Here is a 144,179-nt window from a genome sequence, read left to right on the forward strand (position 1 = left end):
TTTTTCCCGACATAGTGAAAACAGTCATGCAATGACTGAAACTGGTACAGTAAAAAGAATTGTAAAATCGACAAATGTATATACTGCACTATTATGAAATGCAAAGATTAACAACCGTACCCCACGGCTCTTGCCCGTTACTACATTCTCACATAAAAGAAAGGTACAATTTACACCAAGATACACCAAAAAAAATTAAGACACCCCATGCAAAAAGAAAAACTAAATTATACTACACTAACTAAAGGTAAAATACAATAAAACCACCCAAAGGATGCCAGAGTAAAGGGGCATTTAAACACGGTATGTATAGCGAGTGATAATATGTTTAAGAATGCAAAACTGATTGCATGGAATTGTATATTATTTTAAAACCCTACACCTAGCATAAATATAACACAGGAAAAAAAAAAATACACATATATAAAGCTAAAAGAGGGGTTGCAGGTTAATGCCGCTGAGTCCACGTTGATTCTTTTCACGGTTTCCATGGAACAGTACACAACACATTTACCTTTTCCACCATGTTTTTTGACTCGGGGAAGGAAGTCACAGTTCCAGCATGCAAACTGCACGCAGACGTCTGGATTCACGTCCACATCTGGGGGTGCTGTGGCAACATGCCACCATTTAGCCACTTGCCTTCACCTAACTCAGCATGACTTTTAAGAAGGTGTTCACCAAAACAGGTCTAAATACTCAAGATGATCGTTAGGTGATTCATGGCCTACAGCATTTTCAGGCAGGGCTCACCTTTTTACTAGGCGCCATTGCATCCATCCCGAGAGAGTCCCAGACCGAAGTGCTCAGGGGACGTCATGAAGAATGCGCTTGAGCCATCAGACCATGCATGCAAGCACCTTAATTAAAAAAGGGAAACCAATGAGAGAAAAATCATTTAAATTCCAGACCATTAACCGTACTGGAGGAGTCCGGTGCCTGCTGCGGCCTCCTCCTCCCTTCCGCACTTGGCTGTGCCTCCCTTGCACATCAGATAGATGGATCCTGAACCGCAATGTGAAGATCAATGCAGTACCTCATGAAATGGAGCTCTGTTGTTTCGGTCGGCTCCTTGGGGGGCGTGGCGGGGCCCATGGTTGTGTTTATTAAACGCCATTCGGCACACCACAGGTGGGCTTTAAAAGCTTACCAGGGATGTGCCGTAGCTGCACTGATTTTAAGTGGTCTGACAGAGCTTCCAGAAGTGCCTTGTAAAAACTGGAGTGTGGGCTGCACATGGAGTGCGAAACGCAAACAGTCGCCATTTAGGAAGGTTACAGATAAATGGCATCATTATTACGCCGCCGTCAAACAAGTGAGATCCAGCACCTTCCTGCTTGCACTGACTCGGGGCTGTCCGCATGTCGGGAAGAACTGCTGAACTTTCAAACCATCGTGAGAGAGAAGCGAACAGCGATGGCTCCGCACCGCGGTTCGGGCTGCCGTGCCGCTCGTGTTGCCTGCCGGGTCGCGACCATAAGACAACCTGGTTGTTGCTGCGCATCCCCAGCTCCGGCATCTTCCCTGTCTCCATAACCTGAGGTTTACGCCTCACGTTGGAAGTGGACGAGCCTCCGGAGTCACCCTCATATAAAACAAGGCGACTGAGTGCTTCATACTAACAGTTGACCGCAGTAACTAAACTCAGGCTGAGGGAAATTAAATTGCCACATTAAAACTCTGGTGATCCGATCATACTGGACCAAAGCTGCTATTAACAACACTAAATCATTTTAGTAGAACGCATGCTATTAGACAAAGAGGCCAGCAGGTGGCACAGTGGTTAGAGCTTTAAACGTGACGTATCAGCTGCAGGGCAGGAGGAGCATTCAACGAAAGCGCTTGAATGTGAAGTTAAATACGAGGAAGCGAAGAGACTCTTCCTCCTTCACCTCACCGGTATGAAGTGTGACTTTGTATAAAAAGCGCTTTGGCGTCCCCTAGTGGCGGCCTGCGGCAACAGCAGTGCTGCGAAACCTCGGGAAATGCGGGGTGGTGCGCGCACACTGCTGTGGCACTACAGCGGCACTACAGCATTCACCGCAGCTCTTCAGTCACATAAGGCTGTTTTCAGACCCGAACGTTAAAATGCGTTTTTGTGACTTTGTGTTCCCAGTTAAAACGCTTTACTCCGCCGGTCCCGCGAGGTATCGGCGCTTATACACTTCGCGCGCGCCCTTCAGGCAGAGCGAGAGAGCGGCGCGTGCGCTGGGCGCCTCGTGCTCGCACTATCTTAACTTTTGTTAATATCTGCCGCCTTGTGTGTTATATAAGCGTTGCATGACGCATCGCTGCGCAATGACTTCACGTTGCAACTTTGTAGCGACATTTTCTAGGAAATATTCAATATTGTCGTCTGTTTGTTCACTTAACGACATTCCTGTTGAAAAATAAGTTCTTTACAGTGCCTTCTCCATCGTTAAAATACGAATCTGTGTTCTGTGCAGGCAAAACTTACACGGCTGTTTTTTCGAAATTACGAAACAAACGTAAACAGTAGTTTAAAAATATAAAACAAACACTTAAGTACTTCACCCTTCATAATCTATGTATACTCAACATTTGTCATACATGTACCGTATATGTATGTACGTGTCGGTTAATTCATGCATTGTTTCCTTTGGGGGGCAGACAGTGAACTGCATTATGGGAGATGTCTCGGACAGGAGCCACCGCTGGGGCAGCTGGTACAGATACACGTTTACGGTTTGCTTCCATGCACCTCTTTGGGTTACAAACAAACCACAGAGGCCACACAATTGCAGCGGGACTTGAACTCAGAGCCGATGGCACAGCCCAAGCCCCGAACGGGAGGCCCCGCTCAAGCACAGCCGTGAACCTGCATGGAAATTACTGTTTTCCGTCCTAAAACTAGACCTCCCATCACAGATCGATCACGTGGGCAACAAGATGCATCTTTAAGATTTGCTCAAAAAGCACCCAATTACCTCTTTGGTAATCATTTGCACGAACATCCCCCATTACCGACAGTAAGCCTGCTTTCACAAAATTCAATCAAATCTTCCCCATCATCATCACATTTAACATTTTAATACTGACTAGAAGCAGAAGTAAGGCATCACATTTCCATGCGCTTGCCAAAATTCCCATTCACAGATTGCTGATAATTGTGTTTGTTCACAGCTCTAATTGGTACCAGAGAAGCACCTCCAGCAAATCACTACTTGCTGAGGAACAAGTGTGATGCCGGGTTTTCAGTCCTTACACCGCCTCCCTGCCACATCACCCCTCAGCACGTGGGCTCACTTAGCTGCACATGAGCAGAGCCCCCGTGGCAGGGTCTTTTACTCTCTCTCTCTCACACACACACACACACACACACACACACACAGTGTGCCCCTGTTGCAGCCCATGTTTAAACCCCACAGATTTGCATACTTGAGGGTTTGAGAATAGAAACATGACCTGCCCCTCTGCACTCCAAACTCACCTGGAGAAGTGTCTCCTTTCACCAGACAGGTATCTGAAGTGTGAAGACCACCTTCTGCATTAGGCAATTGGCAGCTAGCGGATCACATCCCCAGGCATGCGGCATCAGTAGGACCAGCATGTCTGCTTACTTTTAATAAAACTCTCAGAAGCAGAATTTCTTAAAATTCTTTATTCATAAACTTGATGCAAGTTTACAAATTACTGTACATGGTCAAAATTACTCTTGCAATGGGGGAGCAAAAGGGGAGGAGAATCAAAGCATGCGAACAGTGCATAACTTCATAACCTGCCCACCACAAGACGGCATCAAACTGAATCCATACATGAACCCACTGTGAAACACCAACTGGGGGTAAGATCCCAAGAGTGAGTGATAGGTGAAGCTGTCAATCACAGCATGTCTTGAAGGGGGGGGGAATTACTGGGAAATATTTCCTCGTTCTGGCTTAAGAGCAGAGGTTTAAGTTTTTAGAAATCCAGTGACCTAGCAAAATCGTGACAATCTGCAAACTGCTAGCCATGATTAACTTCTTGTAGTATTCGTTTGAGAAATGCAGACAGGTAGCCACCCATCTTCTCCGAAAACCAAGACCACCACAGGTACGTTGAATATTTTCTGAGTCAAGGGTGCGCAGTCACACTTTCACCAACACAACCCCCGTGTCAGTGTGCTCATCTGTAAGTACTTCAAAGGATATCAATATCATGCTCTCAGACATTTACAAACAGTGAACACCAGTAACAGTAACACCAATTCCCCCCTCCCCCATTGTCCCACTGCTAAAGATTCCTCCAGGACACAATCACGTCATGTGTCCATAAGCATATTGCTCATGTTTTGTGCAACAGTAACAAGGAAAAAAAAAAAAAATTTACAGAACTCAATCAGCAAAAGCCAGAATGAAAGTGAGCAGCTGAGGGCAAGATTTCACTCCCTGGTGGGACTCCCAGCTGGCAGGTGGTTAGTGAAACATGCGTATACCTCGTGTAACTGACAATTCCCACTCAAACTGCTTTCTGACTCCCAGCAATACAATTCACTTCTTCCAAACACAAGTTTGAGAGAACAAAAAAAAAAAAAAAAAAAAAGGAAGGGGGGGAGGCAGACAAAGAAGGTGGAGGGGGGGGGAAAAAAAAAAAAAAAAGTACCTTGCACAACTACAAGACAGGAAGTGAAATCCAACTCCATAGCACTGGAGCAAAACATACATCATATTTGACACTGAGTATAAATTGCATCTTGCGTGTACTTTTGAGGCAACCCCTTGCAAAATCTACAGTTTGTATTCCTGAGTTTTGTCAGTTCAAGACTGCCTCTGTAGACCACAGGAAGGCACTACAGAGGACCTTGCTGGGAGCACGGCCTTTGCCTGAAGTCCCAGTCTTCCGCGTAATGAACGCCAATAGCTACAGGGATTAGCATATGAACATCACAGAGCCACACTTTTCATACACCATCAGTGGACATACAAGAAGCATGAACAAAAAACCCAGCAGAAATTCGTTCAATTGAAGAGACAAGGACATGAAACAGAACAAGTTACACCTTACCATGAATCAGACATGATGTATTGCAAGTCTTGCTATTAAGTGGAATTTAGGTATGTTATGCCAGCACACCAGGAGGTTGTAAACTTGACACACAACCCATTAAACGTGTTCACAAAGCTGTCTGCTAGAGGTTTGGTTAGTACTTGGGCCATTCTACAGCTTCTACTACAAAATTAACATTTCAGAAAGAAAAGTCCATTCTTATGGCATGTTTACAGTCTTTGAAAACCACGGCAGAGAGACCAGTACATGTTAAATCATGTCCATTCATGTGGCAGGCAATACCAGACCACACTTTGCCATGACACTGTTTCTTGAGATACTCAGGAAGTCCAGTGTTAGAAGTTCACCCGGCTGTAACCTTGACCTCACCAAGAGACACCGGGGAAGCATGTGGAGTGTGAACGAGGCATCAAAATGCCACAGAATCAAGGAAGAAGGGATAGGAGGCCTCTCTCTCGAAGTGGCTTCTCCAGGAAAGAAGGGTGACATCCTTTGTAAGGCATCTGCAGGGACCCTACTGCTTCCCTTGAGTGGGACCAGGGACCCAAAACAATTCTTGTGCACAAAGCTTTGTGTCTGGGTCAAGCCCAGGGGTTTGCAGCAGTCTTACTGTCCACTTGGTGGCCTGTCAGTACTTGAGCTGCACGATGGCCTGAAGCACATGGCAGCTGTGTCTGCTGCCCACAGTGGGGTCCATGAGAACTAAAGCAACTGTAATGGCAGTCTGAGGGGATTTTTTTGTAGCTGGATGAGATTTTCATGGAAAACTGAAAGATGAATTTTCTGCAGTCAGGATGACAGGCAGCAGTTTATAGATGCTGAAGGATTACAACATTGCTATAGTTATGACAATGGTAAAATATAGTTCTGTATTTGTGACATGCTTCTTACGACTGCAATGGCATCTGATGAAGCAGGAGAGGGGTATTGGTATTACTTGGGCTCTCAATACTGTCACAGAAGCATGATCACACTAAAACAGTACAAGTAACATCTAAACTTTTGCAATCCTTACATGAAGTCAAAATGCTTACATAAAAAAGCATGGAAGTTTTCAATTCTGTAAGGATAGTTATCCACTTAAACCTACACTCAGGGGTGAATGGATGCAGTTTGTGCCCAATATCCCAAACCCACACAACAATACATTAAAATCAAACCATTTTCAGAAATACATTTTTACAAGTTAAACATGGAGTTAAATTCAGCTATATCAACGGTTAAACCCATTCAGTCTCGTCTTTTTCAGCTTGTTGCCTGGATAGCCAAATGCTACAAAGCTTGTGAAACTGAGCTGATGGTCCCTCCTTCTGCTGTTTCAACTTGAGGTCCTCAGCTTGAATGTGCAATCATCCTCCAGCTGTCCTCCTCATTTTGTTTATGGCTCATCTTTAAAACTGGGTTATGCAAGCAGGACGGTCAAAATTCAGAGTAAGTTATTCCTTTTTAGTCTCAGGTTGATATACTTATCCACATAGCAAAATATTAAGGGGGGGGGAAAAAAAAAACCGCTGAAACACTGCCACTTTACACCATTAAAGGTTTCCATGGTAGCAGTATCTCCATGGTTTCCATGTTAAAATTCTGAACCATGACTGAAGAATTACCTTACGGAATAAGGAGAACAAGAACAACAACTGGCTGCTTTGGTTATGACACAAGGCCAGGTTCTCACCTTTAGAAAAAACTGGAAGTCAAGCCCACCACCTCCTTTCTTATATGTATTTGGCTGCTATGATGACTTTGCATTTGGCTGTCCCTCCTCTCAAATCGCATTCTGCCTAGGGGACTCTGGGCTAATACAAGTCACCACCCACATCTGGAAAGTTCATCTCCTGCAAAGTGGTTCTGCTGTTTGAGAGATGGCTAGAATGAAGAAAGGTGAAAGTACTTTAAAGTTGAGTTGCAGTGAAGAAGGGAGGGTCGGGGTGATACAGACTTGCCAGTTCAGCTACAGATGGAAAAGTCAGTGAGTCTGCTCACAATTGCCAATTTGGAACAAACTTGTTTATGTAACTGTCTTTATAAAGAAGTAATCCAAGAAGGGAAGAAGAAAAAACCAAAATAAAATAAGAAAATAGTCGGGGGAAAAAAACTGACCCAAACACATGTGGTCCCAGTGCACACAGTGAGGTTCACATTTTAACCATCCTCTTTAGGGGGTGTGTACCAGCCTGCAAGAAACAATTTAAAAAAAAAAAAAAAAAAAATAAATGCAGTAAGACACCACCTGCACAAAACATAGGAAACACTGAAAAGTTGTCATAGGTGGATCTACTATCTAGTTCAAATCCAGATGCAATTAAGCTCCAACATTCTCAGTTAAGAACTTTTAACTTAAGTACTGACCATAATTTCATACTACACTAAAACTGTATTAACATTAAATAAGTATGAAACTCTAATCAAAGGACAAGCTACTGGTAGCAACTAATCCTTGACTAATCAGAACCAGTCTATTACTGTAACACGTGGAACCATTACCATTTTTTTCATGAATCTGCACCAGGGATTTATATGACTGCTGTGCTCTGGCAAGATTGTACTGGTTCTGTAAAGACAAACCAAAAAGCAGCTTTTATGACTACCCATACACAAACTCTCAACAACACCACACCAAAGTACACTGGCTACTGAAGTCATGAATTTCTGTGCAGTGAAAATGACCTGCATTTCTGCAGGTCACCATTAGTTGGCAGCAAAATGCATTCAACACACAGTCTGCAGTCAAGAGGGGTGTATACATTTTAAAATCACCGAAAGTAAGTTTTAATATAGCTGAAATGTTATACTTTTTGTAAGACATGTTAAAGTATTTTACAGTAGTCATACCCAAGATTTATAGACAAAATAATCTATAAACAGAAGTACATCTTATGATACATTCATTGTGTCGATGACAGCTGAAAGTGGTCCAAAGCTGACAAACACCAGTCTCGTTTATGCAATGAACAGGATACTGTATGGTAGATTTAAATTTTAAAGTAGTTTTAATTGTCATTGTACTTTTAAATAAACAGCCAAGCAGTGGCATCATATCCACTATCTCATTACATATACCCTGCTGCACATCATATATGCTTCCAAGATACAGCAGATCACAGCAGCACTGCACCAGATATTGAGTTATTGATAACAAATGGAAGCGGTGCAGTTAAGTTTTTAATTGATTAGAGCTTTGTGGCTTTTACAGAAGCTAATCTGTTATAATAAATGGAGGAATGTCTATTACTCAAGCTTTTACTCATTGCAATCTAGTGGTAAAATTGACTTTGGGGTTATGAACAAATCTGATTATGCAAAGACCAAACTGTTTTTACATTGAGGACACGCTGTATATAGTTTCTCTGTTCTCACAGGAGCACTACAGTTGAATGTCATTAAATCACAGAAAAAAAATTAAAAAGCGACTGAATAAATAGAAATGTGTGCGATGGTTTATTTGTCTCTTGTATTGAATAAAGGGACAGGGTATTTAGTTTTTGAAATTTACTTAGAACCTTAAATTCATGACACAAATGGTTTTTAAAGTATAGAGATAAATGACCATTCCAAAACAGCAAAACCTGACAATAGGGGTGGGAAAGAAATAGTACAAAACGACAAGTGACAAGCAAACAGCACATATATAATGACACCGAAATACATACAGACCAGGAGCTGAAACCGATATGGGTTACCTTATTGGCTCCAAACTGCACTCTAGCTTTTCCTTTTACTAGGGTGGCATTGATCTGCATAATGACAGACTCTATAGAATAGGCACTGCTCCAACCCTGAGAAAGTAGACAATAAACATTAGATAGACACACACACACATCCTGTCATGTCACAAGCCATGGCTGGTGGACCATGAACACACCTGTTTTGTTAGTAGCTCCATACAGAGGGCACCTCCTCCAAGGACATAACTGAAAATGCAGAATAAAAGCTTTCCATTAAGGACTGCCATGGGGCATAGTTGTACAAAATGAGTATCCCAAAATGAAGACTTTCATACATCAGACCACAACATAAGGCTCCCCCAGGATAGCCAGTTGAAAAACACCTTAAGGGCAAGTAGAGTAAGATGTGTGCAAGCCCGCAATAAGAACCCCCACAGAAGTTAATCTTGTGTCTTGACACTTACCCTCCTGAAAGCACAGGTGAAACCACACGTACAAATGGAGGGTCAAATGGGAAATTGTCCTGTGGATTCCAAAAAACAAAACATGGTAAGCAGTCAAATGCCGGCTGATGCAACCGAACATGTAGACACAACATACAAAGGCGTAGACAACAACTCACACTCACTTTATATGAGAAATTGAGCAGAATGTAGTCCATGCCCTCTTTTTCCTTCAAAACTTGCAAATCACTGTGTAATGGGCTATCTGGGTCTACCCTGTTTTGCAAGAAAATGAGCAATGTTATGTCAGGAAAATAATTTTTAAAGTTTGTAAACTCGCTAAACTCATGAACAGAAAAAAAAAAAGTGGAAAACAGGCTGATAAGCTTTACATTGTGCTAGGTAACCCAGAAAAAGCTAAACTAAACCAATTTAACTTGGCTTTGCATGTTCAATGTAACACAAACATAGACAGTGTTGACAGGTACTTACGTCCTCAGCTTGACATGCCATTCATAAAGGCTATCATTGACAAGCTCCACTGAGTAGATTCCTGTATTAAAAGACCACAATGTACTCAACTGAAGTGGCCGCTGTGTGGAATTCAGGTTTTACAGATGTTGGTTATAACCTAAAGAGTTTGACACTTTTTTCTAGTTGTTGCAATTTAAAACAAAATTATTAGAAGCATTTGGCCAGTTCAGAAAATACTTTTACGCAGTCTTCTGCTTGAGAAAGTATAAAGTAAATTTGTTCATCTGGTATCTACAGGTCTACAAAAGCAAGGTTCAGTCTTGGTCATCAAGGAGTTATGGTCATCACCTGTCTTGTAACTCTGTGATCTGTAGATCTCCCTGAGTTCCTTCATGAGACGATCTGAGGCCTGAACAGAACCAGACACTGCTCCCTGAAAGCAAATTAATGCATGCATTCTTAATACAATTACTCTGTTGCCCATAAACAAGAGTTGAGGGCTCTAATTTCAAGGCTAAACATGAAACAACAAAACAGTTGCTTTTCTAATTTCCATCACACATTAGGGCTAGATTAATAAAGGCACTGCAGTGCACAAGTTTTATGGAAATATTACAAATACTAGGAATTTTAGAAAACTTGACCATAGAATAAAACATCACATAACTAGATGTGTGTAAAGCGGTTGAAGCATTTTTCTGTCAGAAGAGTTAGTACAGTTTTAATTCAATAAATGGTATTTTTGTGATTGCAACCAAGGTATTGATAACCTGATGTTTCATGCTATATTTCACATTAACGAACTACTGAGAATAAATGAAATAGCCCCTGTGTGAACCTTACTCTCTAAAACTGGTAAGCTGTTCACACTACTTCTCTTGAGCAAGAAGAAATCAAAGGTGCAGAAAGCAATTTAAAATAACACGGATGGCAGTCAGAATACAAACAAGCTGTCAGAATCCATCGTGCCTACTCTGATCAAACTGGCTGAATTTACCACATTTCAATGACAATTAATGGTTTACTCCAGGGAACGTTTCTGCATCAGCACTCCTTCGATTCAGTCACTGCGATATTTCAGTGTCAAAAACCAACCAATATGGATCGTCCTTTCATTCCTCTGTTGTTGCATATTTTTAGCACCATCTGTGAGTTGAACCATCTAGGAGATGTGCCTTTTGCAACATCGACAGCAGCCCACTAGTGGGTTACGTTTCACTGATGAGATTCCATGTCTGGGAGAAGTACAATGCAATTTCATGCTCCGGAAAAAGGACCATACCCCAAAAACTCTCTAAAGACAATTTTAAATTTTGTTAGCAATGAAAAATTCTTATTACTAGTTATTTAATCATTTCAGGACCGTAGTGCCATTCATAATTGCTTTCATACATCAAGTTGAGCAAGGACTTCTGAATTAGATAGAGTACCATTCATTTAGCACAGAGAAAACAGATGTGCAAAGTAAGTTTGGTCCCTGTGGTTTAGTGTCATTCAAGCAAAAATGTCAAGCTCATACAGACTGAGCAGACATACAACATCTAAAAATGTACCGAATAAGCACTTACATTCAAGTGGTCCTGTCTCTGGTTCTTGCGAATCTTCTCCAGGATGGCAAGGTTCTCCTTCTCAATTCCATCGTCTTCAGACTTCTTTCCATCCACAGGCTCCTCCTCTTTCATCTCATAGTGGTCCAGGTCTTCTATATCCTGCTGCCACAGCAAATAAACATTAAGGAATACGTAGAAATAAGAAGAAATACAAACATCTACAAATATAAACCATAGTACTTAAAGATTAAGACCTCTCCCATCTCTTCCTCCTCCTCTTCCTCAGATGTCACTTCATCAGGTAGCACATGCTGGATAAAGCAAGAGATCAGTTAGCTTGGAGCCTGATGTATACATCTATTGGCAACAACTTCTGAGAGGACAAGGATGTGCTACGGTTAGAACACAGACCATAATCAGAGGAAAATTTCTGCTGTAAAACAAGGAAACAGCAGGGCTTACCTTTCGATCTGGGTTAACAGGCCCTGTCGGCAGGGGCTGGTCCAGCATCTCGACATCCGGGTGCTGGGGCAGATTGTAGAGCCGGCACAGGTCACAGATGAGCCGCTTCAGCTGCTGTAGGAGCTGAGGGGAGGGGATGTTACTAAGCACACTGCAAAGTCAAGTACTAAAAACAGCAATGGACAAGAGGTACCAATCAATAAACTTTTACGATGTGGCAAAAGAGAAATCTTTTACCAAAAATTTTTTGTTTTACTTGCTCAAGGAACAACTACCTGGGAAACCAAGCCCCTAACACCTGTAAGGTAATTAACTATTTCACCGAAACTGAACAGAACACTTTTAAACTTGAATTTGCAGGTGCTATGGTAGCCAACATGTAACTGTCTACTAATCATGCTTCTCACACTGCATACTCCATCCCCCAAAGGACAGTGTGTACTTTGGCATTCTCATTTATAGACAACATGACTGCCACAGAACCATATACAGTGCACAGTAAAACATGCACCCTTTAAAACAAAACAATGGCTGCTTTACTTTTCATTAAATAGATTATAAAGTAGCCTAAAAATACTTAAAAGAAATTTTTTCATGACAGGAAACTCTGTTGAACTCTTCAGGACAAGAAATTCAGAAGAACTACAACTACCTAAAGACTGACCGAACTTAGAAAGTACACGTTTAAAATAACATACAATTTTTTTTTTTTTTAAACAATGAACTGGCGTCCCGTCCTGGGTGTGTCCCCTCCTCCTCTGGCCTTACGCCCTGTGTTGCTGGGTAGGCTCCGGTTCCCCGCGACCCCATATGGGACAAGCGGTTCTGAAAATGTGTGTGAAAACTAGGGAAGTTATTGTCAAACCCATAAGTTCCCTCCCAAAGGCAGCTGAGTAAATACTTATTTTCAAAACGCCTTCCAAAACAGCAACACTGCATGATTGTAAAACCCACAGGCTTTTGTATGAATATTCCTCCATTCCATAATTATAAAATGACTTCCATTGCAATCAAACCAACTACTATCGCATAAGGATAAAACATATCAATTAGGCAAGTCACTATCAGCAAGTTTGACATACGCTTTAAAAGCACTCATCTGACGAGTGATTTAAAGCACTTGTTTCAAAGGAAGAATTTGTGAATAACTGTAAAACATTTAAGAACCTAAAAATGTCAGAACAGGCTCTCTAAGAAATCTATTTCCCATTAGCATACACCTCTAACTGGTATGAAAAGCTTCAAGTAGTCCAGTGTGTATTATTACTCAGTAACCCTTTCACTGCCATTAATCTGAACGATATTTTGAGGAATTTTCAGGAATCAGTGTAAAACAAATTTAAAGGAACAGTAGATGGAGGAGTGGGTCCAAAACTTTCCTGGAAGATAAAACAATAAGAGGCTGCTACAGGACCACTGAAATGCAAACACAGAAGGGACCTATCAGAGTCCACACTTTGCTCTTACCAGAGTGCTGCCTTTCCGCACATCCTCTAGGCGCTCAAGCACTTGTGTCAGGCTTGGATCATCAGAGTCCACAAACCATATTGGAGGGGTTGAGGGGTATGACTCCTGAAATGTGAGGCCAAGACAGTTAGCCTAGCAACAGTGAAATTTCGCAATAATATGAACAATGCTGGATACCTTTTTGTGGGGGGGGGGAAAAAAGAAAAAAAAAAAAAGAAAAAAAAAGCATCTGCTGGGATGTTTCAATACTGTATTACCACAAAGATATTACACAGAATATGAAACCGCTAGACAGCTTGTATGCATTAGCCCCACCTTTCTGACCAAAAATGTCCATGTGACAAATGCACTGGTCCATGGGACAAGAGGACACTGACTCAGGATTTCTGGATCCGATCGTACTTATTCTGGAATTCTCAGGCTCTGCAAGGCGTCAGCAAGAAGGGAATGAGAGCAGTCTTGGTGCTCTCTCACTGTCGAGCAGGGCAGGTCAGAGCAACTGGGTATTTGTTAATGGTATCTAGGAGTGCATGTTAGATAGCACAGACATTATCACTGTCAGCAGGTGTAGGTTTTGGTGTGGGCAGGTCTATTGTGATCTGTATACTGCACGTGTCCATGCTGTATCCTCATGCACGTCGCTATCAATTTTATTTTTTGGCACCCTTTCAATCTTGATGAACCATATCACGTTAACTGTCACTCCAAATAAACTGAATTGTACAAAATACATAAACAAAAAAAATGTGAGCTGCACCTGATGATTCAGATTGTGCAGTTAGAAAAAGGGATATTTCAGAACCTCCTGGCCTGTCCTATTTAAGTCAGAAAACATAAGAATCAACTTCACCATAGGCAGTTTTCAAACAACATGTTTCTTAACAGACCAAAAAAAAGAATAACACATTGTACTATTATAGAAAACTATGAACAATAATTCATTTTTGTTATTAAGAAACATGGCTATTTCCTCAAAACTGGGAGCACATATTTGACTTCTATTCGTGAAAAACATTTCAAGGCTTTCCCATGGAAATGTTGTATGGGCAATTATGCAAATTTACTCAGAGTCATGACATTTCTTGTTACTATGAAATACATACGAAGGTGGGGAAAAAAAAAAAAAAAAAAGAGCACTTCACCCAAGTTCAGACATCACTATCCTATTTGTTGTCCATGTCACAATATTAAACCTCTGAGGGTTTCACAGTCTGGCATTGAGCCAGCAGACAACACAGTGGTTAAGGTTGTTTCTATATAATATACAGATTCCCGGACTGATTCTCCCTTCTGTCGCAGTACCTTTGATAAAGGTATTTACGCTTGACTGATAAGAGTAATAAAAACCTGCTGTATATGTATATGTATGTATATATCTGTATGCCAATGTAAAGCTGATTAATACTAAATCTCCTTGGACAAAGACAAATATACACTGCTGCTTGAAAGTATGTGAACCCTACAGAGACAGTCATTACTCTTTAAAATATTTAAATGTATACAATCTAAATCTTAAAAAGATTAGAAAATTTAATAAAGGATTCATTTACACACCTGATTCTATGCACCTACTTGGTTTAACCAATGCAACTTGCGGTTTACACCTGCACTGCCTCCGTTTTTCCACTACACAGTCTTTCCTCTAAAGTAATGTGGATCTGGTCATTACACACTTACTGTGTAAGATTAAAAAGATTGCTTCTTATTAATGATTTTGTGGTAAAACTAAGGGATATACAGCATCACATACTTTCACACAGCACTGTACACACACACATTTATGGATGAGCCCTATTGCCCTCTGTTCTGGACTCTTTCTCCTGGATGCTCCAAGTACATTCAAGTTCACTAGGAACAACTTCAAATACGCCAGGTTTCTCCACACTTTCACCATTAGCAGCAATGTAGGACACACCCCCACAAATTATCAAAATGGAAACTCTTGAAAGAAGAGAAAAATGAACAACTGACAAATGTTTCATACATATGGCATATGGACGACGAAGGTGTTTCAGGCCTTGGGTTCGAGTTTCAGCTGGACACAGGGGCAAGGAGGAGAAGGATCTCCTATGGTGACATTAACGCTCTAGAACCAGACCACGACAGCGTGCCACTGCCCTGCGACACACACACCTGCTGCGTCCGCCCCCATCATCAGAACAGACTTTCCACACTGTTCTAAACTCAGATCAACTTTAACACCCGAATTCACGGGTCCGGCCATAATATGATTCATGGCACGTGACAAATCAAGTCCCTCAAAAAGGTGATATCCGGCATGAGGTCATTTTCTGATTTTTAAGGCTTTCGTTCAGCATGATGGAGAAGGGGTTGGGCAGAAGTTACTTTGTTCGCGCGCGCGAATGTAATGTATAGAAAAATGTGTATGAAGGCAAGTGCGCGGCTAACACAGGTGAGGCGGTCGGCGAGCAAGCTTGCCCGGGCTGCCCGACGCCCGAAACGCCACCCTGCAGCTGCCGTGAGCCCCGATCGTTCCTGGAGGGCCCCTCTTCCCCCCGGAGCCCCCTCCCCTCACCGTGATGTTGCAGTGAATGATGAGCAGCTTCTCCCCCGTCACGTTGAACTGGCAGCTGAGCTCGTCGGGTTTCCAGTCGATGATTCGGAACCGCTCGTGGTTCGGGTCGAAGATGGACTCAAGGAACTTGAGCTCGGCCTTCAGCCCCGACACCGACATCTTCCGCTCATCTCCGAGGGGACGGGGGGGGGAGAAGAGGGGACCTGCTGCGGCCAGCAAACCCGCCAGGAAGGCCCGGGACGTGGGGGAGAGGTCTGGCGAGGGCGGCGGTATGTCGTCCCGTCGGCGCCAAGCTGCGGCTCGGCCGGACAGCTAACTAGCTAGCTAGCTAGCTAGCTAGCTACGTGAACAACAACGCCTTTTTTCACACTCGGCCGCTGCCTTCCGCTTCTGACGTTACTGGTCGCCCTATGACCATTCAAGTCACTTGTGTTCCATTTCAGACAACAGTCGAAATGTCGAGTCGTTTTTCCTGCTAATTTATCCGGAGACGTGCTCCAAGACGATTCAACTCAAACACACAGGCACGGAAAGCGTGCGATTCTAACGCTGAACGGAGGAGCCTTCTGGTGTTTAAAGATGGCGTCAGTGTGCGGTGGCGTCGAGCCCGCAGACTCCCGGCATGCTCTGTGCGTCCGCGAGACACAGAGAGTTGTGCGAATTTCCGGTGCCTGAGGGTGTCAGTTGGTGTGAGCAAAGTTCCGTTGCACAATTGTTTCAGATATGTGGTGTACAGTAAAAAGTTTAGACGAACGTTTTAAAAACGTAGCTAGTTGTGCAAGTTACCTCTAGAATGAGGAAGAGAACGTGATTTCCCACACTTGTGTCGCATTTACATCTCTGGGACCTTAGTGTGGCTTGCATTTATTTACTCCGCCCTTCTGTGGGTTCCCTGTCCCTTTGCCTCAAGTAAGAATAAAACACCGTCCAGAATTTACTGTCATAAAATAACCTTTATCCTGTGTTTAAGGGATAATTATGCTTTTGTCTCATTACAAATACAAAAGATACATGCCATGGGCTACTGCCATTTATCTTGTTTCGCTACATGCATAGCTGCAATATTTTTTATTTTTTTAATAACAAACTAAAATTTCTACTAAGCAAATTAATGTTCCTGAAAAGACATGATGACATGTTCAATGACTGTTGGGAGTCATGTTTCATAGTTCAATCCCCACCTCTGTCTGCAGTACCCTTGAGTAAGGTGCTGACCCTAAAATTGCTCCAGTAAAATTACCTAGCTGTATAAATGGGTAAATAATTGTAACAACATTGTTAGCGGCTTTGGAGAAAAGCATCAGCTAAATGAATAAATGTAAATTTAACTTGGGGTGCACCTGGACAATTGACTAGAATAGACCTGCAACACCGAGGCCCTATAGAAGAAATAGCAGAGTCGCTTGTTCCTTCTGAGAAGGCTGAAGTCCTTTTGAGGATGCAGACCTATGCTCGAGATGTTCCAGCAGTCAGTTGTTGCCAGTGTAATGTTGGGGCAGTACATTTAACACATGGGATGCCAGCAAGATCAACAAGTGAATCAGGAAGGCTAGCTTGAGGATGGACTCCCTGGCAGAGGTGTCGAGGAAATGAACACTAAATAAACTAGAATACTTCATGGACAATCATTTCCTCCACTTTGGTCAAACAGAGGAGCACTTTCAGCAACAGGCCATCCCAGTGGCAGTGCTCCAAAGAGCACCCCTGGAGGAAATTTCTGCTGGCAGTTGTCAGGCTCTACATTCAACCCTCATGCTGCCAGGGTGGTGATCTCCTAATGACTAAGTGGCACTGAGTGCCATCTTAATACACTTTGCACCACCTGATTTCACTCCACCCTCTTGTGTAAATCTGTCTGATTTATTCATTTACTTAACTTTTCTTTTTCTTCTCTGTGTCTGCATTATGTCTGCATTGTTTCTGTGTACCACTGGTGTATTTTTGGATACTGCTGCAGTTTTTCTCTGGGATTAATAAAGTTTTACTCATTCATTCATTCATTTAAAATGAAGTGCACACTAGTATTCCAAACCAGGTGTAGTTAAGTGCAGTGTCTAGCCTCTATGATTAAATTAAAGGGCAACCCACACACACACACATTTCCAGAACCGCTTGTCCCATACGGGGTCGCGGGGAACCGGAGCCTACCCAGCAACACAGGGCGTAAGGCCAGAGGGGGACACACCCAGGACGGGACGCCAGTCCACCACAAGGCACCCCAAGCAGGACTCGAACCCCAGACCCACCAGAGAGCAGGACTGTGGTCCAACCCACTGCGTCACCGCGCCCCTTTTAAAAGGCAACCCTCCACACAATTTATCACTAGAACACTGGCTTCATTTTTATTGTTGAACTCACCTTGGCGAAGATGAATGGTTCTGTGCCTAGGACCTTACAGATATGGAAAGACAGTACAGTATGTGAGAAGAACTTTGTATTTAAGTGAGCATGTTTGTATATTGTGTGGGCTGATAACACTACATAGTATCCATTGGGAATTTTTGGAGAAAAGCATGTGTAAAATAAATAAATGTAAATGTATATGTAATTGGATTTATATGGATATGTGCGTGAGTGTAACTTTTTTCCCCCAAAAGTTGTACTTTGTTTTATTAGTGAAAGGTGGGCCAAGGAAAGGGGGTTACTTAAGGATACAATTACATGCTTTGTTAAATGTTCACTGTACATTGTTTTTAAAGAAAAATTAAAATATTAATTTTAAAAAGGTAAAGGACAAGAGGTATGTTTATTTTTTGTCATTTTAGGTATGCTACATATCATTCTAAATTACAGTCTTAAATGCAGATTTGACATTGTTTATATCATGTTTGGGTGGCACAATTGGTGGTGCTGCCACTTCACAGCATATGAGCTGTTTGGTGTAGGTTGGAATGTAGCTCTGTGTGGAGTTGGCATGTTCTCCCCATGTTTGTGTCACTTTCCTCTGGGTGCACTGGTTTCCTGCCACAGGCCAAAGACATGCAATTCAGGTGAATTGCTGATGCTGAATTGCCCTTAGTGTGTGAATGGATGAGTGAGTGAGTGTGTGTCTGTGACTACCTGGTGATGGACTGGTGTCCCGTCAGGGGTGTATCCCCATATCCAGTGATTCCAGGATAGGCTCCAGACCCCCGTGGGCCTGAGCAGGACAAGCAGTTACTGTAAATGCTAGGATGGATGCATCATACTCTTTGATTCTTGTTTTAATGTCTTTATTGGAAAGAAACTGTATAAAGATGTGAAATTATTGTCATAGCGTAGTTTTTGGTTTCACCAGCAGATGTCTCTTTACCATTTTGAATGCAACTAAGCACAGTACATTACACTGTTAAAAACACACACACACACACACACACACACACACACACACACACACACTTTCTGAACAGCTTGTCCCATACGGGGTCACGGGGAACCAGAGCCTACCCGGCAACACAGGGCGTAAGGCCAGAGGGGGAGGGGACACACCCAGGACGGGACGCCAGTCCGCCACAAGGCACCCCAGGCAGGACTCGAACCCCAGACTCACGGGAGAGCAGGACCCGGTCCAACCCACTGCGCCACCGCACCCCCCTCAATGTAATACAACCCTGTAAATAAACAAGACATTCTGCAGTTTTTATCAGTAAGTGGTGTAACTGCTGCACGTGGAACTACAGTATGATTTCAACACCAAAATTTGGATTAACAAACTGTGCCCGATGCTCCAGTGAACACAGAGCTTTGACATTCCCTATAAAATAAACCAGCCTGTCCTAGAAATGTATCCAAACAATCAAGCACCAGGTTGTAAAATACACCGACACTAGTATCAACAAATGTAAAACATGTTTATATAGAGGGAACCTCCTGGAAATCATTCAGCATGTGCAACACATGGTCCTGCATTGTCGGTTGTGTGAAGGTTGAGATCGGAACCAAGCGGTGAGGAATTCACCTCCTTCAGATTAGAATATCTAACACAGCAGATATGCGGCATATCGGACTTTGACAGCAGACAATCTAGCTCCTTGTGGAGGGGCACCCCAGTTGCCAGAGGAGAGCCATTTGTGCAGTGAAGCACACCAGGATAGCACAGACCTGTCAGATCATATAACACTGCTTGTTTCTGTGAGCCAAAGTCAGGCAGGCCAAGTTATAAGTGGCAACAGCTGCATGATTAAGGAACTGAACCTGTAATGAGGAGGTTGCAGGTTAAAGTCCCACAGACGATTAAACCAACTGGGAAGAGAAAGGAAAGATTTACAAATGGTGACTGTAAATGAGCTGAAACTCACATCTGGAAAGTTGTTTCAATCAGTTCTAAGGGGTCACAATGCTGCTCAGGCCAGATTCATAGGCTCATACACACACACACTGTCCGAAACCGCTTGTCCCAGCAAACCAGAGCCTAGCCCGGCAGCTCAGGGCATGGGGCCAAGGAGGACGGGACACACACAGGGTGGGATGCCAGTCTGTCACAAGGCACCCCAAGCAGGGCTTGAACCCCAGAAGCACCAGAGAGCAGGACCCGGCCAAGGCCACTGCGCCACCATGCCCCCCCAGATTCATAGCTGTGAGTTATGTGTTGTTAGAAATATAGGTCAGACTCGGCTCATCATCATTTGTCTTGGGATTTAATTTCCCTTTGCTAAATGGATTGGACTTGAATTTACCAAAGGAAATGAAGTGTGGCCAGTTCTTTCCACTGCAGAGGTTTTCACAAGGAGAACTCAACTAGCAAATGAACAAGCAACATGACACGTAACATAAAATTGCATTGTGCTGGGTCAGTATTGCAAAGGCAATCATACTGACTAAAATCTGTTCTGCTGACACGTGGAGGCTGTGCTCTCTGACATTTAAAGCGTTCAAATCTCTTCATCACAAGTCAGCTGGAGTCAGTGGGGATGAAGACAGTTTGTTCTTTTGCAAATTACATTTCTTTTGTGGCTGCTGGAGTTACAGTAAAGCATCTAATGGAAAATGCATTTGTCCATCCATCCAAGTCTCTCTATAGATATAGAGAGACACTCACTCAGTCATTTGCTGTTGATAACACGCCATCATGGGCAGGGTCATGGCAGTCCAGAGCATATCCTAGCAGCATAGGGCACTATGCAGGGACAAACGAGCACAGAAAATGAATTTACGTTCATGTGGATGAAATTGCTCTCTATCGATAGGACTTATCATACACAGACGCCTTAATTTCTAGCATTAACATTTGCATGAATGAAAATTTTTCCTCTTCAAATGATACTTCCAGCTGATAATAAAAAACCCAAACCTTATGGTGTAGAGTGAAACTGAGCTGCCATAATGTCCCTGTAGCATGTCCTTGGGTCCTGTGTAGCTTCAAGGTCCCTGTTTTGTGGAACAGTCTTCATTCTCATCTCATCATGCTCTGCAGCCAACGGCAAAGTGACCAGCCCAGCTTTTCCCCAGCATTCATTTCTATCATGAAATGTATTTGTGCCGCCATGTTTACAGTGTGATCTGGAGAGAAGTCACTCCCGGTAATTACATTTGGTGTGTGTGGTACTGAATGATGATGTTTCGCTGCTGCTTATAACTTAGTTTTCATTGACATCCGATGACTTGACAAATTCAGGGTGACAGCACTTCACCCTGCTCTTGAACAGTTTAACATCACCTGTGGTGTGTAAGAAAAGTAGTCTGGACCCAGGTAAAGTGTGTCTGCCAAAAGTGGAGGGGAGTGTATGTTAAAGCTTCAGACACTGATGATTCAACTGTATGTCACGAGTGTCATGGTGTGTTTTCCAAACCCAGCAAGAGGGCAGTGGGGGTGCTGGGCAGACCAAATTGGATAATGGGTTTCTGTAGCCTGTTTCAGGCCGGTAGGCACAGCCTCTCCTCATTTGTCCTAACAAAGTCAAGCATAGCCAAATCAGATTTCCACCACAGTCCATTTTCCTTGTGCGGAGAAGCAATGGTTGGCCATGTGCCAAAGGTCCAGAGGCAGTGCGGCCAACATGTCTGCTGTCAGTGATCATGGGATAAGACAGAGGGCAAGTTGGTCGGACATCAGTGGTTAGAGATCTGGAGATCCGGCTCGTGTGGAATAGCCAAGAAGACAAAAGCAATTTAATTTTAAGCCCACATTCCTAAAAATGAGAACACAAATTTTCTATGGGCACAGTCTTGGGATGTGAAGGTTTTCTCGAGTTCTGTCAAGAGCCCTGATATCGTACTCTTGACGAGAGTATTTGAACAAGTTACCCCACTGCAATGTGCAGCTGGAAGACATTTTTAGTTTAATCTGAAGTCCAAAAGCTTGACTTCATGCTTCCAGCAGATAAGGGACAAGGGAATCCTGGCAGAATACAGGAAGTGTGGAAGAAGAACAACACAGAAATCATGTTAAATTAGTGTCATGCATGAAAAAAACATGAAGACAAGGCTGACGGTGGACTCAATCGCAAAGTTTAATAAAAGCATTTGATCACTGACTGTAAACGCTGAAGCTTGGCAAGGCAGACACAAGGTACTAAACTTCATGAAACTGGACCAATCAAGCTAGGGCCAGTTGACTGAATAACTGATAGGTTCTTGGCAGGATCCACAAAGCAAGCAAGGCAAACAATCTCTTTTACACAAAGCAAATAGTGATGTCAGGCCCACGCAGTATAAAGTAACTAATGGTGTCCAACGTGAATAGACATGCGTGTCCAAGGAAACTGTTGCGATGTCAGGGGTCACTTTGCATCACTTCTCCTGGGGAGTCAGAGATGACAGATGTGAGCCGTCCATCAGGAAGTGGGGACAGGGTCTGTGTTCCTGTGGTTTGGGGACTATTTACCTTGATCATTGCTTTTTATTAAGTAATGTATTCGTCAGCTAATTTTCCCCAGGGTTACTCAGTTGTTTAATGCTGTGTACGGTTCATCAATAAGTTTGTCACTCCAGAAAATATATTTATCGTTCATTATATATTGGGTTTGAAATGATGCAGGAATTTTGCTATCTCCTCCATGTCTGAACCAGCTTTTTTTCCTCACCCGTTTTTGTGCCTTAAGTGCAGACAGCATGCCTAGAAAGATGAGGACATTTTTGGTTGGTACTGATATTTATGCGTGAGTGGGAATGAAGGGGTTGCTTTCAAGTTTTATAGTCCAAAGATAACCTATGTTTCAACTATACAAAGAGTCACACAGAACAATGGGAAAATATTCTGTTTCCACCTGTATCTGAGTTAGGATTTAGCTTTCCAAGACTGTCAGTTTCCTGGAAGTTTCATCCAGGCACTCAGCCCACGCTCTTAGTAACTCGAAGCAAACGGCATCATAACAGGTCATTACATTTAGATGGATCAATAAAACATCCTCTGGAACATCATTGTAGACCAAAAAAGCATTGAGGGACCCGTCATTGCATTATAGCATCTCAGTCAGGACTTCAACGACATATCAAGCACTTTACTATCATTAACATTTACCTTCTCAATCCTAATCCACAGTCACCACTATCATCAGAAACATTCTTTTTGTTTTCAGTCTAATATTTATATCGTACAGCCCTCAAATCGAATTAGAAATGTACCATCAAACCAGTGTAGCAGAGACACTGGGAATCTTATGTTTCATCTCCCTGGTTGCATTTTCAGCAGACCACAGCTAACACTATGGGAAAGGATCTTTCCCCTGGATGGCACCACCATCCCTGAGATGCAGCCTGTAAAGGAGGCCAAAGTGTCAGATTCAGGGATGTTTTATAAACATCATCTTCATTTATTATAGTTAATTTTATATATCAAGAATAAGTGGAAAAAAACAGTGCTTCATTTTGTTAGTTCCATTAGAAATCCATTATGGAGAACAAAGACACACACACGCACATTGTCTGAAACCGCTTGTCCCACGCAGGGTTGTGGCGAGCCAGAGTCTAACCCGTCAACATAGGGCGCAAGGCTGGTGGGGGGGGGGACACACCCAGGACAGGTATGAAGAACATATTATTATTATTATTATTATTATTATTATTACTGTCCATCCAGTGTCAACAACCGTTTGTCCCAAGCGGGGTCCCGGTGAGCTGGAGCCTTACCTGACAACACAGGGCCGAAGGGGGAGGGGATACACCCCGGATGGGACACCAGTCCATTGCTAGGCACCCCAAGCACGGCTCAGTCCCCAGACTCACCTTGCGCCCTGTGTTGCTGGGTAAGTTCCAGCTTGCAGCGACCCCACTACGGACAAGCAGTTATAGACGTTGGTTGGTTGGTTTTTATTCTAATCCTTTATTATCGTTACCTTTTATATACAGTAACTGCCACTTTTCTCCAAGGCAACTTACAATGTAAAGTATCTACTCTCTGAACGTTACGGTTCTCCACATTTTTAAAAAACTTCAACGTATTTTGCAGGTTGACTAACTCGAATAGTTCAGAATGAGTCCCTCGAGCAGGGACTCAAGAACAAAAATTCAGATTGGAACATGGGAGTCGGAAGGTGTTCAATTTAACTAGTATACTGCATGCTGCCCTTCATATACTCATTTACTTGAACGCTGGGGTGCTCAATGCCACCTCCTCACCCGTTTGCACACATAACAGATGCAGCACTAGGAAATTCATGTAGTGTTTGTTTTTAAAGACAATGAACAGCTGTGGGTTTTTGGGGTAGATTGTTTGGTGTGTCTCACATAGCGCTAAACCTAAACAGCTACATACTAACATCACACAACACACAAATAATTCTCCAATATTTAATGAAGTTTTATTGATACTGGCAGTGTGACTTAATACATCTTGGCAACATTTTGCACTGGAGAGCATAATTAACAAAGTGCAATATTTAATTTTACGACTGCCACGCCCCCATTGGCGAGTCCAGCAGCGACACCTGGTGCCACGTAGGCTACTCACTAATAAAAGGCTGCCCCGGAAGCTCCCCCATCACGGAACCTCTGAAAAGAGCAACCGCCGTCTTTCGCCGAGAGTGCTTTCCCTTGTCTTGTGATTGTTTTGGATTTCCTGACCTGTGCCTGTTTTCCAGACTACGAGTTCGTGTTTTCCCTAGTACTGGCAAATCTTACTGCAGGAACCCATAAAACCATCATAACCATTATATTTCAAATGTGGCCATGCAACATCACAGTTTGCCTTTTTTAGAAAATCAGAAGGATAGCATCTCCCTTTCAGGAGCAGATCAAGCTGTAAGGTGGCATGCTCATTTACACACTCTATTATCTTCCTGAACAGGGAAGGAAATGGGCCACAACCATTCTTTGACAGCTTGCTTCTCCTGCTCCCACAACACCAGGACTTCCAGTCTCGTACACAGTACCCCTTTCTGACCTCTCACCCTCAGCAAACATCAACTTAGAGGGGCGCAGGGGTTCGTCACAGAGTTGCAAGCCATCAGCAAACTCGGGAGTAACTAATCGGAGAAACTTTCTCAAAGGCTCAGCACCAAACTGCAGAAGCCCTGCAAGCGCCTTCCACCGCTGACCTGCTGAGCCCCTGTAGCTGAAAGCAAGGAACATTCCTTCGTCTCAGAAAAATCACGCAGGAACACACTTCTTTTGCTTCAATATTCTACCATGTCCGATTGAACTGAAATATGTGTTGCTGATGATGACCGCCTTGTGAAGAGATGCTCATCACGGAGAGACTGTCAAAGCAAGAATTTATCAACATATATTCATTGTGCTGCCTGGGTGGATGAAGCTCATAGTGTAGAACATTTAATTTATTTTTGTTTGTTTAACTCAAAGGGCTACTACTAGTTGTGCTGCTGAGTTCTGCTAGAAAAAAAAGAAAGAAATTAGCCTTAGGCAAGTCTGGTCTGTTTCACGGAGCACAGAGACTTAACAAGAGAAGACAATCCAGTGCCGGTTTACTCTAACAGCACTGTCACAGTCATCCTTGATATTATGAATGCTTACAAAGTAACACTGGTGCAACTATTGTGTAAATCACAATGATTTCATTGATCTTTAAGTAATCTGCTTCATTATTATATCCGCGCACATGATCAGTTCCCCGCGGCCATTACGTATGTAAGCATTCACTGTATCGAATTAATCCAAGCAAATAAATAATCCACATATATGATTTAAGTAATTAAAATAATAATAATTAACTAAAAGCCTCAGAGGGACCGGGGCTCGTGAGGGAGAGCGCGAGTTTGTGCGCGTGCTCGTGTGCGGTTTGCTGGCGGAGTCCGCGGTAGGTAGGCAGTCAATGCGAGCACTTTCCGCAGGAGTTCCTTTCACACCTCCTCCTCCTCGTGGACCTCCTGATCATCGGATCCTCCTCCTCCTCACCTTCCTTCATAGCCTGCCCTCTTCCTCAATCCCCCCCCGCCCCGCTGCTCATCCTCATCTTCCTCCATCAGCTCCTCCTTCTCTCCCATTACCCTCCTCCTCCTCCTGCTCCCTCTCACCCTGCTCTTCCTCTCGGTCTCCCTTGCAATGAGCGAACTTGTCATCCGGTGCGACGGGCAGCATCTCCAGGACCGAGCTGGACATGCGGAGCTCCGCTAAGAGACACCCTGTCAGCACCCTCCTCCTCCTCCTCTTCTTCTCTCCCTTCATCCCCTGTAAGTGAACTCCCTTCCCTCATCGCTCCTGCGTCCTTTCGTGCCATTGAAACACCACAAAATGTGCTAAAATTATATGAAGGCTTAGTTTCGACGGCAGCTCTCGCGCACATTCAGTATTATTACCGCTATGCTGTGTGAGCGCGTTCCACCTGCTTACCCTTTTCTTTACGCTACTACCTGCCGATAACTTTATCACAGCCTGCGCTTGTCGCACACCTACTGTACTGTACTGTACATGCCATGGGCCGTGCGCTCGCGCTTCTTTCGTTCATACTCGTCTTTCATTCCTTTTCCTCATAATAATTTCTCACATCCTAGCGCAGGTGGAAGCGCTTCCATTGTCTCCGGCACGTGCAGCTCCACAGCTTGTCAGTTTCTCCCTCGTTAACGTATCACTTAATTCCTTTTGTTCCTTATTAAATTATACGTCTACACGTCTACTTTTCCCGCGTGTCTCCTTGGATATTCGAAGCAAAGAAGTACTCTGAATGATCAAACGTACAAGAGCAGAACCCTCAAGCGGTGACGTAGAGGGTGCGGACCGCACCGCGTGAGATCAAAATGACTGTATTAACATTTTTGTGTAGTGTTTCAGCAGAAATTTATTTTTATAAAAATTATCCCTGCTGTATTTATAAGAACAAAAACATTTTTCGTAATGAAGCCCAGCTTACATTGTATCAGTGTAACTACAAGGGTAAAACTCGATGCTCATTTACTTTTTGAACCTTCCGATGCGCTACGCTCGGAGCTCTCACATTATTATCCAATTACAGTGACGCTTCGAATCACGTGGTTTCGTCTGCACGCGCTACTTGCGCGCGCTTTTGTTTTCGTCGTCGCTGCTGTTTTTTATGCAGTCGCTGATTTTGTCACATTTTGTGGTGTTTTAGCTACGATATTGTATAACGTTTAAATAAACATAATTTTGATGTAGTTCTTAAACGTTTTTTACTTCCAGTTCTATCGTTATCTTACCGAATTTTCACTTTAACCACATAACTGTGTAAAATACATTTAGGCTGTGCGTATGATATGGCAATTTAGTGGTGTAATTTTAATTTTTTTAGTGGTTTATATCACTACTATTCATTACATTCTGTTACAGAGGGGAATTAGAATTTATGAGGAACATTAGTAGAAAAAAAACATTACAAAGGATTGTAATGTAAGGCCTGGTATGGGAAGGAGGTGGGGGCGGTGACACCAACCCTAGTGACTACACTGCTCATGAGACAAACCAGCTTAAACACTCTGGTGTGACAAAGTAACATTTTATCTAGGCTTTGAGATCATGATATGAATACTGGATATATATGCACTTCAATATTCCACAGCGCACATACATTTTTATTGAACGCATTTTTGAAACTCGGCCTTCTGCGTGTTCCTTTAAATATTAGTTTAAATTAGTTTAAAAATTTTTTAGCTTTATCGATTGGACTTACAGCCACAGTTTTTCTCACACATTACACTTAATGAACTGTTCCAACAAGACAAAGCAATAAAAATACAGCATCGAACCAGCATCTTACTCACTGCAACACCTTCTGCTTATATTACAGTATGCAGTGTATATTGCAGTGTGTATAGCTATATTACACCGTTAATAAACGTCTGCTTGATTAATGACTGTGGCCAACCATGTCGAACAACCACGCTCACTTCTGTTCCTGTTCAGATGTACTCCGGATTTACCATTGAAGGCACATATTTATCAAGAATTACACAATAACTGTATAAGCCACAGGCATCACTAAACACATTTTCTGTTGTCTATGGACTCATTTGGCTGTGGGGCGGCTCTAGGAGTGGTCATGATTCCTGAAAACACTCCTGAAAGGTCGTTAAGGGTCTTCTAAATGACTGGTGACTGCATTTGCCTTCAGTTCTTCCTGCTTTTTCCCAGAATCACATTAGAAAATGCATCAGACAAAGTGTATGTTGAAGGAAGTGGAAATGAACTCTGCAGTGCAGCAGCCACTTTGTTTGTACAGCTGGAGGTGGTGCAAATGCAGAGGAGCGCTTGATGAACTACCTCCTGAAAGGCGAGCGCTACAATAAGCTCATCCGCCCGGCCATGAACAGGACAGAGCGCGTCACAGTCAAGATCCTGGTGTCCTTGGCTCAGCTCATTAGCGTGGTAAGGAACATGGTGGGGCTGTCAAGTCACTGCCGAGGCACGACGGTACACTTCAAAATCCTCCTGACATCAGTGAACATGTGTATGGGTGGTTGATGCACTTCACCTTCTTATTTTTCACAAACAGAACAGACTCATAACATCGTAGAGACAGAGTGAGTAAAGAGTCCCTAGATATACAAGCAGACATAGCCAGGTAAACAGGTAATAATATTTAGTAAAAGTGGTCATGTGTCACGTTCTGTTTCATAAAGGTGACCAAATCCTCCAGAATCCATTAGAATTACTATGCGGGTCACATGTAAACTTTTCCAGTGCAGGGAAGCCAGATCTTGAATGAACCACATACCTGTGGAGGGAGGTTCTGGAGCGGAGCACAGCAATAAAAGACATTTTCTTTCCAGATGTGTGAGAATAATCAACATACATTTCATTTCTTAACGAAAAACAATGTCTGGGTTGTTATGTAGTAGGTACACACACACACACACACACACACATTTTCAGAACCGCTTGTCCCATACGGGGTCACGGGGAACCGGAGCCTACCCGGCAACACAGGGCGTAAGGCTGGAGAGAGGGAGGGGACACACCCAGGACGGGACGCCAGTCCGTCGCAAGGCACCCCAAGCGGGACTTGAACCCCAGACCCACCGGAGAGCAGGACTGCGGTCCAACCCACTGCGCCACCGCGCCCCTCTATGTAGTAGGTATACAGAAGGAAACCATTCGGGCATTTACCTTAACACAGCTTTTCCCTCTGCCCTCCACAGAATGAAAGGGAGCAGATTATGACCACCAACGTGTGGCTGACACAGGTAAGCATGTTGATCAGGACGTTGCTCAGCACTGCTGGAAAGTGTGTGAACCCTATAGTTAGTTCATAGGTGCCTGTGACTCTCTTCAGAACTGGGTTGATTACAGACTGTCGTGGGATCCTTCTGCATATGACGGAATTGACAAGATTAGGATCCCGTCCCGCCACGTGTGGCTTCCCGATATAGTGCTGTACAACAAGTGAGTTCACTTAGGCTACTTCCTGTTTCGATGTCCGGGAATCAACACTGTCGCACCTGTGACACATATCAAGTTTGCCTTATAGCAGTTGCTCTTTTATATGTAAATAAGCACAGAGGCTTTATTCTAGGAGTTTTTAATGTATGTCCCTCTCCTGTTATCTGCACCCACCCCCCACTAGTGCCGATGGTACATATGAGGTCACTGTCTTCACCAATGTAATAGTCCACTTCAATGGAAGCATCTCCTGGCTCCCTCCTGTCATCTACAAAAGCGCTTGCAAGATTGAGGTGAAGCATTTCCCCTTCGACCAGCAGAACTGCACCCTCAAGTTCCGCTCTTGGACCTACGACTACACAGAGATCGATCTGGTGCTCAAGAGCAAAGTGGCCAGCATGGATGACTTCACACCCAGTGGGGAGTGGGACATCCTGGCTCTCCCGGGCAGGAGGACAGTCAACCCGGCAGATCCCACCTACGTTGATGTCACATATGACTTCATGATCAAGAGGAAGCCCCTCTTCTACACCATCAACCTGATTATACCCTGTGTGCTCATTACATCATTGGCCATCTTGGTCTTCTACCTGCCTTCTGACTGCGGAGAGAAGATGACCCTCTGCATCTCCGTACTGCTTGCACTCACTGTCTTTCTGCTGCTCATCTCCAAGATTGTACCTCCCACTTCTCTGGACGTCCCATTGATTGGCAAATATCTCATGTTCACCATGGTGCTGGTGACCTTCTCCATCATCACCAGTGTATGCGTGCTCAATGTGCATCACCGCTCACCCAGCACCCACACCATGCCTGTCTGGGTCAGGGTCCTCTTCCTGGACAAACTCCCAACCTTGCTTTTCATGAAGCGTCCAGAGGACCACTCAGCCCGGCAGAGGCTTCGGCAGCAGAGGCGGCTGCAAGCTCAGAGGATGGCGCCGGCAGTAGGCTATCAGGGAACACCACCAGCCACCATCTCCTCCTCCACCCCTGTCCTCCTCCACTCCACCTGCCCAGGAGAGTTCTCCAGTGGAGCTCCGATGGGGAGGAAAGGCAACCTGCAGCCCATTGAGCTCCTGACCAATCGGTTTGGCTCGGCTAATGACTTGCTCCAGCAAGGCAACGTAGACTGGGGGCCCGACCTGCAGGACGCCGTGGAGGGTGTCTGCTTTGTTGCTGATCACATGATGGGCGCTGACATTGACCAGAGTGTGAGAAAATGTTCCACATTACTTCCTGACTATTTAAAGCTCCTTTTGCAGAGCTGTCATACAAGTAATGGAGAAGATACCAACATTGTGCATGAACGCCTTCTTCATTCTCTTTTTAGTTCTGTTGCACTGCTCAGGAACGTGTCTACATAAGCGTCAAACGAATGAGGTCTTTTCCTTGATGCCTTTTTTGTCCTCTGCAGGTGATTGAGGACTGGAAGTACGTGGCCATGGTGGTGGACCGGATGTTCCTGTGGATCTTCGTAATAGTTTGCGTGGTGGGCACCATGGGTCTCTTCCTCCAGCCGCTCTTCCAGAGTCAGAGTCTTCCTGTCCAGCAGTCCAACACAGACTCTCCCAGAATAGACCCTTTTTAATCCGAGGGAACGTGGCCGGTGCTGCATTCTTCGGGCAGGAAGCCAGCAGCGCAGAGCATGTGACTGCACTTGGAAAATAAGAAAGACGCCGTTGAAGTGCACGTGATGAATGAGATTGCAGAGTGAAGGATGGGTAACAGATTTGGCAGAAGAATTGCTATGTTATTGAAATTGCAACTCAGAAAGCCTGTGTGTGAATGGTTTCCAAAGAATTGTTGGATCAAAGTGTTACCAAATCCTCCATCCTGCACTCAGTTACACTGACCCTATTGATTTTGGGTGCAGAGATGTTTATTGACCAACTTACTTTGACCCAAACAGACGGCCGTAAATTTTAACTTTGTCAGATTTAAAATTTTAAGAAAATTTTAACGTCCTGAACTGTAGTATTTAAATACAGGATTGTATGTGATAAAATGTATGAATTACTTGTGTCCAAAAGCAACGGTGTTTAACCTTGAAATGAGAAGCTTTGAAAAGTGTGCCAAAGACTGGCAATATACATACACATTTTCGGAACCGCTTGTCCCATGCGGGGTCGCGGGGAACTGGAGCCTACCCGGTAACACAGGGCATAAGGGGAGGGGACACACCCAGTACAGGACGCCAGTCTGCCGCAAGGCACCCCAAGCGGGACTCGAACCCCAGACCCACCAGAGAGCAGGACCCGGTCCAATCCACTGCGCCACCGCACCCCCCCAGCGATGTATATTTCTTCCTGTTAAAATTTTGTATGGAGCTAAATAAGGGAAGTGAAGGACTCTTTCTGTTTGCACAGCTTCATGGTAAAAGTGAAAGCTTTAATGGGTTAGCCAACACACAGTCAGTAAAACAGAATATAAACTATTTTTTCTTCACTGAAATAACTTATGTTTGTAAAGGCCGTGCTGATCTTAGCAGTGCAATTATTTTCTTGTCCCAGTTAACTTCTAGGAATACAAACATATTCTACTGTTTTAGAACACAGAAGAATCAATAAAATAAATCCATGACTGTGAAATGTTTAATATAGTTTAAAATAATAATGTCACGTGTGATATTGTCACTGTAATACGTTTATGCCCTGACTAGTTTCAACAGTAAGAGTAATAATTTACTTTTAAATTTTGAAATTTAGTTTAATTGTGTCAGACGAAATGAAACGTTAATGAAGCGTAACGGAAAACCTAGGACAGGAATTTGGTTATTTCCCTTGACATTTCTTTTTTAGCATGTGGACCTAGAAACTGACTGCTATGCTGCCCCCTGCTGGTAGCGGCGGCGCGGCGCAGCGCACTTTCACTTATCCCTGGCGCGCGCCCAACGCCGCCACCGCGCGGTAAAAATGCTGATGCAACGGGCTGCTGAGTGGGCAGTTTTAACGCACTGCGGAACGCGGGGGCGGCAGGGGGGCATAACTGATTCTACTGATGGCAGCTGGTCAAAACCAAACCAACTTCAACACATTTTATTACTGCAAAAAGATATATAAATGGTCCGGTTCATTTATTCAGCCCTGAAAATATGTCAGGAGACCAGGCATTTCACCATGGTATTCCGCTTCATCAAACAGAGTGAAATGGGCAACGAAGAAAGACCAAAGAATACAGTCAAAACAAGTCAATAAGTGTGATTGTAATTGTCTTCAAGGCGTGTAATCAGAGTGCTTAAACTGGTACAATAAAAACAAAGGTATAATAAAATGTATTTGTTTTTATTTTATAATGTTTTTATTTAATATGTTTTTTAAATTTTATAAAGAAAAACAACTGTGTAATAAAAGAAAGTAAAGCCTGTCATGTGAGCAGTCCATAATTCCCAACAAGTGCCTGCAAAAGGACTGCTTTAAATCATGCTGTATAGCCTCAACACATGAGGCCTACGCAGTTATTGGCTCTTTTACAGCTGCTCTCCATGGTGCTGATTTTTTAAGGCGCACGGAACTAGAACAACACTCTTCACACTGACTCTTTTTACACTCACATTTACACTTACTTACATTGTTAGCGGACACTTCACTCCAAAGAGACGTACATCTCCGAGACCAATGCAGAGAGTGCATTTCACCAACAGAAGGAGAGATCGGATACGGGCACGTGATTGTGGAGTACAGTCAATTTGTCACATACCACAGTACAAACGGGGTACATTACACCAGTAACTGCGTACAGGTGTGTCCATTATTCAACAAAAAGTGATTAAACATCAACACACGTTTATATATACTTATGCGGAAAGGGGAGAAGTGAGTCTGAAAGGAGTTTATATGGTTTTTTTATCATTATTTTTTATTTATCGGTCTAGGCAACATTTTTATCCGCAGCGAATTACACTGTTGGGTCCATATAATAATTACAATGATCCACCCATGGGTACAACAGGGTATTTTGTGCTCCATTAGTTATCTTGCTGGAGAAATGCAAGAAGAGGGTGGATTCACACCTGAGTCCAGCGATTGCAAAACCAGGCCTTTAACCACCACGCCACCTGACGTCCTGTGCTTCCGCTACACCTTCACGTGCAACTTTTCACAGCGGTTCATATAAAAAGAGATGCCCTGGAGATGCTGGGGATTGAACCCAGGACCTCATACATGCGAAGCATGCGCTCTACCACTGAGCTACATCCCCGGCCCGCTAAAAAGCTCTCCGCGAACAGCTCTCAGTAGAGCTTCTGGGCGCGATCGCGAGCGTGTGCTTTGCTCCTCAACTGCGAAGTGCAATCGCATCGGTCGAGCCCTGCTGCTTATCTGTGGCGGCACCTCGTGAGAGCGCTTCCCCCTTGTGCCCCCCCCCCAAAAAAAACTGCCACTAACACCCCCCCCCCCCGACCCCACGGAGCCCCCAGGACGGCTCTCTGGCAGCGCAGCGCTCTTCTCCCGCCGGACGGACCGTCCACGCGCCGCACACTGTACGATGAAGAGCCGCTCCGGGTCTGGGCCGCTTCCCGCGCTCTGCACGTGGCTGCTGCTGCTGCTCGACCTGCCCGGTGAGTCAGTGGGACACACACACACACACACATACACAGAGAGGAGGACTTGTTGAGGTGCTGCAGAGACTCTTGTGTTTTACCTTCGAAGAAGTAGCGACAGTCACAGTGACGCGGTAAGAAGGACATCTCTATATTTCCAGGCGCACGCGCCCGTGACACTTGTTCGATGTTCGTGCGGGAAAACGCTAAAACTGCGCAGCGCCGAAATTAAGTGTCGTTGTTCAGTGACAAGACGAGTGTGTGGACCGCTTTCCGCACTGGAAAACTTTTCTAAACGCTCTTACTGCTGGAGACTGCATGGTGGTACCGGCGTGTGTGTGTGTGTGTGTGTGTGTGTGTGAGAGAGAGAGAGAGAGAGAGAGGTGGGGTGCGTTTCCCCTCCAGCTCTACCCCCAGGATAGGCTCCGGTACATCGCGACCCCGCTCAGGACAAAGCAGTTCTTAAAACTGGGTGGAATTATCAGCCTCAGGTGTATTTCATAAGCAATAAAAAGACACTTTAGTTTTAAACGACATACTTTTCATTTTTTCATAGTTCACCACTTTTTAAGCCAAACACCCGCTATTCTCTGGACACCGGGGGAACTGAGCCGCTGTTTCTTCACTGAATCTGAGTGTTAGAAAATGGGAACTTAAAATATGTGGGGGAAAACACAATATAAATACAGATAAAAATACAGCATATATAAATGTTAGATATAATAACAATTTCAATAGTGTTATTTAATAGTTATGTTTTACCATACTAACATTGTATATGTGTTATAGATATTTTGTTTTGCATATTTCTTTGGGTGTTCATACCAGTTAGACCACTTGAGAACAGAGTTAAAGAGACATTTTAACTGTAAATGTGCTGTAGCTGTATATTAAAGGCTCCTTTTCCTTTCTCAGATACCATGGGCTCCGAAATGGAGCACAGACTCTTCTCCGGCATCTTCTCCCAGTACAACCCGTACATCCGGCCAGTGGAGAACCTGTCTGACCCGGTCATTGTGCAGTTTGAGGTGTCCATGTCCCAGCTGGTGAAAGTGGTGAGTGCTCTGGGGGGTGATGAGCTCTGGGCCTGGGCATCACTATATATCATGGGCGCAGCGAGGAGCCGGCAGCCGAGAGACGACAGGCCCACTTCGCAAAATAAATTAAACGTGGGAGAGAATGCTTCCCGCAGCAACAGAGCTCTTATTCCAATGAATATGCATCAGCCACTTGTGCCAAGACCTTAAATGAAAATAAAGTTTTGCTCAGGGATGCAATTAAGGGGCTTGAGAGACAGGTTTCCCATGGTGTATGAGTGACAGAGAGAGTGTGTTCCACTGATGTATGGATGAGTGACCCATTGTAAGTTGTGTGTCTAGCAGTGTAAGTCTCTGTGGTGAATAAGGTGTGTGGGCTGATAACATTACATAAAGTTTATTGGAAGATGCTTTGGAGAAAAGCATCTGCTAAATAAATAAACGTAGCGGACTCTTCCTGGACCCCTTGGTGTCCTGACCCGCATCTCTCTCTGTGTTTTAGGATGAAGTGAACCAGATCATGGAAACCAACTTGTGGCTGAGACATGTGAGTCATGTGTGTGGCCTCCAGCCTGCATGGATCTCCAGCTCAAGCCTTGTTAGAGACACTGTCCGAAAAAAGGATGACGCATTTTGTGCCGCTCAGTTCTCCACTTTAAATAATCCATGAGTTCAATGGTATAAAAGGATTGATTATTTTGTGTTAAGTAGAGCTACTGCTTCTGGATCCGGAGGTTGCCGGCTGGACTCTCACCTCCAGCTATAGTACCCTTGAGCAAGGTACTTACCCTAAATTGCTCCAGTAAAATCACCCAACTGTGTAATTGAGAAAGTAGTTATAGGTAGTTTAACATAAGTTGCTTTGGAGAAAAGCATCAGCTGAATGAATAAATATAAATATAAGTAAAGCAGTAAAAAGGGCAGCAGCTCCTTTTCTGAAATAAAAGCAGTTGTAGTTTCATTTGGGTGAATGATTCTCTGTATTTGGCTGAGCCTTACATTGCAACAAGGATACTAATTTCTTGCATTTACCCTCAGAATATGTCTGGCCCCATTAATATTTTTTCCTAAGACCTCTTTCACAGTACAAAAAGTGAAATACATAGCTTGAAAAATGCAAATTATGTTTTTTTTCTCTTTTAAGGAAGGTACACACTCACAGCCACTCACTTCACTAACTGCATAACCTAATGAAGTGTTTCAGTGCTCTGGAGCAGAGTTTACCCTGGTTGGGGTATAACAATGCAGTTCGTTAAATCCATGGATTTCATAGCAGGAGACACCCCCCGACCCAATAAGCTAAAGGGAAAAATCCCAAAAATAAAACATTTAATTTTAAAAGTACATGGCCAGTCAAAAGTTTGAGTACACCCATGAGACCTGAGCAATACTTGCGTGGAACAAATTGACAAAAGAACTTCAGTAAAGCAACACACATGTCCTGCAGCTTTGGGAAGTGCTGCAGAAGAGCCGGGAAGACGTGTCAGCTGGTCTCCTGCTCAAAGTTGTTAACCATATGCCTTGCGATAAAAGTTTCTAACAAGTGGACTGGAATTCAAATTTGTATTTGCTGCTCTTCTTACAGTGTAGGCAGCATCACTGAAAAATACCTTTATTAGATCTGACGTGGAAATTTCCATTGAGGAAAGATGACCGCTTCTTGCGCCCATCAGGTATGGAATGATTACAAACTGAGATGGGACCCCAGAGAGTTTGGAGGAGTGGAATTCATCCGAGTGCCTTCTAGGAGAATTTGGAAACCAGACATTGTTCTGTACAACAAGTGAGTCCTTTCAGAGTCATCACATTGCACAGACAAGCTAATAACCATTAAGAACAATTTTCATCCTTGCAAGAAGTTCAGGCATATTTCAATAAATGTTAATTGTTGATCATCAGTTGTCAAACGTTGCCATGTGGTGCTTAAAGTTTACTGCCACATTTACTGCCAGAGGGGCCTAAATAGTCATGCTTTCGGCTGAAGAGGTATATGGAGAGTGAGAGTTTCGAGAGCATATTAGTGTCACATTTTGTGATCAGAAATCTGCAAAGTCCTCAAAATGTAGATTGTTAGTGAGCTTTTCTGTGATGTGTATTCTGCCCATAGTGCAGTGGGGGACTTCCAGGTGGATGACAAGACCAAAGCCCTGCTGCGTTACAATGGAGATGTGACCTGGACCCCACCAGCTATTTTCAAAAGCTCCTGCAAGATTGATGTCACCTATTTCCCCTTTGACTACCAGAACTGCACCATGAAGTTTGGTTCCTGGACCTACGACAAGGCTAAGATCGACCTGGTCCTCATTGGATGAACCATAAACCTGAAAGACTTCTGGGAGAGTGGCGAATGGATGATCATCGATGCCCCAGGATACAAGCACGACATCAAGTACAACTGTTGCGAGGAGATCTACACAGACATCACATACTCCCTCTACATTCGCCGGCTCCCCTTGTTCTACACCATTAACATGATCATCCCTTGCCTGCTCATCTCCTTCCTGACCGTACTGGTCTTCTACCTGCCCTCTGATTGTGGCGAGAAAGTCACCCTCTGCATTTCCGTGCTGCTGTCTCTCACCGTGTTCCTGCTGGTCATCACGGAGACCATCCCGTCCACCTCCCTGGTCATCCCGCTAATTGGGGAGTACCTCCTCTTCACCATGGTCTTTGTCACGCTCTCTATTGTCATCACCGTCTTTGTACTCAATGTACACTACCGCACACCCAAGACACACAGCATGCCCGCCTGGGTGCGCCTTGTCTTCCTGGGGCTGTTGCCAAGGGTGATGTTCATGACCCGCCCGGCAAGGAACGCCAAGCGGCTGGTTGCCTCTGCTCGCTTGCTCTCTGCCAAAGGTGACCACCTAAAGTACTTTAACTGGCTGAACCCAAGTCCTCGCTGCCATACTCTCTCAGAGCAGCTGCTGGTTGACGGCCAGCTGTCTAACCTTGACCAACCTGTGGATGCCAGCATGGACAGCGTTACTGTCCTGTGCCACAAGGGACGTTGCAGCTGCTGTTGGCACCAGGCTTTGAGCAAACTGCCGACACATGCGGGCCGCCAACATCGTGCCGATGGGTTTGGGTGGCCCGGGAGAAGCGTGCGTTCCAGCCCGCAGTTAGAGCTAGACTGCGGACGTCCATCCTTAGTGTCACCTGCAGTAAGGGATGCCATTGAAAGTGTCCACTACATTGCCAAGAACATGAGGGTGCAGAACAAAACCAAGGAGGTATGTGAACATTTCATTGTCACTTGCTGTTTTGAAAAACCAGTTCCAGTGCTGTGACTTGTACATAAAGTCAAATTTACAGAGCAATTATTGAGGCGTAAAGTCCAAATGAGTTGGACATAGTTCACTGTGGTCATTCCAAATTATTGCCTGTTTGTTTTCAGGTTCAAGATGACTGGAAGTATGTAGCCATGGTGGTCGATAGGATATTTCTGTGGGTATTCATCTTAGCGTGTGTCCTGGGAACTGCAGGCCTCTTCTTTCAGCCTCTCCTCCTGGGAGACACCTTTTAAGACAGAGGAGCCGGGACACCCTGCTGATGGAGGAGGCGGGAGACTAAGGAAGGAGCCTCTTCTGCTGAATTATGGCCTTAACTGCAGGCAGATGTTCGGTGTTATCTATGGCCAGGTTCATTACACTTATTGATTTGCTGATAATGGGAACTACAGTGTTCCAAGTAAAAAAAAATTCAGAATAAGCTGGCATGTACTTTAAAACAGTGCCATCAACCTCTTCGGAAAGAACAAGAAAAGTCACTCGCGGGGATATTGTCATAGCAATCAGGATCAGGAGGTTGTTGGTTCTAATTCCCCTGCAGCTACTGCATGCTTAATCAAGGTATCTACCCAGAACTGATACAGTAAGAATACCCTACTGTGTACTAGGGTAAATCATTGTAAAGATACCTGTCTTGCAAAGCCAGACAAAAGTGTCAGCAGTGAAGAAGGTAATAATAAACTGAATTAACAACAATGTACAGCAGACCTACAGCAGTAGGTAATTGACATTTTTCTTATTATTATTATTAAGTACAGTCTGCAATGTTGCAATAAGTTTAGGGAGAATATACTGTGGCAGTAACTCTACACTTCAACTTAGTTTTTTACTTTATTGCCCTTGTTTTACCAGCCGAGACTAGCAGTCCTTACACAGGATTCTGCAGTTACACGGCACCACCTGGCATTGAACACATACCATTTCATTGTATTTTTTCTTCATATGAATAGTAAGCATGATGGCTGTTTCAAAATAGAAGCAGACATGTTTCAAAAATACTCGAGTGGCATAATCCTGGCCACGTCACGGTCTAAAGGTCTTGTTCACAGGCCACTGTCAAAGTTTACTACTTAACGCCATATATGGCTTTGATCTGGACTGAACCGCATTTCTCGCTTAACCCATTAAAATGACTGCTGGTGGAAGCACTTAAATAAGCTTTATGACTATCTCGATGCTGATAAAAATTGTGCATGAGAAAGTATTTAACATTGGGAAGCTGTTACTTCATATAAGTGAAATATTAAAATGTTTGCTGCAGTTCAGATGTGTGAAGGAAGATACTTATTAAGCTTATGTGAATTTTTTTATGTTACCATTACTCTGTTGCAACAGAGTATACACACACACACACACACACACACACACCACACTGAATCTGCTTGTCCCAAGCAGGGTCGCTGCAAGCTGGAGCCTAACCTGGCAACATAGGGTGCAGGGCTGGAGGGGGAGGGGACACACCCAGGGCAGGACGCCAGTCCGTTGCAAGGCACCCCAGGTGGGACTCGAACCCCAAACCCACCAGAGAGCAGGCACAGGCCAAACCCACTGCACTACTGTGCCCACCCACTGCAATACAGTACTGTAATAGAATCTCACTTTATGTACTGTGTATAAACTGGAAAATCTAACTAGGTTTGGCCTTGCTAATGAAATCTGAAAAGACAGTAAATAGAGGCCTTGACAGTTTATGTCTAAAAATTATGAAAATATGCACTTGCAGATGCTTGCTGTTTCATGTGGGATACAGTTGCAGAGATTCCCTTCATTGTCTGTCTCATCGCATTTTAAACATGCTCTCTGAAGAAAGAACCCAACTTAGATGCAAGACTCAGATCCGCTGGGGTGGATGAGAAAATGTACTTTTATTCTGAGTCTGTTCTTTAACAACAGGAAGGCTCATAGGGCCCAGAGGAAATCAATACTCAGAAATTGAATTCTGAAATACTGCATGGATGCAAATTTGATTTGTAGCAGTCGGGAGAGGAGCACAGTGTCGGCCTATTGTGTATTCGCACCAAGAAGCACGGATGGGCATGATTACAATCAATACAGAAATGCTGTCATGTTCTGTTAAGTTATTTTGGCTCAAATACATAAATGCACACTGTGAAAGAACACATTACATTTATTTGTTTGGCTGATGCTTTTCTCCAAAGTGACTTGCAATGTTAAGGCTTACAGCTATTTACCCATTTACACATCTGAGTATGTTTACTGGAGCAATTTAGGGAAAGTACCTTACTCAAGGGTACTACAGCTGGAGGTGGGGATCAAACTTGTGACCTTTGGATCCAAGAGCAGCAACTCTACCCTCTACACTTCCAGCTGCCCCAAAAAGCATACGGTGAGCCTATCACTACAAGGTTGATCAGATATTTACATTACATTTATTCATTCAGCTGCTGCTTTTCTCCAAAGCAGCTTAGAATGTTAAGCTATTTAGAATTATTTATCTATTTATATAGCTGGATAATTTTAGTGGAGCAATTTAGTGCAAGTAGCTTGCTCAAGGGTAGTATAACTGGAGGTGGGAATCAAACCTGCAACCATCAGGTCCAAAAGCAGCACCTCTAATCACTACACTATCAGCTGCCTAACAGAAAGGCAGTTAATTCCTTTTACATTTATTTACATTCACATTTATTTATTTAGCAGACACCTTTCTCCAAAGTGATGTACATCTCATAGAAAATACAATGTGTTCATTACATTAGCAGAAAGAGACACTTAGACGCAGATGTGTGATGTTAAAGTACAGTTAGTTTGTTACTTTCCACCATATGAACCACTGTTCATCACACAAGTAGCTGCATAAAACTTTATTCGAATATCGACAATTCCTGATCACATTGTTAATGATATGTGTTATACATAATATAAATTATATATTTATATTTATAAACATTTACATTATATTACAGGACTAGCTGTGTGAAGGTTTATCCATTGTATCACAGATATGATCTCAAAGTTATAGTGCATGAACATTTACATATTACAGGCAGTCCCCGAATTACGAACGAGTTCCATGTCCTCAGTCTGTCTTTAAGTCGGATTTTGACGCAAGTTGAAACAGTTAGGTATGGTGGGTATCTAATGTCAGTTTTTCAAATGTTTAACATATAATAATAATAATAATAAATTTAACTACAGAATTTATAATAGACAAAAAATTAACTTCTGGTCAGTAAGGGGGTGGTTCGTAACTACGGGTTGTACGTAAGTTGGACGTTCATAACCCAGGGACTGCCTGTACATAACACAGCTCAAAAGCAAAGGGTTACAATAGTTAGAAAGGGTGCTCATCCAGACCTATCTAAGAAGATCCAAAAAAAGCTTGTCCTCATCTTCTATTGCTCGTATGCTTGTTCTTCTCATGGAACCTCAACCCTCAGCAATGACAATAGGAACGTGGGCTGGGCAGGGATGTGATCATGCTCCTAAGGGGCAATGCAAAGGCGAGGGAAGGGAAACAGAGAACCGGCAAGGGAGGGGGGCTTGATCTCTGGAGTAGGAGACAGGAGGAGCGGGCAAGAGAGGAGACTGTGTATCACTGTGAGAGGAAGCATCTCAGCCTGAGGCAGTGGACTGTGCTGTGGAAAAACGAGAGGGACCAGAGCTTTGGAGAATCGCTTTCCTATTACCTCCCTTAAGGTTAGTCTCTCTGTGTGTGTAGGAAAGTGTGTGTGAGAGAGAAGGTGGGATTATGTTTAAAAACATAATACTCTTGCTTCTAGGTCAGCTGCTTCTCTAAATCTGCCCCCAGGCATTCTGTGGTGTGGTCACCATCATGCTGCCATCACCCCACCATATTTGGGCTCTAGTTCTTCTGGGAACATGCTGCTACCCGTGTCACTTCCAGGGTAAGTTTACCCCTTCTTCTGGAGTAAAAACAGAATAGCACTATAGCAAACAACATTATAGCACAAGATAGGAAAGGACAGGATCGGATAGAACAATAGCAAATAGTAAGAAAATAACACGATAAATATAAAATCAACTTTTACAATTATGAGTTATTTTCCACACTAAATAAATTTAATCAATCCCAGAATTTAGGGTATTCAATGCACTTTTCTGATTTAACTCGTAGAGGAACCAACAGTCCCTTGACTGGCATTATGGAGGCCGATGGCTGTTAGTGAGATGGACCCCCAACAGAGCCTCTTTCCGCACCATAACTGGCAATCCGCTTACTAAAGGAGCTCACCGTGATCACTCTGTGGAGGGAATGTGAGCCATCGTCCATAATGGACTCTAACTTCGTCCTCATTCTGGCCTCTGTCACTGCCTCCACTGAGGGGTCAGACCTGTGATGGAACCAAATTTCCTTACTGCAGACTTTTGATCCATATTCATATCCATTGCAAACTTAACATGGTTTTCAGTAATGAAATGTGATATTCACTACCACTCCTGGATATTGTGGAAGTCAGAGGGTGGACAGGACATCGCAATCAGGACATGGGCAGGCAACCTGTCCCACAGGGGCTACATGAAGAAGTGAAAAGGAGTTCACTAAATGCAATAAATTATGAAAAACTGTGGCTCAAAAACATACTGTTTTGAAACACGTGGGTCACTGTCAAGGGTCAGTTATTTTTCCGCAGATCAGAAGCATGAATTTGTAAAAACTTAACTAACCTTTAGTATGAAGGACTCATAATGTCCTCATGTGCTGTTTTGCCTGCTATTCTCTGCTGTAAGTGACCTGGCAGGATTTTATTTCATGCTTACATTTTTCAGTCTTGCCATTTTTCAAACTGACATGTCAATGTAGGGTGTGAGGTCAGAGTCTGAATGGCACATGGTCCCTTTGACCCCACCAAAATGATCCCTGTAAGCCTAAAAGAGACAAGCTGTCATTAATTTATTTCCCAGGGATTCACCATAGTGCCCAAGTACGTCACATACAAATAAATCAAATATGGCTCATTTCAAAGGCAGCCAAAATTAAATCCAGCCATTTCTGTATGTCGACAGTGGGCAGTAATGATGCAGGTGGATTTTTTATGTATTTTGCTCCCTGGAAAGCAATTTTTACCAGCATTAGTTTTGAATAGATCCTGCCTACAGACTGTACAAGTTTACTGGTTTTACAAAAATATTCAGGACACAATTAACTAATTAGCAATTAATTAATTATGCATCTGGCTTGTTTGTTTTGTGTGAATACTTGTCATTGTAACAGGAATCTCCAGGAGGTGAGACTGGTATTGATATGGCACAGAAACAAGTTCTGCCAACATTCATCAGTAAACCTTCAACTTCATCAATAACATGGTATCCCACATTTCCTAAATATGCACAAAGCAGTTGTTGCGTTGCAGTCAGCCTTTAAACTGCCTACAATCCACTAAACTACAGTCCATTTGTGTGCTTTAGACTCTTCCAGCACTGTCTTCATTGCAGATACTCCCAAGAGACAATGCATGGTAAAGGATCTGGAGCAACATTTTCATGGCAATTTCATGTCATGTCAGCATGATGATATTTCGTACATTCTCTATTATGTACTGAAGTACAGACTGTGACATATTTGGAGATCCCAAATAACATACATTGAGCGAGAGATTTCATTCCTTCCCCTCTCTGATTTAGACTGCTGTAACAGAAGAAGTCTGCTTGTGTTGGCCACCTGAGCTCTGTGTGCATTAATGTGGCTCCTGGGACCCATCGCCGAGTTCAATTTATGGGCTCCAGGCGTGCAGGCACACCCTCAGAGCACCATTCTTTACAAGAAGCTGTTTGTCTCATCAAAGCTGAGATAGATGGGTTCATGTGAGGGTTAGGTTCTGTATTGTCATGGTTTCGTTCCACACGATGACAGACTCAAGTGTAGAGTTCTTCAAATTGATGTTTATTATAGCAGACAGACGTAATCCAAGAGAGAAGTCGTGGGACAGGCAATCAGCAAACAGAGTACACAGGACAAGGTGAGAATCGTGGTAGAAGAATAAACAAGCAAAGGTCGAGATCGGAAGAAGTTAGAGGTAACACAATCAGACAGGCAAGAGTATTCGCAGAACAAGTTTCCGCATTGCCATCTCATCGGCGTCCCTTTTTATCCCTGCTCCCATCAGGGAACAGCAAGTGTCGCCGATCTGCTGGTTGATGGAGACGTGACATGTATGATGATGTTTATATGTTTATATGTATCTCCCCAAAAAAAAAAAAAAAATTACTAGGAAGGTGATCAGGAATCGTCGATATTCTGAGTTTTATGCAGCTATGTACATTGGTTCATATGGTGGAAAGAAACTAAGTGCACTTAAGAATCACACGTCTGCATCTAAGTCACTCTTTCTCCTGATGTAATGCACACATTGTATTTTCTATGAGATGTACTTCGCTTTGGAGAAAAGCGTCTGCTAAATGAATAAATGTAAATGTAGATTGAACATAGCTGATCTGACAGCACATTGACACAGTCACTGCAGCAACATAATATTTGTAGTATCCTGTTAACAAACAAGAGGGACATGGTGGTGCAGTGGCGCAGTGGGTTGGACCAAGTCCCACTCTCTGGTGGGTCTGGAGTTCAAGTCCTGCTTGGGGTGCCTTGCAACAGACTGGCATCCTGTCCTGGGTGTGTCCTGTCTGCCTCTAGCCTTCAGCCCTGAGTTGCTGGGTTAGGCTCCTGACCCTGTATGGGACAAGTGCTTCAGAAAGTGTGTGTTAACAAATGATGAGAAAAAGGAGGGGTCAGTCTGTAGACCTTCCCTCTGTTTTTTTCACAGTCATCGTCTCTCTCATATCAAATGCACTGTATGAGTCTCATACTTGATTCCAGCACAGGTCACTGAACGACACCAGAAACAGAAATAGAAACCTTTAGAGCACAGCCAGTTCTCTGCTTGTTTGTTGGCATGTCAGAATCGTACAGCCCTGTAAGGATGCTGAGATAGGTTTAAAACTTATTTCTCTTCTCTTTTTTTTCCAGGATCCCCAAATTTGTCATCTTATGTCAAGACAGAGGACAGGTTATTTCGGCACCTCTTCAACAGCTATCAGAAGTGGGTTAGACCAGTGAAGTACCTCAATGGCACAGTGCGAGTCATATTTGGACTAGCAATCTCCCAGCTGGTGGATGTGGTGAGGAATGATACTGCATAAAACTGGAAAGCCACTTGCTTTAAGTTCTGTGTTGTTTGTGGCATAACATTTTTGATTTGTGTATTAAAGCCTATTATAAAGTACATGGGGGGTGCGGTGGCGCAGTGGGTTGGACCGCAGTCCTACTCTCCGGTGGGTCTGGGGTTCGAGTCCCGCTTGGGGTGCCTTGTGACGGACTGGCGTCCCGTCCTGGGTGCGTCCCCTTCCCCCTCCGGCCTTACGCCCTGTGTTGCCGGGTAGGCTCCGGTTCCCCGTGACCCCGTAAGGGACAAGCGGTTCTGAAAATGTGTGTGTGTGTATAAAGTACATTTGTAAATGTACATTTATTAAAGTTGGTAAGTTAACCTTCCTGCTTAACATTACAGAATCAATTATTCTTCGAACAGTATTAAACATTCTTCTGACTTTATCAGTTGCTGTGAATGTTGTCTAGAGAATTTCAATGCACATATGCACGAGTGCCTGTGGGTGTATATATGCAGTATATAAATTATTCGATTTTCAACTTGTTTGGTTACAGGATGAGAAGAACCAGCTGATGACAACAAATGTATGGATGAAACAGGTGTGTATTTTAATAATGATTCAAATGATACAACACAAAAAAACTCATGGTAGAATGACACCCTCATTTTAAGCCTACCAGTCATTTCTCCCAGTTTATGGAATAACACCAAGTCAATCCGACATACATACTTGCTTGCCATCCATGAAGATGTCAGAAGATGTCAAATTGTCAAACAATCACTAACTCAAGACAGTTTTTGAGATTTTACTCACTGAGGCCAAACTCAAAGCCATCTACTCTTTGTGTACAGGAATGGGTTGACGTGAAACTACGGTGGGACCCCAATGAGTACCAAGGAATTAATACCATCCGTGTCCCCTCTGACACCATCTGGACCCCTGACATTGTTCTGTATGACAAGTATGGGCTGCTGAGCATCACAAATGCAACTTCATTTATTTACTGCTGTAGCAAAATAACAATTACAGTTCCAGATCCTGAGCTGTAACCATAGAAGAGAAAAATAATCCAATGAAATATGTGTCTTTAAAGAACTGAAGCATGCATAACATGTTGCAGATCCAGAGCTCAACTTCTGAGAGGATCTTTTTCGTCTCACAGTGCAGATGGTTGTTTTGAAGGCACTTTTACAAAGGCAGTAGTGAAACATGATGGAACTGTCTCCTGGACTCGGCCTGCCAACTACAAATCCACCTGTACTATAGATGTCACCTTTTTCCCCTTTGACCAACAGAACTGCTCCATGAAGTTTGGTTCTTGGACTTATGATGATTCTCAGGTGAGTGGCCTTATGTACTTTCATTGAAGCCCGTATGTAAACATTGCCTGTATATCAGTCTATATTGGAGTTTACTAGCTCTTATCTATCGATCTATTGCTCTTTTACTTGGTGATGGTGGCATGTTCCAGTACAAGTCATTGACTGTTGTGTCAGCACTATGACCTGCACTGGTGTTCATGAAAGAACAGGTGCCAGTTCTTTGGAACTTAGTGTACCTTGACACAAAACCCAAAACGCAAAGTCGGTGCAAGTTTTTTAACTTGGTTAAAAGATTCTAAATGAAAGAAAGTATTAGCCATAAACCTAGACTTTTTAAGGTTTATCATCTCAATTATTCAGATGTTCATTGCCAATTTGATTTTTGCTTTCGTAAGTTATGGTTAATTTATTACTGTTAGGCACACCCTAGATCCTAGTTTAAAACTATGGAATTGTACCAAAAGAAGCTTAAATTTTTAAATGTTTGCCCCCACAGGTGGACATCCTGTTGGAGGATGTTCATGTAGACAAGCGGGATTACTTTGACAATGGCGAGTGGGAAATTGTAAAAGCTACAGGCAGGCGTGGCTTGCGAATAGATGCTTCCTTCTCCTACCCCTTCATCACCTACTCCTTCATCATCCGAAGGCTGCCCCTCTTCTACACGCTCTTCCTCATCATCCCCTGTATTGGCCTTTCCTTCCTCACTGTTTTGGTCTTCTACTTGCCCTCCAGCTGCAGAGAAAAAATCTCCCTGTGCACCTCAGTACTTGTGTCCCTCACTGTTTTCCTGTTGGTCATTGAGGAGATCATCCCATCCTCCTCCAAAGTCATCCCACTCATCGGGGAGTACCTTGTGTTTACCATGATCTTCGTCACCCTGTCTATCATCATCACCGTATTCGTCATCAACATCCACCACCGCTCTTCCTCCACTCACCAGGACATGGCTCCTTGGGTCCGACGCATATTCCTACACCGACTACCCAAATTGCTTTGCATGCGTAGCCATGTGGACCGCTATGTTGTCCCTGGGGAAGACAGAGGAGCAAGAGGACATATCCAGAGTGCTGTGTTTGAGACAGAACCTCTCCTTGCAACCAGAAATAACCTACAGGCAGCTCTGGATTCCATTCGTTACATCACTCACCATGTTGTCAAGGAAAATGAAGTTAGAGAGGTAAGTGAACGGGGGGGGCCTCCAGCTGTTAGCCAGGCAGAAACACAGAGAATCAAGCTGCTAAAATAGCAAATAAGTCAACATTTTCATTAAAAAATGTAGTCCTTTAAACAGATGAACACTAAGCTACTGGAAACTTGTAAAACTGCTATAAATGATGCCAAAACATTTAGAAAAAATTGCTCTTTTACTTGGTCATACTGGCATGTTGCAGTATGATTCTTAAGTCTGGAACAGTCTACTGCAGGATTTGAGCTGCTTTTTGAGGATTAAGTCACCTGTGTTTCCCATGTTTTTCCTCGAAGGTGGTGCAAGACTGGAAGTTTGTAGCCGAGGTTCTCGACAGGGTCTTCCTTTGGGCTTTCCTACTGGTCTCTGTGCTGGGGTCAGCTCTACTCTTCATCCCTGTCATATACAAATGGGCCTGTGTTGTTCCCAAAAATGCTGAGGCTACCAGCTAAGGCACCATTGCTGTGAAGATGATCATTGACTTTGAGCAATTACTGTCAACTGGGAAAACTCACCAGCACTCCTCTATGCGTGACAAGGCATTCCATTGAAGAAAACATTCTCGTGACTGTTCTAGGCCTGTGTGCCGTTAAAAATTCCTTCATCGTGTCTTCTATAGTTCATTGGAATTGGAAAAGGAACATAAGCCTTAACAAACAAAAAGTACAAAGGACTGTGTTTGAAATCGAGACTCATTCATGTATTATATTTTTTCAATCAGTCAAACATGTGTAATCAAGCATGTGCCGCTTGTACAGCAACAATTGTCAATGCAGGATTATTGCAAACAAAGCCTTCAACTTTGTTCCCAGTAACTGGTCTGCCAAACTGGTAGCTGCTTTATAGCTGTTTGAAGGCTTACCTGTGAATGGATAACAGAAGGTCATGTCAGCGCTGAGTGAAAAGCTAAATAAAGTTTCTTGTAGTTTTTTTGACCACTGTTTTGGTGTGCTTGTTTAAGTGTACAAGTGAGTTAGCAACTGTAACGTGAGGACATTCTGAAAGTTTGTGTAACCAGATTTATATGTTACATTAATTTATTAAACATTAGGTAGTACTGACCCTAAAATTAGTTTCAAAGTACTCCTGCTTCTTTTTCCTTATGTGATTATGCATCGAATCATTGCATCAGTGACCCTACTGAGATGCTCAGTCCACTGCAGATCTACAGAGTTTACAATGACTGACAATAAAAAACGCTGACTGTTGGCATCATTGGAGTTTCTTTACACATAAGCAAATACTAAAATGTTAAATGCAAAAATAAAATGTTTGGTACAGCTACATAATTGTCCAATGTAAAGAGGCACTTTCTTCTCATTGGCGAAAAGAATAGAACACACAACAAACTCTAGATGTATTAACAATAGAAAAATCAAGTAATTTTCTCCCTCCAAAATGAACATGATGGTTATTAAACGGTTTTTTTTTTTTTTCAGAGCACTGCTACGACATAACCGCTGCCTCTCAACTTGTGTGCGCAAAGCATTTGGTTCAACTGATATCTTTGGTGTAAATTAATGAAATAGAAAAGAACATGCAGCTACTTCCAGTAACCACAGAGCTTGAAAGGGATGGGTTGAATTTGTAAGGCCATGATGAAGCATTTAGCTGGGCTACCAAGTTTTCTCATCTCCTGAGTTATGAGGTGGTAGTTGTGTTTTTTTCTTTTTCATTTCATACCAGATGAAATTAAACACATTTTATTCTGCATATAAATTTGGGATTTAAAATAGTTTCATCAGTATTTTCAGTTATGGGCTGTATATGCAGTGACTTTGACACATTGATGTATGAATATTTTTTTAAGTTTAGGAGCTGATGTAGTTAATACTTTGGTCTCTTACTTCAATAAATGGAGGAGGTTTTTTCTCCTCATCTTATCGAAAGAAGATTTGAAATTCAGCAAAGCAAATAAGTCCCTTCCATAGCAACCATTGTTCATTTAGACAAAAGTTCTTTTGAATCAACAAACCAGGGAGTGTAAGAGAACTGTCGTGCAGTACAGTGTGCCAAATCTCTGTCCATGACAACAAAAACTCTAGATGCGTGTTAGACGTATAATAAACCTCGGTGTGTTCAATACTTGGGAGCTCCACTATTTTATATTCTAAAATATTCAAGAAAAAGAAAAGTTTCTCTTTCAACAAGTTTACCGTTATGAAAGTAAAAAGTATTAGATCAAAAAATTACTCTCATATTTAAGTTACTTAGATTCAAATGAGGCTTTTCAGTGTTTTGGACTAATTAAACAAAGTTTTAACTCATCGAGGAAATATTTCAGCGTACATTTTTAATAAATTAAGTCTTGTTATATAAAAATTTGATATTTTGTAAGACTAATTTTTGTTATAAGATACATCCTGCAGATGCTCTGAGACACATCATATCATCAGTGACGTTACCTGGGGTCACTGGATGTTTCAGGTCTCTCAACATCAGTCACCCTTGCCCAGGCAACCCAGTCTGGGTTGATCAAGCCCCGACTTGCGCCCCAGCAGCAACTGACCACGGAGCCGCCGCTGTCTTAATCCAACGCCACCTAGTAGCGCTCTGCAACTTCAGTAGTTGATCTGATGGCCTTCCTTTTCAGCTCCCCTTTGATGCCCAGCAGCTTTGGGCGTTGCACAATGAGCGCCCTACAAATCCCCGACAGCCCATCTCAACGGGCACACAGTGTATCCTCCAGCATTGCCTCCAACATTGTTTCACAAGCTCCTGGTACTTTGTACGCTTCTGCTCATTGACTTCCTCCAGGCGTTCTTCCCAGGGCGCTATGAGCTCCAGCATGACCATTTGCTTGGTAGTCTCTGAAAAGCTGATCATGTCCGAGCAGAGAGATGTGAATACGATGTTTTCAGGGAACCTCAGCTGCTTGCCCAAGTCCATTCTCAGCTGCCAGTCGGTAGCTGTGATTAGGAGGCCTGTCTTCATTTGGCTAGCCTTGACAAAGGAAACAGTATTCCCTGCAGGGTGATGATGCTTGGTGGCATTGATGGTTGTGACACCCAGGGGCGATACCAGGATTTTTTTTAAATGAGGTGGCACAGGGGGAACCAAGAACCAGTCAAGTTTCAAGTTTTATTGTCATAGGTACAAGTACCGTGTACAAGTACCATGAAATTCTTCTTGAGTGCTTCTCCACAGACTATGAACAAAAAACAACAGATAATACTGCACAAAGCAAAACAATAACAATAAGTAATGCTAATAACAATAACAATAAATAACAGGAGACAGCCAGAGTACTTTAACTACGTACTTCCAGACAGCAGAAAAGAGAAAAGTGCCCGTGCGGGGTGACTATGATCTTTCATGATGCGCATCGTCTTTCTGAGGCAGCGTGTGGTGTAGGTGTCCTCGACTGCTGGTACCATTCTGCTGGCTCTTACTTCCTCCATGCCTGCCCATATTTCCTCCTAAAAAATATTGCAGCGCACTGGGTTTGGATGGGGTGAAGAAGGACGCACGGACAGCATTCATTACGAACGCTTATTGGAGTGTGTCATTATGAACGCTCATGCACAGTGTGTCACGCCCCCCTCGGTACAATGAGGAGCGCCTGCAGCAGATCAAGAGACGGACAACCTTGTTCAGCGTTATTACTCATTTGCGTACCTTGCCTTTGCTTTCCTGACTTCCCTGATTCCTCGCCCACGTCCTCATCCTCGTTCCCATCTTCATCCTCCTCCTCGTTTCCCTGAACCCTCTCCTCTATTTCCACGACTTCCTGGCTTACCACGACTCCTTGCCTGTTCCCGGATTACGTCTCTCGGATTCTCCCGTTGGACTTCGTTCGCGCATCGGTGACCCTTTGCCTGTTTTTTGACCATGTTTTCTGGATTGTCCCATGAAAGATCTTCCTGTGCTCCGCGCTTGGGCCCGGCTCTCCCGCCCCGGGGAAACTCTCAGTGACACAGTGAGAGGTACAGGTGTGAACACAAGGAAATCATGCTCTCGGTCGAAGGATCCCTTTTCCTCAAGGACCTGTACCTCGAAGGAGCCTTCCCAGACTGCTTGGCGCCCCTCAGGCCTTTTCTCCTTTTTACTGGCTAACACCCTTACTCCCTTATATTCCCAGTGAGTTCCTACAGCGGTTGAACACAATTCCATTTTACCCACAATTCAGCGATTTACAATAAAAAGAGGCTTAAGCCTCCTCTTCCTGTTTCCACCAATGCCTTCCATCTCAGATGCAACTCTGCTCCCTCCAGCTTTTTCTCTGCTCTCAATCTCTGGCCTGTTCGCATCTCAATGCCAGCTGTTATGGAGACTGCGTATATTAACCGAGGCCACAGGAGTCTAGGCAAGATGGCATGTTGATAAATCCAGGCCTTGAACCTATCGAACAAACCCAACTTGTCTACATTGGTAAACCAGGCCTCAAGGTCTCCAGTGTTTCTCTGGATAGCAGTGGTGTCTCTGAGGCTACTGTCAAAAACCTTTCCAAGACTCTTGTCTGGTTGTTCAGTGATGGATGGGTTGGTTGCTACAGACAAAGAAAAATGGAACCACTTTTCCCTTCTTCAGCACAAGAGATTTTGAATTTGCTGGTTTAAAGCTCATTCTTGCCCACGTGATGAGCTTTGAAGGATTCACCTGCTGCCAGGCACAAATGCAGTGGTGACTGTGAGATCATCCATGAATGCTCTTATGGGGGGCTGGCACACTCCAGTCTGTGTCAAAAAGCCTCTACATTCCACCTCCGCTGATTTTACTACTATGTTCATGACGAGGGCGAAAAGTACAATCGTGATCGAATAACCAGTTATTATACCCTTCTCAAACTGATGCCAGTCTGATGTGATGAACCCAGAAGTGACTCTCATCTTGAAGTTGCTGTGACAATCCAGGATGAGGTGCTTGATCTTGATGGGATCCATCAAGTGTGTATGTGTAGAGTGAACTCAACCAGCTCATGTGATATGGACCCATAAGCACTGGCAACATCCAGCCATAACATGACCAGGTCCCCATTGTCTTCACAGGCTTCTCTGATGAGTTGTGTAACTACACCAGTGTGCTCCAAACCTCCAGGAACGCTGAGAAGTGAAATGGCTCTAAGCTGGTTGATATTTTTCAAGTTCTCTTCCTTGGAGATCCAAATGCCCTCTGCGTACCTCCACTTCTTCCACTGAGCACGTGAACTGGCCACTGCGCTTATCCTCTAGCAGTTTCTTGGTGAAGGCAAAGGGGTCGGAAATGGAGGATGCCTGTTTCCCGGCCTTTTCTTTTCCATGTCTCCTGTGCCACTCTGCCCGGCGGAGTGTCATGAGCTTTCTCCTAAGGATGTCGTGTATTTCCGCCAGTGGTTGTTGCTCATCTTCACTGGCTATCTTGTGCTGCCGTTTCAGAGTTTGGAGCTGTTGCCTCAGCTGCTGTATCTTAGTCGCTCTGCGGTTCGTGGAGAATACAGACTTCGTTTCAGGTTTTGCACATCCGAACCTTTCGGAGGTGTAGCTGACAATTATGGCTGTCATAGAGCGGGGTCGACTATCCTCATTCCCCTTGGCTGTGGCTTGAATATTTTGCTTACATCTTCATCGAACTGCTGTCACTCTCTATGGCTGGAAGGTGGAGGCCACTTGATCCGCAGCTGCTTCTGAGCTACTCTGCAGGGAACGGGAGTTTGAGGTGTGTGGAGGGACTGGGCTCTGTGGGGTGATTCCTGGCCAGGCTCCTCCTGCGTTTCACCAGGGTCAGGTCCTGTGTGCTGCACATCTCTCTCACGTTCCAGGCATGTGATTCTGGCCTGATGGATTTTCAGGCCATACAGGTTCTTACACTACTTGACGCAGGTGCCTCGCAGTTAATTGTCGTCAGACTCTTAGCATGGGTCAAATGCATTGAATCCACCATGCTGGGATCTCATTCTCCTACCCTCTCTGGCTCCTCTGGGGGTATGTTTCTGAAGGCTTGATTAAATGCAAAACAAATAAAGGACCTTGGTCTGCTTGGTATTAGGTGCAGCTGCTAGTGTAGTGGTTAGTGCTGCTGCCTTTGCACCCACCTCCAGCTGTAGTACCCTTGAGCAAGGTACTTATCCTAAATTGGTCCAGCAAAAGTCACCCAGCTGTACAAATGGGTCAACAATTGTAAGTAGCTTAACACTGTAAGTTACTTTGAAGCAAAGTGTCAGCTACATATGAATTACTGTTAACAGTGTCCAGACACCTTTGTCTAAATCATCTTGTCAGGTTTGTACACTAAGTTATTCATTCATTTATAGAGCTCACAGAGCTGGGTAATTTTTACTGGAGCAGTTCATGGCATGAAACTTAATACAGCAGGAGTAGGGATTGAATCCTGGTGCCTATGCATCTAACCACTATGGTACCCACAACCAAGGAGTTTTAGGTGCGAAATAATTTGCACTATTAATACTTTTTACTGCTATTGATTTGACATATCCAGTAATTCTGAAGAATGGTGCTCCTGATGTGAAACTTGATGAAACCCGAATCTTTTCAAGTGTAAATAATTTTACATTACTCAGATATGGGCTTTAGTCTTCTAGTTTGTTGTGTTAACTGTTACAGTATGTCCAGTATTTTTTTTTGGTCTTGTAGCTCACAAAAGTAAAAAAGAACTAACTTTTGCTAAAAAATATTGCTTTTTTATTATCAGAGATACAACAGCTTATATTTACTTTCGTAACTTTTTTAGATGCCAGAAACCTGTAGACCTGGGCAGGAATAATACACAAGCACAAGTTTTAAAAGGAAAAACTGAAACAAGCACAAGTTGTGAAAAATAGAGGAAATTGCTTTTGTATATATTAAAGGCTCTCATCTAATAAAAGGCAGATTTCCTGAACTATACACACACACACACACACACACACACACACACACACACACACACACATTTTCTGAACCGCTCGTCCCATACGGGGTCACGGGGAACCGGAGCCTACCCGGTAACACAGGGTGTAAGGCCAGAAGGGGAGGGGACACACCCAGGACGGGTCCTGGAGAGCTCTGTACTATTAATGTTTGCCTTATACTGTGGGTAAGGCAAAGGTAATTGTCCCAGGCAGTAAAGAGCTTTACTCGGGCCACAAACACAATTGGGTCCAAAGGTCTCGGGTCCTTCTAATGCTGCTATGACGTTTGAAAAGGTGTAGAATCTCCCGGTTTTTGTGCTTTTTTATCCAACATCCCCGCAGGTGGCTGCAGTAACGGCAAGTGTAACGTTTAATATTTTATTTTTCTTGAGTCATCCTTGTGATGTTTTTGTGTTAATCTGAAGAACCTTTGTTGTTTGCCGTTTGTTCTCAGGCGAAGGCTAGCTGTGTCTCTAAATCTGAATGCAACAGGGCATCTGGCCTGGATCTGGGTGAGAATTCATGCAATAAATAGCTTCTGTTTTCTATTCATTGATTTTTTTCATTTTTTGTGGTATGATTAGCAAATTATGAGCAGATTATGCTTGGTACATGGTGGATTCGAAAAAGAATCCTGTACTTTGGAGTAAAGCTTCAACAACATGGCTTCGGCATTTGCATTCATTCGTTTAGCAGATTCTTTTCTCGAAACTGATCACAGTAAACTAAAGCGCACTGAAAGGCAGTTCAAGTGCCATACAAACACACATGCTATTTCTCAAGCACTTGGAGTTTTAGTGACTGAAATTCTAACTTTTGAAGTTTTAGTAAAGTATTTGGACATTGTTTGCTGCTTAATTAACGCTGTTAAACTAGTTGTGTTAACCAGTGCATCTTTGAAGCAATCTTTGTTTAGGAAAACAGGAGTGCTAAAAGATTTGACTTTTTAGGTGCCATGATGGCACAGTAAGTAGCACTGCTGTTTCATAGTGCTTTGGGTGTTGGGCTGCAGGTCTGAATCTGGCTCCGCCTGTGTGGAGTTGACATGTTCTGCCATGTTTGTTTGGGTCAGGTGTTCTAGTTTCCTCCCACAGTCTAAATGCATCTGTTCATGTCATTTGTCATCTGATGAAATGTGTAATTGTTTACCCTAAATTGCCCTTACTGTGTGAGTGAAGGGGAGTGCGGCTAGTATATAAAGGACTGGTGTCATGTACAGGGTGTACTCTGTCTCAGTGACCAAATCTTCCAAAGCTGGAAAGCATCCCAACCGCTGTCACCCTGAATTAGACAAACGGTGAAAAATAATAAATAGAAATCATATTAAGAAAACACCTTTACGAAATGCAGCAAGACGTGTTTTGAAATTTGGGGTAAATCAAGTGTACTGAATTTACACGTAGAGTGGGTCCCAAAAGCATCAAACGTTTCCCTGTTGTTAACTTAGGAGAACTTCCCACAATACATTGAAAGATACCATTTGTGAATAGTAATTTCGTAGCACAGTTTTTGCTGGCGCACATTGCATGAGTAGCTACTTATAGAATCGATGACAAGCCCCTCACATGCTCTGTGTTAGATGTGACACATGAATGCCGTGAGTGAGTAACCAAATCCCAGCCATAATAAGTTAAGTCAGGGAGCATACATGTAAGCATGCCAAAATATGCAGGTATTACAGATAATGAATTTGCAGTACTATTGTCATAACAGGGATATACATGTGAATAACATGCTTTGGAAATCACATTCTAACTTATTTTCTCTCCAGGTGTGAGGAGAGGACTCTACGGGAAGATGCATCTCTTAGTCTTCGTTTTGACCCCACTTCTGCTCTGCCCTCCTGGCATCGGTGGTGGACAGGTTTTGGTGTTTCCAGTGGATGGAAGTCACTGGATCAACATGAAAGTGCTGGTTGAAGAGTTACATGCCAGGGGCCACAATATCACAGTCATTGTTCCTTCTGACAGCTGGTACATAAACAAAAATTCATCATACTATAACTCAGTTCTCATGCCTATGAGAGGTGGGTATGATGAAAGATTTATTGGATCTTTTGCATCTTCACTCCTTCAGATACAAATAGAAGGTGCATCTTTCTGGACACAAATCAAAATGAGTTTTGAGCTCATAGTGAAATGTTCAGAGATGCATTATCATGTGAGTAACATGATTCATGAAATGTTTCAAGACAGTAGGTTAATGCAGTCCCTTCAAGCTTCTGAATATGACCTTGTTCTGACTGACCCAGCCACTGGTGGTGGAGTACTCTTAGCACACCGATTAGGCCTTCCTCTTGTATTAAATGTTAGATGGACTTTGCAAGGAGAAGGTCATTTTGCCATTGCTCCTTCTCCACTCTCCTATGTTCCTTTCCCTGGATCAGAGTTAACAGACAACATGAGTTTTATTGAAAGAGTCCAGAATGTGTTGATCTATTTCCTTGGGAAAGCTCAATTGGCAATCGCGAGTTATCACTATACATCAATATGTCAGCAATACTTTGGTTCTGATGCTGATCTTCTTACATTGACTCAAGGAGCTGATATTTGGCTAATGAGGAATGATTTTGTGTTTGAATTCCCACGCCCCACTATGCCCAATGTTGTCTACATGGGTGGATTCCAGTGCAAACCACCCAAACCTCTCCCCACAGACCTTGAGGAATTTGTTCAGAGTTCTGGAGAACATGGTGTCATTATCATGTCTTTAGGCACAATATTTGGTGAACTTCCACACGAGATTACTGAGGAGATTGCAGCAGCATTTGCCCAACTGCCTCAGAAGGTGATCTGGAGGCACAGAGGGAAAAGACCTGCCAGTCTTGGCAACAACACCCTTCTTGTCAAATGGATGCCACAGAATGACCTTTTGGGACACCCAAAGACCAGGGCCTTTGTGGCACATGGGGGGACCAACGGAATTCAGGAGGCCATTTACCATGGTGTTCCAATCGTTGGGCTTCCTCTAGTTTTTGATCAGCCTGACAACCTGTCCAGGATGAAGGCAAAGGGTGTCGCCAAGATTGTGGATATTGCTACTATGGATAGAAACACCTTCCTTCAAGCTGTACAAGAAGTGCTTCATGATCCGTCCTATAGGATAAAAATGCAGCATCTGTCCAGATTACATCGGGACCAGCCGATGAAACCGTTGGACCGAGCCATGTTCTGGATAGAGTTTGTCATGAGGCACAAAGGTGCCGCTCACCTGCGGACAGAATCGTACAAGATGCCATGGTACGCTTATCATTCAGTGGATGTTATTGTGGTTTTGTTTGCTTTTGTATCACTTGTCGTACTGTGTACTACTGCAATTGTGAAATATATGTGTTATAAGATAAGGCGTAGAATCAAAGTAAAAAAAGAATAATTTTGAATAGCTGAAGGAAATCTTGCCTAAAAGGAGAAATTAGTCTAATGGGAAAATCCGGCTAAATTTTACAACATACATATGTTATGAATAATATTGCATGCTTCAAGTAAATTCACGATTCAAGATTCAAGAGTTTTATTGTCATGTGTACAGTAAACAGTTTGTTACACCGTACAATGAGATTCTTACTCTGTGAATCCTCTCAGCAGCCTATGACATAAATTATAAGGACATAAGGAAAGAAAAAACACAAGGAGAACAGATGGCGTAAATCACAAATTTACAAAAATTACTATTAGTGCAAGGTCACAAATTACAAAAATTACTAAAATTACTAAAATTACTATTAGTGCAAAAATCCAAGAAACGAGGTTATATCTGTATATAAAGTGTGCAGTGCGCAATGTAAACATAGTAGTCGTACATGTGCAAAGTTCTGCAGAGGTAGATTGGGTCTATTCGCAGTGGAGGTGGGGGTGTGTATTTGCGCACACAAGGTAGGCGGAGGTAGTCTGTGGTCTCTGATGATATTGGCGTTGTGGATGTGTATGTGTGTGTAGGAGGGATGGGGGGTAGTTGACACCTCTCAGGTTTAGAGGGTGAACTGTGTCTGCTGTGATGGGTGGAGAGGCAGTGGATGGGTGTTGTTCACAAGCCTGATGGCCTGTGGGTAAAAACTGTTTTTCAACCTTGAGGTTCTGACTCTGACACTCCTGTAGCGTCTGCCTGATGGTAAGGGTGTGAAAAGGCTGTGCTGGGGATGACTGTTGTCCTTGATGATGTTAGTGCCTCTCCTAATGGTTCCGGCCTGGTATAGGCTCTGCAGTGATGGTAAGAACGTTCCAGTGATGGTTCAAGCAGCTTTCACCACTCGCTGTAGTGCCTTATGATCCTGTACTGTGCAGCTTCCAAACCACATAGCTGTTCTTGTTTGCCAGGTGGGTCAGGGCAGTGTGCATTGTTGTGCTGATGGCGTCCTCTGTGGATCTGTTCCATCTGTATGCAAACTGGAGAGGGTCCAGAGTGTCCGGAGTGATGGCCTGGATGTACCTCATGACGATTCTCTCGAAGCACTTCATCACTATTGGAGTCAGTGCAACCGGTCGGTAGTCGTTGAGGCAGGATGCTTTGTTGTTTTTTGGCAGCGGCAGGATAGTGGTCCTCTTTAAGCAGGTGGGAATTGAGGCTTGTGCAAGGGACAAATTGAATATATCCGTAAAGACATCAGCTAGCACCAATGAGCAGGCTCTAAGTACACGTCCAGGGATGTTGTCTGGTCCGGCTGATTTCCGTGGGTTTGTCTTCCCAAAAGTCTTTGCCACTTCTGCGGATGTGACCGTGAATGGTGGGTTCCGTGTGTTCCCACCAGTCAGTTTAACACCCAGTGGTTCGTTGTTCAAGACCTCGAAACGGGCAAAGAATATAAAACTAACCTTGCCCTCATGGCCGGAATTTCCTATATTTTTTCTGTCACATTTTGTAATTAACATACTGTAATGCTGGGAAACACATTAAAATGACAAATAAATTAAAGTCTTCATATTTACTGCCTTCTTTGGTGTGTGGTTTGATTCATTTTTGTCATTTTATGGTCATTGTGAAAATGTTCATAATTGAACAAGGAGAAAAAAAATTCCAAAGTAATCCATGTTTGTTCCTTCATGTGTCTCAATAAATCATTATCAAAATGTTCTACAATTAGCTCTGGATTATGCGCTACAGTGTTTTTACAAAAAACATTTCAAAAAGGTCATTTAATGCTGCAATACATACTCAATATTGTGGCGTGCAGAGCCATGGGTTCGGATGGGGCAAAGAAGGACGTAGAGGCAGCATTCATTTCGAACGGTTTATTCGAACACCGGCACACAGGGAAATAATGCCCTCGGTCCGAGAACCCCGTTTCCTCCAGAACCTGTGCGTCTAGCCAGCCTTCCCAGCCTGTTTAGCGCCCCAGGCTCTCTTCTCTTTCTCTCCTTGACAGATGCAATCACCCCCTTATATTCCCTGTATGTCACCAAACGCTAGCCAATTACAATAAGCGTATTTCCCGCTCACTACAGTAACGCAGGTCGTTACAATATTAAATGCTTTATAAAATAATAACGGTAATTTCATATAAGTATGATGATGCACAACTGTCTGTATACATGGTATAGACATAAACATAGTATGTTCAAAACATATATTATGAGAATCAGTAGCATTAATCTTTTTCATGGTAATAGGTATACACTAGCACCTTTAACATAAATATTTTTAAAAAAGTGGGAACGAAGAGCGAAATACCATACCTTTCCCGGTGCTAGAGCAATTTGGAAAAAGTCCTGTAAACTTTAGACTGCCTTGCTCAGATAAACGCTAGTGACCTGGGTAAAGCTCTCCTCTGCCAGAATGTGCTTATCTTTGCACTATGAACAGTATAACTCATCCAAATGTTCTGAACTTGAATGATGTTACTAAACCTCATCAATAATGTTGGTGAGAGAATGTACAAGTTACGTAATGTAATGTATTGTAATTAAATCAATGTAATTACATGACATTACATTAAATTACTCCTGTAATGTAACACAAATCTTTATATATATTAAAAAAATTAGAACAAATTTTGGAAGGTGATTAGGAATCGTCGATATTCGGATAAAGAACTGAAAGGATATGATGTGCCGGTGATGTTTGGAGACCGGCTACCTGGCCAGGGACTGTTGTTGTCACGAACCACGTTGCAGCTTCCCAAGTTCGCAAATGACGAGACTGACTCCTGGCTTTCTAATAAAACGTTACATTTAATTAAAATACCAACAAATATCCGTCGCTCCACTTGTACACTCTGAGGCAGACTCTTCTTCACTACTTTTTTGCATTTACGCAAAAAGACCAAGGAACGTCATTAACGTATGGACATCTAGTGGCAGTTCCATAAATCGCATTTCAAATTATACAATTAAACTCAATGCCAATCATTCATCAGCAATTACAAGTTGACAACCAAATACAAACAACACCTTTCCACACAACATCAACTCAAACAATAAAAATACAACAGGGACTATGTAGGTTCTTGCCGCTGTTCCTGGTGTGGAAAAGAAGGTCATCTGTTTCGCAGTTGCCCCCAGAGTACACCGCTCTGGGCTGCTGAGGTGCCGGGCAGTGCAGCGTCGGTGCAGGACGGCCCGAAGGCAGCACCATCATCAACGAGCACTGGGAGCCAGACAGGAACGGTGGCGGACACTGAGGTAATGGGCGGTTTTGCAGCGACCAGCGTTAGCCGGTCCCACTCGGCCGGCACTACTGTGGTGCCTCTGGCCGAAGGGGAATCTCGCTCTCCTGGTCATGAGGATATGACCTTGAACTTTTCAAGGGTGACCAGGAGGAAGAAGAGACATGGGAGTGAGGCTGGACCGGTTACCAGTACTACACTGGGGGTGCCTGTTTTGATGGGCACCAAACAAAAAGGCAGAGAGGATTACCCCTCCTCCCCAGTTGGACCTGATTATTCAGGTGTGTTGGTTATTGATTTGTGGGGTCCGCTCCTAGGTTATCAATGAAAGATTAAACATTATCAATGACTTTGAGCAATTACTGTCAACTGGGAAAACTCACCAGCACTTCTCTATGCGTGACAAGGCATTCCATTGAAGAAAACATTCTCGTGACTGTTCTAGGCCTGTGTGCCATTAAAAATTCCCTTATCGTGTCTTCTATAGTTCATTGGAATTGGAAAAGGAACATAAGCCTTAACAAACAAAAAGTACGTACACACACACATTTTCTGAACCACTTGTCCCATATGGGATCGCAGGGAACAGGAGCCTAACCCGGCGACTCAGGGCACAACGCTGGAGGAGGAGGGGACACACCCAGGACGGGACGCCAGTCTGTCGCAAGGCACCCCAAGCGGGACTTGAACCCCAGACCCACCAGAGAGTAGGATCCGGTCCAACGCACTGCGCCACTGCACCCCTCCCTACAAAACGTACAAAGGACTGTGTTTGAAATCGAGACTCATTCCTGTATTATATTTCTTCAATCAGTCAAACATGCGTAATCAAGCATGTGCCGCTTGTACAGCAACAATTGTCAATGCAGGATTATTGCAAACAAAGCCTTCAACTTTGTTCCCAGTAACTGGTCTGCCAAACTGGTAGCTGCTTTATAGCTGTTTGAAGGCTTACCTGTGAATGGATAACAGAAGGTCATGTCAGCGCTGAGTGAAAAGCTAAATAAAGTTTCTTGTAGTTTTTTTGACCACTGTTTTGGTGTGCTTGTTTAAGTGTACAAGTGAGTTAGCAACTGTAACGTGAGGACATTCTGAAAGTTTGTGTAACCAGATTTATATGTTACATTAATTTATTAAACATTAGGTAGTACTGACCCTAAAATTAGTTTCAAAGTACTCCTGCTTCTTTTTCCTTATGTGATTATGCATCGAATCATTGCATCAGTGACCCTACTGAGATGCTCAGTCCACTGCAGATCCACAGAGTTTACAATGACTGACAATAAAAAACGCTGACTATTGGCATCATTGGAGTTTCTTTAAACATAAGCAAATACTAAAATGTTAAATGCAAAAATAAAATGTTTGGTACAGCTACATAATTGTCCAATGTAAAGAGGCACTTTCTTCTCATTGGCGAAAAGAATAGAACACACAACAAACTCTAGATGTATTAACAATAGAAAAATCAAGTAATTTTCTCCCTCCAAAATGAACATGATGGTTATTAAACGGTTTTTTTTTTTTTCAGAGCACTGCTACGACATAACCGCTGCCTCTCAACTTGTGTGCGCAAAGCATTTGGTTCAACTGATATCTTTGGTGTAAATTAATGAAATAGAAAAGAACATGCAGCTACTTCCAGTAACCACAGAGCTTGAAAGGGATGGGTTGAATTTGTAAGGCCATGATGAAGCATTTAGCTGGGCTACCAAGTTTTCTCATCTCCTGAGTTATGAGGTGGTAGTTGTGTTTTTTTCTTTTTCATTTCATACCAGATGAAATTAAACACATTTTATTCTGCATATAAATTTGGGATTTAAAATAGTTTCATCAGTATTTTCAGTTATGGGCTGTATATGCAGTGACTTTGACACATTGATGTATGAATATTTTTTTAAGTTTAGGAGCTGATGTAGTTAATACTTTGGTCTCTTACTTCAATAAATGGAGGAGGTTTCTTCTCCTCATCTTATCGAAAGAAGATTTGAAATTCAGCAAAGCAAATAAGTCCCTTCCATAGCAACCATTGTTCATTTAGACAAAAGTTCTTTTGAATCAACAAACCAGGGAGTGTAAGAGAACTGTCGTGCAGTACAGTGTGCCAAATCTCTGTCCATGACAACAAAAACTCTAGATGCGTGTTAGACGTATAATAAACCTCGGTGTGTTCAATACTTGGGAGCTCCACTATTTTATATTCTAAAATATTCAAGAAAAAGAAAAGTTTCTCTTTCAACAAGTTTACCGTTATGAAAGTAAAAAGTATTAGATCAAAAAATTACTCTCATATTTAAGTTACTTAGATTCAAATGAGGCTTTTCAGTGTTTTGGACTAATTAAACAAAGTTTTAACTCATCGAGGAAATATTTCAGCGTACATTTTTAATAAATTAAGTCTTGTTGTATTAAAATTTGATATTTTGTAAGACTAATTTTTGTTATAAGATACATCCTGCAGATGCTCTGAGACACATCATATCATCAGTGACGTTACCTGGGGTCACTGGATGTTTCAGGTCTCTCAACATCAGTCACCCTTGCCCAGGCAACCCAGTCTGGGTTGATCAAGCCCCGACTTGCGCCCCAGCAGCAACTGACCACGGAGCCGCCGCTGTCTTAATCCAACGCCACCTAGTAGCGCTCTGCAACTTCAGTAGTTGACCTGATGGCCTTCCTTTTCAGCTCCCCTTTGATGCCCAGCAGCTTTGGGCGTTGCACAATGAGCGCCCTACAAATCCCCGACAGCCCATCTCAACGGGCACACAGTGTGTCCTCCAGCATTGCCTCCAACATTGTTTCACAAGCTCCTGGTACTTTGTACGTTTCTGCTCATTGACTTCCTCCAGGCGTTCTTCCCAGGGCGCTATGAGCTCCAGCATGACCATTTGCTTGGTAGTCTCTGAAAAGCTGATCATGTCCGAGCAGAGAGATGTGAATACGATGTTTTCAGGGAACCTCAGCTGCTTGCCCAAGTCCATTCTCAGCTGCCAGTCGGTAGCTGTGATTAAGAGGCCTGTCTTCATTTGGCTAGCCTTGACAAAGGAAACAGTATTCCCTGCAGGGTGATGATGCTTGGTGGCATTGGTGGTTGTGACACCCAGGGGCGATACCAGGATTTTTTTTAAATGAGGTGGCACAGGGGGAACCAAGAACCAGTCAAGTTTCAAGTTTTATTGTCATAGGTACAAGTACCGTGTACAAGTACCATGAAATTCTTCTTGAGTGCTTCTCCACAGACTATGAACAAAAAACAACAGATAATACTGCACAAAGCAAAACAATAACAATAAGTAATGCTAATAACAATAACAATAAATAACAGGAGACAGCCAGAGTACTTTAACTACGTACTTCCAGACAGCAGAAAAGAGAAAAGTGCCCGTGCGGGGTGACTATGATCTTTCATGATGCGCATCATCTTTCTGAGGCAGCGTGTGGTGTAGGTGTCCTCGACTGCTGGTACCATTCTGCTGGCTCTTACTTCCTCCATGCCTGCCCATATTTCCTCCTAAAAAATATTGCAGCGCACTGGGTTTGGATGGGGTGAAGAAGGACGCACGGACAGCATTCATTACGAACGCTTATTGGAGTGTGTCATTATGAACGCTCATGCACAGTGTGTCACGCCCCCCTCGGTACAATGAGGAGCACCTGCAGCAGATCAAGAGACGGACAACCTTGTTCAGCGTTATTACTCATTTGCGTACCTTGCCTTCGCTTTCCTGACTTCCCTGATTCCTCGCCCACGTCCTCATCCTCGTTCCCATCTTCATCCTCCTCCTCGTTTCCCTGAACCCTCTCCTCTATTTCCACGACTTCCTGGCTTACCACGACTCCTTGCCTGTTCCCGGATTACGTCTCTCGGATTCTCCCGTTGGACTTCGTTCGTGCATCGGTGACCCTTTGTCTGTTTTTGACCATGTTTTCTGGATTGTCCCGTGAAAGATCTTCCTGTGCTCCGCGCTTGGGCCCGGCTCTCCCGCCCCGGGGAAACTCTCAGTGACACAGTGAGAGGTACAGGTGTGAACACAAGGAAATCATGCTCTCGGTCGAAGGATCCCTTTTCCTCAAGGACCTGTACCTCGAAGGAGCCTTCCCAGACTGCTTGGCGCCCCTCAGGCCTTTTCTCCTTTTTACTGGCTAACACCCTTACTCCCTTATATTCCCAGTGAGTTCCTACAGCGGTTGAACACAATTCCATTTTACCCACAATTCAGCGATTTACAATAAAAAGAGGCTTAAGCCTCCTCTTCCTGTTTCCACCAATGCCTTCCATCTCAGATGCAACTCTGCTCCCTCCAGCTTTTTCTCTGCTCTCAATCTCTGGCCTGTTCGCATCTCAATGCCAGCTGTTATGGAGACTGCGTATATTAACCGAGGCCACAGGAGTCTAGGCAAGATGGCATGTTGATAAATCCAGGCCTTGAACCTATCGAACAAACCCAACTTGTCTACATTGGTAAACCAGGCCTCAAGGTCTCCAGTGTTTCTCTGGATAGCAGTGGTGTCTCTGAGGCTACTGTCAAAAACCTTTCCAAGACTCTTGTCTGGTTGTTCAGTGATGGATGGGTTGGTTGCTACAGACAAAGAAAAATGGAACCACTTTTCCCTTCTTCAGCACAAGAGATTTTGAATTTGCTGGTTTAAAGCTCATTCTTGCCCACGTGATGAGCTTTGAAGGATTCACCTGCTGCCAGGCACAAATGCAGTGGTGACTGTGAGATCATCCATGAATGCTCTTATGGGGGGCTGGCACACTCCAGTCTGTGTCAAAAAGCCTCTACATTCCACCTCCGCTGATTTTACTACTATGTTCATGACGAGGGCGAAAAGTACAATCGTGATCGAATAACCAGTTATTATACCCTTCTCAAACTGATGCCAGTCTGATGTGATGAACCCAGAAGTGACTCTCATCTTGAAGTTGCTGTGACAATCCAGGATGAGGTGCTTGATCTTGATGGGATCCATCAAGTGTGTATGTGTAGAGTGAACTCAACCAGCTCATGTGATATGGACCCATAAGCACTGGCAACATCCAGCCATAACATGACCAGGTCCCCATTGTCTTCACAGGCTTCTCTGATGAGTTGTGTAACTACACCAGTGTGCTCCAAACCTCCAGGAACGCTGAGAAGTGAAATGGCTCTAAGCTGGTTGATATTTTTCAAGTTCTCTTCCTTGGAGATCCAAATGCCCTCTGCGTACCTCCACTTCTTCCACTGAGCACGTGAACTGGCCACTGCGCTTATCCTCTAGCAGTTTCTTGGTGAAGGCAAAGGGGTCGGAAATGGAGGATGCCTGTTTCCCGGCCTTTTCTTTTCCATGTCTCCTGTGCCACTCTGCCCGGCGGAGTGTCATGAGCTTTCTCCTAAGGATGTCGTGTATTTCCGCCAGTGGTTGTTGCTCATCTTCACTGGCTATCTTGTGCTGCCGTTTCAGAGTTTGGAGCTGTTGCCTCAGCTGCTGTATCTTAGTCGCTCTGCGGTTCGTGGAGAATACAGACTTCGTTTCAGGTTTTGCACATCCGAACCTTTCGGAGGTGTAGCTGACAATTATGGCTGTCATAGAGCGGGGTCGACTATCCTCATTCCCCTTGGCTGTGGCTTGAATATTTTGCTTACATCTTCATCGAACTGCTGTCACTCTCTATGGCTGGAAGGTGGAGGCCACTTGATAGATAGATAGATAGATAGATAGATAGATAGATAGATATACTTTGTTGATCCCACAAGGGAAATTATTATGTTACAGCAGCAGAACACAAGTCAGATAAATACTTGCAATATATATTTAAAAAACATATAAAACAAGTGGAAAAATACAAGTTAAAAATATAAGATAAAAATATATGTGCAATTATGTATACTGTTGGAAAAATAAAAGAATAAAAAGTATATTAAATAAATTAAAACAGTATGTAGTGCAACAGTAAAGTGCAAGTTGTACAAAACGGTAATATAATCAGTAACAAGATGAACTAACAATAGTGCTGAATAGTTCATCTGTCACACAGAGGTGAGCTGTTGTACAAAGTTATTGCGAACAATAGAAATGATTTCCTGAACCGTTCTTTACGGCAGCGGAGCTGAATGAGTCTTTTAGAAAATGAGCTTCGCTGTCTCTGCAGCGTGCTGTGCAGTGGGTGGGAAGGAGTGTCCATGATGTAGAGCAGTTTGTTCAGTGACCTCCTATTCCTCACTGACTCAAACGTCTCCATGTTCTGTCCAATGATGCTGCCGGCCTTACGGATGAGCTTGTTCACCCTGCCTGCATCTCTGGCATTGATGCTGCTCCCCCAGCAGACCACGGCAAAGTAGATGGCGCTCGCAACAACAGACTGGTAGAAGATCTCCAGCATCCTGCTGCACACATTGAAGGATCTGAGCTTCCTCAGAAAATAGAGTCTGCTCATTCCCTTCTTGTACACAGCATCAGTGTGGTCTCTCCAGTCCAGACTGCTGTTCAAGTGGACACCTAAGTACTTGTATTTCTGAACAGTCTCAACCTCCTCCCCCAGGATCTTTATGGGTCTGACTGCAGTTCTTGTCTTCCTAAAGTCGACGACCATCTCCTTGGTCTTCTTGACATTTAGGAGCAGATGATTCCTGCTGCACCACTCCACAAAGTTATCCACCAGGTGCCTATACTCCAACTCCTGTCCATCTCTAATACACCCCACCACTGCAGAGTCATCAGAGAACTTCTGCAAATGGCATGATTCAGTATCATACTGAAAATCAGAGGTGTACAGAGTGAACAGGAATGGTGACAGAACAGTTCCCTGTGGCGCTCCTGTGTTGCTAACCAAAACATCAGACAGGAAGCTCCCCAGCCGTACAAACTGAGGCCTGTCTGACAGATAGTCGGAGATCCAGGAGACCGTAGATGCACTGACACCCATCCCCAGCAGCTTCTCACTCAACAAAAGAGGTTGGATGGTATTAAAGGCACTGGAGAAGTCAAAAAACATGATCCTCACAGTGCTGCCACTACCATCCAAGTGTGAATGAGCTCGACGCAGCAGATAGGCGACGGCATCATCCACACCCACATGAGGCCGATAGGCAAACTGAAGAGGGTCCAGACTAGATTTAACCTGTGGTCTCAGCTGTATCAGCACCAGTCTCTCCAGTACCTTCATAACATGTGACGTTAGGGCAACTGGTCTGAAGTCACTGGGGCCAGATGGGATGGCTATCTTTGGCACCGGTACTACACACGATGTCTTCCATAGCACAGGAATCCTTTCCTGCAACAGACTCCGGCTGAAGATGTGTTGCAGGATGCCAGACAGCTGGGCCGCACAGAACCTCAGGACCCGGGGGCTGATGTGATCCGGGCCTGCCACCTTAGATGGAGTCTCTCCAGCTGTCTTCTCACCTGGCCGATAGTCACATTCATAGGGGTTGGAGTTGGGGGGTTGTGGTCAGACGTACACTGTGGGGGGTGGGAGTGGGTACGATGTAAGGCATTAGAGGGTGACAAAGAGGGTGTGAAGACTGGTCCGGTGTGGGGAGGGCCAGCAGGGGGTCCAGTGCTGAACCTGTTAAAGAACAAATTCAGCTCATTGGCTCTGTCCAGGCTGCCGTCCTGCTGGCGATCTTTGATGTTATATCCTGTGATCTGCTTCATGCCGCTCCACACATCCCTCATGTTGTTCAGCTGGAGTTTATTCTCCAGCTTTTGTCTATAGGAGTCTTTACACTTCCTCAGTGCCACCTTCAGTTGGCGCTGTATCCTTCTCATCTCGTCCTTGTCACCAGACCTGAAGGCTCTCTTTTTTTGGTTCAGCAAACCCTTCAGGTCACTGGTAATCCAAGGCTTGTTATTAGGAAAACAGCGTACTGATCCGCAGCTGCTTCTGAACTACTCTGCAGGGAACGGGAGTTTGAGGTGTGTGGAGGGACTGGGCTCTGTGGGGTGATTCCTGGCCAGGCTCCTCCTGCATTTCACCAGGGTCAGGTCCTGTGTGCTGCACATCTCTCTCACGTTCCAGGCATGTGATTCTGACCTGATGGATTTTCAGGCCATACAGATTCTTACACTACTTGACGCAGGTGCCTCGCAGTTTATTGTCGTCAGACTCTTAGCATGGGTCAAATGCATTGAATCCATCATGCTGGGATCTCATTCTCCTACCCTCTCTGGCTCCTCTGGGGGTATGTTTCTGAAGGCTTGATTAAATGCAAAACAAATAAAGGACCTTGGTCTGCTTGCTATTAGGTGCAGCTGCTAGTGTAGTGGTTAGTGCTGCTGCCTTTGCACCCACCTCCAGCTGTAGTACCCTTGAGCAAGGTACTTATCCTAAATTGGTCCAGCAAAAGTCACCCAGCTGTACAAATGGGTCAACAATTGTAAGTACCTTAACACTGTAAGTTACTTTGAAGCAAAGTGTCAGCTACATATGAATTACTGTTAACAGTGTCCAGACACCTTTGTCTAAATCATCTTGTCAGGTTTGTACACTAAGTTATTCATTCATTTATAGAGCTCACAGAGCTGGGTAATTTTTACTGGAGCAGTTCATAGCATGAAACTTAATACAGCAGGAGTAGGGATTGAATCCTGGTGTCTATGCATCTAACCACTATGGTACCCACAACCAAGGAGTTTTAGGTGCGAAATAATTTGCACTATTAATACTTTTTACTGCTATTGATTTGACATATCCAGTAATTCTGAAGAATGGTGCTCCTGATGTGAAACTTGATGAAACCCGAATCTTTTCAAGTGTAAATAATTTTACATTACTCAGATATGGGCTTTAGTCTTCTAGTTTGTTGTGTTAACTGTTACAGTATGTCCAGTATTTTTTTTTGGTCTTGTAGCTCACAAAAGTAAAAAAGAACTAACTTTTGCTAAAAAATATTGCTTTTTTATTATCAGAGATACAACAGCTTATATTTACTTTCGTAACTTTTTTAGATGCCAGAAACCTGTAGACCTGGGCAGGAATAATACACAAGCACCAATTTTAAAAAGGAAAAACTGAAACAAGCACAAGTTGTGAAAAATAGAGGAAATTGCTTTTGTATATATTAAAGGCTCTCATCTAATAAAAGGCAGATTTCCTGAACTATACACACACACACACACACACATTTTCTGAACCGCTCGTCCCATACGGGGTCACGGGGAACCGGAGCCTACCCGGTAACACAGGGTGTAAGGCCAGAAGGGGAGGGGACACACCCAGGACGGGTCCTGGAGAGCTCTATACTATTAATGTTTGCCTTATACTGTGAGTAAGGCAAAGGTAATTGTCCCAGGCAGCAAAGAGCTTTACTCGGGCCACAAACACAATTGGGTCCAAAGGTCTCGGATCCTTCTAAAGCTGCTATGACGTTTGAAAAGGTGTAGAATCTCCCGGTTTTTGTGCTGTTTTATTTAACATCCCCGCAGGTGGCTGCAGTAACGGCAAGTGTAACGTTTAATATTTTATTTTTCTTGAGTCATCCTTGTGATGTTTTTGTGTTAATCTGAAGAACCTTTGTTGTTTGCCGTTTGTTCTCAGGCGAAGGCTAGCTGTGTCTCTAAATCTGAATGCAGCAGGGCATCTGGCCTGGATCTGGGTGAGAATTCATGCAATAAATAGCTTCTGTTTACTATTCATTGATTTTTTTCATTTTTTGTGGTATGATTAGCAAATTATGAGCAGATTATGCTTGGTACATGGTGATTTCGAAAAAGAATCCTGTACTTTTAGCAGATACTTTTCTCGAAACTGATCACAGTAAACTAAAGCGCACTGAAAGGCAGTTCAAGTGCCATACAAACACACATGCTATTTCTCAAGCACTTGGAGTTTTAGTGACTGAAATTCTAACTTTTGAAGTTTTAGTAAAGTATTTGGACCTTGTTTGCTGCTTAATTAACACTGTTAAACTAGTTGTGTTAACCAGTGCATCTTTGAAGCAATCTTTGTTTAGGAAAACAGGAGTGCTAAAAGATTTGACTTTTTAGGTGCCATGATGGCACAGTAAGTAGCACTGCTGTTTCATAGTGCTTTGGGTGTTGGGCTGCAGGTCTGAATCTGGCTCCGCCTGTGTGGAGTTGACATGTTCTGCCATGTTTGTTTGGGTCAGGTGTTCTAGTTTCCTCCCACAGTCTAAATGCATCTGTTCATGTCATTTGTCATCTGATGAAATGTGTAATTGTTTACCCTAAATTGCCCTTACTGTGTGAGTGAAGGGGAGTGCGGCTAGTATATAAAGGACTGGTGTCATGTACAGGGTGTACTCTGTCTCAGTGACCAAATCTTCCAAAGCTGGAAAGCATCCCAACCGCTGTCACCCTGAATTAGACAAACGGTGAAAAATAATAAATAGAAATCATATTAAGAAAACACCTTTACGAAATGCAGCAAGACGTGTTTTGAAATTTGGGGTAAATCAAGTGTACTGAATTTACACGTAGAGTGGGTCCCAAAAGCATCAAACGTTTCCCTGTTGTTAACTTAGGAGAACTTCCCACAATACATTGAAAGATACCATTTGTGAATAGTAATTTCGTAGCACAGTTCTTGCTGGCGCACATTGCATGAGTAGCTGCTGTACTTACAGAACTGATGACAAGCCCCTCACGTGCTCTGTGTTAGATGTGACATATGAATGCCGTGAGTGAGTAACCAAATCCCAGCCATAATAAGTTAAGTCAGGGAGCATACATGTAAGCATGCCAAAATATGCAGGTATTACAGATAATGAATTTGCAGTACTATTGTCATAACAGGGATATACATGTGAATAACATGCTTTGGAAATCACATTCTAACTTATTTTCTCTCCAGGTGTGAGGAGAGGACTCTTCGGGAAGATGCATCTCTTAGTCTTTGTTTTGACCCCACTTCTGCTCTGCTCTCCTGGCATCGGTGGTGGAAAGGTTTTGGTGTTTCCAATGGATGGAAGTCACTGGATCAACATGAAAGTGCTGGTTGAAGAGTTACATGCCAGGGGCCACAATATCACAGTCATTGTTCCTTCTGACAGCTGGTACATAAACAAAAATTCATCATACTATAACTCAGTTCTCATGCCTATGAGAGGTGGGTATGATGAAAGATTTATTGCATCTTTTGCATCTTCACTCCTTCAGATACGAATAGAAGGTGCATCTTTCTGGACACAAATCAAAATGAGTTTTGAGCTCATAGTGAAATGTTCAGAGATGCATTATCATGTGAGTAACATGATTCATGAAATGTTTCAAGACAGTAGGTTAATGCAGTCCCTTCAAGCTTCTGAATATGACCTTGTTCTGACTGACCCAGCCACTGGTGGTGGAGTACTCTTAGCACACCGATTAGGCCTTCCTCTTGTATTAAATGTTAGATGGACTTTGCAAGGAGAAGGTCATTTTGCCATTGCTCCTTCTCCACTCTCCTATGTTCCTTTCCCTGGATCAGAGTTAACAGACAACATGAGTTTTGTTGAAAGAGTCCAGAATGTGTTGATCTATTTCCTTGGGAAAGCTCAATTGGCAATCGCGAGTTATCACTATACATCAATATGTCAGCAATACTTTGGTTCTGATGCTGATCTTCTTACATTGACTCAAGGAGCTGATATTTGGCTAATGAGGAATGATTTTGTGTTTGAATTCCCACGCCCCACTATGCCCAATGTTGTCTACATGGGTGGATTCCAGTGCAAACCACCCAAACCTCTCCCCACAGACCTTGAGGAATTTGTTCAGAGTTCTGGAGAACATGGTGTCATTATCATGTCTTTAGGCACAATATTTGGTGAACTTCCACACGACATTACTGAGGAGATTGCAGCAGCATTTGCCCAGCTGCCTCAGAAGGTGATCTGGAGGCACAGAGGGAAAAGACCTGCCAGTCTTGGCAACAACACCCTTCTTGTCAAATGGATGCCACAGAATGACCTTTTGGGACACCCAAAGACCAGGGCCTTTGTGGCACATGGGGGGACCAACGGAATTCAGGAGGCCATTTACCATGGTGTTCCAATCGTTGGGCTTCCTCTAGTTTTTGATCAGCCTGACAACCTGTCCAGGATGAAGGCAAAGGGTGTCGCCAAGATTGTGGATATTGCTACTATGGATAGAAACACCTTCCTTCAAGCTGTTCAAGAAGTGCTTCATGATCCGTCCTATAGGATAAAAATGCAGCATCTGTCCAGATTACATCGGGACCAGCCGATGAAACCGTTGGACCGAGCCATGTTCTGGATAGAGTTTGTCATGAGGCACAAAGGTGCCGCTCACCTGCGGACAGAATCGTACAAGATGCCATGGTACGCTTATCATTCAGTGGATGTTATTGTGGTTTTGTTTGCTTTTGTATCACTTGTCGTACTGTGTACTACTGCAATTGTGAAATATATGTGTTATAAGATAAGGCGTAGAATCAAAGTAAAAAAAGAATAATTTTGAATACCCTCAATTATATACAGATAATAGCTGAAGGACTAATGCCTAAAAGGAGAAATTAGTCTAATGGGAAAATCTGGATAATTTTATAACATACATATGTTATGAATAATATTGCATGCTTCAAGTAAATTCACGATTCAAGATTCAAGAGTTTTATTGTCATGTGTACAGTAAACAGTTTGTTACACCGTACAATGAGATTCTTACTCTGTGAATCCTCTCAGCAGCCTATGACATAAATTATAAGGACATAAGGAAAGAAAAAACACAAGGAGAACAGATGGCGTAAATCACAAATTTACAAAAATTACCATTAGCGCAAGGTCACAAATTACAAAAATTACTAAAATTACTATTAGTGCAAAAATCCAAGAAACGAGGTTATATCTGTATATAAAGTGTGCAGTGCGCAATGTAAACATAGTAGTCGTACATGTGCAAAGTTCTGCAGAGGTAGATTGGGTCTATTCGCAGTGGAGGTGGGGGTGTGTATTTGCGCACACAAGGTAGGCGGAGGTAGTCTGTGGTCTCTGATGATATTGGCATTGTGGATGTGTATGTGTGTGTAGGAGGGATGGGGGGTAGTTGACACCTCTCAGGTTTAGAGGGTGAACTGTGTCTGCTGTGATGGGTGGAGAGGCAGTGGATGGGTGTTGTTCACAAGCCTGATGGCCTGTGGGTAAAAACTGTTTTTCAACCTTGAGGTTCTGACTCTGACACTCCTGTAGCGTCTGCCTGATGGTAAGGGTGTGAAAAGGCTGTGCTGGGGATGACTGTTGTCCTTGATGATGTTAGTGCCTCTCCTAATGGTTCCGGCCTGGTATAGGCTCTGCAGTGATGGTAAGAACGTTCCAGTGATGGTTCAAGCAGCTTTCACCACTCGCTGTAGTGCCTTATGATCCTGTACTGTGCAGCTTCCAAACCACATAGCTGTTCTTGTTTGCCAGGTGGGTCAGGGCAGTGTGCATTGTTGTGCTGATGGCGTCCTCTGTGGATCTGTTCCATCTGTATGCAAACTGGAGAGGGTCCAGAGTGTCCGGAGTGATGGCCTGGATGTACCTCATGACGATTCTCTCGAAGCACTTCATCACTATTGGAGTCAGTGCAACCGGTCGGTAGTCGTTGAGGCAGGATGCTTTGTTGTTTTTTGGCAGCGGCAGGATAGTGGTCCTCTTTAAGCAGGTGGGAATTGAGGCTTGTGCAAGGGACAAATTGAATATATCCGTAAAGACATCAGCTAGCACCAATGAGCAGGCTCTAAGTACACGTCCAGGGATGTTGTCTGGTCCGGCTGATTTCCGTGGGTTTGTCTTCCCAAAAGTCTTTGCCACTTCTGCGGATGTGACCGTGAATGGTGGGTTCCGTGTGTTCCCACCAGTCAGTTTAACAGCCAGTGGTTCGTTGTTCAAGACCTCGAAACGGGCAAAGAATATAAAACTAACCTTGCCCTCATGGCCGGAATTTCCTATATTTTTTCTGTCACGTTTTGTAATTAACATACTGTAATGCTGGGAAACACATTAAAATGACAAATAAATTAAAGTCTTCATGTTTACTGCCTTCTTTGGTGTGTGGTTTGATTCATTTTTGTCATTTTATGGTCATTGTGAAAATGTTCATAATTGAACAAGGAGAAAAAAAATTCCAAAGTAATCCATGTTTGTTCCTTCATGTGTCTCAATAAATCATTATCAAAATGTTCTACAATTAGCTCTGGATTATGCACTACAATGTTTTTACAAAAAATCTTTCAAAAAGGTCATTTAATGCTGCAATACATACTCAATATTGTGGCGTGCAGAGCCATGGGTTCGGATGGGGCAAAGAAGGACGTAGAGGCAGCATTCATTTCGAACGGTTTATTCGAACACCGGCACACAGGGAAATAATGCCCTCGGTCCGAGGACCCCGTTTCCTCCAGAACCTGTGCGTCTAGCCAGCCTTCCCAGCCTGTTTAGCGCCCCAGGCTCTCTTCTCTTTCTCTCCTTGACAGATGCAATCACCCCCTTATATTCCCTGTATGTCACCAAACGCTAGCCAATTACAATAAGCGTATTTCCCGCTCACTACAGTAACGCAGGTCGTTACAATATTAAATGCTTTATAAAATAATAACGGTAATTTCATATAAGTATGATGATGCACAACTGTCTGTATACATGGTATAGACATAAACATAGTATGTTCAAAACATATATTATGAGAATCAGTAGCATTAATCTTTTTCATGGTAATAGGTATACACTAGCACCTTTAACATAAATATTTTTAAAAAAGTGGGAACGAAGAGCGAAATACCATACCTTTCCCGGTGCTAGAGCAATTTGGAAAAAGTCCTGTAAACTTTAGACTGCCTTGCTCAGATAAACACTAGTGACCTGGGTAAAGCTCTCCTCTGCCAGAATGTGCTTATCTTTGCACTATGAACAGTATAACTCATCCAAATGTTCTGAACTTGAATGATGTTACTAAACCTCATCAATAATGTTGGTGAGAGAATGTACAAGTTACGTAATGTAATGTATTGTAATTAAATCAATGTAATTACATGACATTACATTAAATTACTCCTGTAATGTAACACAAATCTTTATATATATTAAAAAAATTAGAACAAATTTTGGAAGGTGATTAGGAATCGTCGATATTCGGATAAAGAACTGAAAGGATACGATGTGCCGGTGATGTTTGGAGACCGGCTACCTGGCCAGGGATTATGTAGGTTCTTGCCACTGTTCCTGGTGTGGAAAAGAAGGTCATCTGTTTCGCAGTTGCCCCCAGAGTACACCGCTCTGGGCTGCTGAGGTGCCGGGCAGTGCAGCGTCGGTGCAGGACGGCCCGAAGGCAGCACCATCATCAACGAGCACTGGGAGCCAGACAGGAACGGTGGCGGACACTGAGGTAATGGGCGGTTTTGCAGCGACCAGCGTTAACCGGTCCCACTCGGCCGGCACTACTGTGGTGCCTCTGGCCGAAGGGGAATCTCGCTCTCCTGGTCATGAGGATATGACCTTGAACTTTTCAAGGGTGACCAGGAGGAAGAAGAGACATGGGAGTGAGGCTGGACCGGTTACCAGTACTACACTGGGGGTGCCTGTTTTGATGGGCACCAAACAAAAAGGCAGAGAGGATTACCCCTCCTCCCCAGTTGGACCTGATTATTCAGGTGTGTTGGTTATTGATTTGTGGGGTCCGCTCCTAGGTTATCAATGAAAGATTAAACATTATCAATGACTTTGAGCAATTACTGTCAACTGGGAAAACTCACCAGCACTTCTCTGTGCGTGACAAGGCATTCCATTGAAGAAAACATTCTCGTGACTGTTCTAGGCCTATGTGCCATTAAAAATTCCCTTATCGTGTCTTCTATAGGAGGGGGTGCGGTGGCGCAGTGGGTTGGACCGCAGTCCTACTCTCCGGTGGGTCTGGGGTTCGAGTCCCGCTTGGGGTGCCTTGCGACGGACTGGCGTCCCGTCCTGGTTGTGTCCCCTCCCCCTCCGGCCTTACGCCCTGTGTTGCCGGGTAGGCTCCGGTTCCCCGTGACCCCGTAAGGGCCAAGCGGTTCTGAAAATGTGTGTGTGTGTGTGTGTGTGTGTGTGTGTGTGTGTGTCTTCTATAGTTCATTGGAATTGGAAAAGGAACATAAGCCTTAACAAACAAAAAGTACGTACACACACACATTTTCTGAACCACTTGTCCCATATGGGATCGCAGGGAACAGGAGCCTAACCCGGCGACTCAGGGCATAACGCTGGAGGAGGAGGGGACACACCCAGGACGGGACGCCAGTCTGTCGCAAGGCACCCCAAGCGGGACTTGAACCCCAGACCCACCAGAGAGTAGGATCCGGTCCAACGCACTGCGCCACTGCACCCCTCCCTACAAAACATACAAAGGACTGTGTTTGAAATCGAGACTCATTCCTGTATTATATTTCTTCAATCAGTCAAACATGTGTAATCAAGCATGTGCCGCTTGTACAGCAACAATTGTCAATGCAGGATTATTGCAAACAAAGCCTTCAACTTTGTTCCCAGTAACTGGTCTGCCAAACTGGTAGCTGTTTGAAGGCTTACCTGTGAATGGATAACAGAAGGTCATGTCAGCTCTGAGTGAAAAGCTAAATAAAGTTTCTTGTAGTTTTTTTGACCACTGTTTTGGTGTGCTTGTTTAAGTGTACAAGTGAGTTAGCAACTGTAACGTGAGGACATTCTGAAAGTTTGTGTAACCAGATTTATATGTTACATTAATTTATTAAACATTAGGTAGTACTGACCCTAAAATTAGTTTCAAAGTACTCCTGCTTCTTTTTCCTTATGTGATTATGCATCGAATCATTGCATCACTGACCCTACTGAGATGTTCAGTCCACTGCAGATCCACAGAGTTTACAATGACTGACAATAAAAAATGTTGACTGTTGGCCTCATAGGGGGTGCGGTGGCGCAGTGGCGCAGTGGGTTGGACTGGGTTCTACTCTCTGATGGGTCTGGGGTTCAAGTCCTGCTCGGGGTGCCTTGCAGCGGACTGGCGTCCCGTCCTGGATGTGTCCCCCTCCTCCTTTGGCCTTACGCCCTAAGTTGCCGGGTAGGCTCCGCGACCCTGTATGGGACAAGTGGTTCAGAGAGAGAGTGTGTGTGTGTGTGTGTGTGTGTGTGTGTTGGCATCATTGGAGTTTCTTTACACATAAGCAAATACTAAAATGTTAAATGCAAAAATAAAATGTTTGGTACAGCTACATAATTGTCCAATGTAAAGAGGCACTTTCTTCTCATTGGCGAAAAGAATAGAACACACAACAAACTCTAGATGTATTAACAATAGAAAAATCAAGTAATTTTCTCCCTCCAAAATGAACATGATGGTTATTAAACGGTTTTTTTTTTTTTCAGAGCACTGCTACGACATAACCGCTGCCTCTCAACTTGTGTGCGCAAAGCATTTGGTTCAACTGATATCTTTGGTGTAAATTAATGAAATAGAAAAGAACATGCAGATACTTCCAGTAACCACAGAGCTTGAAAGGGATGGGTTGAATTTGTAAAGCCATGATGAAGCATTTAGCTGGGCTACCAAGTTTTCTCATCTCCTGAGTTATGAGGTGGTAGTTGTGTTTTTTTCTTTTTCATTTCATACCAGATGAAATTAAACACATTTTATTCTGCATATAAATTTGGGATTTAAAATAGTTTCATCAGTATTTTCAGTTATGGGCTGTATATGCAGTGACTTTGACACATTGATGTATGAATATTTTTTTAAGTTTAGGAGCTGATGTAGTTAATACTTTGGTCTCTTACTTCAATAAATGGAGGAGGTTTCTTCTCCTCATCTTATCGAAAGAAGATTTGAAATTCAGCAAAGCAAATAAGTCCCTTCCATAGCAACCATTGTTCATTTAGACAAAAGTTCTTTTGAATCAACAAACCAGGGAGTGTAAGAGAACTGTCGTGCAGTACAGTGTGCCAAATCTCTGTCCATGACAACAAAAACTCTAGATGCGTGTTAGACGTATAATAAACCTCGGTGTGTTCAATACTTGGGAGCTCCACTATTTTATATTCTAAAATATTCAAGAAAAAGAAAAGTTTCTCTTTCAACAAGTTTACCGTTATGAAAGTAAAAAGTATTAGATCAAAAAATTACTCTCATATTTAAGTTACTTAGATTCAAATGAGGCTTTTCAGTGTTTTGGACTAATTAAACAAAGTTTTAACTCATCGAGGAAATATTTCAGCGTACATTTTTAATAAATTAAGTCTTGTTGTATTAAAATTTGATATTTTGTAAGACTAATTTTTGTTATAAGATACATCCTGCAGATGCTCTGAGACACATCATATCATCAGTGACGTTACCTGGGGTCACTGGATGTTTCAGGTCTCTCAACATCAGTCACCCTTGCCCAGGCAACCCAGTCTGGGTTGATCAAGCCCCGACTTGCGCCCCAGCAGCAACTGACCACGGAGCCGCCGCTGTCTTAATCCAACGCCACCTAGTAGCGCTCTGCAACTTCAGTAGTTGACCTGATGGCCTTCCTTTTCAGCTCCCCTTTGATGCCCAGCAGCTTTGGGCGTTGCACAATGAGCGCCCTACAAATCCCCGACAGCCCATCTCAACGGGCACACAGTGTGTCCTCCAGCATTGCCTCCAACATTGTTTCACAAGCTCCTGGTACTTTGTACATTTCTGCTCATTGACTTCCTCCAGGCGTTCTTCCCAGGGCGCTATGAGCTCCAGCATGACCATTTGCTTGGTAGTCTCTGAAAAGCTGATCATGTCCGAGCAGAGAGATGTGAATACGATGTTTTCAGGGAACCTCAGCTGCTTGCCCAAGTCCATTCTCAGCTGCCAGTCGGTAGCTGTGATTAAGAGGCCTGTCTTCATTTGGCTAGCCTTGACAAAGGAAACAGTATTCCCTGCAGGGTGATGATGCTTGGTGGCATTGATGGTTGTGACACCCAGGGGCGATACCAGGATTTTTTTTAAATGAGGTGGCACAGGGGGAACCAAGAACCAGTCAAGTTTCAAGTTTTATTGTCATAGGTACAAGTACCGTGTACAAGTACCATGAAATTCTTCTTGAGTGCTTCTCCACAGACTATGAACAAAAAACAACAGATAATACTGCACAAAGCAAAACAATAACAATAAGTAATGCTAATAACAATAACAATAAATAACAGGAGACAGCCAGAGTACTTTAACTACGTACTTCCAGACAGCAGAAAAGAGAAAAGTGCCCGTGCGGGGTGACTATGATCTTTCATGATGCGCATCATCTTTCTGAGGCAGCGTGTGGTGTAGGTGTCCTCGACTGCTGGTACCATTCTGCTGGCTCTTACTTCCTCCATGCCTGCCCATATTTCCTCCTAAAAAATATTGCAGCGCACTGGGTTTGGATGGGGTGAAGAAGGACGCACGGACAGCATTCATTACGAACGCTTATTGGAGTGTGTCATTATGAACGCTCATGCACAGTGTGTCACGCCCCCCTCGGTACAATGAGGAGCGCCTGCAGCAGATCAAGAGACGGACAACCTTGTTCAGCGTTATTACTCATTTGCGTACCTTGCCTTTGCTTTCCTGACTTCCCTGATTCCTCGCCCACGTCCTCATCCTCGTTCCCATCTTCATCCTCCTCCTCGTTTCCCTGAACCCTCTCCTCTATTTCCACGACTTCCTGGCTTACCACGACTCCTTGCCTGTTCCCGGATTACGTCTCTCGGATTCTCCCGTTGGACTTCGTTCGCGCATCGGTGACCCTTTGCCTGTTTTTTGACCATGTTTTCTGGATTGTCCCATGAAAGATCTTCCTGTGCTCCGCGCTTGGGCCCGGCTCTCCCGCCCCGGGGAAACTCTCAGTGACACAGTGAGAGGTACAGGTGTGAACACAAGGAAATCATGCTCTCGGTCGAAGGATCCCTTTTCCTCAAGGACCTGTACCTCGAAGGAGCCTTCCCAGACTGCTTGGCGCCCCTCAGGCCTTTTCTCCTTTTTACTGGCTAACACCCTTACTCCCTTATATTCCCAGTGAGTTCCTACAGCGGTTGAACACAATTCCATTTTACCCACAATTCAGCGATTTACAATAAAAAGAGGCTTAAGCCTCCTCTTCCTGTTTCCACCAATGCCTTCCATCTCAGATGCAACTCTGCTCCCTCCAGCTTTTTCTCTGCTCTCAATCTCTGGCCTGTTCGCATCTCAATGCCAGCTGTTATGGAGACTGCGTATATTAACCGAGGCCACAGGAGTCTAGGCAAGATGGCATGTTGATAAATCCAGGCCTTGAACCTATCGAACAAACCCAACTTGTCTACATTGGTAAACCAGGCCTCAAGGTCTCCAGTGTTTCTCTGGATAGCAGTGGTGTCTCTGAGGCTACTGTCAAAAACCTTTCCAAGACTCTTGTCTGGTTGTTCAGTGATGGATGGGTTGGTTGCTACAGACAAAGAAAAATGGAACCACTTTTCCCTTCTTCAGCACAAGAGATTTTGAATTTGCTGGTTTAAAGCTCATTCTTGCCCACGTGATGAGCTTTGAAGGATTCACCTGCTGCCAGGCACAAATGCAGTGGTGACTGTGAGATCATCCATGAATGCTCTTATGGGGGGCTGGCACACTCCAGTCTGTGTCAAAAAGCCTCTACATTCCACCTCCGCTGATTTTACTACTATGTTCATGACGAGGGCGAAAAGTACAATCGTGATCGAATAACCAGTTATTATACCCTTCTCAAACTGATGCCAGTCTGATGTGATGAACCCAGAAGTGACTCTCATCTTGAAGTTGCTGTGACAATCCAGGATGAGGTGCTTGATCTTGATGGGATCCATCAAGTGTGTATGTGTAGAGTGAACTCAACCAGCTCATGTGATATGGACCCATAAGCACTGGCAACATCCAGCCATAACATGACCAGGTCCCCATTGTCTTCACAGGCTTCTCTGATGAGTTGTGTAACTACACCAGTGTGCTCCAAACCTCCAGGAACGCTGAGAAGTGAAATGGCTCTAAGCTGGTTGATACTTTTCAAGTTCTCTTCCTTGGAGATCCAAATGCCCTCTGCGTACCTCCACTTCTTCCACTGAGCACGTGAACTGGCCACTGCGCTTATCCTCTAGCAGTTTCTTGGTGAAGGCAAAGGGGTCGGAAATGGAGGATGCCTGTTTCCCGGCCTTTTCTTTTCCATGTCTCCTGTGCCACTCTGCCCGGCGGAGTGTCATGAGCTTTCTCCTAAGGATGTCGTGTATTTCCGCCAGTGGTTGTTGCTCATCTTCACTGGCTATCTTGTGCTGCCGTTTCAGAGTTTGGAGCTGTTGCCTCAGCTGCTGTATCTTAGTCGCTCTGCGGTTCGTGGAGAATACAGACTTCGTTTCAGGTTTTGCACATCCGAACCTTTCGGAGGTGTAGCTGACAATTATGGCTGTCATAGAGCGGGGTCGACTATCCTCATTCCCCTTGGCTGTGGCTTGAATATTTTGCTTACATCTTCATCGAACTGCTGTCACTCTCTATGGCTGGAAGGTGGAGGCCACTTGATCCGCAGCTGCTTCTGAGCTACTCTGCAGGGAACGGGAGTTTGAGGTGTGTGGAGGGACTGGGCTCTGTGGGGTGATTCCTGGCCAGGCTCCTCCTGCGTTTCACCAGGGTTAGGTCCTGTGTGCTGCACATCTCTCTCACGTTCCAGGCATGTGATTCTGGCCTGATGGATTTTCAGGCCATACAGGTTCTTACACTACTTGACGCAGGTGCCTCGCAGTTTATTGTCGTCAGACTCTTAGCATGGGTCAAATGCATTGAATCCACCATGTTGGGATCTCATTCTCCTACCCTCTCTGGCTCCTCTGGGGGTATGTTTCTGAAGGCTTGATTAAATGCAAAACAAATAAAGGACCTTGGTCTGCTTGGTATTAGGTGCAGCTGCTAGTGTAGTGGTTAGTGCTGCTGCCTTTGCACCCACCTCCAGCTGTAGTACCCTTGAGCAAGGTACTTATCCTAAATTGGTCCAGCAAAAGTCACCCAGCTGTACAAATGGGTCAACAATTGTAAGTAGCTTAACACTGTAAGTTACTTTGAAGCAAAGTGTCAGCTACATATGAATTACTGTTAACAGTGTCCAGACACCTTTGTCTAAATCATCTTGTCAGGTTTGTACACTAAGTTATTCATTCATTTATAGAGCTCACAGAGCTGGGTAATTTTTACTGGAGCAGTTCATGGCATGAAACTTAATACAGCAGGAGTAGGGATTGAATCCTGGTGCCTATGCATCTAACCACTATGGTACCCACAACCAAAGAGTTTTAGGTGCAAAATAATTTGCACTATTAATACTTTTTACTGCTATTGATTCGACATATCCAGTAATTCTGAAGAATGGTGCTCCTGATGTGAAACTTGATGAAACCTGAATCTTTTCAAGTGTAAATAATTTTACATTACTCAGATATGGGCTTTAGTCTTCTAGTTTGTTGTGTTAACTGTTACAGTATGTCCAGTATTTTTTTTTTGGTCTTGTAGCTCACTAAAGTAAAAAAGAACTAACTTTTGCTAAAAAATATTGCTTTTTTATTATCAGACATATGACAGCTTATATTTACTTTCGCTACTTTTTTAGATGCCAGAAACCTGTAGACCTGGGCAGGAAAAATACACAAGCACAAGTTTTAAAAAGGAAAAACTGAAACAAGCACAAGTTGTGAAAAATAGAGGAAATTGCTTTTGTATATATTAAAGGCTCTCATCTAATACAAGGCAGATTTCCTGAACTATACACACACACACACACACACACATTTTCTGAACCGCTCGTCCCATACGGGGTCACGGGGAACCGGAGCCTACCCGGTAACACAGGGTGTAAGGCCAGAAGGGGAGGGGACACACCCAGGACGGGTCCTGGAGAGCTCTATACTATTAATGTTTGCCTTACACTGTGGGTAAGGCAAAGGTAATTGTCCCAGGCAGCAAAGAGCTTTACTCGGGCCACAAACACAATTGGGTCCAAAGGTCTCGGATCCTTCTAAAGCTGCTATGACGTTTGAAAAGGTGTAGAATCTCCCGGTTTTTGTGCTGTTTTATTTAACATCCCCGCAGGTGGCTGCAGTAACGGCAAGTGTAACGTTTAATATTTTATTTTTCTTGAGTCATCCTTGTGATGTTTTTGTGTTAATCTGAAGAACCTTTGTTGTTTGCCGTTTGTTCTCAGGCGAAGGCTAGCTGTGTCTCTAAATCTGAATGCAGCAGGGCATCTGGCCTGGATCTGGGTGAGAATTCATGCAATAAATAGCTTCTGTTTTCTATTCATTGATTTTTTTCATTCTTTGTGGTATGATTAGCAAATTATGAGCAGATTATGCTTGGTACATGGTGATTTCGAAAAAGAATCCTGTACTTTGGAGTAAAGCTTCAACAACATGGCTTCGGCATTTGCATTCATTCCTTTAGCAGATACTTTTCTCGAAACTGATCACAGTAAACTAAAGCGCACTGAAAGGCAGTTCAAGTGCCATACAAACACACATGCTATTTCTCAAGCACTTGGAGTTTTAGTGACTGAAATTCTAACTTTTGAAGTTTTAGTAAAGTATTTGGACCTTGTTTGCTGCTTAATTAACACTGTTAAACTAGTTGTGTTAACCAGTGCATCTTTGAAGCAATCTTTGTTTAGGAAAACAGGAGTGCTAAAAGATTTGACTTTTTAGGTGCCATGATGGCACAGTAAGTAGCACTGCTGTTTCATAGTGCTTTGGGTGTTGGGCTGCAGGTCTGAATCTGGCTCCGCCTGTGTGGAGTTGACATGTTCTGCCATGTTTGTTTGGGTCAGGTGTTCTAGTTTCTGTGGTGTCCGAAAAGGAAGGTACACCGTTCTTTGGAGGTTTCCCTGAAACAAAGCACTGGAACACTTGAAGTGTGCAAACAAAGAGTTTATTAGGAACAGTGGCTCGTGTCACAAACTCCCTTCACACCGCGGAACCTCGTCTGCGTTCGCGCGAAAAAGCCCCCGTTATATATAGTGCCCCCAATAACGGTTCCCGCTTCTTTTAGGAACTAACCAATAACAATTATCCTTTGTCAACTTACACCCTACAGGCTGGCAAGAACCTTTCTTTTACAAAACTCTCGAGGATTCGTTCTTGGTGTAAAACACCACAGCTCCTCCCCTGTAACTTCCAATCTCTTACTACCCTTAAGAGAACAAAATATTTACAATCTTTATCAACCACCAACAGAACAACCAACACACAATTTTGTTTTTTTCTCTCTTTCTGTTGGTTACAGGTTGAAAATTCCATTATAACCGTGGTTCCATTATTACTCTTTACAAATTCAACCTTTGGGGAGCACGCCTGCTACGAACAGGACGAGCTTTCACAAAAACACTTTCAGTGGGGAAGGACGGTGATGAGGATGATGCTGATGAGAGCGGCACTGCTTCAGGTGTTGACTGTGTCTCTGAATCAGTCGCAGCGCTTTCTGATATGACAATTTCACTGGCCCCCTTAACATCCATGTCAAGCTCATCATAAACCCAGTTCCTTCCCTTGTCAGGAACATGACCATGTTCAACATTACCCCTGTCACACCTAGATTTACTACTCAGCATCTGATTCACATGTCTCTTTACACAGTTTCCATTCACATCAACCAAGTAAGTGACTGGACCCAGCACTTTTGAAATGACACCATGCAACCATTTCTCCCCTCCCCTGTAATTTCTTACCAAAACGTGTTGCCCAACAGTAAAGGTCCTGACTCTACAGGGTTCCTCAGTTTTAGCAGGGCTCGCACAATTCAGAGCCTGTGAAAAGTGTGGCCTGATCAGAGACAATCGCGTACGAACTGATCTCTTGAGGAATAACTCTGCTGGTGTCTTGTGAGTAGCACTATGAGGCGTGTTGCAGTAATTATACAAAAAATTAGCAACACAGTGTTGAAGTGTTTTACCCCCAACCGCTCTATTCTTTGCAAGTGCTCTTTTTAAATTCTGCACCAACCGTTCAGCCAACCCATTTGAGGCAGGATGATACGCAGGAGATTTAGTATGTTTGACCCCATTCAGCAGTAAGAATTGTTCAAATTCTCGGGACGTAAACTGGGGTCCATTATCAGTGACTACTTCCTGAGGAAGACCGTAAGCCGCAAATAAATGTCTCAGCACTTCGATCGTCTTTGCTGAAGTAGTTGATTGCATAGGAACAATCTCAGGCCATCTAGCATAAGCATCCATTACTACCAAAAACAACTGCTGGTGATCCTCAGCAAAATCTAAGTGAATTCGCTCCCAGGGTCCCGATGACCATTTCCATGTATGTACAGGAACAGGAGCAGGCATGCTACGCTGTTGCTGACACACGTCACACTGACTAACTACATTTTCAATGTCCATATCAAGCGCAGGCCACCAAAAAAAACTTCTAGCCAACGATCTCATCTTTACCATACCCCAATGACTGTCATGAAGTTCTGCCAGTAATCTGTCATGCAATTTTTCAGGTATTATTACACGATACCCCCAAAGAAGACAACCATTTTCCACGGAAAGTTCAAATTTTTTTGATAAGTATGGCTTTAGTACTTCTTCAGATATATGCTTTGGCCACCCACACATTACATGTTCCTTAACCCTTTTGAGCACAGGGTCAGCCTCCGTTTCTTGTGCTATTTCGTTCGCAGTGACAGGTAATTCTTCGAGATAAGACACCCTATACACTGGATTAGACCTAATGGCATTATCATCGTTCATGGGTAACCTCGACAAGGCATCAGCATTTCCATGCTGTTTTGATCTCTTGTACTGGATTTCATACTTGTATGCAGACAAGATCAAAGACCATCTTTGCATTCTAGCTGCAGCGAGAGTAGGTATCCCTGTTTTAGGACCTAGAATTTTCAGCAGGGGCTTATGATCTGTTACTAAGGTAAACTGTCTTCCAAACAGATAATCATGGAATTTCATTACTCCAAATACCAATCCTAAAGCCTCTTTTTCGATTTGCGAGTAGTTGCGCTCAGTTTTTGTCAGCATCCTTGAAGCAAATGCAATAGGCCTCTCACCACCATCACGCATTCTGTGGGAGAGTACTGCACCCACTCCTACAGGAGATGCATCACACGCTAAGACTAAAGGTAACTCAGCGTTGAAATGAATCAGAACTTGATGGGACATTAAATGTCTTTTTGCGTTCTCAAAAGCTGCCTGACATTTCTTTGACCATTCCCAGTTCACATCTTTATGCAACAACTCTGTCATGGGCTGTATGATGGTGGAAAGATTAGGAATGAACTTGCCATAATAATTTAACAGCGCTAAGAAAGACCTGAGTTCTGTCACATTTGTGGGAACAGCAGCCCTTTCTATGGCATCAGTCTTTTCTTTCATGGGGTGAATACCCTCCATATCAATGACATGCCCTAAGTAGGATACGCTGCTTTGGAAAAAAGAGCATTTTTCTCGTCTGACTCTGAGATTATATGCTTGCAATCTCTTTAAAACTCCTTCTAAAGCTGTCATGTGCTTTTCCGTATCACTTCCTGTGATCAAGATATCATCAAGATAACATATTACACCATCCATGCCCTGTAGTACTTGATCCATAATTTTCTGAAAAATGGCTGGAGCACTAGCAACCCCATAAGGTAGCCTATTATAGGTATACAGCCCTTTTGGTGTATTTATGGTAAGGTATCTTTTGGAGCTTTCCTCTAGTGGTACTTGTTGATAAGCTTGAGACAAATCTAATTTAGTGAATCTCTGACCTCCTGACAATTTAGCAAACAAATCCTGTGTTCGAGGTAAAGGATACTGCTCTACTTCCAACCAAGGGTTTATAGTAACCTTGTAGTCTCCACATATCCTTACACTATTGTCCTTTTTGGGAATACACACAATGGGTGCTGCCCATTCACTGTAACTGACAGGAGAGATGACACCTTCTGCTTCTAGCTTACATAACTCCTGTTCAACGCTATCCCGCAAAGCATAGGGCACAGTGCGTGGCTTGCAAAATTTTGGCATCGCCTCTTTCACTACATGGAGTTTAGCACTGATTCCCTTAAGCATCCCTAAATTTGGTTGAAACACAGATGAATATCTGTCACACAACTGCTCCACGGTCTCACTAGTCACTTTGTTTATGCGTGACCAATCTAGATTCAGGTGACTAATCCAGTCTCTACCCATTAGAGAAGGCCCATTACCTTTTACAACCATCAAGTCTAGCATGTGTGTTTGGTCCTTACTTTTCACCCTCACTGTGATTTTACCCTTAAGCTCTAAGGACTCTTTACTGTATGTTTTCAAAACACAGTTAGCTGGAGCTAGTTTTACCTTGTAAAATCTACGGTGGTACAATTTCTCTGAAATGACAGAAACAGCTGCCCCCGTATCTACCTCCATTTTCACTCGCACATTATTAATTCGGACATAAACACAGTAAGGCTTGTTTACTTTGTGCACATTCGTGTCAATAGCAAACAATTCTGTCCCTTGTATGTCACTTTCTTTAGGACTATCACGGACTCGTGACTCCGTAGAAGTGGTGCGGGCAAGTCCGGCTTCCTGTAGCTGGAGTGCGTGGTAATCTCCTCCTCCGTGTCCGCGCTCGTGTGCGATGCAATCCGATGCACCGAGTTCGTTGCTTCTCGCGGTTAGCGGCGATTTCGGATACGGCGAAACGTGGTCCTGCAACGTGGCGGCATCCAGGTGCTTCGTCCACTTCCACTTGGCTTGCTTGGCCGCGTCATCTTGCCCTTCCGAACGCGTTCGGCAGGCTCGCGCAACATGTCCCCTTTTTCCACACACGTGGCAATTAACATTTTTGAACCTGCAAGCATCGGGCTTGTGCCCCTTACCGTTACATCTGTAGCACAGTTTTACAATGGCATCGACTTTTGCCTTCGTGGAACCCTTCTTTTCCACTAGTCCGTGTGTTTTAAAAGTCTTTTGGGAAAACTGTTGCGAACTCTTTACAGTCACTTCAAACGCCAGCCCCATTTCTATTGCAAGTGCAAGGGGTACGTCTTTAGAATGTGCTGCATTTAACAGACGGTCTCTGAGCTCAGCACTTTTCACGCCACACACGAATCTATCGCGTAAAGCCTCATCTAAAAACTGTCCAAACTTGCACGTCGCTGACAATTTTCTCAAATTCGCAACGTACTCACTTATCGATTCGCCATCCAGTTGATTCCTGGAGTGAAACTTGCACCTCTCCGCGATGAAATTTGTCCGGGGGACATAGTGGTTTTTCAGCAGCGCAATCAGCTCCGTGAAAGTCTTTTGCGCTGGTTTTAAGGGTGTGCATAAGTCCATTAGCAGACTATGAGTCCTCTTCCCCACAATCGTCAGAAATACCGCTTTTGTCTTTTCTTCGGTGTCTCCCAATCCATTTGCCGCAAAATACTGCTCGAGCCTTTCCAAATAAGCATCGAATTGTTCCTCACTTTCGTCGAAGTGGAAATCCTCGGTCTTCCCAAAAGCCATTTTCGACCAGCTCTGTCCGTCGTCACTCTTCTTCCACACTACTAGTATCTCTGTTCCAGGCTTCACCGGAGTTACTCATAACTCTGTTTCTTTATGGTAAAACATCCCATCCTCGTCGCCAAAACTGTGGTGTCCGAAAAGGAAGGTACACCGTTCTTTGGAGGTTTCCCTGAAACAAAGCACTGGAACACTTGAAGTGTGCAAACAAAGAGTTTATTAGGAACAGTGGCTCGTGTCACAAACTCCCTTCACACCGCGGAACCTCGTCTGCGTTCGCGCGAAAAAGCCCCCGTTATATATAGTGCCCCCAATAACGGTTCCCGCTTCTTTTAGGAACTAACCAATAACAATTTTCCTTTGTCAACTTAAACCCTACAGGCCAGCAGGAACCTTTCTTTTACAAAACTCTCGAGGATTCGTTCTTGGTGTAAAACACCACAGTTTCCTCCCACAGTCTAAATGCATCTGTTCATGTCATTTGTCATCTGATGAAATGTGTAATTGTTTACCCTAAATTGCCCTTACTGTGTGAGTGAAGGGGAGTGCGGCTAGTATATGAAGGACTGGTGTCATATACAGGGTGTACTCTGTCTCAGTGACCAAATCTTCCAAAGCTGGAAAGCATCCCAACCGCTGTCACCCTGAATTAGACAAACGGTGAAAAATAATAAATAGAAATCATATTAAGAAAACACCTTTACGAAATGCAGCAAGACGTGTTTTGAAATTTGGGGTAAATCAAGTGTACTGAATTTACACGTGGAGTGGGTCCCAAAAGCATCAAACATTTCCCTGTTGTTAACTTAGGAGAACTTCCCACAATACATTGAAAGATACCATTTGTGAATAGTAATTTCATAGCACAGTTTTTGCTGGCGCACATTGCATGAGTAGCTGCTGTACTTACAGAATTGATGACAAGCCCCTCACGTGCTCTGTGTTAGATGTGACATATGAATGCCGTGAGTGAGTAACCAAATCCCAACCATAATAAGTTAAGTCAGGGAGCATACATGTAAGCATGCCAAAATATGCAGGTATTACAGATAATGAATTTGCAGTATTATTGTCATAACAGGGATATACATGTGAATAACATGCTTTGGAAATCACATTCTAACTTATTTTCTCTCCAGGTGTGAGGAGAGGACGCTACAGGAAGATGCATCTCTTAGTCTTCGTTTTGACCCCACTTCTGCTCTGCCCTCCTGGCATCGGTGGTGGAAAGGTTTTGGTGTTTCCAGTGGATGGAAGTCACTGGATCAACATGAAAGTGCTGGTTGAAGAGTTACATGCCAGGGGCCACAATATCACAGTCATTGTTCCTTCTGACAGCTGGTACATAAACAAAAATTCATCATACTATAACTCAGTTCTCATGCCTATGAGAGGTGGGTATGATGAAAGATTTATTGCATCTTTTGCATCTTCACTCCTTCAGATACAAATAGAAGGTGCATCTTTCTGGACACAAATCAAAATGAATTTTGAGGTCATAGTGAAATGTTCAGAGATACATTATCATGTGAGTAACATGATTCATGAAATGTTTCAAGACAGTAGGTTAATGCAGTCCCTTCAAGCTTCTGAATATGACCTTGTTCTGACTGACCCAGCCAGTGGTGGTGGGGTACTCTTAGCACACCGATTAGGCCTTCCTCTTGTATTAAATGTTAGATGGACTTCGCAAGGAGAAGGTCATTTTGCCATTGCTCCTTCTCCACTCTCCTATGTTCCTTTCCCTGGATCAGAGTTAACAGACAACATGAGTTTTATTGAAAGAGTCCAGAATGTGTTGATCTATTTCCTTGGGAAAGCTCAATTGGCAATCGCGAGTTATCACTATACATCAATATGTCAGCAATACTTTGGTTCTGATGGTGATCTTCTTACATTGACTCAAGGAGCTGATATTTGGCTAATGAGGAATGATTTTGTGTTTGAATTCCCACGCCCCACTATGCCCAATGTTGTCTACATGGGTGGATTCCAGTGCAAACCACCCAAACCTCTCCCCACAGACCTTGAGGAATTTGTTCAGCGTTCTGGAGAACATGGTGTCATTATCATGTCTTTAGGCACAATATTTGGTGAACTTCCACACGACATTACTAAGGAGATTGCAGCAGCATTTGCCCAGCTGCCTCAGAAGGTGATCTGGAGGCACAGAGGGAAAAGACCTGCCAGTCTTGGCAACAACACCCTTCTTGTCAAATGGATGCCACAGAATGACCTTTTGGGACATCCAAAGACCAGGGCCTTTGTGGCACATGGGGGGACCAACGGAATTCAGGAGGCCATTTACCATGGTGTTCCAATCGTTGGGCTTCCTCTAGTTTTTGATCAGCCTGACAACCTGTCCAGGATGAAGGCAAAGGGTGTCGCCAAGATCGTGGATATTGCTACTATGGATAGAAACACCTTCCTTCAAGCTGTACAAGAAGTGCTTCATGATCCGTCCTATAGGATAAAAATGCAGCATCTGTCCAGATTACATCGGGACCAGCCGATGAAACCGTTGGACCGAGCCATGTTCTGGATAGAGTTTGTCATGAGGCACAAAGGTGCCGCTCACCTGCGGACAGAATCGTACAAGATGCCATGGTACGCTTATCATTCAGTGGATGTTATTGTGGTTTTGTTTGCTTTTGTATCACTTGTCGTACTGTGTACTACTGCAATTGTGAAATATATGTGTTATAAGATAAGGCGTAGAATCAAAGTAAAAAAAGAATAATTTTGAATAGCTGAAGGAAATCTTGCCTAAAAGGAGAAATTAGTCTAATGGGAAAATCCGGCTAAATTTTACAACACACATATGTTATGAATAATATTGCATGCTTCAAGTAAATTCACGATTCAAGATTCAAGAGTTTTATTGTCATGTGTACAGTAAACAGTTTGTTACACCGTACAATGAGATTCTTACTCTGTGAATCCTCTCAGCAGCCTATGACATAAATTATAAGGACATAAGGAAAGAAAAAACACAAGGAGAACAGATGGCGTAAATCACAAATTTACAAAAATTACTATTAGCGCAAGGTCACAAATTACAAAAATTACTAAAATTACTAAAATTACTATTAGTGCAAAAATCCAAGAAACGAGGTTATATCTGTATATAAAGTGTGCAGTGCGCAATGTAAACATAGTAGTCGTACATGTGCAAAGTTCTGCAGAGGTAGATTGGGTCTATTCGCAGTGGAGGTGGGGGTGTGTATTTGCGCACACAAGGTAGGCGGAGGTAGTCTGTGGTCTCTGATGATATTGGCGTTGTGGATGTGTATGTGTGTGTAGGAGGGATGGGGGGTAGTTGACACCTCTCAGGTTTAGAGGGTGAACTGTGTCTGCTGTGATGGGTGGAGAGGCAGTGGATGGGTGTTGTTCACAAGCCTGATGGCCTGTGGGTAAAAACTGTTTTTCAACCTTGAGGTTCTGACTCTGACACTCCTGTAGCGTCTGCCTGATGGTAAGGGTGTGAAAAGGCTGTGCTGGGGATGACTGTTGTCCTTGATGATGTTAGTGCCTCTCCTAATGGTTCCGGCCTGGTATAGGCTCTGCAGTGATGGTAAGAACGTTCCAGTGATGGTTCAAGCAGCTTTCACCACTCGCTGTAGTGCCTTATGATCCTGTACTGTGCAGCTTCCAAACCACATAGCTGTTCTTGTTTGCCAGGTGGGTCAGGGCAGTGTGCATTGTTGTGCTGATGGCGTCCTCTGTGGATCTGTTCCATCTGTATGCAAACTGGAGAGGGTCCAGAGTGTCCAGAGTGATGGCCTGGATGTACCTCATGACGATTCTCTCGAAGCACTTCATCACTATTGGAGTCAGTGCAACCGGTCGGTAGTCATTGAGGCAGGATGCTTTGTTGTTTTTTGGCAGCGGCAGGATAGTGGTCCTCTTTAAGCAGGTGGGAATTGAGGCTTGTGCAAGGGACAAATTGAATATATCCGTAAAGACATCAGCTAGCACCAATGAGCAGGCTCTAAGTACACGTCCAGGGATGTTGTCCGGTCCGGCTGATTTCCGTGGGTTTGTCTTCCCAAAAGTCTTTGCCACTTCTGCGGATGTGACCGTGAATGGTGGGTTCCGTGTGTTCCCACCAGTCAGTTTAACAGCCAGTGGTTCGTTGTTCAAGACCTCGAAACGGGCAAAGAATATAAAACTAACCTTGTCCTCATGGCCGGAATTTCCTATATTTTTTCTGTCACATTTTGTAATTAACATACTGTAATGCTGGGAAACACATTAAAATGACAAATAAATTAAAGTCTTCATATTTACTGCCTTCTTTGGTGTGTGGTTTGATTCATTTTTGTCATTTTATGGTCATTGTGAAAATGTTCATAATTGAACAAGGAGAAAAAAAATTCCAAAGTAATCCATGTTTGTTCCTTCATGTGTCTCAATAAATCATTATCAAAATGTTCTACAATTAGCTCTGGATTATGCACTACAATGTTTTTACAAAAAACATTTCAAAAAGGTCATTTAATGCTGCAATACATACTCAATATTGTGGCGTGCAGAGCCATGGGTTCGGATGGGGCAAAGAAGGACGTAGAGGCAGCAATCATTTCGAACGGTTTATTCGAACACCGGCACACAGGGAAATAATGCCCTCGGTCCGAGAACCCCGTTTCCTCCAGAACCTGTGCGTCTAGCCAGCCTTCCCAGCCTGTTTAGCGCCCCAGGCTCTCTTCTCTTTCTCTCCTTGACAGATGCAATCACCCCCTTATATTCCCTGTATGTCACCAAACGCTAGCCAATTACAATAAGCGTATTTCCCGCTCACTACAGTAACGCAGGTCGTTACAATATTAAATGCTTTATAAAATAATAATGGTAATTTCATATAAGTATGATGATGCACAACTGTCTGTATACATGGTATAGACATAAACATAGTATGTTCAAAACATATATTATGAGAATCAGTAGCATTAATCTTTTTCATGGTAATAGGTATACACTAGCACCTTTAACATAAATATTTTTTAAAAAGTGGGAACGAAGAGCGAAATACCATACCTTTCCCGGTGCTAGAGCAATTTGGAAAAAGTCCTGTAAACTTTAGACTGCCTTGCTCAGATAAACGCTAGTGACCTGGGTAAAGCTCTCCTCTGCCAGAATGTGCTTATCTTTGCACTATGAACAGTATAACTCATCCAAATGTTCTGAACTTGAATGATGTTACTAAACCTCATCAATAATGTTGGTGAGAGAATGTACAAGTTACGTAATGTAATGTATTGTAATTAAATCAATGTAATTACATGACATTACATTAAATTACTCCTGTAATGTAACACAAATCTTTATATATATTAAAAAAATTAGAACAAATTTTGGAAGGTGATTAGGAATCGTCGATATTCGGATAAAGAACTGAAAGGATACGATGTGCCGGTGATGTTTGGAGACCGGCTACCTGGCCAGGGATTATGTAGGTTCTTGCCACTGTTCCTGGTGTGGAAAAGAAGGTCATCTGTTTCGCAGTTGCCCCCAGAGTACACCGCTCTGGGCTGCTGAGGTGCCGGGCAGTGCAGCGTCGGTGCAGGACGGCCCGAGGGCAGCACCATCATCAACGAGCACTGGGAGCCAGACAGGAACGGTGGCGGACACTGAGGTAATGGGCGGTTTTGCAGCGACCAGCGTTAGCCGGTCCCACTCGGCCGGCACTACTGTGGTGCCTCTGGCCGAAGGGGAATCTCGCTCTCCTGGTCATGAGGATATGACCTTGAACTTTTCAAGGGTGACCAGGAGGAAGAAGAGACATGGGAGTGAGGCTGGACCGGTTACCAGTACTACACTGGGGGTGCCTGTTTTGATGGGCACCAAACAAAAAGGCAGAGAGGATTACCCCTCCTCCCCAGTTGGACCTGATTATTCAGGTGTGTTGGTTATTGATTTGTGGGGTCCGCTCCTAGGTTATCAATGAAAGATTAAACATTATCAATGACTTTGAGCAATTACTGTCAACTGGGAAAACTCACCAGCACTTCTCTGTGCGTGACAAGGCATTCCATTGAAGAAAACATTCTCGTGACTGTTCTAGGCCTGTGTGCCATTAAAAATTCCCTTATCGTGTCTTCTATAGTTCATTGGAATTGGAAAAGGAACATAAGCCTTAACAAACAAAAAGTACGTACACACACACATTTTCTGAACCACTTGTCCCATATGGGATCGCAGGGAACAGGAGCCTAACCCGGCGACTCAGGGCATAACGCTGGAGGAGGAGGGGACACACCCAGGACGGGACGCCAGTCTGTCGCAAGGCACCCCAAGCGGGACTTGAACCCCAGACCCACCAAAGAGTAGGATCCGGTCCAACGCACTGCGCCACTGCACCCCTCCCTACAAAAAGTACAAAGGACTGTGTTTGAAATCGAGACTCATTCCTGTATTATATTTCTTCAATCAGTCAAACATGTGTAATCAAGCATGTGCCGCTTGTACAGCAACAATTGTCAATGCAGGATTATTGCAAACAAAGCCTTCAACTTTGTTCCCAGTAACTGGTCTGCCAAACTGGTAGCTGCTTTATAGCTGTTTGAAGGCTTACCTGTGAATGGATAACAGAAGGTCATGTCAGCTCTGAGTGAAAAGCTAAATAAAGTTTCTTGTAGTTTTTTTGACCACTGTTTTGGTGTGCTTGTTTAAGTGTACAAGTGAGTTAGCAACTGTAACGTGAGGACATTCTGGAAAGTTTGTGTAACCAGATTTATACGTTACATTAATTTATTAAACATTAGGTAGTACTGACCCTAAAATTAGTTTCAAAGTACTCCTGCTTCTTTTTCCTTATGTGATTATGCATCGAATCATTGCATCAGTGACCCTACTGAGATGCTCAGTCCACTGCAGATCCACAGAGTTTACAATGACTGACAATAAAAAACGTTGACTGTTGGCCTCATAGGGGGTGCGGTGGCGCAGTGGGTTGGACTGGGTTCTACTCTCTGATGGGTCTGGGGTTCAAGTCCTGCTCGGGGTGCCTTGCAGCGGACTGGCGTCCCGTCCTGGATGTGTCCCCCTCCTCCTTTGGCCTTACGCCCCAAGTTGCTGGGTAGGCTCCGTGACCCTGTATGGGACAAGTGGTTCAGAGAGAGAGTGTGTGTGTGTGTGTGTGTGTGTTGGCATCATTGGAGTTTCTTTACACATAAGCAAATACTAAAATGTTAAATGCAAAAATAAAATGTTTGGTACAGCTACATAATTGTCCAATGTAAAGAGGCACTTTCTTCTCATTGGCGAAAAGAATAGAACACACAACAAACTCTAGATGTATTAACAATAGAAAAATCAAGTAATTTTCTCCCTCCAAAATGAACATGATGGTTATTAAACGGTTTTTTTTTTTTTTTCAGAGCACTGCTACGACATAACCGCTGCCTCTCAACTTGTGTGCGCAAAGCATTTGGTTCAACTGATATCTTTGGTGTAAATTAATGAAATAGAAAAGAACATGCAGCTACTTCCAGTAACCACAGAGCTTGAAAGGGATGGGTTGAATTTGTAAGGCCATGATGAAGCATTTAGCTGGGCTACCAAGTTTTCTCATCTCCTGAGTTATGAGGTGGTAGTTGTGTTTTTTTCTTTTTCATTTCATACCAGATGAAATTAAACACATTTTATTCTGCATATAAATTTGGGATTTAAAATAGTTTCATCAGTATTTTCAGTTATGGGCTGTATATGCAGTGACTTTGACACATTGATGTATGAATATTTTTTTAAGTTTAGGAGCTGATGTAGTTAATACTTTGGTCTCTTACTTCAATAAATGGAGGAGGTTTTTTCTCCTCATCTTATCGAAAGAAGATTTGAAATTCAGCAAAGCAAATAAGTCCCTTCCATAGCAACCATTGTTCATTTAGACAAAAGTTCTTCTGAATCAACAAACCAGGGAGTGTAAGAGAACTGTCGTGCAGTACAGTGTGCCAAATCTCTGTCCATGACAACAAAAACTCTAGACGTATAATAAACCTCGGTGTGTTCAATACTTGGGAGCTCCACTATTTTATATTCTAAAATATTCAAGAAAAAGAAAAGTTTCTCTTTCAACAAGTTTACCGTTATGAAAGTAAAAAGTATTAGATCAAAAAATTACTCTCATATTTAAGTTACTTAGATTCAAATGAGGCTTTTCAGTGTTTTGGACTAATTAAACAAAGTTTTAACTCATCGAGGAAATATTTCAGCGTACATTTTTAATAAATTAAGTCTTGTTGTATTAAAATTTGATATTTTGTAAGACTAATTTTTGTTATAAGATACATCCTGCAGATGCTCTGAGACACATCATATCATCAGTGACGTTACCTGGGGTCACTGGATGTTTCAGGTCTCTCAACATCAGTCACCCTTGCCCAGGCAACCCAGTCTGGGTTGATCAAGCCCCGACTTGCGCCCCAGCAGCAACTGACCACGGAGCCGCCGCTGTCTTAATCCAACGCCACCTAGTAGCGCTCTGCAACTTCAGTAGTTGATCTGATGGCCTTCCTTTTCAGCTCCCCTTTGATGCCCAGCAGCTTTGGGCGTTGCACAATGAGCGCCCTACAAATCCCCGACAGCCCATCTCAACGGGCACACAGTGTATCCTCCAGCATTGCCTCCAACATTGTTTCACAAGCTCCTGGTACTTTGTACGCTTCTGCTCATTGACTTCCTCCAGGCGTTCTTCCCAGGGCGCTATGAGCTCCAGCATGACCATTTGCTTGGTAGTCTCTGAAAAGCTGATCATGTCCGAGCAGAGAGATGTGAATACGATGTTTTCAGGGAACCTCAGCTGCTTGCCCAAGTCCATTCTCAGCTGCCAGTCGGTAGCTGTGATTAAGAGGCCTGTCTTCATTTGGCTAGCCTTGACAAAGGAAACAGTATTCCCTGCAGGGTGATGATGCTTGGTGGCATTGGTGGTTGTGACACCCAGGGGCGATACCAGGATTTTTTTTAAATGAGGTGGCACAGGGGGAACCAAGAACCAGTCAAGTTTCAAGTTTTATTGTCATAGGTACAAGTACCGTGTACAAGTACCATGAAATTCTTCTTGAGTGCTTCTCCACAGACTATGAACAAAAAACAACAGATAATACTGCACAAAGCAAAACAATAACAATAAGTAATGCTAATAACAATAACAATAAATAACAGGAGACAGCCAGAGTACTTTAACTACGTACTTCCAGACAGCAGAAAAGAGAAAAGTGCCCGTGCGGGGCGACTATGATCTTTCATGATGCGCATCATCTTTCTGAGGCAGCGTGTGGTGTAGGTGTCCTCGACTGCTGGTAGCTGTGTGCCGATGATTTCCTGAGCTGTTTTGACCACCCTCTGTAGGGCTTACTTGTGCTGTATGGAGCAGCTGCCGCATCAGGATGTAATATGCCCTGTGAGGACGGACTCCACAGCACACCTGTAGAAAGTGGTGAGGACTGCACTGGACATCCTGGCTTTCTTCAGACGCCTGAGGAAGTGGAGGCGTTGATGGGCCTTTTTGATGGTTGATGCTGTGTGCTTAGACCATGTGAGTTTGGCAGTGAGGGTGACCTCTAGGAATCTGAAGCCGTTGACCGTCTCTAAAGTGTCCCCTTCTATGTAGATGGGTGCATGAGCCGTATCCTGTTTCCTGCAGTCAATCATCAGCTCCTTAGTTTTACTGACATTGAGAGACAGGTTGTTGTCCTGGCACCACTCTGCCAGGAGCCTCGCCTCCTCTCCGCAGGCTGTCTCATCGTTGTTGGTGATCAGACCCACAATGGTGGTATCGTCAGCAAACTTTATGATGGTGTTCGAGCTGTGACTGGCCACACAGTCATGTGTGAACAAGGAATGCAGCACCGGGCTCAGACGCTTCCCTGTGGAGTGCCAGTGTTGAGGGTCAGTGGGGAGGAGATATTTCTGCCAATCTGCACATGCTGGGGTCTGTTGGTGAGGAAATCCAGGATCCAGCTGCACAATGTGGCACTCGGTCCCAGACCTAGTAGTTTGTGGATCCACTTGGTCGGGATGACAGTGTTGAATGCCGAGCTATAGTCTACAAATAATAGCCTTGCATAGCAGTTTGTATTGTCCAGGTGAGCCAGAGTGGTGCGAAGTGTGCGTGATATTGCGTCTTCAGTGGATCTGTTGTGACTGTAGGCAAACTGCAGTGGGTCCAAAGTGTCTGGGATGGTGTCCTTAATGTGTCCCAGCACCAGCCTCTCAAAACATTTCATTGCAATGAGGGTCAGTGCCACTGGGCGATAGTCATTAAGGCAGCTCAGTTTGTTTTTCTTAGGAACGGGGATAATGGTGGTGTTTTTGAAGCAGGTGGGTACAGCTGAGCTTTTTTAGGAGATGTTAAATATCTCCGTGAAGACAGTAGTCAGTTGCTCACTGCATGATTTTAAAACCCGTCCCGAAATTCCGTCCGGACCAGCAGCTTTGCGGATGTTGACTCCGCTAAAAGTTTTTCTCGCTTGTGCCGCAGAGATGGTGAAACTGGAGTCATGCCAGTGACTCGTACTGTGAGAGCTCGTACTGGAGGGTCTTTGTTTGCGAGCTTGAAACAGCCGTAAAACACGTTCAGTTCGTCATGGAGACACACACTGGCACCTGTCAATGTCTGTATCTGTGGTTTATAATCTGTTAAAGTTTGGAGGGGGGCCACATTTCACAATACCCCACATTTCAGTGTTTATCACTTTATTGTTGCCTATTTGGGAAAACTGATTGTGCCTTTAATCTTTAAAACGACAGGATGAAACGATAAAGTAATATTTATCTAGGTGTGGGTGCAAAGAGGGCAGGAGTGCAATTCACTCTTCCCCCAGACATGAAGGTTAGCTGGACTTGATTAGGTGTCATGAATAGCTTGGACCAGAAAACTGATTCAGTGGGAGTCAGCCTGCCAGGTGTTCAACCAGGTGACTTGCTGTTCTAGTGCACTCTCCCGCTTTGTCCATGCTCCTTGCTGTTTGAGCCCCACCATTCTGCTGGCTCTTACTTCCTCCATGCCTGCCCATATTTCCTCCTAAAAAATATTGCAGCGCACTGGGTTTGGATGGGATGAAGAAGGACGCACGGACAGCATTCATTACGAACGCTTATTGGAGTGTGTCATTATGAACGCTCATGCACAGTGTGTCACACCCCCCTCGGTACAGTGAGGAGCACCTGCAGCAGATCAAGAGACGGACAACCTTGTTCAGCGTTATTACTCATTTGCGTACCTTGCCTTTGCTTTCCTGACTTCCCTGATTCCTCCTCGCCCACGTCCTCATCCTCGTTCCCATCTTCATCCTCCTCCTCATTTCCCTGAACCCTCTCCTCTATTTCCACGACTTCCTGGCTTACCACGACTCCTTGCCTGTTCCCCGGATTACGTCTCTCGGATTCTCCCGTTGGACTTCGTTCGCGCATCGGTGACCCTTTGTCTGTTTTTTGACCATGTTTTCTGGATTGTCCCGTGAAAGATCTTCCTGTGCTCCGCGCTTGGGCCCGGCTCTCCCGCCCCGGGGAAACTCTCAGTGACACAGTGAGAGGTACAGGTGTGAACACAAGGAAATCATGCTCTCGGTCGAAGGATCCCTTTTCCTCAAGGACCTGTACCTCGAAGGAGCCTTCCCAGACTGCTTGGCGCCCCTCAGGCCTTTTCTCCTTTTTACTGGCTAACACCCTTACTCCCTTATATTCCCAGCGAGTTCCTACAGCGGTTGAACACAATTCCATTTTACCCACAATTCAGCGATTTACAATAAACCCATTTTCCCGCTCAAACTCCAGGGTAGTTACAATATGATGCCTATTTTTGCCATGGGCCTTGCATGCCTGGGTCTTTGGGAAGAGGCTTAAGCCTCCTCTTCCTGTTTCCACCAATGCCTTCCATCTCAGATGCAACTCTGCTCCCTCCAGCTTTTTCTCTGCTCTCAATCTCTGGCCTGTTCGCATCTCAATGCCAGCTGTCATGGAGACTGCGTATATTAACCGAGGCCACAGGAGTCTAGGCAAGATGGCATGTTGATAAATCCAGGCCTTGAACCTATCGAACAAACCCAACTTGTCTACATTGGTAAACCAGGCCTCAAGGTCTCCAGTGTTTCTCTGGATAGCAGTGGTGTCTCTGAGGCTACTGTCAAAAACCTTTCCAAGACTCTTGTCTGGTTGTTCAGTGATGGATGGGTTGGTTGCTACAGACAAAGAAAAATGGAACCACTTTTCCCTTCTTCAGCACAAGAGATTTTGAATTTGCTGGTTTAAAGCTCATTCTTGCCCACGTGATGAGCTTTGAAGGATTCACCTGCTGCCAGGCACAAATGCAGTGGTGACTGTGAGATCATCCATGAATGCTCTTATGGGGGGCTGGCACACTCCAGTCTGTGTCAAAAAGCCTCTACATTCCACCTCCGCTGATTTTACTACTATGTTCATGACGAGGGCGAAAAGTACAATCGTGATCGAATAACCAGTTATTATACCCTTCTCAAACTGATGCCAGTCTGATGTGATGAACCCAGAAGTGACTCTCATCTTGAAGTTGCTGTGACAATCCAGGATGAGGTGCTTGATCTTGATGGGATCCATCAAGTGTGTATGTGTAGAGTGAACTCAACCAGCTCATGTGATATGGACCCATAAGCACTGGCAACATCCAGCCATAACATGACCAGGTCCCCATTGTCTTCACAGGCTTCTCTGATGAGTTGTGTAACTACACCAGTGTGCTCCAAACCTCCAGGAATGCTGAGAAGTGAAATGGCTCTAAGCTGGTTGATATTTTTCAAGTTCTCTTCCTTGGAGATCCAAATGCCCTCTGCGTACCTCCACTTCTTCCACTGAGCACGTGAACTGGCCACTGCGCTTATCCTCTAGCAGTTTCTTGGTGAAGGCAAAGGGGTCGGAAATGGAGGATGCCTGTTTCCCGGCCTTTTCTTTTCCATGTCTCCTGTGCCACTCTGCCCGGCGGAGTGTCATGAGCTTTCTCCTAAGGATGTCGTGTATTTCCGCCAGTGGTTGTTGCTCATCTTCACTGGCTATCTTGTGCTGCCGTTTCAGAGTTTGGAGCTGTTGCCTCAGCTGCTGTATCTTAGTCGCTCTGCGGTTCGTGGAGAATACAGACTTCGTTTCAGGTTTTGCACATCCGAACCTTTCGGAGGTGTAGCTGACAATTATGGCTGTCATAGAGCGGGGTCGACTATCCTCATTCCCCTTGGCTGTGGCTTGAATATTTTGCTTACATCTTCATCGAACTGCTGTCACTCTCTATGGCTGGAAGGTGGAGGCCACTTGATCCGCAGCTGCTTCTGAGCTACTCTGCAGGGAACGGGAGTTTGAGGTGTGTGGAGGGACTGGGCTCTGTGGGGTGATTCCTGGCCAGGCTCCTCCTGTGTTTCACCAGGGTCAGGTCCTGTGTGCTGCACATCTCTCTCACGTTCCAGGCATGTGATTCTGGCCTGATGGATTTTCAGGCCATACAGGTTCTTACACTACTTGACGCAGGTGCCTCGCAGTTAATTGTCGTCAGACTCTTAGCATGGGTCAAATGCATTGAATCCACCATGCTGGGATCTCATTCTCCTGCCCTCTCTGGCTCCTCTGGGGGTATGTTTCTGAAGGCTTGATTAAATGCAAAACAAATAAAGGACCTTGGTCTGCTTGGTATTAGGTGCAGCTGCTAGTGTAGTGGTTAGTGCTGCTGCCTTTGCACCCACCTCCAGCTGTAGTACCCTTGAGCAAGGTACTTATCCTAAATTGGTCCAGCAAAAGTCACCCAGCTGTACAAATGGGTCAACAATTGTAAGTAGCTTAACACTGTAAGTTACTTTGAAGCAAAGTGTCAGCTACATATGAATTACTGTTAACAGTGTCCAGACACCTTTGTCTAAATCATCTTGTCAGGTTTGTACACTAAGTTATTCATTCATTTATAGAGCTCACAGAGCTGGGTAATTTTTACTGGAGCAGTTCATGGCATGAAACTTAATACAGCAGGAGTAGGGATTGAATCCTGGTGCCTATGCATCTAACCACTATGGTACCCACAACCAAGGAGTTTTAGGTGCGAAATAATTTGCACTATTAATACTTTTTACTGCTATTGATTCGACATATCCAGTAATTCTGAAGAATGGTGCTCCTGATGTGAAACTTGATGAAACCTGAATCTTTTTAAGTGTAAATAATTTTACGTTACTCAGATATGGGCTTTAGTCTTCTAGTTTGTTGTGTTAACTGTTACAGTATGTCCAGTATTTTTTTTTTGGTCTTGTAGCTCACTAAAGTAAAAAAGAACTAACTTTTGCTAAAAAATATTGCTTTTTTATTATCAGACATACAACAGCTTATATTTACTTTCGCAACTTTTTTTAGATGCCAGAAACCTGTAGAACTGGGCAGGAAAAATACACAAGCACAAGTTTTAAAAAGGAAAAACTGAAACAAGCACAAGTTGTGAAAAATAGAGGAAATTGCTTTTGTATATATTAAAGGCTCTCATCTAATAAAAGGCAGATTTCCTGAACTATACACACACACACACACACACATTTTCTGAACCGCTCGTCCCATACGGGGTCACGGGGAACCGGAGCCTACCCGGTAACACAGGGTGTAAGGCCAGAAGGGGAGGGGACACACCCAGGACGGGTCCTGGAGAGCTCTATACTATTAATGTTTGCCTTATACTGTGGGTAAGGCAAAGGTAATTGTTCCAGGCAGCAAAGAGCTTTACTCGGGCCACAAACACAATTGGGTCCAAAGGTCTCGGATCCTTCTAATGCTGCTATGACGTTTGAAAAGGTGTAGAATCTCCCGGTTTTTGTGCTGTTTTATTTAACATCCCCGCAGGTGGCTGCAGTAACGGCAAGTGTAACGTTTAATATTTTATTTTTCTTGAGTCATCCTTGTGATGTTTTGTGTTAATCTGAAGAACCTTTGTTGTTTGCCGTTTGTTCTCAGGCGAAGGCTAGCTGTGTCTCTAAATCTGAATGCAGCAGGGCATCTGGCCTGGATCTGGGTGAGAATTCATGCAATAAATAGCTTCTGTTTTCTATTCATTGATTTTTTTCATTTTTTGTGGTATGATTAGCAAATTATGAGCAGATTATGCTTGGTACATGGTGATTTCGAAAAAGAATCCTGTACTTTGGAGTAAAGCTTCAACAACATGGCTTCGGCATTTGCATTCATTCCTTTAGCAGATACTTTTCTCGAAACTGATCACAGTAAACTAAAGCGCACTGAAAGGCAGTTCAAGTGCCATACAAACACACATGCTATTTCTCAAGCACTTGGAGTTTTAGTGACTGAAATTCTAACTTCTGAAGTTTTAGTAAAGTATTTGGACCTTGTTTGCTGCTTAATTAACACTGTTAAACTAGTTGTGTTAACCAGTGCATCTTTGAAGCAATCTTTCTTTAGGAAAACAGGAGTGCTAAAAGATTTGACTTTTTAGGTGCCATGATGGCACAGTAAGTAGCACTGCTGTTTCATAGTGCTTTGGGTGTTGGGCTGCAGGTCTGAATCTGGCTCCGCCTGTGTGGAGTTGACATGTTCTGCCATGTTTGTTTGGGTCAGGTGTTCTAGTTTCCTCCCACAGTCTAAATGCATCTGTTCATGTCATTTGTCATCTGATGAAATGTGTAATTGTTTACCCTAAATTGCCCTTACTGTGTGAGTGAAGGGGAGTGCGGCTAGTATATAAAGGACTGGTGTCATGTACAGGGTGTACTCTGTCTCAGTGACCAAATCTTCCAAAGCTGGAAAGCATCCCAACCGCTGTCACCCTGAATTAGACAAACGGTGAAAAATAATAAATAGAAATCATATTAAGAAAACACCTTTACGAAATGCAGCAAGACGTGTTTTGAAATTTGGGGTAAATCAAGTGTACTGAATTTACACGTAGAGTGGGTCCCAAAAGCATCAAACGTTTCCCTGTTGTTAACTTAGGAGAACTTCCCACAATACATTGAAAGATACCATTTGTGAATAGTAATTTCGTAGCACAGTTCTTGCTGGCGCACATTGCATGAGTAGCTACTTATAGAATCGATGACAAGCCCCTCACATGCTCTGTGTTAGATGTGACACATGAATGCCGTGAGTGAGTAACCAAATCCCAGCCATAATAAGTTAAGTCAGGGAGCATACACGTAAGCATGCCAAAATATGCAGGTATTACAGATAATGAATTTGCAGTACTATTGTCATAACAGGGATATACATGTGAATAACATGCTTTGGAAATCACATTCTAACTTATTTTCTCTCCAGGTGTGAGGAGAGGACTCTACGGGAAGATGCATCTCTTAGTCTTCGTTTTGACCCCACTTCTGCTCTGCCCTCCTGGCATCGGTGGTGGAAAGGTTTTGGTGTTTCCAGTGGATGGAAGTCACTGGATCAACATGAAAGTGCTGGTTGAAGAGTTACATGCAAGGGGCCACAATATCACAGTCATTGTTCCTTCTGACAGCTGGTACATAAACAAAAATTCATCATACTATAACTCAGTTCTCATGCCTATGAGAGGTGGGTATGATGAAAGATTTATTGGATCTTTTGCATCTTCACTCCTTCAGATACAAATAGAAGGTGCATCTTTCTGGACACAAATCAAAATGAGTTTTGAGCTCATAGTGAAATGTTCAGAGATGCATTATCATGTGAGTAACATGATTCATGAAATGTTTCAAGACAGTAGGTTAATGCAGTCCCTTCAAGCTTCTGAATATGACCTTGTTCTGACTGACCCAGCCACTGGTGGTGGAGTACTCTTAGCACACCGATTAGGCCTTCCTCTTGTATTAAATGTTAGATGGATTGTGGAAGGTGAAGGTCATTTTGCCATTGCTCCTTCTCCACTCTCCTATGTTCCTTTCCCTGGATCAGAGTTAACAGACAACATGAGTTTTATTGAAAGAGTCCAGAATGTGTTGATCTATTTCCTTGGGAAAGCTCAATTGGCAATCGCGAGTTATCACTATACATCAATATGTCAGCAATACTTTGGTTCTGATGCTGATCTTCTTACATTGACTCAAGGAGCTGATATTTGGCTAATGAGGAATGATTTTGTGTTTGAATTCCCACGCCCCACTATGCCCAATGTTGTCTACATGGGTGGATTCCAGTGCAAACCACCCAAACCTCTCCCCACAGACCTTGAGAAATTTGTTCAGAGTTCTGGAGAACATGGTGTCATTATCATGTCTTTAGGCACAATATTTGGTGAACTTCCACACGACATTACTAAGGAGATTGCAGCAGCATTTGCCCAACTGCCTCAGAAGGTGATCTGGAGGCACAGAGGGAAAAGACCTGCCAGTCTTGGCAACAACACCCTTCTTGTCAAATGGATGCCACAGAATGACCTTTTGGGACATCCAAAGACCAGGGCCTTTGTGGCACATGGGGGGACCAACGGAATTCAGGAGGCCATTTACCATGGTGTTCCAATCGTTGGGCTTCCTCTAGTTTTTGATCAGCCTGACAACCTGTCCAGGATGAAGGCAAAGGGTGTCGCCAAGATCGTGGATATTGCTACTATGGATAGAAACACCTTCCTTCAAGCTGTACAAGAAGTGCTTCATGATCCGTCCTATAGGATAAAAATGCAGCATCTGTCCAGATTACATCGGGACCAGCCGATGAAACCGTTGGACCGAGCCATGTTCTGGATAGAGTTTGTCATGAGGCACAAAGGTGCCGCTCACCTGCGGACAGAATCGTACAAGATGCCATGGTACGCTTATCATTCAGTGGATGTTATTGTGGTTTTGTTTGCTTTTGTATCACTTGTCGTACTGTGTACTACTGCAATTGTGAAATATATGTGTTATAAGATAAGGCGTAGAATCAAAGTAAAAAAAGAATAATTTTGAATAGCTGAAGGAAATCTTGCCTAAAAGGAGAAATTAGTCTAATGGGAAAATCCGGCTAAATTTTACAACACACATATGTTATGAATAATATTGCATGCTTCAAGTAAATTCACGATTCAAGATTCAAGAGTTTTATTGTCATGTGTACAGTAAACAGTTTGTTACACCGTACAATGAGATTCTTACTCTGTGAATCCTCTCAGCAGCCTATGACATAAATTATAAGGACATAAGGAAAGAAAAAACACAAGGAGAACAGATGGCGTAAATCACAAATTTACAAAAATTACCATTAGCGCAAGGTCACAAATTACAAAAATTACTAAAATTACTATTAGTGCAAAAATCCAAGAAACGAGGTTATATCTGTATATAAAGTGTGCAGTGCGCAATGTAAACATAGTAGTCGTACATGTGCAAAGTTCTGCAGAGGTAGATTGGGTCTATTCGCAGTGGAGGTGGGGGTGTGTATTTGCGCACACAAGGTAGGCGGAGGTAGTCTGTGGTCTCTGATGATATTGGCGTTGTGGATGTGTAAGTGTGTGTAGGAGGGATGGGGGGTAGTTGACACCTCTCAGGTTTAGAGGGTGAACTGTGTCTGCTGTGATGGGTGGAGAGGCAGTGGATGGGTGTTGTTCACAAGCCTGATGGCCTGTGGGTAAAAACTGTTTTTCAACCTTGAGGTTCTGACTCTGACACTCCTGTAGCGTCTGCCTGATGGTAAGGGTGTGAAAAGGCTGTGCTGGGGATGACTGTTGTCCTTGATGATGTTAGTGCCTCTCCTAATGGTTCCGGCCTGGTATAGGCTCTGCAGTGATGGTAAGAACGTTCCAGTGATGGTTCAAGCAGCTTTCACCACTCGCTGTAGTGCCTTATGATCCTGTACTGTGCAGCTTCCAAACCACATAGCTGTTCTTGTTTGCCAGGTGGGTCAGGGCAGTGTGCATTGTTGTGCTGATGGCGTCCTCTGTGGATCTGTTCCATCTGTATGCAAACTGGAGAGGGTCCAGAGTGTCCAGAGTGATGGCCTGGATGTACCTCATGACGATTCTCTCGAAGCACTTCATCACTATTGGAGTCAGTGCAACCGGTCGGTAGTCATTGAGGCAGGATGCTTTGTTGTTTTTTGGCAGCGGCAGGATAGTGGTCCTCTTTAAGCAGGTGGGAATTGAGGCTTGTGCAAGGGACAAATTGAATATATCCGTAAAGACATCAGCTAGCACCAATGAGCAGGCTCTAAGTACACGTCCAGGGATGTTGTCCGGTCCGGCTGATTTCCGTGGGTTTGTCTTCCCAAAAGTCTTTGCCACTTCTGCGGATGTGACCGTGAATGGTGGGTTCCGTGTGTTCCCACCAGTCAGTTTAACAGCCAGTGGTTCGTTGTTCAAGACCTCGAAACGGGCAAAGAATATAAAACTAACCTTGTCCTCATGGCCGGAATTTCCTATATTTTTTCTGTCACATTTTGTAATTAACATACTGTAATGCTGGGAAACACATTAAAATGACAAATAAATTAAAGTCTTCATATTTACTGCCTTCTTTGGTGTGTGGTTTGATTCATTTTTGTCATTTTATGGTCATTGTGAAAATGTTCATAATTGAACAAGGAGAAAAAAAATTCCAAAGTAATCCATGTTTGTTCCTTCATGTGTCTCAATAAATCATTATCAAAATGTTCTACAATTAGCTCTGGATTATGCACTACAATGTTTTTACAAAAAACATTTCAAAAAGGTCATTTAATGCTGCAATACATACTCAATATTGTGGCGTGCAGAGCCATGGGTTCGGATGGGGCAAAGAAGGACGTAGAGGCAGCATTCATTTCGAACGGTTTATTCGAACACCGGCACACAGGGAAATAATGCCCTCGGTCCGAGAACCCCGTTTCCTCCAGAACCTGTGCGTCTAGCCAGCCTTCCCAGCCTGTTTAGCGCCCCAGGCTCTCTTCTCTTTCTCTCCTTGACAGATGCAATCACCCCCTTATATTCCCTGTATGTCACCAAACGCTAGCCAATTACAATAAGCGTATTTCCCGCTCACTACAGTAACGCAGGTCGTTACAATATTAAATGCTTTATAAAATAATAACGGTAATTTCATATAAGTATGATGATGCACAACTGTCTGTATACATGGTATAGACATAAACATAGTATGTTCAAAACATATATTATGAGAATCAGTAGCATTAATCTTTTTCATGGTAATAGGTATACACTAGCACCTTTAACATAAATATTTTTTAAAAAGTGGGAACGAAGAGCGAAATACCATACCTTTCCCGGTGCTAGAGCAATTTGGAAAAAGTCCTGTAAACTTTAGACTGCCTTGCTCAGATAAACGCTAGTGACCTGGGTAAAGCTCTCCTCTGCCAGAATGTGCTTATCTTTGCACTATGAACAGTATAACTCATCCAAATGTTCTGAACTTGAATGATGTTACTAAACCTCATCAATAATGTTGGTGAGAGAATGTACAAGTTACGTAATGTAATGTATTGTAATTAAATCAATGTAATTACATGACATTACATTAAATTACTCCTGTAATGTAACACAAATCTTTATATATATTAAAAAAATTAGAACAAATTTTGGAAGGTGATTAGGAATCGTCGATATTCGGATAAAGAACTGAAAGGATATGATGTGCCGGTGATGTTTGGAGACCGGCTACCTGGCCAGGGATTATGTAGGTCCTTGCCGCTGTTCCTGGTGTGGAAAAGAAGGTCATCTGTTTCGCAGTTGCCCCCAGAGTACACCGCTCTGGGCTGCTGAGGTGCCGGGCAGTGCAGCGTCGGTGCAGGACGGCCCGAGGGCAGCACCATCATCAACGAGCACTGGGAGCCAGACAGGAACGGTGGCGGACACTGAGGTAATGGGAGGTTTTGCAGCGACCAGCGTTAGCCGGTCCCACTCGGCCGGCACTACTGTGGTGCCTCTGGCCGAAGGGGAATCTCGCTCTCCTGGTCATGAGGATATGACCTTGAACTTTTCAAGGGTGACCAGGAGGAAGAAGAGACATGGGAGTGAGGCTGGACCGGTTACCAGTACTACACTGGGGGTGCCTGTTTTGATGGGCACCAAACAAAAAGGCAGAGAGGATTACCCCTCCTCCCCAGTTGGACCTGATTATTCAGCTGTGTTGGTTATTGATTTGTGGGGTCCGCTCCTAGGTTATCAATGAAAGATTAAACATTATCAATGACTTTGAGCAATTACTGTCAACTGGGAAAACTCACCAGCACTTCTCTGTGCGTGACAAGGCATTCCATTGAAGAAAACATTCTCGTGACTGTTCTAGGCCTGTGTGCCATTAAAAATTCCCTTATCGTGTCTTCTATAGTTCATTGGAATTGGAAAAGGAACATAAGCCTTAACAAACAAAAAGTACGTACACACACACATTTTCTGAACCACTTGTCCCATATGGGATCGCAGGGAACAGGAGCCTAACCCGGCGACTCAGGGCATAACGCTGGAGGAGGAGGGGACACACCCAGGACGGGACGCCAGTCTGTCGCAAGGCACCCCAAGCGGGACTTGAACCCCAGACCCACCAAAGAGTAGGATCCGGTCCAACGCACTGCGCCACTGCACCCCTCCCTACAAAAAGTACAAAGGACTGTGTTTGAAATCGAGACTCATTCCTGTATTATATTTCTTCAATCAGTCAAACATGTGTAATCAAGCATGTGCCGCTTGTACAGCAACAATTGTCAATGCAGGATTATTGCAAACAAAGCCTTCAACTTTGTTCCCAGTAACTGGTCTGCCAAACTGGTAGCTGCTTTATAGCTGTTTGAAGGCTTACCTGTGAATGGATAACAGAAGGTCATGTCAGCTCTGAGTGAAAAGCTAAATAAAGTTTCTTGTAGTTTTTTTGACCACTGTTTTGGTGTGCTTGTTTAAGTGTACAAGTGAGTTAGCAACTGTAACGTGAGGACATTCTGAAAGTTTGTGTAACCAGATTTATATGTTACATTAATTTATTAAACATTAGGTAGTACTGACCCTAAAATTAGTTTCAAAGTACTCCTGCTTCTTTTTCCTTATGTGATTATGCATCGAATCATTGCATCAGTGACCCTACTGAGATGCTCAGTCCACTGCAGATCCACAGAGTTTACAATGACTGACAATAAAAAACGCTGACTGTTGGCATTATTGGAGTTTCTTTACACATAAGCAAATACTAAAATGTTAAATGCAAAAATAAAATGTTTGGTACAGCTACATAATTGTCCAATGTAAAGAGGCACTTTCTTCTCATTGGCGAAAAGAATAGAACACACAACAAACTCTGGATGTATTAACAATAGAAAAATCAAGTAATTTTCTCCCTCCAAAATGAACATGATGGTTATTAAACGGTTTTTTTTTTTTTCAGAGCACTGCTACGACATAACCGCTGCCTCTCAACTTGTGTGCGCAAAGCATTTGGTTCAACTGATATCTTTGGTGTAAATTAATGAAATAGAAAAGAACATGCAGCTACTTCCAGTAACCACAGAGCTTGAAAGGGATGGGTTGAATTTGTAAGGCCATGATGAAGCATTTAGCTGGGCTACCAAGTTTTCTCATCTCCTGAGTTATGAGGTGGTAGTTGTGTTTTTTTCTTTTTCATTTCATACCAGATGAAATTAAACACATTTTATTCTGCATATAAATTTGGGATTTAAAATAGTTTCATCAGTATTTTCAGTTATGGGCTGTATATGCAGTGACTTTGACACATTGATGTATGAATATTTTTTTAAGTTTAGGAGCTGATGTAGTTAATACTTTGGTCTCTTACTTCAATAAATGGAGGAGGTTTCTTCTCCTCATCTTATCGAAAGAAGATTTGAAATTCAGCAAAGCAAATAAGTCCCTTCCATAGCAACCATTGTTCATTTAGACAAAAGTTCTTTTGAATCAACAAACCAGGGAGTGTAAGAGAACTGTCGTGCAGTACAGTGTGCCAAATCTCTGTCCATGACAACAAAAACTCTAGATGCGTGTTAGACGTATAATAAACCTCGGTGTGTTCAATACTTGGGAGCTCCACTATTTTATATTCTAAAATATTCAAGAAAAAGAAAAGTTTCTCTTTCAACAAGTTTACCGTTATGAAAGTAAAAAGTATTAGATCAAAAAATTACTCTCATATTTAAGTTACTTAGATTCAAATGAGGCTTTTCAGTGTTTTGGACTAATTAAACAAAGTTTTAACTCATCGAGGAAATATTTCAGCGTACATTTTTAATAAATTAAGTCTTGTTGTATTAAAATTTGATATTTTGTAAGACTAATTTTTGTTATAAGATACATCCTGCAGATGCTCTGAGACACATCATATCATCAGTGACGTTACCTGGGGTCACTGGATGTTTCAGGTCTCTCAACATCAGTCACCCTTGCCCAGGCAACCCAGTCTGGGTTGATCAAGCCCCGACTTGCGCCCCAGCAGCAACTGACCACGGAGCCGCCGCTGTCTTAATCCAACGCCACCTAGTAGCGCTCTGCAACTTCAGTAGTTGATCTGATGGCCTTCCTTTTCAGCTCCCCTTTGATGCCCAGCAGCTTTGGGCGTTGCACAATGAGCGCCCTACAAATCCCCGACAGCCCATCTCAACGGGCACACAGTGTGTCCTCCAGCATTGCCTCCAACATTGTTTCACAAGCTCCTGGTACTTTGTACGTTTCTGCTCATTGACTTCCTCCAGGCGTTCTTCCCAGGGCGCTATGAGCTCCAGCATGACCATTTGCTTGGTAGTCTCTGAAAAGCTGATCATGTCCGAGCAGAGAGATGTGAATACGATGTTTTCAGGGAACCTCAGCTGCTTGCCCAAGTCCATTCTCAGCTGCCAGTCGGTAGCTGTGATTAGGAGGCCTGTCTTCATTTGGCTAGCCTTGACAAAGGAAACAGTATTCCCTGCAGGGTGATGATGCTTGGTGGCATTGGTGGTTGTGACACCCAGGGGCGATACCAGGATTTTTTTTAAATGAGGTGGCACAGGGGGAACCAAGAACCAGTCAAGTTTCAAGTTTTATTGTCATAGGTACAAGTACCGTGTACAAGTACCATGAAATTCTTCTTGAGTGCTTCTCCACAGACTATGAACAAAAAACAACAGATAATACTGCACAAAGCAAAACAATAACAATAAGTAATGCTAATAACAATAACAATAAATAACAGGAGACAGCCAGAGTACTTTAACTACGTACTTCCAGACAGCAGAAAAGAGAAAAGTGCCCGTGCGGGGCGACTATGATCTTTCATGATGCGCATCATCTTTCTGAGGCAGCGTGTGGTGTAGGTGTCCTCGACTGCTGGTAGCTGTGTGCCGATGATTTCCTGAGCTGTTTTGACCACCCTCTGTAGGGCTTACTTGTGCTGTATGGAGCAGCTGCCGCATCAGGATGTAATATGCCCTGTGAGGACGGACTCCACAGCACACCTGTAGAAAGTGGTGAGGACTGCACTGGACATCCTGGCTTTCTTCAGACGCCTGAGGAAGTGGAGGCGTTGATGGGCCTTTTTGATGGTTGATGCTGTGTGCTTAGACCATGTGAGTTTGGCAGTGAGGGTGACCTCTAGGAATCTGAAGCCGTTGACCGTCTCTAAAGTGTCCCCTTCTATGTAGATGGGTGCATGAGCCGTATCCTGTTTCCTGCAGTCAATCATCAGCTCCTTAGTTTTACTGACATTGAGAGACAGGTTGTTGTCCTGGCACCACTCTGCCAGGAGCCTCGCCTCCTCTCCGCAGGCTGTCTCATCGTTGTTGGTGATCAGACCCACAATGGTGGTATCGTCAGCAAACTTTATGATGGTGTTCGAGCTGTGACTGGCCACACAGTCATGTGTGAACAAGGAATGCAGCACCGGGCTCAGACGCTTCCCTGTGGAGTGCCAGTGTTGAGGGTCAGTGGGGAGGAGATATTTCTGCCAATCTGCACATGCTGGGGTCTGTTGGTGAGGAAATCCAGGATCCAGCTGCACAATGTGGCACTCGGTCCCAGACCTAGTAGTTTGTGGATCCACTTGGTCGGGATGACAGTGTTGAATGCCGAGCTATAGTCTACAAATAATAGCCTTGCACAGCAGTTTGTATTGTCCAGGTGAGCCAGAGTGGTGCAAAGTGTGCGTGATATTGCGTCTTCAGTGGATCTGTTGTGACTGTAGGCAAACTGCAGTGGGTCCAAAGTGTCTGGGATGGTGTCCTTAATGTGTCCCAGCACCAGCCTCTCAAAACATTTCATTGCAATGAGGGTCAGTGCCACTGGGCGATAGTCATTAAGGCAGCTCAGTTTGTTTTTCTTAGGAACGGGGATAATGGTGGTGTTTTTGAAGCAGGTGGGTACAGCTGAGCTTTTTTAGGAGATGTTAAATATCTCCGTGAAGACAGTAGTCAGTTGCTCACTGCATGATTTTAAAACCCGTCCCGAAATTCCGTCCGGACCAGCAGCTTTGCGGATGTTGACTCTGCTAAAAGTTTTTCTCACTTGTGCCGCAGAGATGGTGAAACTGGAGTCATGCCAGTGACTCGTACTGTGAGAGCTCGTACTGGAGGGTCTTTGTTTGCGAGCTTGAAACAGCCGTAAAACACGTTCAGTTCGTCATGGAGACACACACTGGCACCTGTCAATGTCTGTATCTGTGGTTTATAATCTGTTAAAGTTTGGAGGGGGGCCACATTTCACAATACCCCACATTTCAGTGTTTATCACTTTATTGTTGCCTATTTGGGAAAACTGATTGTGCCTTTAATCTTTAAAACGACAGGATGAAACGATAAAGTAATATTTATCTAGGTGTGGGTGCAAAGAGGGCAGGAGTGCAATTCACTCTTCCCCCAGACATGAAGGTTAGCTGGACTTGATTAGGTGTCATGAATAGCTTGGACCAGAAAACTGATTCAGTGGGAGTCAGCCTGCCAGGTGTTCAACCAGGTGACTTGCTGTTCTAGTGCACTCTCCCGCTTTGTCCATGCTCCTTGCTGTTTGAGCCCCACCATTCTGCTGGCTCTTACTTCCTCCAAGCCTGCCCATCTTTCCTCCTAAAAAATATTGCAGCGCACTGGGTTTGGATGGGATGAAGAAGGACGCACGGACAGCATTCATTACGAACGCTTATTGGAGTGTGTCATTATGCACGCTCATGCACAGTGTGTCACACCCCCCTCGGTACAATGAGGAGCACCTGCAGCAGATCAAGAGACGGACAACCTTGTTCAGCGTTATTACTCATTTGCGTACCTTGCCTTTGCTTTCCTGACTTCCCTGATTCCTCCTCGCCCACGTCCTCATCCTCGTTCCCATCTTCATCCTCCTCCTCATTTCCCTGAACCCTCTCCTCTATTTCCACGACTTCCTGGCTTACCACGACTCCTTGCCTGTTCCCCGGATTACGTCTCTCGGATTCTCCCGTTGGACTTCGTTCGCGCATCGGTGACCCTTTGTCTGTTTTTTGACCATGTTTTCTGGATTGTCCCGTGAAAGATCTTCCTGTGCTCCGCGCTTGGGCCCGGCTCTCCCGCCCCGGGGAAACTCTCAGTGACACAGTGAGAGGTACAGGTGTGAACACAAGGAAATCATGCTCTCGGTCGAAGGATCCCTTTTCCTCAAGGACCTGTACCTCGAAGGAGCCTTCCCAGACTGCTTGGCGCCCCTCAGGCCTTTTCTCCTTTTTACTGGCTAACACCCTTACTCCCTTATATTCCCAGCGAGTTCCTACAGCGGTTGAACACAATTCCATTTTACCCACAATTCAGCGATTTACAATAAACCCATTTTCCCGCTCAAACTCCAGGGTAGTTACAATATGATGCCTATTTTTGCCATGGGCCTTGCATGCCTGGGTCTTTGGGAAGAGGCTTAAGCCTCCTCTTCCTGTTTCCACCAATGCCTTCCATCTCAGATGCAACTCTGCTCCCTCCAGCTTTTTCTCTGCTCTCAATCTCTGGCCTGTTCGCATCTCAATGCCAGCTGTTATGGAGACTGCGTATATTAACCGAGGCCACAGGAGTCTAGGCAAGATGGCATGTTGATAAATCCAGGCCTTGAACCTATCGAACAAACCCAACTTGTCTACATTGGTAAACCAGGCCTCAAGGTCTCCAGTGTTTCTCTGGATAGCAGTGGTGTCTCTGAGGCTACTGTCAAAAACCTTTCCAAGACTCTTGTCTGGTTGTTCAGTGATGGATGGGTTGGTTGCTACAGACAAAGAAAAATGGAACCACTTTTCCCTTCTTCAGCACAAGAGATTTTGAATTTGCTGGTTTAAAGCTCATTCTTGCCCACGTGATGAGCTTTGAAGGATTCACCTGCTGCCAGGCACAAATGCAGTGGTGACTGTGAGATCATCCATGAATGCTCTTATGGGGGGCTGGCACACTCCAGTCTGTGTCAAAAAGCCTCTACATTCCACCTCCGCTGATTTTACTACTATGTTCATGACGAGGGCGAAAAGTACAATCGTGATCGAATAACCAGTTATTATACCCTTCTCAAACTGATGCCAGTCTGATGTGATGAACCCAGAAGTGACTCTCATCTTGAAGTTGCTGTGACAATCCAGGATGAGGTGCTTGATCTTGATGGGATCCATCAAGTGTGTATGTGTAGAGTGAACTCAACCAGCTCATGTGATATGGACCCATAAGCACTGGCAACATCCAGCCATAACATGACCAGGTCCCCATTGTCTTCACAGGCTTCTCTGATGAGTTGTGTAACTACACCAGTGTGCTCCAAACCTCCAGGAACGCTGAGAAGTGAAATGGCTCTAAGCTGGTTGATATTTTTCAAGTTCTCTTCCTTGGAGATCCAAATGCCCTCTGCGTACCTCCACTTCTTCCACTGAGCACGTGAACTGGCCACTGCGCTTATCCTCTAGCAGTTTCTTGGTGAAGGCAAAGGGGTCGGAAATGGAGGATGCCTGTTTCCCGGCCTTTTCTTTTCCATGTCTCCTGTGCCACTCTGCCCGGCGGAGTGTCATGAGCTTTCTCCTAAGGATGTCGTGTATTTCCGCCAGTGGTTGTTGCTCATCTTCACTGGCTATCTTGTGCTGCCGTTTCAGAGTTTGGAGCTGTTGCCTCAGCTGCTGTATCTTAGTCGCTCTGCGGTTCGTGGAGAATACAGACTTCGTTTCAGGTTTTGCACATCCGAACCTTTCGGAGGTGTAGCTGACAATTATGGCTGTCATAGAGCGGGGTCGACTATCCTCATTCCCCTTGGCTGTGGCTTGAATATTTTGCTTACATCTTCATCGAACTGCTGTCACTCTCTATGGCTGGAAGGTGGAGGCCACTTGATCCGCAGCTGCTTCTGAGCTACTCTGCAGGGAACGGGAGTTTGAGGTGTGTGGAGGGACTGGGCTCTGTGGGGTGATTCCTGGCCAGGCTCCTCCTGTGTTTCACCAGGGTCAGGTCCTGTGTGCTGCACATCTCTCTCATGTTCCAGGCATGTGATTCTGGCCTGATGGATTTTCAGGCCATACAGGTTCTTACACTACTTGACGCAGGTGCCTCGCAGTTAATTGTCCTCAAACTGTTAGCATGGGTCAAATGCATTGAATCCACCATGTTGGGATCTCATTCTCCTGCCCTCTCTGGCTCCTCTGGGGGTATGTTTCTGAAGGCTTGATTAAATGCAAAACAAATAAAGGACCTTGGTCTGCTTGCTATTAGGTGCAGCTGCTAGTGTAGTGGTTAGTGCTGCTGCCTTTGCACCCACCTCCAGCTGTAGTACCCTTGAGCAAGGTACTTATCCTAAATTGGTCCAGCAAAAGTCACCCAGCTGTACAAATGGGTCAACAATTGTAAGTACCTTAACACTGTAAGTTACTTTGAAGCAAAGTGTCAGCTACATATGAATTACTGTTAACAGTGTCCAGACACCTTTGTCTAAATCATCTTGTCAGGTTTGTACACTAAGTTATTCATTCATTTATAGAGCTCACAGAGCTGGGTAATTTTTACTGGAGCAGTTCATGGCATGAAACTTAATACAGCAGGAGTAGGGATTGAATCCTGGTGCCTATGCATCTAACCACTATGGTACCCACAACCAAGGAGTTTTAGGTGCAAAATAATTTGCACTATTAATACTTTTTACTGCTATTGATTCGACATATCCAGTAATTCTGAAGAATGGTGCTCCTGATGTGAAACTTGATGAAACCTGAATCTTTTTAAGTGTAAATAATTTTACATTACTCAGATATGGACTTTAGTCTTCTAGTTTGTTGTGTTAACTGTTACAGTATGTCCAGTATTTTTTTTTGGTCTTGTAGCTCACTAAAGTAAAAAAGAACTAACTTTTGCTAAAAAATATTGCTTTTTTATTATCAGACATACAACAGCTTATATTTACTTTCGCAACTTTTTTTAGATGCCAGAAACCTGTAGACCTGGGCAGGAAAAATACACAAGCACTGCCATGTTCCGTGTTCGGTTTAGCAAGGACGGACCCAAGTGCCAGACGAACAAGACGTTTATTAGGGAAATCCAAAATACGTTGTCGCAGATAGGCAAAGGTCACCGAGGGGCATACGTCGTTCAGAGGGTTGATCCAAGAAGCAAAGTCGGTAGGGAGGCACGGAGTCGGTAAACCGGGAAGCCAGGCGGGTAGGCGGGTGAGCGAGGAGCGCAGGTGTCTCGGAGGCGAACGAGGTTCCGCGTTAGACTTGGTTCTGGCGTTGCCTTTTATGCCCCCGTCCTGATTGGCTCCCAGGTGCGGCTCGTTGTGCCGGTCGTGCTGACGTGGCAGTACCCCCCCCTCCAGGAGCGGCTCTAGACGCGAGGCGCAGGCCCGGTGAACGACCCCGGGGTCTGGGAGCGGGCCTGTCCGGATGTTCCCTGTGGAAAGTAGAAATCAAGTCGGGGTCTAAAATGTCCCTAGCTGCCACCCAACTCCGTTCCTCCGGCCCGTATCCCTCCCAATCTACGAGATATTGGAGGGTCCCTCCTCGGCGACGGGAGTCCAGCAGGGCGCGAACTGCGTACGCTGTACCACCCCCATCTGGTAGCGTTATTGGTGTAGGCACAGGCGGTTGAGGTAGATGTAGGGAGGTGGCTACTGGTTTCAAAAAGGACACATGAAACGTTGGGTGAATTCGTAAGTATTGCGGCAGTTGAAGTTTGTACGAGACGGGTGTTATCCGGCAGAGCACCTTAAAGGGGCCTATATACCTGGGGCTGAGTTTCTTCGAAAGGTAGGTCCCTTGGAGACCTCTGGTGGCTACCCAGACTCTCTGTCCGAGCATGAGGGAGAGAGGTCGCCGGTGGCGGTCTTCCTGCCGTTTGATACTGGCCTGTCTCTGGAGAAGGTGCTTTCTCACTGTCTCCCATACTCTCCTGCTGTTTCGGTACCAGTCATCGACAGCTGGCACATCACTGGAGCCAGGGTGCCACGGGAACAGCGGAGGTTGGTATCCCAGGATACACTGAAAAGGGGAGCACCCTGTGGAAGTATGTGTTAGTGTGTTATGAGCATACTCGGCCCACGGAAGGTATCGGACCCACTGGTGGGACTGGTCGTGGCAGTAGCTGCGAAGGAACCGGCCAATATCTTGTTGTAGCCTTTCTACTTTCCCGTTTGCTTGAGGATGGTACCCTGAGGTCAGACTTACTGTAACCCCTAGCTTCTTCCAGAAGGTCTTCCAGAGTCTGGAGGTGAATTGGGGCCCCCGATCAGAGACAATGTCTTCTGGGAGACCATAGAGGCGAAATACATGGTGAAACAGCAATTCAGCCGTCTCTAGGGCAGTGGGGAGTTTTGGAAGTGGTACCAGGAGGCATCCCTTAGAAAATCGGTCTAGTACGACAAGATAGTAGTATTGCTTTCTGATCTCGGGAGGTCCACTAAGAAGTCTAGAGCTATGTGAGACCATGGACGGTTGGGAACGGGTAAAGGTTCAAGGAGACCGGCAGGTTTCTGGTTGAAGGCCTTGGTTTGAGCACAGATCTGACAGGCCCTCACATAGTCTAACACATCTTCCTTCAGTGACGGCCACCAGAATTTTTGTTGCAAAAGTGTCTGAGTCTTACCAAACCCAGGGTGCCCGGTGGCTGGGTGGCCGTGTGCCCACTGGAGGATGGTGGCTCGCAAGCTCGGGGGAACATACTGTTTGCCGGCGGGTTTACCTGGGGGTTCTGGCTCGGAGGCTAATGCTTGGTTTAGGTCCCGAGTAACTTCCCATTGAATTGGCGCAACCAGGCAGGTTCTGGGAAGAATGTAGTCCGGTTCCTGGGGCTCGGGCCGTTCTTCATACAGACGTGATAAAGCATCTGCTTTAGTGTTCTTGGAGCCGGGTCTGTAGGTCACTGTGAAGACAAAACGAGAGAAAAAGAGGGCCCACTGAGCCTGCCGGGGGTTTAGGCGTCGTGCAGACTCCAAGTATTCAAGGTTCTTATGATCAGTTAAAACCACAAATGGGTGTTTGGCGCCCTCCAACCAGTGGCGCCATTCTTCTAATGCTAATTTCACGGCCAGCAGTTCCCGGTTCCTGATATCATAATTCCTTTCGGCGGTAGTTAGTTTTCTAGAGAAAAAGGCACATGGATACATCTTACTGGGTTGGCCTTGGCGTTGTGATAGCACCGCACCCACTCCAGTCTCCGAGGCATCTACCTCCACAACAAAAGGCAGCTCCAGGTTTGGCTGACGTAGAATGGGCGCTGTGGAAAATCACCGCTTGAGGTCGTCGAAAGCACGTTGGGCTTCTTGGGTCCACGGTAGTCGGGGTGTCTTGGTGGCAGTCAGGGCCGTTAACGGGGCAGCAATAGTGCTGAAGTTTCTAATGAATCGGCAATAAAAGTTAGCAAAGCCCAGGAAGCGCTGGAGGGCTTTAGTGTTAGTAGGACGGGGCCATTCTAGGATGGCCCGAACCTTCCGGGGGTCCATAGCAATGCCATCATGGGAGAGTATGAAGCCAAGGAAGGAGACCCGTTTCTGGTGAAACTCACACTTCTCTAGCTTCACGAGCAAGCGATGCTGGAGCAACCTCTGCAGCACCTTCCTGACCAGTTGGACTTGGGATCCCAGGGTCGCGGAGTAGATCAAGATGTCATCTAAGTAGACGAGGACCCCGTTCTGCACCAGGTCCCCTAGGACTTGGTTGACAAAAGCCTGGAAGACGCTGGGTGCATTTGCGAGTCCAAAAGGCATGACCCGATACTTGAAATCCCTCATGGTAGTGCTGAAAGCCGTCTTCCACTCGTCTCCTTTTCTTATCCCCTATGAGATTATACGCACTGCGCAGATCTAGTTTAGTGAACCATTGGGCGTGACGGACTTGTTCTAAGGCCACAGTGATCAAAGGCATGGGGTGCGGATACTTTATCGTGATGCTGTTCAAGCCTCGGTAGTCTATACAGGGACGGAGTCCCCCATCCTTTTTTGCGATTAAAAAAAAACCCGGCGGATGCGGGTGATGTGGAAGGACGTATTATACCAGATGCGAGGGCTTCAGAAATGTACTGCTGTAGAGCCTGGAGTTCAGGGCGTGACAAGGGATAGATTCGGCTACACGGCGGTGTGGTACCTGGAAGGAGGTTGATGGCACAGTCCCCAGGTCGATGAGGCGGTAGCTCAGCTGCCCGGGTCTGACTGAACACCTCTGCCAGGTCCAGATATTCCGGAGGGATAAGAGTCTGTTGCTGGTTATTGGCCCCTTCGATGGAGGTAGCCCTGCATGGCAACTTCAGGCAGGTTTCCCCACACTTGGATCCCCAGGAAACCAATTCCCCAGAACTCCAGAGAAACACTGGGTCATGACGAGACAACCAGGGAAAACCAAGAATGACAGGGACATCTGGCGAGGTTATTAGGTACAATTGGCTAGTCTCCTGGTGACAAACCCCCACGGTGACCTGCAATGGTCCAGTCTGACAATCCACATATCCCCCTCCTAATGGCTGTCCATCCAGGGCATTAATTCTCAGACGCGTCTGGCACTGCACTTGCAGGATCTTATGCAATTTAGCGAATGTGGCATCCATAAAACTTCCTGCCGCTCCGGAGTCAACCAAAGCCTGAGCCACCACCTCCCCCGTGCCCCAGGATATTACAATGGGTACTGTGAAATGGTTGCAGTGGAGAGTACCACTCACCTGGTGACCTGGTTGCACAGGGCATTGAAGTCGGAGATGACCCGGGGTCCCGCAGTACAGGCAGAGCTGTCCCTGTATCCTCCTCTGGCGTTCCGCTGGGGTAAGCCAGCCATGTCCTAACTGCATCGGCTCCGGATCCCCTCGGCTGGGGCTGTCTCTGTCCGGGTGTGCTGATCCCGCGCAGTATTGTCTAGTGCAACGGCTGTCTCGATAAACCGGTCCAAGGTCCACTTTTCTCCTCGGAACGCCAACTCCTTGCCGATGCGCATATTCAGCCCCCTCCTAAAACAGGCTAGTAACGCGGGACTGCCCCAGCCACTGAGTTCCGCTAACGTGCGGAATTCGATGGCATAATCCGCCACGGGGCGGTCTCCTTGTCTGATGTCTAAAAGCTTATCGCTTGCCTGTTCATCGGCCAGGGGCAATCCAAAAACAGCAGGAAACCGTGTCTTAAAATCATCATACGTACTGTGCATACACGACTCCCACGTCGCCGTCGCCCAATCCAGTGCCCGGTCCGTGAGCAGTGATATCAGATAAGTGATACGGCTGTGATCCGAACCGTACACCTGCGGCAAGCTGGCAAACACAAGTTCACACTGCCTGACAAACCCGGCGCAGCGGTTGGGGTTACCGTCATAGCGTGTTGGAGGTAACAGTCGTGGGTCCTGATGCGGCGGTGGAAGAGAATTGGAGTGGGCGTCGCGTTGAACAGGCGCTGTGCGCGCAGGTGCTGTGCGCGCAGGTGGCCGAGGCTGCTCGTTGGAGGCGAGTAGTCCCTGTTCCTGCAGGGCGCTTACCAAAGCCTGGAACCCCTCAGTGATTCCCGCGAGTGAGTGTTCAATCACGCCTAATCGCACTCCCTGAGCGGAGAGGGCTTTCTGGAAACGTTCTTGTTCGGCTGGGTCCGTATTCGAGGCGGAACCTTCTGCCATGTTCCGTGTTCGGTTTAGCAAGGACGGACCCAAGTGCCAGACGAAAAAGACATTTATTAGGGAAATACAAAATACGTTGTCGCAGATAGGCAAAGGTCACCGAGGGGCATACGTCGTTCAGAGGGTTGATCCAAGAAGCGAAGTCGGTAGGGAGGCACGCAGTCAGTAAACTGGGAAGCCAGGCGGGTAGGCGGGTAGGCGGGTAGGCGGGTAGGCGGGTGAGCGAGGAGCGAGGAGCGAGGAGCGAGGAGCGAGGAGCGAGGAGCGAGGAGCGCAGGTGTCTCGGAGGCGAACAAGGTTCCACATTAGATTTGGTTCTGGTGTTGCCTTTTATGCCCCCGTCCTGATTGGCTCCCAGGTGCGGCTCGTTGTGCCGGTCATGCTGACGTGGCAAGCACAAGTTTTAAAAAGGAAAAACTGAAACAAGCACAAGTTGTGAAAAATAGAGGAAATTCCTTTTGTATATATTAAAGGCTCTCATCTAATAAAAGGCAGATTTCCTGAGCTATACACACACACACACACACACACACACACACACACACACACACACATACTCACACACACACTCACACACACACACACACAGACACACACACACACACACACACACAAACACACAATTTCTGAACCGCTCGTCCCATACGGGGTCACGGGGAACCGGAGCCTACCCGGTAACACAGGGCGGAAGGCCAGAGGGGGAGGGGACACACCCAAGACGGGTCCTGAACTATAATGGAGCAAAATAATATGTGTATATTATTTATTGCAGGAAGAGCTTACATATATATATATATACATAATGTAATGAGAGCTCTATACTATTAATGTTTGCCTTACACTGTGGGTAAGGCAAAGGTAATTGTCCCAGGCAGCAAAGAGCTTTACTCGGGCCACAAACACAATCGGGTCCAAAGGTCTCGGGTCCTTCTAATGCTGCTATGACGTTTGAAAAGGTGTAGAATCTCCCGGTTTTTGTGCTTTTTTATCTAACATCCCCACAGGTGGCTGCAGTAACGGCAAGTGTAACGTTTAATATTTTATTTTTCTTGAGTCATCCTTGTGATGTTTTTGTGTTAATCTGAAGAACCTTTGTTGTTTGCCGTTTGTTCTCAGGCGAAGGCTAGCTGTGTCTCTAAATCTGAATGCAGCAGGGCATCTGGCCTGGATCTGGGTGAGAATTCATGCAATAAATAGCTTCTGTTTTCTATTCATTGATTTTTTTCATTTTTTGTGGTATGATTAGCAAATTATGAGCAGATTATGCTTGGTACATGGTGATTTCGAAAAAGAATCCTGTACTTTTAGCAGATACTTTTCTCGAAACTGATCACAGTAAACTAAAGCGCACTGAAGGCAGTTCAAGTGCCATACAAACACACATGCTATTTCTCAAGCACTTGGAGTTTTAGTGACTGAAATTCTAACTTCTGAAGTTTTAGTAAAGTATTTGGACCTTGTTTGCTGCTTAATTAACACTGTTAAACTAGTTGTGTTAACCAGTGCATCTTTGAAGCAATCTTTCTTTAGGAAAACAGGAGTGCTAAAAGATTTGACTTTTTAGGTGCCATGATGGCACAGTAAGTAGCACTGCTGTTTCATAGTGCTTTGGGTGTTGGGCTGCAGGTCTGAATCTGGCTCCGCCTGTGTGGAGTTGACATGTTCTGCCATGTTTGTTTGGGTCAGGTGTTCTAGTTTCCTCCCACAGTCTAAATGCATCTGTTCATGTCATTTGTCATCTGATGAAATGTGTAATTGTTTACCCTAAATTGCCCTTACTGTGTGAGTGAAGGGGAGTGCGGCTAGTATATAAAGGACTGGTGTCATGTACAGGGTGTACTCTGTCTCAGTGACCAAATCTTCCAAAGCTGGAAAGCATCCCAACCGCTGTCACCCTGAATTAGACAAACGGTGAAAAATAATAAATAGAAATCATATTAAGAAAACACCTTTACGAAATGCAGCAAGACGTGTTTTGAAATTTGGGGTAAATCAAGTGTACTGAATTTACACGTAGAGTGGGTCCCAAAAGCATCAAACGTTTCCCTATTGTTAACTTAGGAGAACTTCCCACAATACATTGAAAGATACCATTTGTGAATAGTAATTTCGTAGCACAGTTCTTGCTGGCGCACATTGCATGAGTAGCTACTTATAGAATCGATGACAAGCCTCTCACATGCTCTGTGTTAGATGTGACATATGAATGCCGTGAGTGAGTAACCAAATCCCAGCCATAATAAGTTAAGTCAGGGAGCATACATGTAAGCATGCCAAAATATGCAGGTATTACAGATAATGAATTTGCAGTACTATTGTCATAACAGGGATATACATGTGAATAACATGCTTTGGAAATCACATTCTAACTTATTTTCTCTCCAGGTGTGAGGAGAGGACTCTACGGGAAGATGCATCTCTTAGTCTTCGTTTTGACCCCACTTCTGCTCTGCCCTCCTGGCATCGGTGGTGGAAAGGTTTTGGTGTTTCCAGTGGATGGAAGTCACTGGATCAACATGAAAGTGCTGGTTGAAGAGTTACATGCAAGGGGCCACAATATCACAGTCATTGTTCCTTCTGACAGCTGGTACATAAACAAAAATTCATCATACTATAACTCAGTTCTCATGCCTATGAGAGGTGGGTATGATGAAAGATTTATTGCATCTTTTGCATCTTCACTCCTTCAGATACGAATAGAAGGTGCATCTTTCTGGACACAAATCAAAATGAGTTTTGAGTTCATAGTGAAATGGTCAGAGATGCATTATCATGTGTGTAACATGATTCATGAAATGTTTCAAGACAGTAGGTTAATGCAGTCCCTTCAAGCTTCTGAATATGACCTTGTTCTGACTGACCCAGCCACTGGTGGTGGGGTACTCTTAGCACACCGATTAGGCCTTCCTCTTGTATTAAATGTTAGATGGACTTCGCTAGGAGAAGGTCATTTTGCCATTGCTCCTTCTCCACTCTCCTATGTTCCTTTCCCTGGATCAGAGTTAACAGACAACATGAGTTTTATTGAAAGAGTCCAGAATGTGTTGATCTATTTCCTTGGGAAAGCTCAATTGGCAATCGCGAGTTATCACTATACATCAATATGTCAGCAATACTTTGGTTCTGATGCTGATCTTCTTACATTGACTCAAGGAGCTGATATTTGGCTAATGAGGAATGATTTTGTGTTTGAATTCCCACGCCCCACTATGCCCAATGTTGTCTACATGGGTGGATTCCAGTGCAAACCACCCAAACCTCTCCCCACAGACCTTGAGGAATTTGTTCAGAGTTCTGGAGAACATGGTGTCATTATCATGTCTCTAGGCACAGTATTTGGTGAACTTCCACACGACATTACTGCGGAGATTGGAGCAGCATTTGCCCAACTGCCTCAGAAGGTGATCTGGAGGCACATAGGAAAAAGACCTGCCAGTCTTGGCAACAACACCCTTCTTGTCAAATGGATGCCACAGAATGATCTTTTGGGACATCCAAAGACCAGGGCCTTTGTGGCACATGGGGGGACCAACGGAATTCAGGAGGCCATTTACCATGGTGTTCCAATCGTTGGGCTTCCTCTAGTTTTTGATCAGCCTGACAACCTGTCCAGGATGAAGGCAAAGGGTGTCGCCAAGATTGTGGATATTGCTACTATGGATAGAAACACCTTCCTTCAAGCTGTTCAAGAAGTGCTTCATGATCCGTCCTATAGGATAAAAATGCAGCATCTGTCCAGATTACATCGGGACCAGCCGATGAAACCGTTGGACCGAGCCATGTTCTGGATAGAGTTTGTCATGAGGCACAAAGGTGCCGCTCACCTGCGGACAGAATCGTACAAGATGCCATGGTACGCTTATCATTCAGTGGATGTTATTGTGGTTTTGTTTGCTTTTGTATCACTTGTCGTACTGTGTACTACTGCAATTGTGAAATATATGTGTTATAAGATAAGGCGTAGAATCAAAGTAAAAAAAGAATAATTTTGAATAGCTGAAGGAAATCTTGCCTAAAAGGAGAAATTAGTCTAATGGGAAAATCCGGCTAAATTTTACAACACACATATGTTATGAATAATATTGCATGCTTCAAGTAAATTCACGATTCAAGATTCAAGAGTTTTATTGTCATGTGTACAGTAAACAGTTTGTTACACCGTACAATGAGATTCTTACTCTGTGAATCCTCTCAGCAGCCTATGACATAAATTATAAGGACATAAGGAAAGAAAAAACACAAGGAGAACAGATGGCGTAAATCACAAATTTACAAAAATTACCATTAGCGCAAGGTCACAAATTACAAAAATTACTAAAATTACTATTAGTGCAAAAATCCAAGAAACGAGGTTATATCTGTATATAAAGTGTGCAGTGCGCAATGTAAACATAGTAGTCGTACATGTGCAAAGTTCTGCAGAGGTAGATTGGGTCTATTCGCAGTGGAGGTGGGGGTGTGTATTTGCGCACACAAGGTAGGCGGAGGTAGTCTGTGGTCTCTGATGATATTGGCGTTGTGGATGTGTAAGTGTGTGTAGGAGGGATGGGGGGTAGTTGACACCTCTCAGGTTTAGAGGGTGAACTGTGTCTGCTGTGATGGGTGGAGAGGCAGTGGATGGGTGTTGTTCACAAGCCTGATGGCCTGTGGGTAAAAACTGTTTTTCAACCTTGAGGTTCTGACTCTGACACTCCTGTAGCGTCTGCCTGATGGTAAGGGTGTGAAAAGGCTGTGCTGGGGATGACTGTTGTCCTTGATGATGTTAGTGCCTCTCCTAATGGTTCCGGCCTGGTATAGGCTCTGCAGTGATGGTAAGAACGTTCCAGTGATGGTTCAAGCAGCTTTCACCACTCGCTGTAGTGCCTTATGATCCTGTACTGTGCAGCTTCCAAACCACATAGCTGTTCTTGTTTGCCAGGTGGGTCAGGGCAGTGTGCATTGTTGTGCTGATGGCGTCCTCTGTGGATCTGTTCCATCTGTATGCAAACTGGAGAGGGTCCAGAGTGTCCGGAGTGATGGCCTGGATGTACCTCATGACGATTCTCTCGAAGCACTTCATCACTATTGGAGTCAGTGCAACCGGTCGGTAGTCATTGAGGCAGGATGCTTTGTTGTTTTTTGGCAGCGGCAGGATAGTGGTCCTCTTTAAGCAGGTGGGAATTGAGGCTTGTGCAAGGGACAAATTGAATATATCCGTAAAGACATCAGCTAGCACCAATGAGCAGGCTCTAAGTACACGTCCAGGGATGTTGTCTGGTCCGGCTGATTTCCGTGGGTTTGTCTTCCCAAAAGTCTTTGCCACTTCTGCGGATGTGACCGTGAATGGTGGGTTCCGTGTGTTCCCACCAGTCAGTTTAACAGCCAGTGGTTCGTTGTTCAAGACCTCGAAACGGGCAAAGAATATAAAACTAACCTTGCCCTCATGGCCAGAATTTCCTATATTTTTTCTGTCACGTTTTGTAATTAACATACTGTAATGCTGGGAAACACATTAAAATGACAAATAAATTAAAGTCTTCATATTTACTGCCTTCTTTGGTGTGTGGTTTGATTCATTTTTGTCATTTTATGGTCATTGTGAAAATGTTCATAATTGAACAAGGTGAAAAAAAATTCCAAAGTAATCCATGTTTGTTCCTTCATGTGTCTCAATAAATCATTATCAAAATGTTTTACAATTAGCTCTGGATTATGCGCTACAACGTTTTTACAAAAAATATTTCAAAAAGGTCATTTAATGCTGCAATACATACTCAATATTGTGGCGTGCAGAGCCATGGGTTCGGATGGGGCAAAGAAGGACGTAGAGGCAGCATTCATTTCGAACGGTTTATTCGAACACCGGCACACAGGGAAATAATGCCCTCGGTCCGAGAACCCCGTTTCCTCCAGAACCTGTGCGTCTAGCCAGCCTTCCCAGCCTGTTTAGCGCCCCAGGCTCTCTTCTCTTTCTCTCCTTGACAGATGCAATCACCCCCTTATATTCCCTGTATGTCACCAAACGCTAGCCAATTACAATAAGCGTATTTCCCGCTCACTACAGTAACGCAGGTCGTTACAATATTAAATGCTTTATAAAATAATAATGGTAATTTCATATAAGTATGATGATGCACAACTGTCTGTATACATGGTATAGACATAAACATAGTATGTTCAAAACATATATTATGAGAATCAGTAGCATTAATCTTTTTCATGGTAATAGGTATACACTAGCACCTTTAACATAAATATTTTTTAAAAAGTGGGAACGAAGAGCGAAATACCATACCTTTCCCGGTGCTAGAGCAATTTGGAAAAAGTCCTGTAAACTTTAGACTGCCTTGCTCAGATAAACGCTAGTGACCTGGGTAAAGCTCTCCTCTGCCAGAATGTGCTTATCTTTGCACTATGAACAGTATAACTCATCCAAATGTTCTGAACTTGAATGATGTTACTAAACCTCATCAATAATGTTGGTGAGAGAATGTACAAGTTACGTAATGTAATGTATTGTAATTAAATCAATGTAATTACATGACATTACATTAAATTACTCCTGTAATGTAGCACAAATGTTTATACAGTACATATTAAAAAAAGAACAATTATTACTAGGAAGGTGATTAGGAATTGTCAATATTCGGATAAAGTTTTATGCAGCTACTTATGTGTTGTACATTGGTTCATGTTGTGGAAAAAAACTAACTGTACTTAATCACACATCTGCATCTAACGCTCTCTTCCTGCTGATGTAATGCGCACATCATATCTTCTACGAGACGTACATCGCTTTGGTGAAGTCTTTGCTCAATGAATAAATGTAATGCAAATGTAAATGCAAACGTATGTTGAGTTTCTTGGTGACCTCAACATTTCTGCATTTAATTACTTTGTTTTTAAAAAAAGCAAACCATCAATTCAACTGTGTATTACCTCTAGGACCAGGTCATTGTAGGACACAGAGACATGAGATGAGCTGGGCTTTTGGAAAAGGCAAAGACAATTTCAGGCATGTCTTCACCCTGACCCTGCGGGAATTGAGGGTTTTGCCCACGCTCATGCAATTTTAACATTTGTAGATGCATGGGCTATCTGTTGTATCAAGGGTGGCCCTGTGTTAGGGCCGGGGGGGACACAGAGAAGAACTGTAAGGATATGATGTGCCGGTGATGTTTGGAGACCGGCTACCTGGCCAGGGACTATGTAGGTTCTTGCCGCTGTTCCTGGTGTGGAAAAGAAGGTCATCTGTTTCGCAGTTGCCCCCAGAGTACACCGCTCTGGGCTGCTGAGGTGCCGGGCAGTGCAGCGTCGGTGCAGGACGGCCCGAGGGCAGCACCATCATCAACGAGCACTGGGAGCCAGACAGGAACGGTGGCGGACACTGAGGTAATGGGAGGTTTTGCAGCGACCAGCGTTAGCCGGTCCCACTCGGCCGGCACTACTGTAGTGCCTCTGGCCGAAGGGGAATCTCGCTCTCCTGGTCATGAGGATATGACCTTGAACTTTTCAAGGGTGACCAGGAGGAAGAAGAGACATGGGAGTGAGGCTGGACCGGTTACCAGTACTACACTGGGGGTGCCTGTTTTGATGGGCACCAAACAAAAAGGCAGAGAGGATTACCCCTCCTCCCCAGTTGGACCTGATTATTCAGCTGTGTTGGTTATTGATTTGTGGGGTCCGCTCCTAGGTTCAGTTTTTCAGGTTGCAGTGATGGGGTGCCACCTGGGAGCTGGGGAGAAGGGGGATTATTGTATAGCAAGATTGTGTAATATTTGATTTCAGGAGGATTTTATTGCATTTTAATATTTGCTGATGTTTAATACTTTTTTAGAGTGTTGTTTATCGACAAGTAATTAATATTAATTGGTTGCTGCAGTTGATTGGTTTTTTTATTGTGTGATTTTATTACATGACATGGACTGCAGATACTGAAAGTCATTAGTACTTTATATTAGAGTCTGGTGATTTTTTTGGAGTACTGACACTGTGTACTTATGTTTCTGAATGTGTGAATTCTGGAATTTTTGGCTGTCGGACAATGACTGTGTTGAATCAAAGCAGAGTTGACATGATTGGTATCTTTTAACTGGTGTGTAATGTTTGTTTTTTTAGATTATTCATTGAATTTTGTCATTGTTTCATTCCCCTCGATGACGGACTCAAGTGCAGAGTTCTTCAAAGCGATGTTTATAACAGACGTAATCCAAGAGAGAAGTCGGGGACAGGCAAAGGTCGGGTGATCGGCAAACAGGATACACAGGGCAAGGCGAGAATCGTGGTCAAAGAATAAAGAAGCAAAGGTCAAGGCAGGAAGGAGTTACGAGTAACGCAGTCAGGAGTACAAGAGAAGTCACTGAACAAGGTTCCGCATTGTCTCCTCCTCGACGTCCCTTTTTATCGTCTGTTCCATTAGGGAACAGCAGGTGTCGCCAATGCGCTGGTTGATGGAGACGCAACAGTACCACCCCCCCTCCGATGTGTGGCTCTGGACGCCCCAGGCCGGGATGGGGGCCGCCCCCTGGGGCAAGGGGCCAGGCGCTCGGGATCATCTCTGTGGAAGTCAGAGATGAGTGCGGGGTCCAGAATGTCCGATGCTGCCACCCAGGATCGCTCCTCCGGTCCGTATCCCTCCCAGTCGACGAGGTAGTGTAGCCGACCCCGCCGCCTGCGAGAGTCCAACAGGGCCCAGACAGTGTACGTTCGGTCCCCATCAATCGGCAAAGGAGGGGACTGAGCTGAATCGACTGGCGGTTGGTGGAGGGGCACCCCTACAGGCTTTAGGAGAGATACATGAAATGTTGGATGTACCTGGAGATAACTGCAGGCGGTAGGTAACGGGAGTCACTCGGCACAAAACCTTGAAGGGGCCGATGTGCCGGGGCCCGAGCTTCTTAGAAGGGGTCTTGAGACGAAGGTCCCAAGTGGAGAGCCACACTCTTTGCCCGGGCACGAAGGAAAGGGTACGCCTGTGTCGGTCTGCTTGGCGTTTATACCTTTCCGCACTGTGGAGCAGGTGGTTCCGGACTGGACAGGCTGATACCCCAACACGTACTGGAATGGCGAGAAACCTGTTGACAAGTGTTGAGCGGAGTTGTGGGCATATTCTGCCCACGACAGGTAGCGAGCCCATCGGTGTTATTGTTGAGAACAGTAGCCCCATAGATACCTTGCTATATCCTGTTGCAGGCGTTCAACCTGTCCGTTGGCCTCCAGGTGATATCCTGATGTAAGGCTTACCGTCACACCGAGCCTATTCCAGAAGGCTTTCCAGACACGGGAGGTAAACTGCTGTCCTCAGTCTGAGACGATGTCTTCAGGAAGTCCATATAATTTGAATACCTTCTCGAATAGGATTTCTGCAACTTCAAGAGCAGTGGGCAACTTAGGAAGGGGTATCAGTCTACAGGCTTTGGAGAAACGATCCACAACTGAGAGTATCACTGTCCTACCCTCAAAGGCAGGTAGGTCAATCAGGAAGTTAAGCATGATGTGTGTCCATGGTCGTGTTAGTGTGGGGAGTGGTTCCAAGAGGCCAGCAGCCTTCTCGGGCAGGGTCCGGGTCTTAGCACAGGTTACACAAGCTTGGACAAAGTCCGACATCATCTACCATGGACGGCCACCAAAATCATCCCTGTAAAAGAGAGAGGGTGTGCCGGATACCAGGATGCCCCGCCTCTGGGGACTCATGTGCCTACTTCAGTATTGCGGCACAGAAGGGACTGGGTACACATACTCTTCCTTCGGGTCTCCTGGGCGGCTCCGGCATCTTGAATGTCCTGGAGGAGTTGCCATTGGATTGGGCCCACAATGCACCCCTTGGGGAGGATCCTTTCGGAGGTGGTCTGAATCGGTTCAGTGTCATGAAGTCGGGACAGGGCATCAGCCTTTGTGTTTTTCAAACCTGGTCTATAGGACACAGTGAAATTAAACCTGGTGAAGAATAAAGCCCAGTGAGCCTGGCGGGAGTTTAGCCTTTTAGCTGTTTCCAGGTACTCAAGGTTTCGGTGATCTGTAAGGACCAGAAATGGGTGGACAGCCCCCTCCAACCAATGTCGCCACTCCTCGAGCGCGAGTTTGATGGCAAGGAGCTCCCGGTTCCCAATATCATAATTCCGTTCTGCCGGGGTCACCTTTCGGGAGAAGGCACAGGGGTATAGCTTCGGCGGGTCCCCTTGCCTCTGGGACAGGATGGCTCACACGCCGACCGAGGAAGCATCGACCTCCACCACAAAGGGTAAAGACGGGTCTGGTTGTCTCAGCACCAGGGCAGATGTGAATTGGGTCTTTAGCTCCTGAAACTCCCTCTCCACCTCCTCTCCCCACGAGAGCCGACGTTCTTTACTGGCGGTGAGTGCGGTAAGAGGAGCGGCCACGGTGCTGAAACCTCGGATAAAACGACAGTAATAATTGGCGAAGCCAAGGATGCATTGGAGAGCTCTTACCGTGGTCGGCCTAGGCCAGAGAATGTCACCACACAGGCCTTCCGTGGGTCCATGGAGATTCCTTCCCGGCTCAAAATGTACCCCAGGAAGGAGATCTGGCGTTGGTGGAATTCACATTTCTCCCCCTTGACATATAGTCGGTACTGGAAGAGGCACTTTAATACTGCACGTACTTGCCTGATGTGTTCATCTCTGGTCTGGGAGTAGATCAGGATATCGTCTAGGTATACAACAGCACAATGATTAATGAAATCCCCCAGCATGTGGTTCAGAAATGTTTGGAAGACAGAAGGAGCATTTACTAGGCCAAACGGCATAACCCGATACTCATAATGACCTAGAGTGGTGGAAAACGCCGTCTTCCACTCATCCCCCTTGCGGATCCTGATCAAGTTATACGCGCTTCAAAGGTCTAACTTTGTGAACCAGGTAGCACCTTGAATGCCTTCCAAGGCGGCCATAATTAAGGGCAATGGATGCGGATATTTGACCATGATTGCGTTTTAATCCCCGATAGTCGATACATGGCCGTAGACCCCCATCTTTCTTGCTGATGAGAAAGAAGCCAGCCACTACAGAAGAGGTGGATGGTTTGATAATGCCTGAAGCGAGAGCCTCGTTAATGTACTCCTGCATAGCCCTTTGTTCTGGCAAGGGCCGAGGATACACCCGGCCCTGGGGCGGTGTGGTACCTGGCAAGAGGTCGATTGCGCAGTCCCAGGGTCGATGTGGAGGCAATTCGGCTGCTCGGGCCTTGCTAAGACCTCCCGCAGGTCCTCGTAGTCTGGGGGTATCTCTGGTTGGGGAAGGCCCTCCACACACTCAATCGAAGTAGCACAGCAGGGGAGAGTCAAACAGGAAGAGTGACAGGTCTTTCCCCAAGACACCAGTTCATTAGTGCTCCAGCAGAATACTGGATCGTGTCGCGTCAACCAGGGGTAGCCTAGAACCATTTGGGTGTCAGGGGTCCTGATCAGGAAAAAGGTCAGTACCTCTCGATGACAAGCTTCCGTTTCTAGCTGGAGTAGAATGGTCGGGGTGTCCACCACACCGGATCCGAGTGGCTGGCTGTTGAGTGTTTTAACTGGAAGTGTGAGCTCACAGGTTTTAAGGGGAACACGGTGCTTCCTGGCAAAGTCCCAATCCATAAAACACCCAGCGGCACCTGAGTCTATCAGAGCGCTTGTATGTACCCAGTTCCCCTCCCAGGAGATACACACGGGTAATCATAGTTGTCCCCGGAACTCACCTTGGATCCTCTGGAGGCCCCCTGTGGTGGTCGTACTGGACAGGCTTCACGGAGGTGTTCTGGGGATTCACAGTAAAGGCATAGGTTCCCCACTAGGCGCCGTCTACATTCATCAGGGCCTAGGCGACTGGGCCCCACCTGCATGGGTTCTGGTTCCTCTTCAGACCAAGACATGGGGGGAGGAGTCTGACCCCCACAGCTCTGTCAGCTCCAGCCTAGGTTGTCAATCACAATGGCGGTCTTCACAAAGCGATCAAAGGTCCAGTCCTCCCCACGGTAGGTTAGCTCGGCCTGGATACTAGGATGAAGCCCTTTGCAGAAACAGGTAAGGAGAGCAGCGGAGTTCCAACCGCTTCTTGGTGCAAGGGAACAGAACTCGAGAGCATATTCAGCTACGGTCCTGTTTCCTTGGCTCAGGTGCCAGAGACGGTCACCGGCAGAGCAACCAGTGTGAGGGTGGTCAAACACTGCCTCAAACTTTTCACACTACATCAGAAAGTCCTGGCACTGATCAGGTGAGCCGTCATACCTCTCAGGAAGGGCAATGGTTGTATCAGGTCCACTTTCCTCAGGAGGTGTGGGTGGCGCAGGACCGGCTGGAACCACAGGCGTGGTGGTCACAAGGAACTGGATAATCCCTGCCGTTTGCAGGGTTTGATGCAGCCTCTTGATTGAGTCTTCCAGTCGTGCCCCTGACTGCTCATGCACACCGATGATCACCCCCTGGATGGCGAGCACGTTGCGCATCTGGCCGAGTTCTGCTGAGTCCTGGTATGAGGCAGAACCTTCTGTCATTGTTTCGTTCCACTCGATGATGGACTCAAGTGCAGAGTTCTTCAAAACAATGTTTATTATAACAGATAGACATAATCTAAGAGAGAAGTCGGGGACAGGCAAAGGTCGGGTGATCGGCAAACAGGATACACAGGGCAAGGCGAGAATCGTGGTCAAAGAATAAACAAGCAAAGGTCAAGGCAGGAAGACATTACAAGTAACACAGTCAGGTACGCAAGAGAAGTCACTGAACAAGGTTCCGCATTGTCTCCTCCTCGACGTCCCTTTTTATGTTCTGTTCCATCAGGGAACAGCAGGTGTCGCCAATGCGCTGGTTGATGGAGACGTAACAACTTTGTTGATATGGTCTTGTTTTTTGAGTATATTGACTTGTGTGTTGGTGTTGTGGTTGTTTTTTTTTTTTTGTAAATGTTGAATTGCGTATTTGCAAAGTGTGTCTATATTTTAACTGGAGTTATTAAAGGAAAAAAATATACTGGGTTTCTATTGGATCATTTTTACTTTTAAATGATTAATTAATTAATCAATTAATTCATTTTTATTTTTATGATTGGTCAAGAAATTTTTCAGGATTCTTGAAAAATTTCAGCATGCTTTTTGGGGTGGAATCTTGTTAGATATCAAAACTGATAGACTTGTAATTACAGAAAATTCTATATTACTCAACATCCCTTTATAATCAAAATAAATTTACTAAAGAAGAAAAAATCTTCTAAAATCATAATATTTAAAAAAATTTTAATTGAATGTTAACAGAAAATAATTGCCAAGAGTATGTCATTTGACACCAGTAATCTGCACACATTGTACTGAGAAAAACAAAATTAATTTTGATTTTCTCAGTACAATTTATGACAACAAAGATATGTATTATTTCAATCTTTAATCAAACTTCTGGGCATCAACAGTAAAAGGTTTAAATGAAATGATGTAAGACAATATTGGTACTTTACGTAGAGCTATTGGCAGGTTATTAATACATAGTAATAATAAATCATTATGAGTTCCAGAAAGAATCTACCTTTTTGTTGTTTCTCAGAGAACACGAATGAATTTGAATGAATGTACAAAGACTGTGTGTTTACAGGAGAGACCTGACATCATTTTCTTTTTAGATAAGCATAAGGGTCTGCAAAAACTGAAAGATTTTTAATTTTTTTTAAATTCACCACAACCTGTTTTGATTTTTTTTCAGGTAGATTATAGCTAACTCCGCCGAGGGATTCCTTCGGGGTCCCCTGCCGGTCCCAACCCCGGATAAAGGAGGAAGGTTGGGCATGGGGCTAGTGACCCCATCCCGTAAAAAACCCACACCACTACAGAAATGCCAACAAGTACTCAAGACATCTCAGACATCTCAGCCTTGGGCGAAGATGGACTTCCAGCTGGAAGTCTTATGACGCGGAGTGGTGAAAGCTAGAAGCATCTGGAAGCTGCTCAGCCGATTACCATCCTTTCAACCAAGGCCACCCTTAACACTGGGACGTGGAATGTGAGGACCATGTACGAAGCTGGAAAGGCGGCACAGGTGGCCGCAGAAATGAGGGCCTACAGATTCTCTATTTTGGGAATCAGCGAGTCACGGTGGACTGGCTCAGGCCAGAAGAGGCTATCATAGGGAGAAATGCTTCTGTTTTCGGGACATGAGGAAGACAATGCCCCACACCCAAGGTGTGGCTCTGATGTTAAATAAGACAGCCCAGAGAGCTCTCACCGGATGGGAGGCCCATGGACCACGCATCATCACAGCAACCTTTAGAACTAAGATGAGAAGGATTAACATGAATGTCGTGCAGTGCTATGCCCCAACTAATGACAGCGATAAAGAGGAGAAGGAGGAATTCTACGACAGACTGCAGACCGTCATCCAGAGTTTGCCAGAAAGAGACGTTACCATTGTCATGGGAGACCTCAATGCCAAGATTGGCAGCGACAACAGGGGCTATGAGGAGATTATGGGGCAGCAAGGACTAGGTGAGATGAATGACAATGGAGAAAGATTTGTCAACCTATGTGCCACAAGCAACCTGGTCTTTGGTGGAAGCATCTTCCCTCATCAAAGGATTCATAAGGCAACCTGGGTTTCACCGGATCTATCTACAGAGAACCAGATAGACCATGTGTGCATCACAAGGAGGTTCCGGAGATCCCTGCAGGACGTACGCGCCAAGCAAGGAGCAGATGTTGCCTCAGACCATCACCTCCTTGTGGCTCGCCTCAGGCTCAAGCTAAAGAAGACATGGACAGGAGAGACAAACCAGCGCCAGAGATACAACACCGCCCTTCTCAAGGAGGCGACGAAGTTAAAGGAATACAGACTAACCCTCACCAAGAAGTTCCAGGCTCTGCAGGAGCTTCTGGATGAGGAGACTATTGATGCGAAATGGAAGGCAGTGAAGGAGGCAATGATAACAACATGCCAGGAAGTACTAGGCCCCAGGAAACACAGCCACAAGGAGTGGATCTCAGTAGAGACCATGAAGAAGATACAGGAAAGGAAGGAAAAGAGGATAGCTCTTAACAACAACCGTACACGGGCCGAGAAAGCCAGAGCACAGGAAGCATACAGGGAGGCCAACAAAAGTACAAAGAGGAGCATCAAGATTGACAAAAAGAAATATTTTGACTCTCTGGCTACTGAGGCTGAAGAAGCAGCTCGGCAAGGGAATATGAAAAATCTATACACCACTACAAAAAAGCTATCTGGAAAGTTCAACAAACTAGAAAGGCCTGTAAAATACAAGGAGGGAAGGACCATCAATGGAGATGAGGGACAGAAGAAAAGATGGGTAGAACACTTTGAAGAGCTGCTTAATAGACCAGCCCCTCAGGGCCCACCAGACATCCAGCCAGCTGCTGTAGACCTGCCTATCGATTGCAGGGAGCCCACCAGGGAGGAGATCCATAAGGCCATCAAACTGCTGAAAATTGGCAAGGCAGCTGGACCTGACAACATTCTAGCAGAGGCATTGAAAGCTGACATTGAAACCACAGTGGAGATGCTATACCCCCTTTTCAAGAAAATCTGGGAGGAAGAACTTGTCCCAACAGAATGGAAGGAGGGATACCTCATCAAGCTACCAAAGAAAGGCGACCTCAGCAGCTGCTCCAACTATAGAGGCATAACACTCTTGTTGGTTCCAGGCAAGGTGTTTAATAGGATCCTCCTCAACAGAATGAAGGACACAGTTGACCAACAGCTCCGAGACCAGCAGGTAGGATTCCGAAAAGAGCAATCCTTCACAGATCAAATAGCCACGCTGCGTATTATATTGGAGCAGTCAATGGAATGGAACTCACCACTCTATATAAACTTCATTGACTATGAGAAAGCCTTTGACAGTGTAGACAGAGACACCCTGTGGAAGCTGATGAGACATTACGGAATACCAGAGAAGTTTACAACATCATCAGGAACTCCTACAACGGGATGACCTGCAGGATGGTGCATGGTCAGCAGCTCACTAGCGCTTTCCAAGTGCGAACAGGAGTTAGACAAGGATGTCTCCTGTCACCATTTTTGCTCCTGCTTGTGATTGATTGGATGATGAAGACCTCCACAGCCGAGAAGCGACTTGGGATCCAATGGACACCTTGGGAACAGTTGGATGACTTGGATTTTGCAGATGACCTCGCCCTTCTCTCACATACCCAACAACAAATGCAGGAGAAGACCAGCACTGTGGCAGAGAACTCAGCACGAGTAGGTCTCATCATCCACAGAGGGAAGAGCAAGATACTGAGGGTCAATGCAGGCAAGGACTCTCCAATCACACTTTACGGTGAAGCGTTAGAAGAGGTGGACAGCTTCTCCTACCTAGGCAGCATAATCGACAAGCAGGGTGGGACAGACGTCGACGTCAGAGTCAGAATAGGCAAGGCAAGGGCAACTTTCCTGCAACTGAAGAACGTGTGGGGGTCCAGAGTTCTGACAGTTAAGACCAAGACCTGAATTTTCAACTACAATGTAAAGTCAGTCCTACTTTACAGAGCAGAGACCTGGAGGACCACGGTCACCACCACAAAAAAGATACAGACATTCGTCAACAACTGTTTGCGACAGATTCTCAGGATCCACTGGCCCGTGATCATCAGCAACCAAGAGCTATGGCAGAGATCAGGACAACAACCAGTAGAAGATGATATCCTGCAAAGACGCTGGAGATGGATCGGCCATACTCTGTGAAAGCCAGCTTCAAACACTACAAGAAGAGCCCTCACGTGGAACCCCCAAGGCAAGAGGAAGCGAGGCCGGCCAAAAAACACATGGCGACGCCACCTGGATGCAGAAGCCAAGAGGATGGGCCACACCTGAGGAAAACTGGAAAAACGGCCAAGGATAGAGATGCCTGGAGAGCCCTTGTTGACGGCCTATGCCCCAAGAGGGGTAGTAGGCATTAGTAGTAGTAGTAGTAGATTATAGCTAAAGAAAATCTCCAAAACAAACTATCCCACCATGTCAGATTTTTTTTTTCCAATCACATTCTGCAATAAATGGACTGTACTGCTGGATTTTACATTAAAGCAACAAATAAAGAAATAAAAGTTTTTAAATTAGTTTTCTCTGATGTGTGATATGTTTCATGTTATTGTTTTATGGCCATCATGAATATGTTCATAATTAAGCAAGATTAAAAAAACATTCCAAATTAATCCATGTTATTTTCAGGTGTAAAATTACACACATCTGAGTCCATTGCAGCTGTCTGTCACTTGATAGATTTCATGCTGTGCTAGACTCTTGTGGAGAGGTTTGCTGCTGTTCTATAGTTCTACCAGCTGTTGTGACGTGGTCTGCATCAGGTGTCACAATGGGGCGATGCTTGTGGGACCCCCCCTTCTGCCGGTTTAAAATGGAACAATGACTTCTTTGCTCTGAGATCGCACCTTTTCCTTCTGTATGTCTTGTCATAGGGCCTCTAGCTTATACACTCTAAGGAAAGTGTCCAAGTAACACAATCTTCCTTCCATTCTCACTTATTGTAGAGACCCTGGACTCTAACCATTTCATCTAGTTTCAGAGATCTCATGTTCTTCTGGTCCGTGGTCGTCGATCTTAGTTGTTTCATGTCCTTCTGAGTGTCTTGCCTTTGACTGCCAGGTTCAGAGTAAAGTTTACTTTTGGTCATAGGCCTAGTAACTGCTGTGCCAGGCATGTCTCCATGCCTTCCGTCAATGTATTGTGCAGATGCAGTAATGCTTGGTAGGGGTCTTTATTCGTTAGCACACACTTCCTGAATATCCTTTTCACGGTTTTCACTGCTGCCTCCGTGGCGCCATTCACATGGCTATTACCCAAGCTGGCTTCATCTTGGAAGTCCTGCAGGTCCTTCAAGTTCTTGAATTTTGTTGAGGTGAACTGGATGCCATTGTCACTCACTGGCACCTCAGGTGAGTCATTCCTGGAAAAATGCACCTTGAGCTTTTTCACTACTTCACTAGAGCTGATGGATCTCAGTTCGTCCCCTTCAAAACAGTTGATGTAATAGCAATAAGTGACCAGATAGTTATCTCCTCCCCATGAGAATATGTCCATGGCTACTCTTTGCCAGGGTCTCTTAGGCATTGGTGTGACGATAACGGATTCTTTAGGCTGTTTATCGTTGTACATGGCACAGGCTCCACATGTTTCAACGTGCTGGTGGATCTCCGCAGACATCCCCAACCAGTGCATGATCCCTGGCGAGTCACAGACATGAGCTGATGCCCAAATGTCCTGTGTGAACTTTTTTCTTCATCTCTCCTCTCAGGCTGTCTGGGATGACGACACAGTCACTCCTCAGTATGACTCCATCATTAATACTTAGCTCCTTCTGAAATGAGTGCTATGGACACAGCACTGGTATTACATCATCCTTATTGTCAGGCCATCCTTTGAGGATCATTTCATCTAGAGCCAGGAGGACTTGATCATTTGTAGTGGCATCTCAAATTCGTTCTATCGGTTTTTCACAAATGAGGTATGTAATGCTGCAATCCACTATTTCCTCTCTGGTCGGTTTCGATGTGGGAGCTCTTCAGGGTGTGTCAGCTGCTGGGATTTCTCTGCTTGGTTTGTGGATTACTTCAAATGAGTAACTGTTTGCTCTCAAGAGGAGATTCTGGAGTCTTTTTCGGGCCTTGCTTAGCAGTTTCTTCTGTATAGCCACCAGTGCCTTGTGGTCAGTGATTACTTCCGTATGTCTGATAAACATATAGCGATGGAATTTTTCCAGGCCATAGACTGCAGCCAGGATCTCTTTCTCTATCTGAGCATACCTGATCTCTGTCACGCCCTCCACTTCATCGCAACGAGAAACACCTGTGGCGGCTCACAGGACGGGCACATAAAAGGAGAGCTCAGAGCACAGGCAGACACAGAACCTTGTTCAGCCTTAGTACTCACTAGCATTTCTTACCTCTGTTCGCCTGCCTTTCCCAATCACCTCGCCCTAGTCCTCGTTTCCCTGCTCCTTTTTCCGTATCTCCTCGTCTTTCTGGTTTCCCTCGACCACTTACTTGTGTATTGGATTACGGCTCTCGGATTCTCCTTTGGACTATGTTTGCTCATTGGTGACCATTTGCTTGTTTCTTGACCACATCTTTTGGATTGCCCTTTAAAGAAACCAACCTGTGCACCTCACTTGGGTCCGGCACCTCCGTCCCGGGTGGAAACCATGACAATCTCTGTTTCAGACCAAGACCAACTGGCAAATGTGAAAGGTTTACTATCGTGCAGTAGCAGTGACCCCAGCCCATACTTGCTGGCATCGTTCTCAAGTGTCATGGGATGGGATTCTTGCAGAGCATGGCCTTGATCTTTTTAAATGCCTCTTCCTGAATTACTGACCAGATATAAGGTACATCTCTTTTTAAAAGGCTGTGTAGGGGCTACATGATCAGTGAGAAGTTTGGCAGGAATTTCACCAAGTAGTTAACCATCCCACTGAATCTTCTCAGCTCTGTTTCTTGGGGTTGCCATGTCCATGATGGCCTTAATTTTGGCACGGTCAGCTTGCAAGCCTTTCGCCGTCACCTTGTGGCCCATCAAAACATATGCTGTTGCTTGCAATTTCCATCTTCTTTATGTTCAATTTGATGCCTTTCTTGCTGCACCTCTTCAGAAAGTTTGTCAAGTGTGTATCGTATTCCACTTGGTCCTTTCCATGCATGATAACATCATCTGCGATACATATTTCACCCGGGAGTCCATCTAATGTGTTGATGAGGATTTTCTGGAAGATTTCAACTGAGACTGTCAGGCCAAAAGGTAGACAAAGCTACCTGTATCACCCAAATGGAGTCATAAATGTGGTCATTTTGCTGTTTTTTTCTGTCAAGCAACATGTTCCAGTATCCTGATGAGAGGTCAGCCTTAGTGAACACTTAGGCCCGACTAAAGACTTACATGTTCACTTAGGTATTCCACCTCGTTGTTTATCACCTTTATAAAAATGCATATTAAATTTACTTAAGTAACAAATTATTAACTCTGTTCTATCTTCTCGTTGAGCACTACCTCGCTACATAAGACCTGAGGAGGCTGGCCAGTGATGACAGACGAATCCTGTGCTGACAGAGGATGATGTCCATCTACCATGATGATTGAGACGTTCCATGCCAAGCTGGGGATCCAAGATGCCATTTACCAAAATTATCATTATTTCTTTTTACACACTGGCTTACAAATTGTTACTTTCTAGAATGCCCAGGAGGGGTGGGCAACCACTGGCCCATGGACCCCCAGAGGTTTTTTCTCCCTCAACCTTCAGTTGGGAGTTTTTGTTCCTTTCCGCGTTGGCCAGTAAGGTATACTTATAGCTCTATAAGTTCTTCATTATGGTAGCCATTAGTCGACTGTCTTCTTTGTTTGTATCTGTTTTTCTTGCTTTATACCTGTGTTAAAAACACTTTGGAATCTCTGAGTTTGTGTATTAAATCATCCTTAATGGGAATTGTGTAGTGTTCCCTCTGGAGTACCTTGTTTAATTCATGAGAGTGTATACATATTCTAACTGAGTCCTCTTTTTGTCTGTCATAACAAGCTGGCTACACCATGGGGTTGGTTCAAACACCTTGCAGATGACCTTCATCTTTTCCAGCCGTTCTAGATCAGATCGCACTTGAGTGCAGGCCTGGCACTGACACTTATTCAGCGGTCCGCAATCACTCTTGGTGTTGCCAGCGAATGCACCTTCAGAGCATGTGTGCCGGAGAGAGTGCTGAGCTTTCCATCAA

The 144,179-nt window shown here is 44.4% G+C and overlaps 3 protein-coding genes, 1 non-coding gene and 10 pseudogenes across 10 annotated transcripts; 8 read left to right on the forward strand and 6 right to left on the reverse strand.

Moving 5' to 3' along the window:
* Positions 1-4,588: 4,588 nt before the first annotated feature.
* Positions 4,589-16,218, reverse strand: LOC108926255 (ubiquitin-conjugating enzyme E2 Q2-like). Of its 7 annotated transcripts, none has more exons than XR_003797829.1 (14): positions 15,605-16,218; positions 13,069-13,173; positions 11,602-11,724; positions 11,394-11,450; positions 11,158-11,301; positions 9,938-10,022; positions 9,608-9,668; positions 9,301-9,391; positions 9,137-9,195; positions 8,870-8,918; positions 8,688-8,783; positions 7,492-7,558; positions 6,683-7,181; positions 4,589-6,404 (listed from the first exon to the last, which is right to left on the reverse strand). XR_003797829.1 is itself a non-coding variant. In XM_029253754.1 (14 exons), exons 1-13 carry the CDS (start codon positions 15,761-15,763, stop codon positions 7,150-7,152), a joined length of 1,128 nt encoding a protein of 375 aa, XP_029109587.1. In that variant the 5' UTR covers positions 15,764-16,218; the 3' UTR covers positions 4,589-6,404; positions 7,108-7,149. The 7 variants fall into 7 exon arrangements, 4 of the variants coding, with proteins under 4 accessions (XP_029109587.1, XP_029109586.1, XP_029109588.1 ...); XM_029253754.1 differs by having other exon boundaries at positions 7,108-7,181; XM_029253753.1 differs by having other exon boundaries at positions 4,589-6,873; positions 7,108-7,181.
* Positions 16,219-26,012: 9,794 nt separating this feature from the next.
* On the forward strand, positions 26,013-31,314 carry LOC108926258 (neuronal acetylcholine receptor subunit beta-4-like). The gene is made up of 6 exons (XM_018738846.2): positions 26,013-26,148; positions 28,149-28,294; positions 29,068-29,112; positions 29,202-29,311; positions 29,493-30,519; positions 30,723-31,314. Exons 1-6 carry the CDS (start codon positions 26,076-26,078, stop codon positions 30,894-30,896), a joined length of 1,575 nt encoding a protein of 524 aa, XP_018594362.1. The 5' UTR covers positions 26,013-26,075; the 3' UTR covers positions 30,897-31,314.
* Positions 31,315-33,433: 2,119 nt separating this feature from the next.
* Positions 33,434-33,505, reverse strand: trnaa-cgc (transfer RNA alanine (anticodon CGC)). Its single transcript has one exon. It is a non-coding gene; the product is annotated as a tRNA-Ala (tRNA).
* Positions 33,506-34,774: 1,269 nt separating this feature from the next.
* LOC108926256 (neuronal acetylcholine receptor subunit alpha-3-like) lies at positions 34,775-38,652 on the forward strand (annotated as a pseudogene).
* A 6,531-nt stretch (positions 38,653-45,183) lies between these two features.
* Positions 45,184-48,221, forward strand: chrna5 (cholinergic receptor, nicotinic, alpha 5). The gene is made up of 6 exons (XM_029253545.1): positions 45,184-45,270; positions 45,812-45,856; positions 46,110-46,219; positions 46,421-46,598; positions 47,077-47,760; positions 48,066-48,221. Exons 2-6 carry the CDS (start codon positions 45,830-45,832, stop codon positions 48,219-48,221), a joined length of 1,155 nt encoding a protein of 384 aa, XP_029109378.1. The 5' UTR covers positions 45,184-45,270; positions 45,812-45,829.
* Positions 48,222-50,207: 1,986 nt separating this feature from the next.
* Positions 50,208-53,249, reverse strand: LOC114910943 (uncharacterized; annotated as a pseudogene).
* A 1,812-nt stretch (positions 53,250-55,061) lies between these two features.
* Positions 55,062-58,151, forward strand: LOC108928076 (UDP-glucuronosyltransferase 2A2 pseudogene; annotated as a pseudogene).
* A 5,572-nt stretch (positions 58,152-63,723) lies between these two features.
* Positions 63,724-66,764, reverse strand: LOC114910944 (uncharacterized; annotated as a pseudogene).
* A 5,340-nt stretch (positions 66,765-72,104) lies between these two features.
* On the forward strand, positions 72,105-73,589 carry LOC114910963 (UDP-glucuronosyltransferase 2A2 pseudogene; annotated as a pseudogene).
* A 5,897-nt stretch (positions 73,590-79,486) lies between these two features.
* LOC114910945 (uncharacterized) lies at positions 79,487-89,583 on the reverse strand (annotated as a pseudogene).
* On the forward strand, positions 84,193-92,504 carry LOC114910982 (UDP-glucuronosyltransferase 2A1 pseudogene; annotated as a pseudogene).
* A 5,443-nt stretch (positions 92,505-97,947) lies between these two features.
* Positions 97,948-102,750, reverse strand: LOC114910946 (uncharacterized; annotated as a pseudogene).
* Positions 102,751-104,413: 1,663 nt separating this feature from the next.
* On the forward strand, positions 104,414-107,628 carry LOC114910962 (UDP-glucuronosyltransferase 2A2 pseudogene; annotated as a pseudogene).
* A 16,858-nt stretch (positions 107,629-124,486) lies between these two features.
* Positions 124,487-127,661, forward strand: LOC114910912 (UDP-glucuronosyltransferase 2A2 pseudogene; annotated as a pseudogene).
* The last annotated feature ends 16,518 nt before the right edge of the window (positions 127,662-144,179 follow it).

Source organism: Scleropages formosus, chromosome 7, assembly GCF_900964775.1.
Source record: "Scleropages formosus chromosome 7, fSclFor1.1, whole genome shotgun sequence".
Classification (NCBI taxonomy): domain Eukaryota; kingdom Metazoa; phylum Chordata; class Actinopteri; order Osteoglossiformes; family Osteoglossidae; genus Scleropages; species Scleropages formosus.

Excerpts from the sequence above, each read along its gene's own strand:
- LOC108926258 (XM_018738846.2), top strand. The coding sequence starts at position 26,076 with ATGCGGAGCTCCGCTAAGAGACACCCTGTCAGCACCCTCCTCCTCCTC. Across the intron at positions 28,295-29,067 it reads TGGCTCAGCTCATTAGCGTG|AATGAAAGGGAGCAGATTAT; the intron begins GTAAGGAACATG and ends TGCCCTCCACAG. Across the intron at positions 29,312-29,492 it reads GATATAGTGCTGTACAACAA|TGCCGATGGTACATATGAGG; the intron begins GTGAGTTCACTT and ends ACCCCCCACTAG.
- LOC108926255 (XM_029253754.1), bottom strand. The coding sequence starts at position 15,763 with ATGTCGGTGTCGGGGCTGAAGGCCGAGCTCAAGTTCCTTGAGTCCATC. Across the intron at positions 11,451-11,601 it reads CTGTTAACCCAGATCGAAAG|CATGTGCTACCTGATGAAGT; the intron begins GTAAGCCCTGCT and ends TGCTTTATCCAG. Across the intron at positions 7,182-7,491 it reads GCAGATTCATGAAAAAAATG|GCTGGTACACACCCCCTAAA; the intron begins GTAATGGTTCCA and ends TGTTTCTTGCAG.
- chrna5 (XM_029253545.1), top strand. The coding sequence starts at position 45,830 with ATGACAACAAATGTATGGATGAAACAG. Across the intron at positions 45,857-46,109 it reads CAAATGTATGGATGAAACAG|GAATGGGTTGACGTGAAACT; the intron begins GTGTGTATTTTA and ends CTTTGTGTACAG. Across the intron at positions 46,599-47,076 it reads GGACTTATGATGATTCTCAG|GTGGACATCCTGTTGGAGGA; the intron begins GTGAGTGGCCTT and ends TTGCCCCCACAG.